Raw genomic sequence first — 144179 nt, 5'->3', positions numbered from 1 at the left:
GCGATTGAAGATGGATGGATGGATGGATGGTCATCTATACATTTCTGCCCCCACAGTGTGCGTGTGGGTGGACTGACTCATTAGCCCGAAGGCCCTGAAGTATCAGTAACGCTGCCTGCTGATGCCCTTGTTTTGAGTCCCTGGTGATATGGATAAGGAGAACTGGGTGCCGATGGCTCTCCTCCAGGCTGTGTAGAAAGCTGTACAGAAAGCTGTACATGTAATAGGAAAAGCTACCAGAACAATACCTTCTGGGGCATTTGAGTGTATAAATAAACTTCCCTATGTAATTAACTCAAGCTATTGCAGTTATGCAAACATGTTGGGAAAATGTGATCACATTATGTTTTTCTTTTGCATTCTTTGTCTTTCAAATATACTGTTATATATAAGATCAATTTGAGGTCTTATTATTATTATTATTGTGGCTTTTAAATGTGTCCATTTTCAATGGATACATAATAATTTTGATGGAAGATTAACATGACATACATGTGGAAAGTATAGTAGGTGCATCATGTTAATGTGTTTACACAATCTATTCTATTATGTCTAAAATGCACTACAATAATTTGATTGTATTGGTAGGTACCAATTGCGACCGAAGAACCGGCAGAGCTTGTCCATATCCGTCCGTACGGTAACGCCTGACACTGTGGTTCCCCTGACACATCAATGTGACATCACAGGTTACATCACAGTGATGTTAGATACTCATAGCAGGGTTCTCCATATATGGGCATAAACAGGTGACATCACAGTGGTGTGGCTGGTTCAGGAGAGAGGGCGAGATCATTTAGCGACCTACAACCGGGTTGCAACGTGGTCGGTAGTACACAACTTTAAGTAAAACACAAAACAGGAACCAAGATAATTTCAAATAAAACACAGACACAGATCCAGAGAATTTAAACATTTTATTTGAGTAAATTGCAGAGTATACAGTTTATAGGCTCAAACTCAATTCTATTCCCTCAAACAGAATGTTTTTCAAGGACCTCCTACATGTCCAGCAGAGTGGTTATACAGAAAAAATCATTTCACCCCTGCCAGTCCTTGTCATGTCTGTGCCATGTGATTACTGTCAAATAGCAGAGTGCTCTTTGAAATATCAGTTTGTGTTGTGTGTGTGCACAGGGAGCGTGTCGCTGTTACTACATGTCATCTTTTCGACACCCGACTCTAACCCTCACCCTAACCTCCGTGGAGTGAGTCGCTAACCCTCCGGTCGAAATGATGGTCGTTCGAGAGAGCGCGATTTTCCCGCGTGCATGTTGCCTTTGCTGCCGTGTTGTGGTCAGACGGGTGGTTCGCACGCATTTTCAGAGCATTTTAGTTTTTATGATAAATTATTCAATTGTGTTCCGTAGAATACTTTCAGTCCTTATAATATTTTAAACATTATATAATCATTAAAATCGTGCAGTATCCTCACGGTCCATCAGTAAGCCCGCAGGATGAGAATCACTGGTGTAGGGACATCCACCTCTCCCTGAATGTCTGTTAAACCAAGGACCTCCTCCCTCCCCAGTTACCATCAAAGGCTCAGTGATGGAGAGGAGAGGGTGGACCTTTGAATATCTGGGGGTGAACATCGAAGGTCGAAGGACCACAATAGAGAGCGTACTAACAGGCAGCTACCCAGCCTGATACGGCAGCCGCACTGACAGAGATCGAAAAGGCATCCAGAAAGGTTCATTGAGTGCATTCAGCAAACAGGTGTGTGTGTGTGTGTGTGTGTGTGTGTGTGTGTGTGTGTGTGTGTGTGTGCTGTGTGTGTGTGTGTGTGTGTGTGTGTGTGTGTGTGTGTGTGTGTGTGTGTGTGTGTGTGTGTGACCTGCATGTCCAAGTCAGTAATGAGGAGAGACGGCACATAGAGCAATAGACAGTGTGCATGTGTGTGAGCGTATAGCCTGCTGTACGTATGAAGTCTCAAAGTCGCGAACATCTGAAGAATGTAATAGCCTGTAACAAACCTGAGTGATACTTTACATTACAATTCCATTCTCGCCCTCACATTCGCACCCACACAAACACACTCAAGCATGCATGCATGCATGCGCACGCACACGCACACGCACGCACACGCACACGCACACACACACACACACACACACACACACACACACACACACACACACACACACACACACACACACGCATGTCCTAACCCATACATTTTGCAAGTCAAACTATCTTTCTTTGACTACTGGGCAAATTAACAAGACAGAGTGATACTAGCCTGCCATCGTGTGGACATCTATACTATAATTTTGCGAATGTCTGTCTGAGTGAGTGAGTGAGTGAGTGAGTGAGTGAGTGAGTGTCTGTCACAGCGTTTCTCCTCAGTGGCTGGAGCAATTGATCTGAAATCGCATCACCATTAGCATATGAACACACCTGACATAACTGTGAAGCCCGTTTGTCACTTTCACAAATCGTATGCTGTATATTAGCATTTTTATGCTGTATCTATATCTATTTAGCCTACAGTACCTTTTGTGACCACACATGTTAAGGGAGGGGCGCTGTTGTTCAGGCCATGCACAATCACACACAAACCCCCCCCCCCCCCCCCCCCCACACACACACACACACACACACACACACACACACACACACACACACACACGGGGGGGGGGGGGGGGGGGGGGGGTGCTGGCCCTGTTACAGATGTTGTCAAAAAATCATGCAGATCGGTACACAGTATCTCTGTAGCCGTTAAATGGAACGGGTATTTCTTACATTGATGCTCCTACATATTAGCATGCAAGCACCAGTTAAAGTACTTTCCATCCCTCATATACTGTGTGCACAGTGCACATCCCATAACCCACACACTGCACATCATTTCGGAGCTCATATCTTTGAACGGGTAAGGGCTAGTTGTTCTAAAATACACTGAATATGGTCACTCAACAAGAATTACTATAAACTAGACCTTACCCGTTCGAAGATATGTGCTCCAAAATATGTGCAGAGTGTGGGTTATGGGGAAAGTAACTATAGAATATGTGGGAGCATCATAATGTATGGAGCAGCCCATGGAGGAGTGTATATTTATGATGGATACAAATAATTTAACAGCAAAATTAGGTGAATAGAAGTATGGGGATGTATGCACTTGCTCCACATCGTTTTTTTTCCATACCCGTTGGAAGATGAGACACACATCACCCGGTGCATGCATGACCCATGCATGCAGAGAGAGAGAGAGAGAGAGAGAGAGAGAGAGAGAGAGAGAGAGAGAGAGAGAGAGAGAGAGAGAGAGAACGTGTGTCTCGTCACTGCAACATTCCTAACTGTGAGAGGTGTGTGGGACTACAGATCCCATGGCCTGGAGGAACGGACCATAACCCTGACAACAGGCTGTAGAGTTGAACAGAAGTGGTGAAGAAACTCTAATAAATACCTTGAATTTGGGAAAAATGAAATTCGGGCTCCGTCACCGTGTGTATAATGCTAATGGCCAATGCCATGTTAGATTTGGGATCAGTTGCTGAAGCGAGTGAATAGATAAAGTGGGATTGTGTGAGTGTGACTGAGTGAGTGAATGACCTCTTTAACTATTAGATAAACATATTTTTCTCATTCTTTAGGGTAATAATTTAATAATGACTGAATATATTTATTAACATTCCTAATCTGAGGGCATTATTTACCATGTGTATAGAAAATAATAGTTTTGACTTGTGTGTTTTAAATGTGTTTAAGCTGGAGATGTTTTCACTGGATACCACACTTGGATCACGAAAGGCATTGATACCGCTGTAGTCCTTTAAGCCCTAAAAAGAATAATGCTGGTCTTGTGAAAAATCTATCTAAGAGTAAATTAACTTCTATTTTTACAACCATCAGGACAACTGTTTTCTACAGATTAGAGCAAGGTCAAATTAGTTTATCTAGCTGCAGGAAAGCTAGAGATAAGGTGAAGCGAATACCTCACCTAATGTACACAATATACGATATACTGTACAATATATAGCAAAGCAATGACAATGGCAAGCAGTCAAGCGCTTATTTTGGAAGTGTTGCCAACATGTAGTCGACTTGTTCAGAACCCTGTGCTGCTAAAGTATGTCATTTCAGTTGAATTCACCATTAATTAATCTGGGTGTGCAGTAGGAAACGACTTTGGAGTGAGGGAGTCGGCTTGTGATTGACCCAGGGAACGGTTTTAAAGATATGGAATCATGGAGTGTGTGTGTGTGTGTGTGTGTGTGTGTGTGTGTGTGTGTGTGTGTGTGTGTGTGTTTTATGAGGAGTCACCTCAGCTGTTAGAATAACAGCTGTAAGATTGACAACTATATTAGTACATGTACTGTGAGATTGAATGGAATGGAAGGCAAACACGTACATAATACATATACTGTATTTGGTCATCTATACCAAATACAGTGGAACCGCTGCTCCTACACTTGGAAAGGAGTCAGCTTAGGTGGTTCGGGCATCTAGTACGGATGCCCCCCCGAGCGCCTTCCTAGGAAGGTCCTCGATGCACGTCCCACTGGGAGGAGACCCCGTGGCAGACCAAAGACCAGATGGAAGGATTGTAATCTCCAAACTGGCTTGGGAATGCCTCGGTATACTCCCTGAGGGATTGGAGGAAGTTGCTTGGGATAAGAAAATCTTGAAGTCTCAGTTGGAACTGTTACCGCCGCGATCCGATTCCGGATAATCGGTTGAAGATGGATGGATGGTCATCTATACATTTCTGCCCCCACAGTGTGCGTGTGGGTGGACTGACTCATTAGCCCGAAGGCCCTGAAGTATCAGTAACGCTGCCTGCTGATGCCCTTGTTTTGAGTCCCTGGTGATATGGAGAAGGAGAACTGGGTGCCGATGACTCTCCTCCAGGCTGTGTAGAAAGCTATACATGTAATAGGAAAAGCTACCAGAACAATACCTTCTGGGGCATTTGAGTGTATAAATAAACTTCCCTATGTAATTAACTCAAGCTATTGCAGTTATGCAAACATGTTGGGAAAATGTGATCACATTATGTTTTTCTTTTGCAGTCTTTGTCTTTCAAATATACTGTTATATATAAGATCAGTTTGAGGTCTTATTATTATTATTGTGGCTTTTAAATGTGTCCATTTTCAATGGATACATAATCATTTTGATGGACGATTAACATGACATACATGTGGAACGCATAGTAGGTGCATCATGTTAATGTTTTTACACAATCTATTATGTCTAAAATGCACTACAATAATTTGATTGTATTGGTACCAATTGCGACCGTAGAACCGGCACAGCTTGTCCGTATCCCGCCGTACGAGTAACGCCTGACACTGTGGTTCCCCTGACACATCACTGTGACATCACAGGTGACATCACAGTGATGTCAGATACTCAGAGCAGGGATAACGCCTGACACTAGGGTTCCCCTGACACATCAATGTGACATCACAGGTGACATCACAGTGATGTCAGATACTCAAAGCAGGGATCTCCATATATGGGCATAAACAGGTGACATCACAGTGGTGTGGCTGGTTCAGACAAGGATCTCCATGTATGGGCATTTGTATGTTGTGATGTCATGGGAACCACTCTAACAGAATCCCTTTTATGCCCATACTATATGGAGATCCCTGAAGTCATCAATATTAAGCCCATATCTAACAGGACTTCATATGGGAATGCCCATATATGGAGGAATACAGCCCATATCTGTGTGGCTGGTTCAGACAGGGATCTCCATGTACTGTATGGGCGTAAAAGGGATTGTATGTATGATGTCAGAGATGTGATAGACGTCATAGGATTTTCACATAACGAATAACTGAAGCATATTTGGGGTCTCACAGCATATGTCCATACAGTACATGGCTCTCCATATATGGGTAACAGGAGTCTCCATACATGGGTAACTGGTCCGTTATACATCACTGGTCAGACGGCAAATAATGGCGCGACCTCGCCCTTTAGGGTTAGGGTTAGGGTTGTCGCCCTGAGGTGTCTTACTACTAGACAGGGTACATAGACGTGCATTGAATAAACGCTTGTGTAATTGTTTTGAATGATTAATAAGAGGATTGGAGATGAATGTTTGTGTGCGCACACGTGTGTGTGTGTGTGTGTGTGTGTGTGTGTGTGTGTGTGTGTGTGTGTGTGTGTGTGTGTGTGTCTAAGTGAGAGTAATGAGGAATGAGGTGAGTAGACACATACAAATAGGCTCAACACCTTCATGCAGCTGACAATAGTCATGGCTTAAACCTGTCTTGAAATTGTTTCCTGCAACAAGATAACTTTTATGTACATTTTCATGACTTAAAGGAGTAGTTCACCCTCAATGCATTTGGGTCCCCATCCTGAATCAATGGGGGTGTACAAAAGGGTCATATTGGACAGCAGCCCCACCCCCTGGCCCATCATCATTGACAGCTCCACCTACCACACCTGCACCCATTCACCCTAATCAGACTGCCTACAAATACTGTGTGCTCTCACTCAGTTCAGTAGCAGGTTGGCAGCAGAGGCAACACAACAGCAGAGCCTGGCACAGGCACCAAACCCTGAACCACCATGTTATGCGTGCTTGATGTGAGTTCTTGATTACCTAGTGTTGTATTTATTGGTTACGTGACTTCATGATATTGTATGTTGCCCTGTTGAGAAGAAATGTGACCTTGTTACCTGTTTTATTAACTATCTGCCTTGATATCTAGAGATGAGATGATGTAGTATGAAATGTAATTTATATACCTTTTAGTAATCACTGAACTATGTTTGTCACCACATTAGTTAGCTGAATTATTTGTTATGTTAATGATGAATGTTACTTAAAGACTATTAATGATGTTGAAATGTATTATGTGTATTAATGTGATTCTATTTATCTGTCTTATAGAAATAAAAACCATAACAATGGGAATCCATTCTCCTGCATGGCTTTCTGACCGAAGCCCCACGGCGATGTAACCCCTTACTAGCCCTGAACCCCTAGACACCTATCCTACTTTACTTTAGGGGGTACATTTACTATAATCACATTTTTGTCTTAGGAATGCGACAAATACAAAAAAAAATATCTCTCCATGGTGTGAGCAATCAATAGAAAAAAGTCGTTTTGGGAGTGAACTACTCCTTTAAATTGTGTCTAGGGCAGAGTTCTTCAACAGGGGGTCTGTGACCTCTGAGGACTAGAGTTACTACAGGGGGTCTGCCAAATGTGTGATCATGTTTGATCACTTGAACCCTAGCATTCCTATTCTTAGTGGAACATTAGCCAAAAAATAGCAGATCTACAATCTCACAACGCCTCGCAGATCAGCACAGAGGTTTGGTGTAGAGGGAAAAGAAGAGCAGACTAGTAGCTATTGACAGTTCAAGTGGTTAAATATATGAAAATACACATTAATCCAACCCACACTATGATAGTCACAGATTTGACTGTCAAATCAAAACAGTTAATAATCCATGTACATCTGCAACACAATTTTATACGATATGTAGTGGGGGTCCCTGTTTCATCTCTCTCAGAGCTAAGGGGTCCTTGGCCTGAAAACGTTGAAGATCCCTGGTCTAGGGAAAGGCTGCCTGTTTTTCACATAGTGGAAACAACCAGCGCTACATCCACCATGACATTTTTGTTTTTCTTTACATATCTACTGCATAGTACTGTGTTCTATTTGTCTGTCATTCAATGTTATATGAGATACTTCAATGGTTTCCAGTGGAAATAAGCTTAGTCTTTTCATGGATCTCCTTTTAGTAGACATTGTACCAGTGAACTGTACCGTCATGAAACTGTACCTTTTCCTATGCAAACTTCTAATAAAGTCTTCAATCAAATAGTCAGGCGGAAATTCTGGAAAAAGGCCTTCTATAAGCAGGTTAGAGGCATTTGCGGGTAAAAGTGGGTAACCAGGCCATTTTACGTAATTCAGGGGTGCAGAATCTGAAAAACCTGGTTACCAATCAAAATGTTCAGTTTTTGACCTAATTTGCATAACAAAGTGGCTACCGAATTGTACATTTTGAACTATTTATTCAAGCAATATTTCTCTTTCAAAAAACTTTTCATTATTTTATCATATAATCAGGGTTTTGCGAACACCCAGGACAGTTTTTGAGTTGCTTGATTCAGTTTATATTTAGATATTTGATATTCATTGTATCAGACACGCCCCCTTCCTATACAAACCCATTGTAACTTCAAACTCCATTTTAACCATGATAGATTTAATGAAAACACCCGTCCTTTTTTCTGGTGACTCCTGACGCCCTCCTAATACGTGAGCAGGTCGTGTTCTTTCGATAACTCCTTTCATTTCTTTTTAATCATTTATTTTTTGTATTTATTTATTTTTCATTTTCCCAAATAATTATTAAAAAGAAACTAAAAAAGTTATCGAAAAACACTGCCTGTTCGTGTATTAAGAGGGCGTCAGGAGTCGCCAGAAAAAAAGGATGGGTGTTTTCATTGAATATCATGGTTAAAATGTTTTTGTATTTAAGTGAAATATCCCTTTTAAATAAAAATAAAACATTTTAACCATGATAGATTAAATGAAAACACCCATTCTTTTTTCTGGTGACTCCTGATGCCCTTCTAATACACGAACAGGTAGTGTTCTTTCGATAACCCTTTTAGTTTATTTTCTATAATTATTTGGGAAAATGAAATAAATAAAATACAATTAAGAACTTATTAAAGATAAATGAAAAATGTTATTGACAAAACATAACCTGCTCACGTATTAGGAGCATATCAGGAGTCACCAGAAAAAAGGACGGGTGTTCTCATTAAATCTATCATGGTTAAAATGGAGTTTGAAGTTACAATGGGTTTGTATAGGAAGGGGGCGTGTCTGATAAAAATGAATATCAAATATCTAAATCTAAACTGAATCAAACAACTCAAAAACTGTCCTGTGTGTTCCCAAAAGCTTGATTAGACCATAAAATTACTAAAGGTTTTTTGAAAGTGAAATATCCCTTGAAGAAATAGTTTAAAATTGACAATTCTGCAGCTATTTTGTTATGCAAATTAGGTCAAAAACTAAAAATTTTGCTTGGTAACCATTTTTTTCAGATTCAGCACCCTTGAATTGTGTAAAATAGACTGGTTACCAACTTTTACCCCAAAATGCCTCTAACAATCACATTTTTCAGAAATACCACTAGACTATAACGGTAATGTGGCCCAACTGTAATGGCTCGTGATCCAATAACCAACTCTGCACTATAATCTCTTCTGGATGCGGTTCGTCAACAGGGCCGAGAGTGGCCAGTCCAACGGCAACACAACACTGCACATTTTCCAGCTTTGGTTGTTTGTATAATCTGAATCTAATTAAGTTGGCAGAGGGGCTTAACGAGTATGCAGCCTGATTGCTGAGCATGTGCCCGATTGCTCTGCCTCTGCTGAATGCCATTGGATGAATCACTGAGACCAAACAGTCCAGCTATGACAAGTTGCTACAATGATGATATGACATCATCAACGGTATTACTGGGAGTGTGTCAGCACTGACACAAGTAGGTTTTGATTTGGAGCATCATTTCAACCCTCTTGTTTGCCAAGTGTGTTGTAAACACTGGGGCGGAAAGCCAAAGTATTTATCTGCAGGTTTCGTTTTTACAAAACTTCTTCCTACTCCGTTTTCGAACATGAATTTAACCCTCGTAGGATCCTCGTGTTTTAGTCACACCCAGGGCCTTCGGGTCACTTTGACCCGGCTCATATTAAACCATTCTAAAGTAGTTAGAAATCCCCCAAAATCATATTAAACACAATTTGATTGTCATTACTAACTACTTTACTAACAATTCAATCAATATTTTTCATTATCCCCGCCAGGCCGGGATGGCCAAAGGTGAGGGATTATGTTTTCACTCCTCTGTCTGTGGACCGCTAATCTCAGGCAAGTTGGACCAATTAGTGTGAAACTACACACGCACACTCCCGGAGGCCTAGGAAGAACCTCCTCCCCAAATTCTTCACATTGGCCTCTTATAGCGCCACCATCAGGCCGTTGTGTGAACAGCTAATCTCAGGCACCACATCAGTATCAAACTTAGGCCTCCTGGGCACACATACGCCCAGGAGGCCTAGAAAGAAACTCCACTAGAAATCTTTCCCATCTGTCTTTTATAGCACCACCATGAGACTGATCTTTGCAAAATATCTTGTTGGTATTACCAACAAAATCTCACACCAATTGGTACATATTATCCCTATTGTCATTTGATCAAGAACTATATGTCAAATATTTCTTGTCCCATTCTGATTTGCACGAAGTGCTACAGGTGCTCGGATGGCACAGTGTCCCTGCCGCCACCACAGAGGTTGTGGATTTGAATCAATCGTGGGGCATCTATGCAAACACAATTGTTTTTTGAGGGAAGGGAAGCTGGGCGGAGAAGTTTTCATCCCATAGATTGGGATGAAATCAGCAGCACATTATCCCATAGCTATGGCCGGTTTGGGCCCAATCGCCCCAGTTAGTTGGGGCTTTGGGTCGTTATTAGCCTTTCCTAACGCTGATAGAATGTGTTGTTTGGGGCAGATCAGCCTTCATTATGGGCAACTCGGTCACGTGACCGATGTCATCATGTTGGCGGTGGTTCGAATCTACTTGATTTTCTGAAATGATTTCCACCCCTTTTTTAATCCCAAAAGCTTTCCTGTGGCATTTTCGTGCCGACGTCTTTATTAGTATCAATACAAATCCAACCCAATGTTTTATAACCACAATTGTGACGTGGTTATTCCTCTGGTTGATTCCCGCACCGCCCCACGGCCTGTGGGCCACGGGATCAATAAAGGAATCTATCTACCAATCAGTCAAGTCTGTACAACACGGCTTTTTAATGTACAGTACTTTTTTGTTTTTTTAAATCGTTTTCGTACGTGTCAGCCTGTACTATGACATTCCAATACTAATTTTAACATGTTAGATAGTGTAGTGGTCAGTGCTGGTGGCTCTAAGGATTTTTGCCTCTTACCAAATGCAAATGGTAAGGCAGGTTCGAATCCGGGAGAGGAAAGAGGTGGTCATTTAATGATTTGACTGCAGCGTCTCTGCATTGGCTTTTTTTTTGCTTAAAAGTACATTTGATATAACTAATATGTATAAATAATGTAAATATAAATAGATAATTGCGACCGTAGGTCGCATTTACTACCAAAACCTCCACCGGCTGTCCGTCTGTCTGTCTGTGAGTCAGTCACACTTTTGCCCTGCTCATATCTCCACAACCGTTGCCCCCATCCATGCCACATTTTGCACACACACTCCTTACCTGCCAAACTACAACCTCCAAGGACCCCCGGAGCTTCAGGGACCCCCAGGTCCCTGGGGGACCCCCAGGTGTAAAAAATGACCAAATGTGCAAAAATGACCAAATGACCACCCCAACGGGGCTGCTCACGGGGAATTCCTGGGGACCACCCACTCCTGCTGCTCCAGAACAGATGCAAAAGTGGTGACGCCCCCAGTGGAGAGCCGGGGCCGGTACCTATTCGTCCGCCAAGGCAACGCGGAGACCCCACCCCTCATTTCTCACATGGCCCTCTTCTAGCGCCACCTTCAGGCCGATTTTTAAAACACATTTTTGGCCACTGCTCCTACAGTTTTGGCCCTAAAATCACACAAATTGCTACACAGTATGTCTACACTCATCCCATCAACATGAATCTGTCCCATATAGCGCCACCTTCAGGCCGATTTTTAAAAACACATCTTTGGACACTGCTCCTACAGATTTTGCCCTAAAATCACGAAAATCACTACACAGTATGTCTACACTCATGTCATCAACATGGATCACGAAGATTTTGGAAAAACACATTTTTGCCCTATTTGTGGAGATAAGTGACCTACGGTCGCTTATCTCCCGATTAGGGAGTCTTACTGGTTAGATATAAATGCAAGCAAGCTGTGACCCTTGTTTGGAATGTTATGTGTCTGTCATTCAATATGAGTTTTTATAAGAGGCTTAATAACTTTTATTCTCAATTTACCATATTGTTAAATGGTGCATTGATCTACTAAGACTATTATTATAAGTGAGCTTGTAGATCATCTATTTTTGGCAAATAGATTTGGTAGAGAGTGAAAAAAGTATCAAGTACGTATATTATTGCGACCGTCAGGTCGCAGTTACTATCAAAACCTCCACCGGCTGTCTGTCCGTCCGTCAGTCCGTCCACCAGTCTGTCACGTCACGTCACGTCACGTGACGTGACGTGACGTGACATCTGAATATACAGGTTTTATTTCAATCGAGTAACAGGAAGTGCCTCAAATAGCCACTTCCTGGTGTGTTTTAGGTAGTTCCGGGTCACTAGGTGTTCCGGTATATTTTTTATCCAAAACTACATGTAATTTTAAGCCTCAGGTCGACACTCAGTAAACCAATATTTCTATTGTGATTTTCTAGTAATTAAAAGAAGGCTAAACCTAGCGTCGCACCGGGAATGTCGCACAGAAACGAAAAACATATCCACGCGTGCATCTCAATGCGCTCTACAACATACTAAAAGTTGAGCCCATGAGATGCATCGGTTCGTGAACCAACGCCAACCCTAGTTAGCCTAGGGTTAGCCTTTTAGCCTTAACAACTCAAAGACGATAAGACGTCAGAACTCGGTTCTGAGATATGTTGTAGTGCTCTCCGAGACGAACGTTTTGATGTCTCACATGTTCCTCTACAACCTTCTTTCCCCTGGGATCTCCAATTTCACAAGGCTCATAGAGTCTATAGCCCTTAGAGGGCTTTGGCCAGCACGCCAAAGATATCAATCTCCTCACAGGAGTGTATGTGTGCGAGGAGAGTTATATAGGCGCGTTCATCTCTGCGAGACGAACACGCTGATGTGTGTGTCATCTCCCTACGATGTTCCTGTACGGAGTGAATGCTAACCCTAGTTGGAATTAGAGTTATCTCCCTAGGGGTCGCTCAGAAATGAAACACACATCAGCGCGTCCGTCTCGGTGAGCGGATCAAGAATCTGTTTGCCTTTTGTATCTACGCCCTCTAGAACCCGCGCTAGCCCTTCTAGGAGTGTTAGAAACGGACCGAAAGATTTTCACACAACGGGACCAGCACCAACGGACTTGGCGTCAAAAAGTAAGTCGGAATAAGTGTTTTTTATCCCAAAAAATGTGTCATCGTGTTCGTGGCGCGCACATTTCGTGTCTTTTTCGCAAACGGAAAGGGTTTAAAGTGTCGGAGAGACACGAAACCAATTCCGTTGGATCGGGCATCCTTCAAACATGAAAAGTGTGCCCTGCCTGAAACAGAAGGATTTTCTTTTTATTTTCTATTGATTTTTAGGACAGAGGGCCCGTTTTGAAGCCTAGATTGACCTTTCCTTGACCTTTGGAGTTAGGAGCGTCGTAGAGACACGAGACCGGGTTAGTTGGATTCAGCGTCAAAAGGCGAGTCAGAATAAAGTGTAACTTGCACCGAACTTTGATACTTTAATTTACAGCCCCCCCGGACAGACAGGCGATGGAGGTTTTGATAGTAACTGCGACCTGACGGTCGCAATAATATACGTACTTGATACTTTTTTCACTCTCTACTTCTTCCTGATCCATGTTGATGACATGAGTGTAGACATACTGTGTAGTGATTTTCGTGATTTTAGGGCAAAATCTGTAGGAGCAGTGTCCAAAGATGTGTTTTTAAAAATCGGCCTGAAGGTGGCACTATATGGGACAGATTCATGTTGATGGGATGAGTGTAGACATACTGTGTAGCAAATTTAGGGCCAAAACTGTAGGAGCAGTGGCCAAAAATGTGTTTTAAAAATCGGCCTGAAGGTGGCGCTAGAAGAGGGCCATGTGAGAAATGAGGGGTGGGGTCTCCGCGTTGCCTTGGCGGACGAATAGGTACCGGCCCCGGCTCTCCCGGACGCTCCTAGGCCGAGTTACGGCATTTTATGTGAGCTGCAGTGGAGGGGGTCCTCCACTGGGGGCGTCACCACTTTTGCATCTGTTCTGGAGCAGCAGGAGTGGGTGGTCCCCAGGAATTCCCCGTGAGCAGCCCCGTTGGGGTGGTCATTTGGTCATTTTTGCACATTTGGTCATTTTTTACACCTGGGGGTCCCCCAGGGACCTGGGGGTCCCTGAAGCTCCGGGGGTCCTTGGAGGTTGTAGTTTGGCAGGTAAGGAGTGTGTGTGCAAAATGTGGCATGGATGGGGGCAACGGTTGTGGAGATATGAGCAGGGCAAAAGTGTGACTGACTCACAGACAGACAGACGGACAGCCGGTGGAGGTTTTGGTAGTAAATGCGACCTACGGTCGCAATTATCTATTTATATTTACATTATTTATACATATTAGTTATATCAAATGTACTTTTAAGCAAAAAAAAAGCCAATGCAGAGACACTGCAGTCAAATCATTAAATGACCACCTCTTTCCTCTCCCGGATTCGAACCTGCCTTACCATTTGCATTTGGTAAGAGGCAAAAATCCTTAGAGCCACCAGCACTGACCACTACACTATCTAACATGTTAAAATTAGTATTGGAATGTCATAATACAGGCTGACACGTACGAAAACGATAAAAAAAAAAAAAAAGTACTGTACATTAAAAAGCCGTCTTGTACAGACTTGACTGATTGGTAGATAGATTCCTTTATTGATCCCGTGGCCCACAGGCCGTGGGGCGGTGCGGGAATCAACCAGAGGAATAACCACGTCACAATTGTGGTTATAAAACATTGGGTTGGATTTGTATTGATACTAATAAAGACGTCGGCACGAAAATGCCACAGGAAAGCTTTTGGGATTAAAAAAGGGGTGGAAATCATTTCAGAAAATCAAGTAGATTCGAACCACCGCCAACATGATGACATCGGTCACGTGACCGAGTTGCCCATAATGAAGGCTGATCTGCCCCAAACAACACATTCTATCAGCGTTAGGAAAGGCTAATAAACGACCCAAAGCCCCAACTAACTGGGGCGATTGGGCCCAAACCGGCCATAGCTATGGGATAATGTGCTGCTGATTTCATCCCAATCTATGGGATGAAAACTTGGGGATCGGGTGATAACTGTCACTACATGTATTCCTACAGCCAGGCTGGGCGGCAGCTGGTTTTGGGAGGGAGGAGTAGGACGAAGGGCGAAGGCCCTACGTCCTCTCGTGGGGGCTCCTCACTGTCAGGTGATTCGGAAGGATACAACAGCAGTGACAACATAGGGGAGGAATCAATTGGCATAAGGACTGGATTGGGGAGAAAAAGAGGGTAAACCATAATTGGCTACTCAAAATAAAAGAAAAATGCTACAAATCACGTCGGAATCCATAGGGTTGAAGTTCCCATTTGGTAGCAAAATGTGCCACTCCTGCAAAAATCGTAAACATCTTTGGAATCGTGGGCAATCTGAATAGAAATTGTGACGCATACTGTAGGCCATGACATTGATCAAATGACCAAAGAAAATCGGTTTTATAAATGTCCCCCAAAACTTGTTTTGCTCAATTCTGCCTCAAGGTGGCGCTATAACAGGACGATTTGGGGTTGAATATCTTCCTAGGCCTCCCGGGGGAGTACATGTAAAGTTTCACGCTGACTGGTCCAGCGGTGACTGAGATTAGCTGTTCACAGACAGAAGCAACGAAAACATAATATCTCACCTTTGGCCATCCCGGCCTGGCGGAGATAATATAGAATGAATTGTTATCAATGTAGTTTGTAATGGTGAGCAAATTATGTACAAAAAAATCCATATGTCCAATGTTTTTTCAGAAAGAAATGGTCTAAATATTAGCCATTTTGCATACACTTTGAATGGCCGGGTCAAAGTGACCCGAAGACCCTGGGTGTTATATGTTGATACAGGGGGGTGTTGCAAATGCATGACATGTACCATTTTCATATCACATGTTTAGTACAGTAAATAAGCCAAGCAGAAGAAGCTTCATGGAAAAAATCATATTTTAACATACTTTTTCTTGATGTTGAAAATTGAAAACCGGGTCAAAGTGACCCGAAGACCCTACGAGGGTTGATGATTTTTATAACTTTGGTGCAGATTTTTTTTTTCTCTCATTTTTCATTTATTTTAATATGTTTGAAATAACAAAATAAAAATTGCTAATAAAATACGGAACTCTGCTTTTGTTCAAAATTGTAACAGATAGTAGATAAAAATCATCTGAGCGTTAAATAAAAAAAATCTGGATTTGTCTGTATAGGCTCACAGAAGTTGCAGTCCAACAAAGTGAACCAAATTAGGAGTTAAAATCCTTTGTCATTTTCTAACTACATTCCGTTTCATAAAAGTCACGGACAGATTTCTTCTCTCCCTATTGGCAGCTGACACTCACATAATATAAAATAGTGTATCTGTTTAAAGCAGGAGGATGAGGCCTGTTGCCTTAAGACAGGATTTAAAATGTGCCACGTCAAATGCCTTTGATCTCAGGAGGGCTGTGAATAATCAGAGGGGCGGTGCACTAGATTTCATGGCAATAAAGAACAAAATACTGTATGGATCACTCCACCAACAGCTTGGGTCTGCCTCCATGTGGCTTCAACAGAGCTCCTCATTAGTAGCTATGTAAACTGGAGCCTCGCTGGGCTCTGTGACAGATGGATAAAAAGAGATAGCCATCAGCCACAGAGCTGGAAAAGACACCATTTTAGGGATTTGGAGCATTCAGTCGCCCTTCCACATGTAGTGAAAATGTGCTTCTTTACACACCTACTGCAGGGGTCTTCAACAGGGGGTCCTCAGAGTTACTACTGTTAGAGTTACTATCTTTGTGTGATTGGAAACTTTTTCCCTATTCGGAGGAGAATTTAGCCTAAAATAGCAGATCTACAAGCTCACAACGCCTCATGAGTCAATGACATGTGATGTCACCAGTCACATTTTAGTGTTGAGTTAAGGACAACTGCTTGTTAAAGTTTTCAGTACAGTACATTATGTGGACAGAAACACAGTGACATGTCAGTTGTGTAATGTGTGAATACCAACGTGTTTGTGTGACCAAGGCACACCAAAAGCATCATGGCACAGGTATATTCAAAGCGAAAATAGCTGATCTACAAGCTCACAGTGTTTTACATCACGATGCACTGTGAGCTTGTAGATCTGCATTTAGCTATTATTTAAAAAGATATGGTAATGTAACATTTTCACCTATAATGATATGCCCAAAATAGAGACAACAGGTTGAAAGTGGTTAAAATATATAGTACATACATGTTTAGGGCACAGAACTAGTCTCTGTATTGGGAAATCAGTGCACTGATATAGTAAATATCAAGTTATAAAAAGTTTTGTATAGTTATATATTGCAATAATAGTAGGTCTATATGCCCCATAGGTCAGGAGCCTACAGTATATCCTGTGATCCAGCTTGTACAAGTACATCGCCTGGACATGACACTAGTATCAGCCCTAATCCAACCTTTGATTACCCAAGTACCAAGTACCTTTGATTACCCTTTGAGTACCAAGCGGGGAGCCATTGGGTACCATTTTTATAGCCTTTTGTATGACTTGGCCGTGAATTGAACGCCTACATTCCAATCTCAGTGCGAACACTCTAACCTCAAGGCCACTGAGCTGGTATAATACTTGTGGGATGATTGTCAAAAAAATCCCAAGGCACACCTGACCCGAACTTGCAACTACCAGTTGACCTCAGCACTCCGTTTGGAAACCACTGGTATAATTATGGTACACTGGAGCGAATCTAAGAATGCACAGTAGGCCAAAAAGGAAGTCAGGACATCGTTGCCATTTTTAGTATTATTACCCTGCCAGCCTGAGGGACTGGCACCATAATAACTTGAAACCTCAAATTATAGCCATTAGAGAGGAGCTCAGACACCTGACAAGTGACAGCCGCTCTCCTCTCAGCAGAGCTGACAATGTCCTTCAGCCTACATTGACTCTGCTAATAAACAATGCCACCGATCAGGGGCGTCACAAGGGGGGGAAAAGTTGGACTGAGTTACTAGGGCCCAAAGTGGAGGGGCTTTCATTATTTGTATACTTGAGCTAATGAAAAATAGCAGATATACAAGCTCACAGCGCGGCTACGAGTGCCGTGCGGCAAGCTTGTAGATCTGCTATTTTTGAAAAGTTGTGAAAATGTGTGCAAATCTTTGAATCTTGAATGTTTTGAATATATGTTTTTTTTTGTGAACATTTGTAACTCAAATTTTGCTCCTGGGTGTCCCTGGAACTAATTATTTTGAGATGGGGGTCCGTGGCCAAATACATATCCTTTTGTGGGTCCTTCACATGAAAAGGTTTGAGCACCACTGACATAGACTCTCTGTGCCGCGCTGTGAGCTTGTATATCTGCTATTTTTCAATAGTTAAAGCACAACATAATTGAAGTGAATCCTTGTACCCCGGGCCCAGGATTTGGTGCGACACCCCGGCCACTGATTCAACATCCCAAGGGCACGCTCATCCAGCTGGTGCCACCGGGGGAGTATTAGATATCCATCTATTAAATAGGGTTTAGTGACAAGTGAAATTACTCCGGGGTAAAGGTCACACACACAGAGCCTTCTTCGATCGACTTCTGCCGCAAAGTAAAATCCAATTAATAATAATGAAATTAATAGTAGAAATGTGCTGTAGTATGTGCCGCATCTCACTCAAACAAATGCCACTCACACTGACATTGTTTCCCCCTCTGTTGGCGTTTTGGGTGGAAATGTAAACTGGCAGCACTCCAAGCAAGAGGCAGTGAAGTGGGATACAGAATGAAACCGATATACAGTACATTTTGGCTGGTTAGCTGGAAATTAGGGACTTCCTGTGCCATATCATCATGATTATCAGAGGAACAAAGATGTGTGGGTACTGTTGGTCATCATCAAGCAATTTCCTCAAGAAAACGTTTATCAGAATGTACAGTATCATCTTTAAGTGAGAATGTGTCATAGTAAATGTGGCATGCTTCCAACTATCACAAGCAGAATAACCGTGACAGGAAGGGTGAAATCTCGCTTTTGCGAACTCCCATCATTTCGACCGGAGGGTTAGCGACTCACTCCACGGAGGTTAAGGTTAGGGTGAGGGTTAGAGTCGGGTGTCGAAAAGATGACATGTAGTAACAGCGACACGCTCCCGACAGGAAGTCCATAAAATACTGTCAATTAGCAGTGTAATCTGGCGGTGTCACAGTTAGTTGGCATGTATCGCCATTACACAGAGGAACACAGGACATAGTAATTGCATTCAAGTTGTGCTAAGTATTCATGAGAGGAAGGGAGTGACACTGGATGCTTAATTACCGGACCACCACAGCTGCTAACAACTGTTTTTAATAATATTGAAACAAAGCCCCACTATGATCCAAAATTGTCCTGGCTGACATTTCTCAGATGCTGCTTAGCATGCGGAGCTGGCTGCGATTCCAATGGCGCGCACCTCCTTGTAGTGCAATCATGTTGTGCTGTGCCATCCTGCCTTAAAATTGTCACAAAGGCTAATGAATCATCAAAACTTCCATCACAAGTTAAGAGCCTTGTCGAATGAGACCTTAGTGGGAAGTGATAAGGCTTTTGGCTTTGAGGAACACGCTATGCTCCAGGAATATTACATTAGTTTACGATATTGGTCTGATGATCACTGCTCTGTTGAAAGCAAACAGTACTATGGGGTTTTACAGAAAAGGTTTATGCCCAATTTATGTCTCCAGGTTATGGATATCATAACACATAATCATTCCATGCTGCAGACTTATAGTCTATTTTAAACGGCAAGCCACTTTTTAAATTGAATGTAATTGTGTTTGTTATTTCTTTATGGTTGTACTAAATCTATATTTAACCCCCATCCCATTACAGGATGGTAAATGGCAATGGGAAGGAACTATCCAGGTAGCTATGGTTTCTTTTGGACTTACCTCTGCAACCCTACTGTTTGTAGACTGCAGGAAGTGCATTACAGTAGTAAATTAGACATACAAGGACATGCATTTGTATTTACCTATTTTGTATAGCATTAGCATTTTGCTCCACCACAGATACTGTCTATTAGGCCAGTGGTACTAAGAAAACAATTGAAAAACCAAATGGAATTTGGTGACATATGTATACCTGGCTTATAGGGAGTGGCACAGGAAATATCTTTGGGGTGTAGTACACAAAAAAATAACAACAAAATAAGGTAGTGGCTCTTTCTATGGAAATAAAGAGAAATACCACAATCAAATTAGATATTCCCTTAGCTTGTATTAAAGCAAGAATAAAATACATTAAATGTGAGTTGTCTACCATGAACATTATGTTGGGATGGCCAGCTCACACACTGAACACACACTGGTCTCTCATAAAGTTCACCCATTTTCCACTGAGAAAAAACATTAACATTGTCAGTAAAACATCTGCTATGAGCTTGACATTTTCTTACATTTCAATATGTTGAAATAGAAATACAATCAGTGTTAATTAAATAGTACTTACAGAGCCATGAGGGCAGATTCAACAAAGTGTAAAGAACTAGTTCACAGCTTCCACCTCTTATTTACAATCAAGTATCTCTTCAATCCTCCTCCACATCACAGATTGTTTGTTTTCATTCAAGAAGTTCCCAGGACTTTCTGTGCAACCCTTGACCCCAACAAAAGGGAACTCTTAAAGTGACAGTGCCACACAGAGGGCTTACAAAGAACTGCAGGCATATTTGCTCCTAGCCTTTAGTGACAGTGCCACACAGTGGAGTTTATGTAAAACTGCAGGCATACTTGCCACTGGGCTGTGTGTGTGTGTGTGTGTGTGTGTGTGTGTGTGTGTGTGTGTGTGTGTGTGTGTGTGTGTGTGTGTGTGTGTGTGTGTGTGTGTGTGTGTGTGAGTGAGAGAGAGAAAGAGGCAAACATTGTGAAAATAGTCAATCTACAAGCTCATGATTATGTTGTGGGGTCGCGGCCTGAAAAGGTTGAGAACCGCTGCTAGATAGCACATAGGCTATTGGGTGTCATTCCAGTGGTAGGCAACAGGTGGCCTGTGGTTCAGAACTGGCCCACCAGAGATAATATATCTGGCCCAGCAAATTATTTTGTAAATAATGTACAATATCTGACTGACAGTCCCACATAGTTAGGATAGCAATGGCTTTTCACTGATTAAATCAGTTTAAAAAACAAATTCAAACTTCGTAGTAGCCTACTGACCAGCCTGGTAAGTATTTAACATTGTATTTTTATATTTTTGTATTTACAATACTACTAAGCTATAACTCCACTTGAACTTGTGTGTTTAAATCATCCATTACATTAAGCAGCACAAAACAAGAACTGAGCCATTCTTGACAATACACTTCAAAATGACCTATAAACAACTCTTACCTCGGTTGTCTTCTGTCACTGGAAGGGGATGGTGTTTTCCTGCGTGGACTGTGTCCGTGTTCAAAGGTGCGCATGATGACACTCTTAAATGAACCGTCCTCCATTGACTCCTCCAGCCTCAGCTGTGGAATGCCGTGTCCAGAGGCCATGCTCTCCCCACGTGTGCACCGTAGCCTGCACTGTCCCAGACTGTCCTACTGTACACTTTCCTTGGTAAAGCTGTGATGTGTGCGCCTGCACTGCCCCACTACACTAGCCTAAAGCTGTGCTGTGCACCCTATTCTCCTCCGGTAGTTATGTCACCATGCCATCCGCGGCGGTTGTCTGTCAAAGCAATTAGGCTACAACCCGAGGAATGAGGATGCTGTGGGAAGAGCTGCGCGCATCTAACTTGCCACACTGTGTGAGCAGTGGTGTAAATTGTAACTAAGTATATTTACTCAAGTACTGTAGGCCTACTTAAGTTTTTTTTTCTTTTTTTTTTTACTTTACTGGAGTATTTCCAATTTTCAGTAGACCTTCTTTTACTCCACAACATCTCAGAGGTAGGCCTATATTGTACTTTTTTGCTCAACTACGATTATTTGAAAACTTCAGTTAGGCTACTACTTTGTATAAGGCTATTTATTACAAAAGATACATAACACTGACTCTGACAATAAGAAGTCACTGTCGGAATGGAGACATGTCGGAATGGAGAGCACCCCCCACTCTCTCCAGTCACCAAACTTTTCATCGGAAACTGCGGAAAGGTCCAGTTCAACTACAAAATGACATCACTCGCAACTTCTGAAAAGCATTAAGGCCTGTATACTCTCTCCGACCACCAAACCTTTCATCGGAGAGTTCCGACTTCCCGATGTGCAGCTTTCCGAACTCTGATTCGGGGTAATGCTTTTCAGAAATTCCAAGTGACGTCATTTTGTAGTTGAACCGGACCTTTCCAACACATGTTTGGTTTCAGAGAGAGTTCGGACAGCTGCACATCGGAAAGTCTGAACTCTCTAACGAAAAGTTCGGTGGTCGAAGACAGTATGGACACCGGACAGCCCTTTAAAGGTAGCCTACATTTCACCCATTCTCAACCTGTCTTCAATCATTGGTCCTCAGACTCCTCACTGATGTTCATTACAATAAGATAGATGTCTTTGTACTTGCTCTGTGTCTGTGGACAGAAACATGCCTTGTCTATATCATATTAGACACACAATAACATCATTGGAATAGGCAGGTTTGGTGATTTCAAACTTTATTTTTTATTGATGGTGGTAGCCTATGGCTTCTATTTCAGCATGCTCGTGTATCTCTATATTAGCTTGGAATCTCCATCAATGATGTCATTAGGCAGGTTTGTAAAACTGTCCATAAAGCAAACTGGACTCGATGTCATTGTCAAAATGACAGGACTGTCATCATACATTCAGCTGACTGACGTTCTATGTAGGCTAAACAGAAGGTTCTATGGCTGGAGGTTTCCCCTGTCATGTTGTCATGATTGATCATTCCTTACAAGGCTAAACAAACCCAATCAAGGCCAACGAGTCTGTGTTATCGTCTTCTTGTTTTGCTGTGATCGACTTAATCCATGACCACAGTGACAGTCCTTATTAGTTTTTTGATCATGAAATAATCCTTCAGGGAGAATGCTGTTTCAGCTTAACTCAGTTGGTTATGATGAGTGCACAGGTTACTTTGGGAGGACAGCCTGGTCATCCTCTGTGCAATTAACTAGTTGTCCTCAGCTGACCAGGATGCTCTCATTAAATCAGACCCAAGGAGAAGAAAATTGCTCATGTTTCGGCATTCAGAGTTATTCCTGCATGCAGTTCATTTCATTCTATTGCAGCTGCAGCATAAAATATAAATGTATTTGTTTTGTTTCTTTGTTTGTTTTTGAGTGGTGCTAGCCGCTCCTACGTTTGACTTTGTGTGTAGGTCCCTATGTCCCTATGTATGTGTCCCTATGCAGTACCAACTTTCAGAGCATAATGCCCGGAACTCCATGTATGGAGATGTCCCTATGTATGTGTCCCTATGTATGCAGTACCAACGCTGCGGTCACACGAGACTAACGTCATAGAAAATACACAGAGACCACAGCTGATGTCACGGACATAACAACCCATACAAGGAGATATGCACGTGTCGTGTTTGATACCATGCGAAGTGACCACTGCTCTCTTCGCACAGGTGCGAAGGGAGACACTTTCACCTGGTATCCCTATTTTGGGATAATCTCATATAGGCAAAATATTTAATGATCAGTTATTTTGGATTCTTTTTTTTGTCACATATTGAATTGACAGGTTGTAGCATAATGTCCTGTAAAGCCCCTCTAGTCTAGATGCAACATTTCAAACAAACAGCAAGATGCATGCATCAGGGAACATGAACATGCATGGCATTGCGCCAATCAATCTGCATCTCTTTGAAGCTCTGGGAGTTATCTATGTTTCCATTACTGTATTGATTGTGCAAGCTAGACCAAAAGGTGAAGCGTTAAATTGAAATGAATTCTCCTTTCAGGGTCTGTATTATATTGAAAAGCTCATTTGACTCATTTGGTTTACAGTTAAGTTTCTCGGTCTTTTTTCTTTTTTCCTTTTCTAAACTATACCTCTTGGCTTCATTAGATTTCATTAATAGCTTCATTTTTCAATTAGATATACTAATGGCTTTCAGAATTAAAACTGCACTTTACTAAATTGATATTCATGCAAGCTCTCCCCCTCTTCTCTGAAGGGAATTAAATAGCCTGCTATTAGGCTATCTTCTAGGCTATAAAATCTCATGAATGTTTAAGCAGTCAAAAGATGTCGATTCATATTCCTCTTCTAGTATAAGTAGAAAATAGTTGTAAAAGTAGTATTATGTTTCGACAAAACACAAAAAAAGGAACAATCAATCACATATTCAAATGCTTTATGAAAGGCTAAAGGAAATTGTTGTCGGGAAACGAGCATTATGCGTGACGTCAACGGCATGACGTCACCTTCGACTATAAATGTCACTGAAGACAAGAGATTAGCAGTAGATTATTAGATAATCACTCAATTCCTTTAGAGATTCGTAATATCTCTTTTCAGGTGAAATACTCTCTGAAATACTCTCTTTTCAGGTGAAATACTATTTACCAGCGACTTCACCTCAAATACAGTTCACCTACTTTATTACTTTTACCACATTTCATTTCATTTTCCTTTCAGAAATCCTTTGATGCACTGACAATTTCTGATCAAAACCACGTGCAATCATGACACAGAGTTTCCTTTATCATAACTGTCATGGCTGCATTTATCACAATCAGTGCTGTCAGATGGGACAGCATCAGGTAGTAAATCGCTAACAATTTAGCCTTGACTAACAAGAATAATATTCCGCTCATTTCATTGACACGCAAATCTAAGTCATGGTTTTTGAAGGGAATTACGGCTTTGAAGGAGTGATAATAATAGAATGCTATTAACCTCCCCATTTGATTTTATGGCAGTTCTATAATTAGTGTAGTTGTCAGAGAGTGAAATGTGCTTTAGATGTGGGTCACAGCGCAACACAGCACTATCCACTGACAATCACTGAGAAGACTGGCATGAGTAGACAGTCTAATATGTGTTATGTATAAAGACTAATACCTTCTTTTAAAACCGTCACCTTTAACCCCTATTAAATTGTCTGCATGTTAATATTTGTAGGATACTTACTGTATCAACATCGGGTCTGTAACTATGAGAGTGTACACACGGAACGAAATGGACCCTTGTGGTTTCATTTGGTTCCATTTGTACTCTCTCAGAGTAAAATTAACAGTGTAGATTGGGGTCCCAAAGATTTAAAAAATGGTTCCATTTGTACAGTACACTCTCAGAGTTGCAGACCTGTATTTTTACGACATGGTAGGCAGTGCATTGCAGCTACAGTCCTCAGTTGAGACAACTGAGTTACAACAGACCAAATATATAGGCTACTACATCTTACATACAAACAAACAAACAAACTGTTACATCAAGTCGGGATACTGATAGAAAGACTGCCCCCCAAGATGTGAGCATACAGTAGGCTACAACTGAGTCAAAAGTACTCTGTTGTCTGCAAATCTTCTGTGACAGAATGACTAAGTAGGGCATTAATTTACGAAAAAAGTTAAAATATGGAGATACCGGTAAGAGGTGTCTGCCCGACAGTACAGTACAGTACAGTACAATATGGGCCCTCTGTAGTGAGTGTGGAAACATAGTGGCCCTCTCTATCATCAAAGTTGCCCAGCCCTGGTGTAGCCTGTCCTGGTACATGTGGTAAAATGAAATACCACCAGAGGGAGCTTTAGGCAAAGCTACTGATACTCCCAACAGCCACCATCACAAGTTCAAACTGTGAATTTGCATTGCAGCAATGTACAGAACACAATAGCACATGCAAGTAAGCATACATGTAGGAGGGAAACATACAGCAGGTTAAATGAACAATAAAAGGTTCTGAAAATGATAACGCAACTATGGGACAAAGAGTCCACAGTCCATCTTCCAAATATTCAATGGACCTTGGCCTGTACTGTCTCTTGGTACTATGCAGGTATGCCTAATGCCACACATGCACTTGCCCACTTGTGGAGAATATATGACATTGGTGGAGGATGACTCATGTTACGTGTGTGAGTGCTGTGTGATGATTGTGTGATTCGTGTGAGTGTTCAATTCTGGCCTGGGTGCTGACCCTGTCCTGATTGCTGGTTGCCAAATGTGCCAATCACCACTGCTTGCAGTGAGTGGTTGAAGAAAACCACTTAAGGCCTTCAAACACCTGTGGTCTTTGGCAGCACTCGAAGTAGTGCTGTCCACCCACCCACGCACGCACGCACACACGCACACAAAGACACACAGGCTACCTGACGGTCGCTCCTAAAATAAAAACATGTTTCACTCCCACTTGATGTTGCATCCCCTTTTCTCCTAGACAGGTTCATTTGACCATATATAACTTTTTTCCATGTCTTTGTAGACCAGTGCCTGTGGAATTTGCTCCATAGAACTCTCAAATATACATTTGTCTTTGTAATGAGAGGTTCATATACATTGCAACCCTAACATCTCTATGCCTAGTTGTCGATGGACTGTTCTTGCTGACACATTTGATATCCTGATTTGACATTGTCAGTCACCTGAGGAATAGTCGCTCTTCTGTTTTTCCTTAGGCCTACATATTGAACCAAATGCTCAACCATCGTGGTCATCAAATGTGAGCTTTCCACCACAATTTATGTCTTGATGTATTGCTGTCTTTCTCATACATTGAAATGCAGTGTCTTCGGCCACTTTAGTCACTGTTCCTATTGAAACGCAGGCCAATAAGCTACAGGCTTTGTGACTGTATGGAAGGATCTGCATTTTGTTATGTTTCTCCACAAATCTTTTCAGGGTTTTCCTTTAATTTGTCACCCATGATGGGTGACCCATCTGTATATATTGTCGCTGACAGACAGAGGTGGGTAGTAATGTTTTGGATAGATTGTACATTAATGCAACACACTACAACAATATCCTATTGGTTCACGATCTGTGCTATGGCCCGCCTCCCACTTCCTATGCCAGAAATTGCAGCAGGTTACCCCAGGCTTTTATTTTTCTTACTATCGCCAAAATATAACCCTGGGTTTCCGAGGCTATTGGAACGCAGGCTATGTTTTTCCTTGTCCTCAAAAGCAACAGTGTTGGACATACAAGGTCTATTCCTGGCAATGTTTACACTTTAGATTTATCCAGAGTGACTCATAAAGTTCAATATCAGAGTAAGTGACATGAACCCTATCTATACTGTAGGTCAAGTATAGGCAAAGTGCTACAAAATAACTAGGATAGTAAACGTCAAACCAAGCACCTGTTTACAGTATTTACTTGCTGTCTAAATAATTTACTGTATAGCACCTGGAGTCTGGGTTGTCTGTAGACAAGCAAACAGCATACTGAACATCTATTTAAATGAAATAAGGAGTGCTGTGATTTTGAGTCAAGTGTGGTCTTTTCAATCTGTAGTGGGTGATGGGGAACCACATAATGTATACCGCATGTAGACCTACATATTATTTTTTACATTATATATTCTGCACCTTCATACAATATTCTGCACCTTCATACAATTAATTAGGGATGATCGAATTTTCCAATATTCTTACGCCCATGACTCTGTTGAAGGTCATAATAAGATTTGGAGAAAGAAGCAGAGTGCAGGAGTGATCTTTGGATCTCTAATGAATCTATCTATTAACATGTATATGGGTGGCTGTTTAAATGGAGGTTAATTCACAAGTGCTGTCAATGTACAGTATGTAACCCATTTTATGATTAGATTAAATCAGATTTATCTCTGAAGACTTGGGCAATTTGATCTGGTAATTAGATATACGATTAATTTCCTCAAGGGAGCTAGGGCTTCTTGATTACTTTCGATATGGTCAAATTAGTAAATTATCTTATAGAATTAATTAACCCTAAATATTTTTAAGGACTAATACAGGCTTATAACACAGCTGAGTATTAGATTTCTATCCGGTTGGTTGGTGCTATTATATGAAATGTCCAAATACAATATAATGGAATACCGAGTAGATTATTCATTGTTCAACCTGGGATCATGGATTTACATTTTCGCGTGAGGAATAGACCTACTTAAATCACAGAGGAAACCTATTTACTCAAATCAAACCAACATAAAAAATCAATCAGTCTTGAATTGAATTTGGAGCATTTAGGGTGAAACTTTGTAGCTCTGGCAGCACTCTAACATATCTGTACATCTATAACTTGACATTGAACCACACAGATCCTGCTGGGAATTTGAGTTAGAACTACAAGCGGCAACATCAAGTTTTAAGCTTGTTAAGAAAATATCTTGAAAGTGATAGCTGGTCATTGAGTTTTGTCCTTCAATGTGATCGACGACTTAATTGCAGAAGGAAGTCAAAATGTCAAACAGTTATACAATATAGCCACAGGCTACTGATACAGCATAGCCAAGCCACTATTGTCCGAGACTGGCCTGGTGGAGACATGTGCTCTGAGGAGCACATTTTGTTGGAAATTGAAGCCATTAACTACTGTGGCTTAATGCCTAGCTACAGAATGAACTGAATAACTTTCATACTGCTAGAGGTCAAGCAATGCTATGTTGTATGTTAAGCGAGTCATTATTCTAATTATAATGTAACAACCAGTGGTTTTCTTAATTTAAGTAGGAGCGCAATCAGGCACAATCATTTTAATCTATTTTAGATGTGTTGCAGAGGGGGAAAAGTATAGACCCCTGGGGGACCCCGGTCAACTTCAGTAGGTTATTTGAGGTTTAAGTGGTTAAAGCAAGTCAGACATGCATTCAGACAGACATTCAGTCCATTTGGGCCATTAAAAGGACAGTATTGACATCAGGACAAATATCATGTCAGATTATGTCAAGCATTACCAACATGTATAGAAATCTAATTCTCAATTTCTCACATTGTGTTAAAAGGTTGTGACCCGGATATACTGTAGTATTCTGGCTACTGAAGCAACTACGTTTCCTTCATGAATTTGTAAAGTTTCACCGTCGATCTGAACTTTATTGGACCTGAAAACTGCCCAGCTGTCTGCAATACAACTGCATACCATAAGATGATTAATGATACAGGGGAGGTTTGACCTTTGCTTTGTTGGTGGCAGAGGGAACACATCTCTTGAAAAATCTCATGTGGCAGAGTTGATTTAAGTTGACATAAAAATAAGTAAGTGTGTAGCCTATATTTATTATAATTGAATTAACATACTGTAGTGTACAGTAGCCTACACAATACACATTCAATGACATTCTGGGTCAGTAAAAACTGAAGTGAAAGGAAAATATATAATGCAATCTGATCAAACTAAATTGAAAAAGCCAAACAAAAAACAACAACAAAGCTACAATTTATTTTCAAAGGCAGAAAGTAAAACTGAAGTAGGCCTAAATGCGGCTTAGTGTTAAACTGGTTACCCCTTGTACATTTTTGCTTTAATGATGCGCCAGCTATAACGACACAACAGCACAATCTCTAAAACTGTTTAGGAAAGATAATTCTCCACAACCCCAACCAAATATGAAATCCCTTCGAGGCTCATTAGTTAAACTAAGTCAAACTAAACTAACTCTCAGAGTTAAACTAACACTGAGGAGTTTTGCAGTGGTAGCAACATCATGATGAACGCTAGATAACAACAAAGCTTAGCCCAAATCCATGCCAGAGGGTGTTATATAATGATTGAATCTTCATGGTTCAATTATGAAACTCTTTGTGTGGCAATCTACAAACATTTACTTTGCAGATTAAAGTGAGGGACCAAGAGCAAAATTTAATTTGATATTAATTATGCAGGATGAAACTTGCTCACGGACCATAAATAAATACATCATTTTTATCTCTGTGATAAGAAACACATTGCGGTTAAGTGAAAACATCCATGTATCCATCTGGTCATGCTTATATAAGACAGATTTAGAAGTAGCCTACACTGTACCTACCATACTCAGGCACAATAAATAGCCATATTTCTATTCTAGTTCCTTCTCCATTTGTTTATTATTATTTGTTTGCTTTTTCCTTATATAAAAAAATCACACCCAGTGTGAAGTGAGCGGTGCCTTTCGTGAATTAATTTCATTAAAGTGTCCCACGAAGCTTGGCCAATGCCAAGCTCTGTGGGACGAACATATGGACGGATAGACGGACATACACACAAAGCCAGATCAGATGTAGGAGCGGTTAGCACCACTCAAATATATTTATACAATAAATAAGATAGGTATTGTGATTATGTACAATATAGTAAACTAGAGGTTCGCGGGCCTTCTGCCCGCTCACATCTAGAGTCCACGCCCGCTAAAAAAAAAAAAAAAAAAAAAAGTAAAAATAAATAAATAAAAAAAAGTTAAAAAAAATAAATTAAAAAAAATATATTTGGGGGGGGGGGGGGGGGGAACTATTGTGGCGGAACTATTGTGCCGCAGCGCACGTTTCCGGTCGGACATATTTGACCGCCGGACGCACTGGAGAGAAGTGACTGTTAAGCCTCTGCTATTTCTCTGCAGCAGGCACATGCAAACACAGTGGTGTCAAATTTCACTCTCTCTCTCTCTCGCTTGCCCGCACCTCCTCCCCTGTTGCCTCCTCTCTCTCGTGCTTAGCGAATGAGCGGACGGCATAGGGTTAGGGGCGGTACTCCTTACGTCCTAGACGACTACCTATGAGTTGAAGTCGATGTAAAGGGGGCGTGAAGTGGGATGCGGCTCTTAGAGGAATGTATATATAAGATGGTACAGTAAATGGTGCATTTATATAGTACCTTTATCCAAGGCGCTTTACAGGGATGTATTACATTCACCCATTCACACACGGATGGCAGAGGAATCCATGCAAGGTACCAACCTGCTCACCGGGAGCAACTAGGGGTTCAGAGTCTTGCTCAAGGACACTTAGACACTAACTCTGGGGGAGCCCGGGATCCAGTATGCATTGCTTTGTATCTGTGCAAAAATGTGTGTGTGTGTGTGCATGCATGCGTGTGTGTGTTTGAGTAAAAGGGGTGGATGACAGTGGCATCACACATGGCTAATCATGTGGAACAATGGGAAGGGATGCATGGTACAGAGATGATGTGATCTGGGCTTGAAGATTGGACATCGCCTGAATATGAATGTGGAGCTCTGAAACATTTTTTAATTTAACAAGCAGGCCGGCAGGCTGTGTCCAACTCTGTAACAAACAGATATAATGATTAACTGACCAAATTGTATCCTTGCTTACATAACAGACATTATTTGTTCACATTCACTCATCCTATTAGCGTCTTGCCCCATACACCAGTTCCTAGTGACTTCTTGTCATAGCTTTCTGTTCGTATACCCTTGACGCAGTGAGATAAAGTCACACCCCATCTCTTTAACCAGGAATGACACAGCCACTCCATCTTGGCAGTTCAATAGATTGTCAACATAAGACGAACTTTTCAGGGGAAAGAGATGAATGTCGGTCAATAAACAGCTGACAGGTCAATAGATGTCTTTGACCCCATTGCCACGGGCGTGAGTGTCACGTTTAGAGGCTTGAGAGGGAGAGAGAGAAAGAGAGAGAGAGAGACAGAGAGAGAGAGAGAAAGAGAGAGAGAGAGATGAGAGAGAGATGCATGAAGAACACCCCTATATTTACCTACGGTCGCAATAATCAAATCACAGGTGCAGATAGGAAATACTTGGGGTAATCATTTTGTGAAGGCCACATCCTTGAATGAGGACGTTTAGTTGATTTAAAAAAAGCAAAAACACACCTGGAGATAGACAGACATACTAGCTAAAGAGATAAACATGCTCTTTCATTGAATAGGAGCTCAAGGTCTGAGATATGGAGAGAAACTTTATGAAACACATCCCTGTGTGAAGCACTCTCAACAGGGATACAAGGTACTCAGAAGATTCTCTATTTAGTAGAGTGCGTCACAGTCTTTTAAATTAAAAGTATGACCAATTTGGTATGCAAATTTAGGTCACAGACCCCCATAACTGAGAGTGTACAAATGGAACAAATTGCTCATTTGGTTCCATTTGATCACTCTCTTGAGTAACAGACCTTTTAAGGGACCCTTTAGTTCCAAACTTGAATTTAGCTGGGGACCCCCTGGAAGCCCCTCAAGGACCCCTCATAGCCTACATGTGGCACTGTCAGATATTGTAAATTATTCACAAAAATCATTTGCCGGGCCAGATGTCATTATTGGCAGGCCAATGTTGGCCCACGGGCCACCTGTTGCCTAACACTGCCATACATGGACTTGCCTGATGTCACAGAACTGATGTGCATCAGTGCAAGTCAGCGTTATCAGCAAGAGGGTGGGGGTGGGGGGGAGAGGGGGAGGGAGGGAGAGTTGGAGGGGAATGGGACCCACCCACACCCACACTAAGTACTGAACACGCTGATCGATAGTCAGATCAATAAAAATAAGCTGATGATGCGGCGCTTCATGTGTGTTCTGCAGTGATGCTTGAGGTCTGCAATAAAGGGAAGATTCAATTGCTTTTCTCAAACTACGACTTCATATCGATACCGCTTTAGCTCTTTGCACTTGTTGTTTTTTCCCCCTACTTTGCTACTATGCTTCCAACAGTAGCAAAATGTACATCAAGATATCACCACACCAAGTAACTTGTCATTGAATATTTTATTTGCAAATGAAATAGTAATAACTCAGAAGTCGTAAAAATATACATTTTTTAATTGTGATATTTACATGGATTGTTTTCATCAAACAAAAAAAAAAAGGAAAGAAAAAGAAAGAAATACTGTATCGCTTTACAAAACCAAAGACAAGAAACTGCAGGGGAAAAAAACTGATGAGTGTGTGAAATAGAAAAAGAAAAAAAGAAAGAAACAAGGTGTCTTATGTTTTCCTTTCCTTACGCCGTGCTGGGCTGACATCCCTCTGACATTATGTTGTGAAGAGAACCAGCCAAACCACCCAGACATCACAAAAGTGCAAAAGTTACATGGATCAAACCCCAAAAATAAAGACAAAAAAAGAAAAGAAAAGAAAAATAAAGCTTCATCATAAAACTTTCTGTGAATATATTTACAATTTTTAAGTTTTCTCTTTTTTTTTGTACGTTTTCTTTTTAGCCGAATACAGTTATGTTACATCGAAGCAAAGCATTCCCGTTCTTCTGCTCGATCTCCTATGACATGCAGGTCCCTTTGCTTTCCTCCTCGAGGTCGACTTCCACTTCCCACCCCACCCCATCCCCATCCCCCTACCATCCTCTCCTCTTCTCTCGGACATCACATCACATTCCCCCAATAAACAAGACACGGGACTCGAGCCGCAAGACATCCGAGTTCCTCTTTGTCATGCTCGACAAGCATTTTATCGGAACTTTTTAAAACTAAAAACCCAAAACGCTTTAATAGAAGAACATGAAAACGTGGTGGCTACATAAGATTCATATTCCTATAATATAATGCAGGATAACCGTTAACATGAATCGTTTTTCCCACATAATGCACCTTTTGAGTGTTGATAAAGACGATATATAGTGTTGGTGAGTGCCTTCTGAGGAGAAGATATTGGCTGTGCTGCTGTGTGACTCTGAAGTGTCTAAAGGCAAAGTTTATACTTCGACGAGTTTCGCTTGACAAAAAAAAACATATTTTCAACTGAAAAAGGGTGTCGAACGAAGAAGTACATTTATAAATTAGCCATAGGAATTCTCTCTGTTTTCCGATCCCCTTCACACAGGACTTCAGGATCCTGCCTCCAGATTTGTTTGCAGGAGAGCAAGTTTGTCGTTTCACAAATGCTGAGAGATGAGAGATACCTTGCAAGGGCTCATAAACCGGGGAATTTGCCACCTGAGACCCATTTGCTGAAAGCAAATAAAAAAAAAGAAGCAAAAAAAATAAAGGCTTGGAGGAATTTAACAGCTGGAAGACTAACATTCCCAGCCTCTACCGAGCCTCTTTCATCGGCTGTGAGGTGGTGTGGTGGGGTAGGGTAGGGTGGGGAACTGGGGGATCAATGATGAGAGCCTACAGCTTTGGCTCAATATCAATCCCGTTACACCATTCTTGCTTCACATTTCTGCTCTCACAGATTTTCTGTTGAAGCATACAGTATGCCGCCTGGAATGATGCATAGCTGTGTGGGTCTCTCTGTGCCTGTGTGGTTGTGTATGAGAGTGCGAGAGACGGAGCATGGCGAGGCGAGCATCTGGTTTTTTTTTATGATACATTGCTATGTGTGTGCATCTGTTTGTGTGCGTCCTCAGTGATGCACTGTATGTCCCCTCACTGCCTTCAGGAGCCTGGCTCCATCAGTCAGTCGTAATACCTCCAGACATTTTATCCATCAAATTGATTCTGAAAGAACAGAATAACAAGGATGGTGGCTTGAGTGTGTATGTGTGTGTTTGTGTGCGTGTGCACGACTGTGCATGTTTGTGTGTGTGTGTGTGTGTGTGTGTGTGTGTGTGTGTGTGTGTGTGTGTGTGTGTGTGCATGTGCAAATGTCTGCAGGTCCGTGTGCGCATAAAACTTGTACCAGCGTTTGAGCCATGAGATAAAGTCAAGACACACAGAGGGCCCCTGTGTGGCGATGCCAAAAGACAGCGTGAGCGGGCACAGAGCATGAGAGTGGTCTCCAGAGCCGAGGATTATTATGAATTATGGACGGGCCTTGTCTCAAGACATCGCAGCCACTAGCAAAAGCACAACTGCTGCCTGTGAAGCCTGAATGGAATTGAATAGGCATAAAAGTCAGCTGAGGCTAAAATAAACTCTGTCGCTCTGCAGCCATATCAGTGTGGAGAGAGGATATGGCTGACTGGTTCCTCCTCTCCCCTCTTAATGAATGGCTAACATGACAGTGTGTGGGTGTGGCCCAAGGGCTTATAGTGGCTTGGCATGCTCACACATGGGCACACGCGTAGACATGCACGACGAGCACATGGACACACACACATGCATGCACAAGCACACATGCACACAGGCGCATTATGTGCACACACACACACACACACACACACACACACACACACACACACACACACACACACACACACACACACACACACACACACACACACTCATACTGTACATACACACACACACGCACACGCACACACATCACACACGCTAGCATGCACACATGCACAGATGCACTCTCTCTACAACACACACACACACACACACATACTGTACATACGAACACTCACACACACACGCGCGCGCGCACACACACACGCACACGCACACACACACACACACACACGCCAAAACAATTTAGTTCATCTGTTGCAGTTAAACTGTTTCTCGTTGAAAAGAAGGCATTTCCCTTCCCTTGTTGGACATATTCTGCCCTCACTTAACCCCTGTGTCTTAAATTAAATGACATCATGTGCGTATATTCATCTGTATGTACATTATAAAACATTATTACAGAATGTACATTATCCCCCTGTGGCATGGGATTGCTCTCTCACTGAGGATAAGCTCCCCTTGTCTACTCGCTGCTGTACGGCTTGCATACTGTACCATTATGGCAGACATGGCATGTGAACTTGTATCTCCTCCATATTATTGTCACTGTTGACCTCATAAAGCAGGGGTCTTCAACGTTTTCAGGCCAAGGACCCCTACGCTGAGAGAGAGAGATGAAGCAGGGACCCCCAGTACATACTGTATAAATGTGTGATGCAGATTTCCATCGATTTCATAGATAGATTCATAGACTCATTCATAGACTCATTTGACAGCAGTGTCATCAGTTTTTTTTCAGACATTTAACCACTTAAATCATCAATATTTTGTAAACTTGACCTTTCACTATGTACTTAATCTGCTCTTTTTCACCTCTCCACCAAACCTATTTGCCGAAAATAGCCGATCTACAAACTCTCAACGCCTCGTGCTGCGAGGCTTTGAGAGCTTGTAGATCTGCTATGTTTGGCTAAAGTTCTCCTCGGAATAGCGATGCGAAGTTTCAAGTTGTTAATTTAAAAGAATTATCCTATCACACAAGGATTTGGTGGCCCCCCTGTAGTAACTCTAAGGACCCCCTAGGGGTCCCGGACCCCCTGTTGAAGACCCCTGCTGTAACAATATAGCAGACATGGCATGTGAATTTGTATCTCCTCCATATTATTGTCACTGTTGACCTCACGAAGGCTTCCTGGGAACAGAGACTAACCACTTTCACCCTGGCATCCCTCTTTTTAGATTTTCAAAAATGTTTGCACATTTTTCCCCCAAAAATGTCTGAAATAGGGAAAATAGCCGATCTACATGCTTGGTAGATTGGAGATTTTAGCATGACTAGGGGTGGGCGATATGGAAAAATACAATACCACGATATTTGCCCAAGCTGTATCACGATACGCGATTTTATTTTCACGTTGGTTTTTATGGTTATTTTTCAAGTTACTTGACAAAAACTAGACAAAAACTCTGACAGTATAAGGGTCCATTTGGTTTCATTTGTATACTGTCAGAGTTAAGCGGAGACCTTGACATTTTTTATTTTTTTAAGATTTTGCTTTTGGGGCTTTTTGCCTTTATTGGATAGGACAGTAGACTGACAGGAAATGGGGGAGAGACAGGGTGCGACACGTGGCAAAGGTCGGTCGGATCGGGAATCGAACCGGCGACGCCGACAGGCATTGATGCCGAAACGGCAATGCCTATATGGTATGCGCCTGGTCCACTAGGCCACCAGGCGCCCCAAGACCTTGACATTTTAAGGTTTGAGAACTACTGATTTTGACCAAAATGCAGGTTTAAATTGAATTCTGCAATGAATCTCTGTATTAACGATTAAACAGGATTTTTACAAGGCTCCCCCAATTGTATCACAATATATACGATACCTCTGAAAAGGCATATCGTGGAGACATTGTATCGTCTCAACGATAATTATCACCATATCGCCCACCCCTAAGCATGACACAACAAAATAGACCACTGTTGGTCTGAAGCTAAAGGACGGAGAGAGAAACCATCACACTGTGTGGGAATGTGTGGGTGAGGGTGTGGGGGTGTGTGAAGGGGCTGTGACTTGTGAGGGATCGCAAAGGCACACTAGATAGGCTACTTGTTCTCTCTCTCTTTCTCTCTTTTTGTTTTATTTTTTACATTTATTCCAGAGACTTTCAATCAAACTGCACTTAAGGTTGTGTTGGCTGATAAACCGCGGTTCGGGGAATAACCATGCAGGAGGCGACAGTGAGTCAGTGAGACAGCAATCAAGTGCCAAGCCATTGTTATATGGATCCAGGGAGAGTACTGTACCAACGGGTGATACAATACACACACATACAAACACACACACAGACACACACACACACAATCGCGCACACTCTGTACAATTGAAGTCTCCATGTAACCATACTCTCATAGTTTGTTCAATCAGCCACTGCGGTTGGGGAAAATGAACTTCAGGGAAAATGTCTTTGAGCCCTGGTCCATAAGCTCACCTCTTAGGAAACTAAAAAAAGATAATAGTAATTTTAACAGGGATTAACCATCTTCGTTCAACACACATTCATGGTGATCCTTAAACAGATTTTGGTTTCAGAATAACATTTCAGAAGAAGAAGAAAACAAGTTTAACAATAAAGATGAAAGTAAAAAAAGAAAAGAAAACAATAACCCATAGTTGGGATCGGTGGCACTTCTCAATGATGAATGGCTGAATGCAAAAGCTTGTCTGTCCTTTACAACCTGTTCAGGGAGGAGGAAATGTCAACAAAATAAAACGTTCAGCTGGTCTTAAAGATACTTATCCTGTATATTTAACGTGACTGTCTATAGGCCTAATAATGCATACTGTGTATTCATTTGGGGGAAGGCAGATATTTAGTACCACATTGAGGACATCCGTTGGTCTGGACGAGGGAGCGTGGGAAGTATTAACAACTCCGTCAGTGTGTGACTCTGAGCTCCAACCCATTGAGACTGTAGAGCGTTCTCCCTGTCAGGCAGGGTAAAAGCAGATAAGCTGTCCCTGAAAGCAGGTATAGACTGACTCCGACTCTAGGGCTTTCGCTTTGCGGGATTTCGCCGCGTATCGCTTTTATAAAAGCATCATGAGGAAGCATAGCAAGAGCAGTCGAGGCAGGACGTGAACGGTCTCCACATGGATGGGCGCAGTCTGCCCACCTGGAACGGCTGCGGGGAGTAGAAGTGGATTGGGGGTTTAGCTTCCAAAGCGGGTGCTGTAAAAGCGGCGAGTGGGGAGCTCAATGGCCAAATGAGTCAGAGGAGCATGAACATCCTTGGCACACACACACCCCCACCCACCCATCTCCCCTCAATGAAGAAGAAAGAAAAACTAAAAGAAAACAGCAGAAGATGGTGCCCCGTGCAGGCTACATTTCCCTTCTTCCATCTTGTCTCTCTCTGTCTCTCTGTATTCCTCTCCTGTATGCGACACTGTCAACAATCATTGACGTCAGGCTCTGACGTTGCATTGTTCCCTCTGTCTGGCCATCAGCAGATTTGTTGTCTCGTTCCTCATTTCTTACCTATATATATATATATATATATATATAGCGCCTTTGTCCTTTTCTGCCAAGAGACACAAACTGCAGTCTCCCACCTCTTAGTTTTTTTTTCCTTGTTTGTTTGTCTTTGTTTTGTTGTTTCACATAATTCATTTAGGGGGGCAAGCATGTCTTATTTTCCCTTTTTCTAAAGTAGGCCTATGCATTCATGTAAAAGTACTTTTGGACTTATTAATATTGATTCTTTTTAAATTAGGCTACATCCTTTTTCCTAGTTGCATTTCTTTGTTTTTTACTGAAGAGTCTTCAGTCTTTGGGTGGGGTGGGGGGGTGTGGGTGGTTGGGGGGGGGCTTGGGGGGCAGGGACAGGAGTCTCACATGGCCACAGGAGGTGGGGTTACGTAGGGTGTGTGCGTGAAGGGGGGTGGAGGGTGCGGTTCTCAGATCCTACACAGTTTGAAAGGCCTTGGTCTGGGCAGGGACCATGAGGGTGGGGGGTGTGGGCCCAGAGGTGTTCCTGGAGTTGAATTTGGGGGTGGTGGGGGGCTCGGGGGTGGTCTTGGTGGAGGAGGGCGCCACCGTGGAGTAGGCCGGCGGGGACTGGTGGGGGGGGAAGCCCGGAGGCTGTCCGTTCTCCTTGAGGGCCGCCACGGCGGGCGGGCGCGGGCGGTGGCCGCGCTGGGCGCTGTTGTGCACCATGGACTGGGTGGAGGAGGCGCCGGAGCGGGAGCTGCCGGAGCGGGAGGACGACAGGGAGTTGGGCTTCACCAGCTTGGCCTTGGGGGCCTCGGCGTCCTCCCTGCACGGATCAGAGCAGAAACACACGTGTGAAGGTTAGGGATGGGACGATAAACTAAATATCCCTACATACATTATCCTGGGGCACAACATTTGCCAAAAAATAGCAGATCTACATAGTCAAAATATCCCCAACATCCATTATCCTGGGGCAGAACATTTGCCAAAAAATAACAGTTCTACAAGCTCACAACGCGTCACAACGCGACGCATTGTGAGCTTGTAGATCGGCAATTTTTTGGCAAAGAGATTTGGTAGAGAGTGAAAAAAGAAGAGTCAAGTATGTTATTTCCAGGTCCGTTTAACAAATATAGAGGGTTTAAAATGGTATCGGGCATGCAGCTCAACAAATAAAAGGTGTATTTAAATCTCCACAGTAAGATTATTGTGAGTGTTTTTCATCACGATAAACGATAATAACGATTATCGTCCCACCCCTAGTGAGGGTGACAGGTGGTTAGACATGTCTGTTCACATGAGCAATGCTGTAGGAAAGGCAATGCCACGGAAAGGAAATGGAAAATGGGTAGACACCAGACAATCACAGTGACACAGCTGTCACTGTGACTGTGGGCGCAACATTATCTACATATACACATATACAGTAACACACCACAAAGCCTTATATCATTAAAATATTCCCTCTGATTCAAATGGGGGCAGAAAATAGATAAAACCTTGCAGACAGAAATAGAAAAGTCTAATCCTGTGCACCATGCCCGAGTGCACCTGCAAAGGTACAGTAGCTCCTGGGAAATAAAACGCAATCTAAAAACAGGCGCCTCTCGCGCTGGCTGCTTCTAAATCCAAACCCATTACGTAAACCCTTCCCATCGCGTAATGCATTACCTCGCCCAGTGGTTTGAGCGCCTCCGGAAAAAAAACGGGCTCGGGGCATTTTTTTAACATTGTACAAAAACAGGAAACAGCTCATCACGCATGCATTATTTACACGCACGCAGCCGTCGCCGCTCGCCATAGACTGCATTGTATTATTCATGGTAACATTAGCCAATAAGCAGCTACACCGACTCTATGTCACCATAAAGACTGTTGTCACTTTAACAAGTGTCATTAGCTGCTGGGTCCGGGGATTACTGTACGCTAGCTGACTGCACAGTGGGGTGTAAACTCATCCCTGTGATCTTCACACCTTCGTTCCAATAACACACACACACACACACACACACACGTGCGCGCGCGCGCACGTGCACGCATACACACATGCATCAATAGATGTGTGTGTTCATGCACGCACACATGTACTCAGAAATGTACACACACACACATCCATGCATGTGCAAACGTGTGAACGCGGACGCATGCCTGCACACACACACACACACACTCACGAACGCACACACGCACGCACACACCCACACCCACACACACATACCGGTACACACACGCGCAGTGTGACAGGGATGGCAGTGAGGTGTGAAAGGGAGGCTCTTAGAAGATAATCGATACTGCACTTGACCTTGCGGCCGTTTATTTTTAGCCCCACCCATGTGCAGGGAGACGGCCAGGCAGCAAAACACATGCAAGCGAAGGCCACCCAGACACACAGAGAGATGTACAATATGTATGTGCACGTGAACACTAGGGCATTCACGAATAGTGATTTTTATTTTATTCGACCTCAAAGTATTCGAATAGTCGAATATTCGACAGGACTGGCCAAACTGTTAAATATTAAGAAAGCAAGAGGCGAACATTGTGAAAATAGCCGATCTACATGCTCACATAGATCGGCTATTTTCACAATATTTATCTGCGGAACCGAGTCACATTAAATGTAATACCATAATTCCAAGTGCTCGTCAGGGTGAGGGTCCCCAGTTCAAATATGTTTATTTTGGGGGTTACCGCCTAAAAAGGTTTGAGAACCCCTGGTATAGAGCATTAACAAATTCATCCACCAGGGGCATTGACAACTCATTCTTATGACTTCCTATCTAGCCAAGCTTTATAAACCATATATTTTTTAAAGAGAAAAAAAATAATAATAATAATAATAATATTCGACTTCGGTGAACAACGTTGAATAGTGACTTCGATATTCAAATATTCGAATAGTTGGTGAATGCCCTAACGTGCACACACAAAATGCCCAGGTCTGCTCGCTCGTCATTTGTGTTCTTCTGGCACAGGCATGCACGTACGGTAGCTCTCGTGCACAGTCGGTTTACACAGGGAGAAAAAGTGGTACTCGGCAAAGGCAGGAGAGACAATTGGTGGGAGAGAAGAACAGTCACCCACCTGATCTCATTAGGAGTCTCTTCTTCCTCGTACTTCTTCTTCTCTTTCTTTCTGAACACCAGCCAGATGATTAATATGACGATGAGGACGCCCAGAGATATTCCCACCACCGCACCTGCTACCATGCCCACATCTTTCACATCTGTGGGGGGAGAGAGAGAGAGAGAGAGAGAGAAAGAGTAAGCAAAAAGAGAATGTGACTGTATTATAGACTGCACCATTATAGAGTGCACCATTAAGAACACCTGTCCTGTTCAGAGAATCATCTGACCAGGTGAATATGGGTCAAGAGAATGATTGCTTATTAGAGGAGAATAACACTGGAGCAGCTCGGACAGTTAAAGCCTTTTATTTAGGTTCTAGTACAAAAAATAATGACTGACGTTTCCATATTCCTTAGAGTCATGAATGATTCCTTATTATTTAAAAAAAGTTTCACTTCTTGAATTATTCATGCAAGTCAGGAAGACTTAAAGGGATAAGAAACCCCGCCTCTAATTTGTTTTATGGGATTTCAGAACATGAAAGGATTTCTAAAATGTAGGCGTGGTTATCTGCCGTTGTGGGGGGAGGGGGCGGAGTAATGCGTGTTCTATCAGAGAGAGACAGACCGAAGCTGTCAGCAGTGGGCACTTGTTGCTTTTCCATTTCGGAAACATTTTTTAAAACCAGCCATTGGAGGTGTAAAAAGTATAAAGATTCGGCAACTCCATGTTCTGTAACCAATTAAAATGTGCAGGTATTTTACAAACAAGCTGCCTGAGCTTTTATCCATGGACACACTTTCTATAGAGCTATAGCTATTTGCTGTGTAGTGTGTGTGTGTGTGTGTGTGTGTGTGTGTGTGTGTGTGTGTGTGTGTGTGTGTCGTGACAGTGCGCGCGCACACACAACGTCCACACACACGAAAACTAGCAGATCTACAAGCTCACAACGCGTCGCGGGGCGTCGCTTTCGCGACGCGTTGTGAGCTTGTATATCTGCTATGTAGCTATGTAGCCTAGCTAACAGCCGTTGCATCAGCAGCTTCTCATGTAAACACGTTGGTTTCGGCTCTACGGCTATTAGCTAGGCTACATACATAGCCGATATACAAGCTATCAATATTAGCTATCACTGGCGCCAAAGATTTCTTTTTGACCTAGAAAGTGGAAGTACACAGAAATAGCTACAGAGACAGCAGAAAGCTCTGAATCCCCAAGCCTATGGGCAAATTGAACCATATCACTGCTCCCTATCACAAGTGACTCATTGATATAATATATATTTATAGAAAAAGTGATTTTGTGTTTCATGGACCATTTCGCCACCATTTCAAGGCTTTTGGAATCCTTTAGTAATGATATCCGAAAATGTAAAAGAAAAAAAAATATTGGGCGATAAAGTGAGTGAGAACGGTGTATTTTTAGACGTGCGGCACCCTGTGCTCATTTCCTACACTACCCACAGTGCATTGCGCAAGTCAGCGCGACCAAGATGGGAATAATCCGCTGAAACAAACAACAGTAGTAGGTGGAATACAGTAGTAGTTGGATGGTGTGGCCGCAGTTGAAAGCAGTTGTAGAAGTGATTTTGAAATGTGTCGGTGCAATCTGGCTAGCCATCGTCAAAGAAAAGGGAACGCCCAATCGGGTTGTCCCGCTTCCTTCTACAGACTCTGTCTCAAGAGAATGGTTGTGGTGTGACTTGAATGAGCGACGGCGGCACAGTCCTCTTTTATAATCCTGAACTGAGTATTTTATAAAGGTCTCAATTGTTCAGAAATAGCATTTGTTCATGAGCTGGTCCACAGGCTTCCATTGACTCTAGTGCATTCTACCGATTTTCCGGCTGCAGTTTGGCACCCATGGTGCGACCGGGTGCGACGAATCTGCCGGTTGGAATTGCGTGACAGCGAAAATGACATCAGTGACCTTTCCTCTAAATATTCCTAGTTGTAGCGTTAGCACAACACAACGTAACACAACAACACAGAGCAAGCAGCATGGCCAGACAGAGACGCAGGCAAGTTTGATGTAACGTTCAAAGGGGAGGTTTTGCGGTATGCGGCGGAGCATACTGGAGGAGGCAGAAAGAGAGTTAGCGAGGAGGTGCGGATACAACATTCTGAGTGGATTAATTCAATATGTGACAAACACAACCCAGTGTGAAGGAAATCTACTCAACAGTGAGTGATGGAGGCAAGACGTTTGTCTGTTTTATTTTTTTAGCACTCTCTCCTTCTGTCTGTCTGTCTGTCTGTCTGTCTGTCTTGTGAGCAGTTGAAGTTACAGTATATTTTGCACAAAATGTATTCATTTTTTTCCTGTAAGCTCAAGCTGCATTAATGTTGTTGTGGGAAATACCATCTTTTTGTTATTTGCAGCTGAACTTGACTGTTAAGTTCAAATGAACAGTGTCCACCTGTAACTGCACTGTTAATTTCATACAGTAATTGGTTTCAATAAATGAACGTACATTTTACTGGGTTCACTGCCACAAAATGGTAAATTTAATTTAATTCATTCTGATCCGTTTGAAAAATAGAAATATAAACCTCTCTCTTATATATGCCTCCTTCCAATAAAAACCTGATGCCTGCTACAGTTGAAACAAATAAAGGGATAAGAGGATTTACGTATACTCCGGTTCATATAAAAAAAGGCTGTATGCCTACAGAAGATTCTGCTAGCAAGTCCCCGTCGTCTAAAAAACGTCCGTTTGTAACTTCAAACTCCATTTTAACCATGACAGATTCATCAAAAACAACTGTCCTTGGTTCTGGTGACTTATACTGCCCTCCTAATATGTGAGCAGGCCACGTTTTTTTAATTTACTTTTTTCATTTATCTTTATACATTTATATTTTGACCAATCTGTATGTTAATACAATATATACAGTAAAGAACACCTGCACTAGTTGGAGGTGGTCTCCCTTCTCTTCCATTGAGAACATTAGAGCCTGATGTTGGGTGACCACTTGTCACCTACAGGTTGACAAGTGGTACTGCATGACGCTCATATTATATCTCCATCTCCAGAAATGTGCTCTTTGGAGATCTGGACTTGAACACTCGCTAGGACATGCAGTACAAGTTACGGATTGTGGCTTTAATCGCCAGCCACCTACAGTACATAACAGTATCAGACCATTTCTGCTGAGCTGCAAGAAGTGTCATTTTCCCCAACAGCTCACCTCACCTCACCTCACCTCACCCTGCCCCCTGCCACTGTCACCCTGAACAGTCTGGAAATCTATTACCATGACATTGAAACATAGCTGTCTTAGACGAGGTGGTGCCCAGTGGCTGCTGGTTGGGGGGGGTGGGGGTGTAGGGGACAGGGGAGTACAGGGGAGGTGGGTTACGGGGGAAACAGAGGGACAGTAAGGGTGGAAGAACCTGGATGAGGGCAGGCGTTGGGAGGGTGGGTGATGTGGAAAGTAGGGATGGGACGATACGCGATATTATCGTTTATCGTCATAAAAAAACACTTACGATAATCGTATCGTGGATACCGTGAAATGTCTTTGTCAAAAAATAGCCGATCTACAAGCTCGTAGCTCGAGCTTGTAGATCTGCTATTTTTGGGGCAAATGTTCCACCCCAGGATAATGGATTTTGATTATCGCAATAATATCGTAAATCGCGATTTCTTTTGTCACAATGATCATGATCATGATATGACATTTTCATATCGTCCCATCCCTAGTGGAAAGGCAGAGAGAGGGGGGTAATAAATGTATTTTCAGCTGATGGTGGAAACTACAGCCATCAATCAATGTGGCACCTTGGTGTGAGGCACACACACATGCACGCACACACCCTTCAAACCAACATACACACACGCACACACACACACGCGCGCACACACACACACACACACACACACACACACGCACTCACACGCACCTGCACCCTCCCGCCCCGCCCGATCTCTAGCACAGGTGGACGTGTATACGCACACTCACGTTGCATGGTGACCTCGATGATGCAGTTCTCCTCTCCGACATCATTGCTGGCGGTGCACTTGTAAACACCTGTGCTGTCCATGGTGAGGTTCCTCAAGGTCACGAGCTCGGGGTTCTTCAGATCTGGGAAGACAAATGGATTTCACTTTTAGTATGGAGGAGGAAACGGACTGACAGCGCCGAGCTGCTTAACCCATTTAGGCCTGAACACAATATGACGCAATATTTTATGCTTTAAATATAAAAAAATAGCAGATATACAAGCTCACAGCGCGGCACCGAGTGCCGCGCTGCGAGCTTGTAGATCTGCTATTTTTGAAAAATCGTGAAAATTAGAATTTTGACCCGATTCTATAAGTGTCTTTTGAATCCTTCTAAGATTTTTGGAAAAAACCTATGTTTCTATGTCAGCAATCTGGCTTGGCCATCGTCAAAGAAAAGGTCCTTTTCACTTAACTGGAGCTCAGTTAGTCTGTTCTTGAGAGACCACTATGTCAGTGGTTCTCAAACATTTTCATGTGAAGGACCCCCAAAATGATATGTATTTGGCCACGGACCCGCATCTCAAAATATTTAGTTCCAGGGACCACCCAGAAGCAAAATTTGAGTTACAAACGTTAGCTTTGAAAATACATATATTCAAAGATTTGCACACATTTTCACGACTTTTTCCAAAAATAGCAGATCTACAAGCTCGCAGCTTGTATATCTGCTATTTTTCACTGGTTAAAGCATTCAATAATTCTAGGCCTAAAAACACCTGGGCGCGGTACAGTGTGTTGTGTAGCCGGCGTGTTTGCACATTTCCTGCATTTTTATTATCCACTCAGCGTCTCACAGGTGGATGGTAGGATGTACAACTGACAGACTGGAGAGGATTTATGGCAAATAATATATATTTATGGTCACAGAAGACGAGGGAGACAGGCAAGTAGTAGAGATGGGGAAATAGCACTAAAGATGGAGAGACAAAGATGGAAGGGAAAATAGTTAGAGACAGGGGCGTCACAAGGGGGGGGGGGAGTGGGACTGAGTTACTAGGGCCCAAGGTGGAGGGGCCTTAATTATTCTATACTTCGGATATTGAAAAATGGCAGATCTACAAGCTCACAGCGCGGCACCGAGTGCCGCACTGCAAGCTTGTAGATCTGCTATTTTTGAAAAGTCGTGAAAACGTGTGCAAATCTTTGAATATATATGTATTTTTTAAGCGAACAATAATTGTAACTCAATTTTTGCTTCTGGGGGGTCCCTTGAACTAAATATTTTGAGATGGGGGTCCGTGGCCAAATACCTACATTTTGGGGGTCCTTCACATGAAAAAGTTTGAGCACCATCGATTTTTCAAAAATAGCAGATCTACACCGAGTGCCACGCTGTGAGCTTGTATAACTGCTATTTTTCAATAGTTAAAGCACAAAATAATGTGTAATAAATTAATGCGTTCCCAGTCTAAATGGGTTAAACCCCCTCCCCTATGAAGAACATTCATGGGGGGCCTGCAGAGAATTTGGTGCACCACCCCTGGTTAGAGAGAGAGAGAGAGAGAGTAGTCGAGGTAGAAAAATATATTGTGAGATGGAAAACAGAAAGAAAGAATGGGGGCTGGAGAGAGCATGGGAATAAGAGATAAAAGCTCTGTTTTATGTATTATACGTATAAGGTGCAGCACAAATTGCTCTGCTCCTTAAGTGCAAATTGTGCTTGCAAGGTGCCTGGAATTAACATCTGATTTACTGTGGAGGCAGCATCTAATTACACAATCAGCGCATGGGACCGCCTTCTAGTCAGCATTCAGCATTTGGAGAACAGCTTAAAAGGTGCAGTGTACTGGGGGAATTTGGAGCCCTCAACCAGCTCCTCGTTCTGTGATGCTGAAACGGATTAATTAAGTAACAGCAACACCAAAACGGCGTGATTTTAGTTTGTACACTTGGGTCTACTGCTCTACTGAGTCACACAACGCATTTGTGAAAAACGATGGCAGGACGAGGATGTGGTGCTTTGTACCATAGATAACTTGAACATTCATTATGCGTTTCCTGTGAATTTAGTGAAGTTCTGAATGTTGTTTTTATCATTCACAGCACACGCCGTCGTGCCTATCTTAGGTGAATGATAAAAACAACATTCGGAACTTCACTAAATTCACAGGAAACGCACTAATGCGGGTGAATATCTAACCTGCCGCAATGCTCCGTCCCGCCATGGGTGAATATCTAAACTGCCGCGATGCTCCGTCCCACCATGGGTGAATATCTAACCCTCCGCGAGGGGCCAGAGCTGGGGCCGCGAAAAGAACTTGAGATCTCAGCACCGGCTCTGGAACGCCACGGGTGCCGCGTCAGGCCACGGGTGCCGCGTCACGGGACGCGTCACGCCACGGACGCCGCGTCATGGGATGGTGACGTTTGAAGAAGCCGTCTTTGCTGGAGGTGATATATTGCTGGGCTGATTGAAACAGTGCGGGAAGCTCACCATCGTTCTTTGAGTCATCACTGTGCGACTACTTAATCTTTAGGCTGCGTTTGGATTATTTCTTGATTATCTCTGCACGTCTTTGAGACCTATAGGCAATCTGTCTCCTTGCTGCATTTACTGACACAGCAAGCCTTCTCATTATATCCTCCCATTATACAGCATGCCTGGTCGGCCCATAAATGCATTATGCATAAAGGAGAGAGGCACACTTTATGACTAAAATGACGAGAAGCAAAGTGTGTTTTCGGGTTGGTGCACCGGTATGATACATTTAACAGATGTGTATAGGCGCAATATGCCTAGTAAACCGGGCCCTGAGAGAGAGAGAAAGAGACACACACACACACACACACACACACACACACACACACACACACACACACACACACACACACACACACACACACACACACACACACACACAGACAGATAGACAGACAGACAGACAGACAGAGCAAGAGAGATACAGAGATGCAGAGATACAGAGAGACATAGAGAGCAAAAAATCACACCTGTGTGAAGTGGAGCTGTGTGTGTGTGTGTGTGTGTGTGTGTGTGTGTGTGTGTGTGTGTGTGTGTGTGTGTGTGTGTGTGTGTGTGTGTGGATCATGTGTACCGATTTTTGTGACATTTGAAGAAAATATGTAGGAAAAGGAGCAAAAAGTGTGTTTTGGAGAAAATTCAAGATGGCGGAAAATCTATCATGGCGCAAATGGGCGTGGCCTATATGGGGAGATGCGTCATGACCCAAGGAATCCAGGGAAAAAATATTTTTAATTTTCCGACCTACGGTTCAAGAGTTACAGGCCAAAACGTAAAGTGGGGTGTTATGGCGCCACCATGCGGCCAAATGACACAATTATTTTTTATTTAATCCTTGAAATCATTATGAACCTCCTCTCCAAGTCTTGAAACTCTAGCCCCTATGGTTTGCGAGAGACAAATAATTGAATGTGAGTTTTTGCGATTCCCATTATAAGTCAATGGGGAAAATTAATTCACTAATAAATTAATATCAATTAAACTATAGAACCTTTCTCTTAGAAAAGTAATAGCCCACGATTCCCGAGTAAGCCGGTCGATTTGACATATGGCGCGAGTGTGTGGTGGCAAAACTGTGGGACTAGTGGCGTGCCGAAGTTTAGGAAGTTCAGGCTACATACAGACACACACACAGACAGACAGACAGACACACAGACAGACAGACCCACACGGCCACGTATAGGGAGCCTGTGCTTCACACAGCTCCAAAAAATAAGAGAGTGAGACATTGATGGAATGTTGATTTAGGAGGAGCGGAGCCCCTTCACACCAAGCTGGGGGTTTGTTTGAGACAGGGATGGAGCCGCACGGCCCCACGGGACACTCAGTCATCCGTAGCAGAGACAGGCACGTGATATTACCTTTCAACAGAGCCATGAATAATGGCTGCTGACGCCGTTTGTTATCGTCCAATGAAAACTAATTAGACCGAACAGGTGTTGTTTCATAGAGGTCATTAATTTGAAGGTTTTTCTGTCTGGACACGTGCCGTCAAGCACTGGACAGGAGACTGAGACAAGATTAGGCAAAAACTTTGACATTAAGGTGACAAGCTTAAAGCCCCAGTGTGGATTCTGCATTGTAATTAAAAGAAATCGAGCTATGTACGAATCAACTTCAATTGTTTTGTAGATTGATATTCTTTTTCATACACAAGTTTTATGCATCCGAAAGACACTTTAGGCTTGCTATTATCATCATATGACAGCATCAGTCAAGCTCAATCCTCATAACAGTCGCATGTGTCAAAGAGACCTTGAGCAGGAGAATGAGTCATTTTCTGTTCACTAATCAAATAGTATAGTAATTAGAGTTGTAGGGTATAATACTGTACCCGCTTGTGGTTAGAGGTTATAAAGCAGGAGGTGGAAAATAATAAACATGACTGGAATGGCATATACCTCAGGCCTACTGCCAATTAATTACTGAGGAGACTTCACAGACGATTGAAGAGCTCAGATGCACAGTGTGCACAGAATTCATGTGAACAAGACTGATGTCTTAATGTTACACAGACAGACATCCTCCTCAGAGTACCAAAGTCATCCAAGGGCTGTAGACTCACGTACAATCCCTCCATAAAACACAATAGTGGGCTTGAAGTTTCTGGGACAATTCAGGGAACTTTTATGAGATAGTATAGTTGCCTTGTACATAACCTCCTACATTCAGAGATACCTGCCTGCTGCGATTTCATCTCAATTTGCGGAAACAGGGGTAGACAAGTTAGAAAGGTTTCAGGATTATGACCAGGCATATGACTAGAACTGTCTTGATGCAGATTTTCATCGATTTCATAGATATATCATAGACTTGTTTGACAGCACATCTGTCTATGTTGGATTCATGTTAATGTGTATTTTCAGACATTTAACCACTTAAATCGTTGATATTTTGAAAACTTGACCTTTCACTCTGTACTTGGTCTGCTCTTTTTTACCTCACCAAATCTATTTGCAGAAAATAGCCGATCTACAAGCTCTCAACGCCTCGCGCTGTAGAGCTTGTAGATCTGCTATTTTTGTCTAAGGTTCTCCTCGGAATAGGGATGCAAGGGTTCAAGTTGTTAATTTAAAATAATTATCCTATCACACAAGGATTTGGGAGCCCCCCTGTAGTAACTCTAAGGACCCCCTAGGGGACCAGGCTTATGACTAGAACAGGCTTATGACTAGAACTGTCTTGATGCAGATTTTCATCAATTTCATAGATCATAGACTTGTTTGACAGCACTTTGACAGCACTGTCATCAGTCTATGTTGGATTCATGTTAATGTGTATCTTTTAGGAAGGATTGTACGTGAGTCTACTAAGACAGTATGTTATGGGAAATTAAAAGCCTCCCCCTCCCACTACGAAGGTGCCCTTGAGCGCGGCACTAAACACCTGCTTGCTCCAGTGAACATGCTCAGTGGCCGACATTAGAAAATGGTCTGCATATACAGTCCAGCTCCCAGGTGTGAATGGGTGTAACTGTACTGTATGAATGTGAAGCAGGCTGTTGCCATAAAAAGAGCATGCATGCTCAGCAAAGCCCTTCATAGAATAACAGTACAAAAAATAAAGTGAAAATCACAGATATAAACATTTAACTGCAGAGTATCCAAGCTTTCACAGGACTTTAGACCAGTGGTTGCCAAACTTTTCAGCTTGTGACCCAAAAGAGAAATTAGACGTTTTCCCGGTTGCAAGCTAGTGAAAACTGTCTACAAGCTCACAACGCGTTGTGAGCATCAGCTATTTTCACTAGTTCTTAAACATTTGTGTTCTAATTTATGTAATTTCTTAGATCTTTCTTTGCTTCCTTCATGAAATTACTGAAAACAAATCATTGAATTTTGTTTTTATTTCATGAAAAATATAGCTTTTCTGGGGAAGGTTTTTTGAAAATGTTTTGAAATAATTATAATTAAAAACAAAATGTAGGAAACCAAAGATGAAGGCACCCATAAAAATGTGCCCGCGACCCACAAAAGGGTCCCGACCCAGTGCTATAGACGCTTTGCACAGCGACACGGCAGCAACACGGCAGCGCTCTGGAAAAAAAGGTCTATAGGCTATCGTGGTGTGAGACGAATCTGCATGCCGGTGTCATTACTTACCTATGAGAGCCAGGTTTGGCAGTTTTCCCAGACTCTTGCCCTTATCCAGTACTCGCTCCCACTTGTAGTTGATGGGGTCCGAGCCGTCGCTGGACTTGCAGCCCAGCTTGACGTCACTGCCCTCCAGCAGCTTGCCGTCCATCCAGCACTTTGGCTTCGAGGGCTTTACTGCGGGAACAAGACCATGGAGGAGTCAGTCACTGTCATCGGTACAGTAACTGCAATATGTCTGAGACACAGTGACTGTACCTTTTAGGCCTAGGATTATTGAATGCTTTAACTATTGAAAAATAGTAGAAGCTCACAAGCTCACAGCGCGGCACCGAGTGCCGCGCTGCGAGCTTGTAGATCTGCTATTTTTGAAAAATCTTGAAAATGTGTGCAATTCTTTGAATATTTTGACCCGATTCTATAATTGTCTTCCCGAATCCTTCTAAGGTTTTTTGAAAAAAAGATATTTCTATGACGGCGGTGCTCAAACTTTTTCATGTGAAAGACCCCCAAAATGATATGTATTTGGCCAAGATGGACCCCCATCTCAAAATATTGTATCAGGGACCCCACAGAAGCAAATATTTGAGTTACAAATGTTCGCTTTAAAAAATAGATATTCAAAGATTTGCACAAAATCGTCAAGATTTTTTCAAAAATAGCAGATCTACAAGCTTGCAGCGCGGCACTCGGTGCCGCGCTGTGAGCTTGTATATCTGCTATTTTTCAATAGTTAAATCATTCGATAATTCTAGGGCCTAAATGGGTTGAGGTTTAGTGCCATGCCGCCACACTTAAGGGATTCAACGTACACTGATGTAAAACAAGTGCAAGCAGGGGATTATGTCAAAGTATTGTTTTAAGATCATATAAGGCTTAATATAAAGCTTTATTCATCCCTGGAAGCACAGGTAAGAGCAAATGTCAAAAACAAACCAAGATAAATAAAATATAGTATAGTATATAGTATTTTTGCTATCAAGGAATATACAGTATAGAGTGTACAATGAGGGTATGAATGAGTATATTGTTAATATGTCAACAGTATATCAACAACAGATATATATACAGTCTATTAATAATACATATAGGCTATGTACCGGTACATCTATCAACGGTGAGTGTATGCATGAGTAATGTAAGGCATGGTCTATCAACAGTCTATGAATATTTGTATTAATATATTTACAGTATATCAACAGTTATCCTAACAAGCATTATGTCAATGTTCGGTTATGTACATCCTAGTAGTCTGTGTCCATGTTCAAGTGTGCCAGTGTCCACATACAGGAGTCAGTAGTACTCTAACAATGGGTTCAACGGGTTGCATAACCGGAGGGGCATGCGTTCCCAAAGGACATGCTTCCCAATGGGCATCGTTCCCAACAGGCATCAGCCTAGTAATGTAAATTCAAGTTATTCATTGAATTTATTAGGTTATTAGGTTATCTAATAGCATATTCCCGGTCCAAATGTAGAACACGTGTTTTCCATCAGTAAAAGCAACACATACTCTCTCTCCCTCCTTTTTCTCTCTTACATCCTGGAACTGGCAAACACACTCCCATTTATATTGATTGATTCACCTCTTCATGTTTCAAACAGAAATTTACCTGTAGCTTTTTCATTTGATATGATCTGACCTACAAAGTTATCTTCTTACTTCTCACAGTTCTCTTACAAATCTTACATCTGGGCATGTCATAATAGGCAAACATTTGGCAAAAATAGCCAAGCTTGTAGATTAGCTATTTTCTAAGAGATTTGGTTTAGAGGGGAAAAATTAAGCGACCAAGTATAGACATCAACAAACGATATGTTCATGTCAGCTTGAATTCTAGCTCGTCATTGTTAAATTAAGACTCAGGATTTTACAGTGGTCCTTGTGCGCCTCCACCCACAGTAAAGTCTTAATGTATCCATTAGTAGTAACTCTGAAAGAAAATCAGTGGTAAAGTAACCAAGTACATTTACTCAAGTACTGTACTAAAGTACCTACAGTACACTATATATCCCTATATACATTTCCGCCTTTTGAAAATACCATTGCGATGCGAGGCATTGTTTTTTAAGATTTGTTTTTTCCTTTATTGGATAGGACAGTAGACTGACAGGAAATGGGGGAGAGATGGGGAGTGACATGCAGCAAAGGTCGTCCGGATCGGGCATCCATACCTATGTGGCAATGCCTAAGTGGTATGCGCCTGGACCAGTAGGCCAGCGGGCGCCCCCATTGTGAGCTTTTTATATGCTGTTTTCAGTTAAAATGAAGTGGCCAATGTATGTTTTGTAATAATAATCAAAATCTGTAAAGTAACTAAAATTGTAGTGGAATAAAAGTACAGTATTTGCCTCTGAGATGTAGTGGAGTAGAAGTAAAAGTATTGAAAATACTCGATTATGTAAAGAAATCCTCTTTTTTTAGTACTTTTTGAGTAAATGCACTTAGTTAGTTCCCAGCACAGCTCCATATCCCCTCCATCCCTGGCTGTCCGGTGTGCAGCAGGCTGGTGGGCATGGTGCTCACATGCTCAGTAAGGGATGTAATGAGAGGGGAGCAGAAAGCCTGTGGATCCTCAGTCCCTGTCAGGGTCACTTAGGTCTAAATACAGCAGGAGCAGAGAGACATCATACTGGAACTGCATGAGCACAGATAGCCAGATATACACACGCACGCACGCACGCACGCACGCACGCACGCACGCACGCACGCACGCACGCACGCACACACACACACACACACAATCAAATCAGGCCCTCTCTACACCATGGAATGTCTTGTGCATAAGACAGCAAACACAACACAAGCACACACAAACACATATGCATGCACACAAGCACACCCTCACACACTCCACACCAACACACACACACACAGACTTATGCCAGGCCAGCCGCCAGCTCGACTGCCAAGCCATTATCTTAGCGCGGGGGGGGGAGCGGGAGAAAAATGCAAATGTTCGTCTCTCTGAAAATCGAAAGTGTCACCGCAAAGCTGAGGGCAATTTGTAAAAATCGAGGCACTAACTCACTGAAATGTCTTTGTGGAGAGAGTGGGAGGAGAAGAGAGGGAGAGAGTGAGAGGATTAAGAGACTGTTCCGTTGGAGAACCAATAAACGCGCGTTGGACTAATCTCCCATGATGTTTTAATAAATCGCTTCATTTTCTGACATTGAGAACAATCACGCACTCCTCCCATCGGACGATGGCCCAGCCCTTTGTTGTAGTGCTGCTGCTTCCCCTCTCTCTCTCTCTCTCTCTCTCTCTCTCTCTCTCTCTCTGTCCGTCCTTCAAGGTCATTGGTTGCTTTGACGTGTGCAGAGACAGAGACATGTTTGTGTTTCTTTTTACCCACTGAGCCAGTTAAAACTAAGCCACGTATAACTGATCTAAGTACAGTATATGTATAATATTCTGTAAAAAAACATAAAAAAAAGGGAAAGCAAATATTCTGTAGAACAGGGGTCTTCAACATTTTCAGGCCAAGGACCCCTTAGTTGAGAGAGAGATGAAGCGGAAACCCCTACAACCTTTTCATAGATTCCATATAGTTTCATTGTTTGACAGCACGATCGTCAGTGTATTTTGGATTCATGTCAATTTGTGTTTTCAGATATTTAACCACTTGAACTGTCAATACTTAATAAACTTGACCTTACACTCTGTAATTAGTCTGCTCTTTTCCCCCTCTACACCAAAGCTCTTTGCCAAAAATAGCCGATCTACAAGCTCACAACGCCTTGCAGCGCGAGGTGTTGTGAGTTTGTAGATTATCTATTTTTGGCTAAAGTTCTCAGAATAAGGACACAAAGGTTCTAGGGTTAATATAAAAAAATACAAAAAAAGGTTTCTATCACACAAAGATTTGGAGGGCCCCCTGTAAACTCTGAGGACCCTCTAGGGGTCTCGGACCCCTTGTTGAAGACCCTTGCTGTAGAAAAACATGCAAGTGCCAATGGTGATTTCTTCCTGTGGTTTGTCACCGCTCCAAGCAGGTTTCGCCAACAGGAATGGCTCAAGACTCCAGGCGTAAATTGAAAACAGATCAGTGAGAAAATTGAATTAACCTAAGTAGCTTATCTGTAGTTGATTCAGCGCCCGCAAACTTTCCTCAGTGTCTTTGAGGAAATCATAAATGCACACATTGGATATGCATTGAAACGTGAAAATATTTTATTGCAAAGATTGTATTTGGCAGTGTGGCTTTGCTCCCGTGATGCTCCCGGAACAAATCTCACAAGAATAATTCCAAGCCCACAATCTAAATCTAAATAATAAATAATTGTATTTTGTTTTATTTTATTTTTGAAAAGGGTTTAAAGTGTTGTTGTTGTTTTTCTCCACTGTAAACGTGCATTCTTTCTTTCTCTTCCGTAGTTTGTTGGTATTGCCTTTGAGTTTTTTTCTGTTTGTAGGCTAGAGCCATCGCCAGAGAGTGTGAGCTGCTGGACAAATCTCTCTGAGATGTGAAGAGGCCATTGAGTGCTGAACTGTAGTGCAGGAGCATGAAGAGCACCTCAAAGAGAGCCCCTCTGATGGAGCTGAAGATGCTACTTAACCCATTAACCCATTAAGGCCTGAACGCAAATCTGTGTCACTTTGGATTTGATTTTATGCTTTAACTATTAAAAAAATAGCAGATATACAAGCTCACAGCGAGGTCTTTGAATATTGTTGACCCTATTCTATGAATATCAAAATGACATGCATTTGGCCATGGACCCCCATCTCAAAATATGTTGTTCCAGGGACCACCTAGAAGCAAATATTTGAGTTAAAAATGTTTGCTTTTAAAAGGATATATTCAGAGACTTGCGAAAAATCAATATTTTTCAAAAATAGCACACAACGCCCACAATGTGCTTGTAGATCTGCTATTTTCAATAGCCTTGTGTGACAGTCTTGTATGATGAAGCAGGGCTTTACTTTATGAAAAAACATACACATTTGGAGATGCAAGCTTCTGACAGTGACAAAATGCTTTTATTCAGTAGTTCTCAAACTTTTTCATGCCAAGGACCCCCAAAATGATTTACGTTTGGCCACGGACCCCCCATCTGAAAATGTTTTGGGCCAGGGACCCCCCAGAAGAGAAGTTTTGTGTTAAACCCCTAAAAAAATGTTGTAGACCACTTTACCACAACATTTTCTAAATTGTTTTGAAAATAGCAGATCCATAAATTCACAGATCTGCTATTTCGGGAAAATCTTCTAAACTGTTCAACCTGTGTAACTGGAGGACTACAGTTTTTATGGTTAGGTTTAAGCATGGCTTTCATAAAGGCTAGCACAGGTTTGTATTAATAGTTTTTATATATGTTTAATAATGAAAAATAAATGAGAGGGGCCCAATAATACAATACTACATAATGGACCAATCCCCAATCACATACACACCCATTGTAACTGTTACAATGGGTGTGTATGTGATTGGGGATTGGTCCATTACTTTGTAGCATACGATAGCACAATACTTAATTAAAGAGAGAGTGACTTGTCTTTTCTGAGTATATTGTGGCTTTTCACTGTACAGAGCAAATATAATTATCAAAGCGTGTACCATGAGTTCCAACTTGTCACCTTGTAACTCTGATAGCTTTGCACCTGCTATTGGTTGCTCAAAGGGGACGGCTGGGAGTGTTTTATGATGGTGATGATGACACCCCACAGACAACTGCAGGGATCATTTCTGTCTTTCTCTTTTTCTTTGAGCAACTGAATTCATTAACCAAAACAAAAATTATATTTTTAGCTGTGAGGTAGCTGCCGCTGCCTTGCATGCAATGATGGGTACAGAACTTATATTGAGCAGGGTTGGGATTTCCATTCCCTGTGTTATTACTCAAAGGCTATATAACAAGCCATTAAATGCTAGTGTACCATTGTAATGAGTATGGACTTTATAGCACAAAAATTACAACACTGGGTTTAGATCATTCCATTCCCATTGCTAAATGTATGTGCTGTTGTGCAGGCACGTGCACACATAGACATCAAAGGGGGCTTGAGCCCCTGCCCTTTTATCTGTCTGTGAAATGCCATCTCCAGACCATGAATGCAGTTTTCTCTGGTGAAAGAAATGCAAATGGGCTCTTTCCATGCCATACCTGAAGGCAGCATTCCAGAGAATTGTCTTTTTTTCTTCTTCTTTTTTTGTTGCCTTTTCCAAACTCTCCTGAACTTGAATGCAGCATCTTATGTTGAAGGAATTTCCCTCTCTATTTAGAAATCCATGCCATAAGCCACATCTCCAGTTATGCTTAGTTCAGTGTGGTATCAAGTACCGAAAATAGGCGACCTCCAAGCTCGCAACGCGCTGCGCTGCGACGCGTTGTGAGCTTGGAGGTCTGCTGTTTTCGATATTTTCACCAAAAGGCCCTTTTAGAAATTTCAGCCCCTTCCTCTCTAACATTCTCTGCACGTCCCTGCTGTTGTGCACATACAGTGCAGTATGAGGTGCTATGGATGGAAGAATCTGTACAACTGGCATGTTAACGGTCATGCTAACTTAATAAATCATTTCTGTGGTCTACATGACCCAGCCGCATTTCTCTGGTCTCACCTCATCAAGAAACCAATCCAAAAAAAACAAACAGCACGACCCAAATCAAATCACGCCGTCTGAATCAAATAGAATCATTAGATCAGTCGGCATGACAGAGGAAATGTGCCAGGCTAATGATTCACTGATTAGCTCCTGTGTGTGTGTGTGTGTGTGTGTGTGTGTGTGCGTGCGTGCGTGCGTGCGTGTGTGTGTGTGCGGCTGTGAGCGTGTATTTGTGTCTCTGCAAGCCTGTGTGTGTCTCGGTATGATGTCTACACGTGTTTGTATTCATGTGTGTGTGCATATGAATGTGTGTGTCTACAGCATCTTAATTTGTCTATATGAGTGCATCTGTACACACGTCTCACACACATACATGCATGCACTTCTGTCTGTGCTTGTGCACACATGCGTGTGTGTGTGTGTGTGTGTGTGTGTGTGTGTGTGTGTGTGTGTGTGTGAGAGAGAGAGAGAGAGACACTCACCCAGTACAATGAGGTTGACTTGGCTCCAGTGGTACTTCCCTCCAGTCTTCACTTTGCAGTAATACTCCCCAGAGTCGGTGAGCAGCAGGTCGCTGATCATCAGCGAGGCGTCACCGTTCAGGTACTCCCCGGCAAACGACAGGCGGCTGGCCTCCGCGCCGGTCGCCTCGTTGGTGTACACCTGACCCCCGAAGAAGGTGATGATCTGGATGAGGATGAGGAGAAAGAATACCTTTACTTTAAATAATGTTTTAACCCTGAATGTGATATTCACCCTTTTCTTGATCTTTTATCCATTTAGTCGTTATGCTAATTCCGAATCCCCCCCATTTTGGAACCTGTCACTGCTGTTTGTGGTCTTGGGAAGATGTAGAAGCATGCGGAGAAACACGCTATCCTTCCTAGTTCCGCTCCCAGCCTCTAGTGGGCAGTAACTTCACCCCTATGCTGTACCCAGACGCCTATCAACGATATCCACCATTTGACAAACACAACTATGTCTGATTTTTGTGTTTGTTGTGTTTTGTTTTGTTAGTTGGCATTTACAACATATTGGCATGAGTGAGAAGTGAGATCATGCCAAGTCAAAAGCAACACTATCAGTACAAATATCATAAAGAACATGTGCAACAGCCATTATGGAAATTTCACAACAGCTATACCATATGTTATGTTTCATTTGAGGAGGAAAAGGGCAAAGCTGAAAAAACAAACAAAAGAGGTCTAAAAGTTCTGTATGGTTGAGAGAGATAGCAAGTCAAGTTAGAGCCAATTAAGGTCACTTAACCAGCTGATGTTGTACTGTAGAAGTTGCAGGAAATGGTACAATGTCTACATTCGACAATTTACAATTTAGGCATTTAGCTGACGCTCTTAATCCAGAGCGATTTACAACAGGCATTCTGCCCTTTAAATTCCTCCCTTTCTCATAAGCCCCCTCTCTCACTTTTATCCCCTTCTATCCTTTTCTGTCATTGTAACCCCCCCCCCCCCCCCCCCCTCACCCCTTCCCCCTCAGTCTCTCTTTCTCTCTCAACACAAACAAACACAGCTGTCACAGTGGCCTATTACTCAGGGCTAGTGAGCACCTGCAGATGGGGACTGCTAAACGCTGGTGCCACAGTGTATCAGCGCCACACAAGCATGGGGCACCTGCTGTGACAACGGGTGACGACTGGCCATTTACACACAATACACACACGCACACGCACACACACAAACACTGTAGTACATACATACTCGGGCGGACTCACACACACAAACACATGTCCAGTCACCATCCCTAGTACAGCATCTAGACATAAATGCGCACACAAACAAACACGTGTACAACTCTGCCGCTGCCACAGGCGCACAGCGACAGCCCTGGCACCTGCGCTGCACGGGTACTGTTTTGCATGCGTCAGCCTGTGGGCACACTTCTGTTGCCTTCATGAATTTTGGATGTCGAGTACAGTATACACTTACAGGTGTACGTGTTAGATTTGGTACGCTCTTGGCCACGTTCTGGGGCTTATTCTGAACATATGCTTGTTGTGTGCTGTGCTGTGCTGTGCTGTGCTGTGCTGTGCTGTGCGTGCGTGCGTGCGTGCGTGCGTGACTGCGTGCGCGCGTGCGTGTGTGTGTGTGAGAGATGGTGAGTGTAAAAAAGAGGCCTTTAATGGAGAGCGTATACCAGGAATAAGGTTAGCCCTACAGTTGAGAGCTTTCCTTTGCATTCAGCATTAGCGTGTTTGTTGGTTCAGTCAGACAATGAATGCCCCTTGCACTGAGAATGACATGCAGTCCAGGAACAATTATGCAGTATTTATATATTTAGCTTTTTTATAACGTAGCATTAGTGTTAGCATGTTAGTCTGGGTGACAGGCAGCCATGTCTCCTCTGGACATTCGCTGTCTGCAGCGCCAGCGCGTGTAGCCTGCGTGCACTTGTGCTAACAGAGGCTAAATGCTGACAAGCTGCACTCTTCCCTCTCACCATGGCCTTTGAGCGGAACAAAAGAATGATTTATTCATTCCGCCACAGGCACAGTCTCTTTTCCTAATCAAATTTTCAAACGTTTGATTTTAATTAATGGCGCCGCCAATGTTATCTTCCCGATAAATATTCAACTCAATGTGTAGCCCCCCCCCCCCCCCCCCCCCCCCCCTTGTTCCCCCAACCCAGAAGCATCAAAGCATTACACTTGTTTTCACCCCTTATTTTCTTTCACTTCACTCCCTTCAGTTTCCCCTCCATATGCCTCCTCTTCTCTCATTTTCTTTCCTCCCAGACGGCAAGGAACAGATCACTGCGCTAACAAATGAATTCAAAATAAAGGAAATGGATTTCTACTGACAGAGAGCTGTTGGGATTTCTCAACAGCTACCATATATTGTGTTTCATTTAAGGAGGAAAAAGGCAAAGCTGAAAAAAACAAAGAAAAGATGTCTAAATGTTATCAGTACTGTCTTCTGTATGGTTGAGAGAGATAGCAAGTCAAGTTAGAGCCAATTAAAGTACTGTAGAGGCAGCACAAGGCATGTCTGACTGTGATTCTTGCCACACTGCAAAGAGTACACTCACTTATATTGTATTCATTTTAAAATGTTTGGAGTGTCATTGCGCAGGGACATTGCAGTGATTATTAATTCACAAAATGACATGTCGTTAATACTGATTGTTTTATTTATTTTTTGGGGGGCTTTTATGCCCTTACTGAACATAGTAGACTGACAGGGAGGAAACGGGGAGAAAGATGGGGAGTGACACGCAGGAAAGGCCGGGCCAGGCCCACACGGCAGCCCAGGGTGCCCGGACAACCACGCTGGTGGCCCGGGCCATGCCATTGACTGATTTATCCGCCAAGTAGTTAGTTGTAGCCAGACAGACAGGGGCGATAATCAAAAAGTGAAAGAAAAAGAACATGTCTTTTCGGTCTGCTATGAGCTTCATCAGATAAGTAATAAAAAAAAGCTGAAGCATGTACAATATACTATACACACACATGTTGAACCACTGCCAGAGTCCTCAAATCAAGTTAAGTTACAGTACATGTGAAACTACCTCACAATGCAGGCCAGGGACATTGTGTACTCACTTCTTATAAAAGATTCTATATGTACTGTAACTGTATGTAACTGTTACGTATACAATAAAAAGTTTTCCACTGAGAAGTGGAATGGACTGGAGAGGTGGAGGTGACAGCTATAAAATGAGTAAAAGGAGGCCAGAGCGTTTCTGATTACAGAATGCATTTTGGAACATTATGCACCATGATCTTTTCCTTTGAGAGCGGCACTAAAACATGAAGCTTTCACACTAACGTAGGGCATTCAGTCAAAGTATAACTATTCTGGCTGATGTTTAAAATCAATCAGCATCACTCAAACAGGGTATGGGAATAGGGTTACCGGGGACATTTGTTAAAGTCAGGGTAATGTCAGGTGAAAATAATTCTCTCTAAGTACAGTCTTAAAATAGGCTAACATTACATTTCAATTTCAACACCCTGCAAATTCCTCATTGGGATTTCAGCTAAAGCTATCCTGAGTGTGACAAACTGGTGATGGCAGCCATCCTGAACCCTATCTCCAGTGTGCCAGCTGTGAAGGTTTTCTCTGCAGAACTGAATAAAAAGTTTGGAGAAGACGTCTTAAGTTAACAAGTTTATGCGCATTGCAAGTTGTGTAAGACTCTAGTTGTCACCTTTGACTTTAAGTCAACAGCTGCACACTTAATTTCTGATAAAAAGTGAATTAAGGTTCATTCCCACAGGACGCGATAAAGATAACGATAACCATATGTCAGCGTTCACATCATAACGGTTTTATCGTTGTGGTGTGGATGCTGCCATCCACTTCAATTGAAAAACTATATTTTTTATCGTTATAGCGCCCAGTGGGAAAGGGCCTTTATACCTAAAAGAAATATATAAACTATTGAAATGGCCTATAGTGAATGGATATTATTTGATTTCAGGTCAATAGTGACATGCATGCCATTCATTTAAAAGTTATGAGCCAAGTAGGCCTAAAGGTATTTTTTTTGTTTGTGTGAATGTATAAAAACAAAATGTATTTACCACTCTCTGTTTGGAGTTGGGCTTCTGCAGTAGCCACTCAATGTCGATGGACTGGGAGTTTGACTGCCAGAACTGATGATGGCACGGCAACGTGGCGTTGTCCCCCACGACACGCTTCATCTCTGTCTGGGCGCCCACCGACAGCAGGCCGAGCATCACTGAAAGAGAGAGAAAGAGAGATATACACACTGTCAGATGGGAGAGGCACAAGCTAGATCCAAACTTGAGACAAGAGGCAGATGCTGGAAGGGAACCGGGCCAGTACAGGAAATGGAGATGGAAGTCGCAGTGGGAGATACGACCCAGAATCACAATCATCATCATCTGACAATATGCTGAAATCTGTCAGACTTTCACACACGCTGAGGATAAACAGCAAGAAAAAGCTTTTTATTTGTTACTTTTTTTTTCATGGGAAATGGATGGAGAGAAGGCACAGAAAATGGGAGGCTGACAAACAGACAGCAGGAGATTATGAGCATGTGTCGTTTAAATTTGTATTTAAGCAGATATTATGTGTACTAAGCTTCCTATTCATTATGAACCGGGGAAGTGGTTCAGGGATGGGCGAGCATGCACTTCCACAGTATTCCACAGTCCTATATTGTTGACCAGAGTGACCTGAGTGGTTTCATTGGAGTAAATAGACTCATGCAAATATTATGAGTCTATCAACACATACTGTACATATATTAACATGTCAGTATTTGAAGAGCCATGTATGTTGAACCATTTCCACCATGACGGACTTCACCTGAATAATGCTTCACTTCATTTTATTGTGCACAACACGTTTGGCGAAACGCACCCTTGATGAACACATTACACAAGCCTCCTTTTCTAATAAGGCTGTAACACACAAGAATCAAAGACTACCACGTATATTAAATGTACAGAGAAGTGTCTTGTGGACACTGGAGCAGAGACATATTGACAATATGCAAAGGTTGACAGTGCCTCCTCATCCGTGTGATACAACATAACTACACATTCCGATGTTTCTGATTGACATTGGCACATTTCAGTTTTTTCATCTCTCTCATGTCACTTTGTCTGCTGACCTCACTCAGCAACAAAATAAAAATAAAATAAAATAAAATTAAAATAAAACAATTCACAAGAGGCAAGCAGTGATCACCCCATGATGTGCACTGCAATGTAGTTTCAAATGCACTACATTGCAGGCGTATTTTTAGAGTAAAAAACGAAAAAAGAAGAAGACACGTGTGACATGCATGATCTGGGCAGATTGCCCCAGGAAATGTGCCAATCTCAACCCAAAACAACGGTACAGCATAATAGGGAGATGCACTGTCTGGTGTAGGACATTATGGACAATAGCCTATTAGTGAAAACAGCTCTCAAATAGGACACGAGTCAGATGTCATCTAAACTGGGACCTGAGGCTAAATCAAAGGAGTTATTGACGGTAAATTTAGACAACAATCTGTTGCGGAGTCAAAGTGAGGGCAAGGTTGTCCAAACAGATCCTAACTATTCCCCAGCCTGTTCAGCAGCTGGGCTGCTGCAGTAATAAACAGTAGCAGTAATCTCTGTGTATCAGTGTGTGTTTATCAGTACATATTGGTCATTTGAGTATGCAGGCGTGTGTGTGTGTGTGTGTGTGTGTGTGTGTGTGTGTGTGTGTGTGTGTGTGTGTGTGTGTGTGTGTGTGCATGTGTGCGTGCGTGTGCGTGTGCGTGTGTGTGTGTGTGTGTGTGTGTGTGTGTGTGTCTGCGCGCCGTGCGTGTGCTTGCGTTTGCCCATGTGGATGTCTCCCTGTGGCTTTGTGTGTGCTTACATCTGTGCCAATTTGTGCTCCCATGTATGTGTGTGTGTGTGTGTGTGTGTGTGTGTGTGAGTGTGTGAGTGTGTGTGACTTTGGACCAAGGCCAGATTGTCAAGGCCTGTGGCGCAGCGGGGGGGATCGCTGAGGCTAATTTATTGGGAGGATGCTGGACAGCCCTGTAGGCTTGACTGGAATTAGCCAGAGGCGTCGAGGGGATTTGCTGGAAAGCTAGAGCTCTGGACTGGGGAGGGCTTGGAGAGCTACCCGTCCCTTCCTCCCCCCCACCCTCACTGTCTAGTTGTTGAAATAAGAGCGCAGAGAAAACAATGCGAACCCCCCTCCATCCTCCACCCCGGATCCACGCCCCTCCAAATGCTGAACATTTTTGGTGTTTCAGCATTTAACTGAACTATACCTGTGCTTTAATTTCATTGCTGAGAGCGCAGAAGCTCTCGAGAATTTCTGGAAGCGTAGATCTGGTATCTGGCAGAAGATTCTGACGACATACACATGTCCATATGTTGTGTAAATATTGTGACTTCCCCGCGTCATTAAGGCATAAGGCATGGCATGGCGCTGGATAAAGGTCAAGTTTATTAAGTATTGACAGTTCAAGTGGTTAAATATCTGAAAACACAAATTGACATGAATCCAAAATACACTGATGATTGTGCTGTCAAACAATGAAACTACATGGAATCTATGAACAGGTTGTGGGGTCCCTCCCTGCCTCATCTCTCTCTCAACAAAGAGGTCCTTGGCAACTTTGCAGTAGATTAAACCCTTGTAAATAATTGTACTGGAGTAAAAAGTACCATATTTTCATGTGTGATTTGTAGTGCAGCAGAAGTATCGAGTATTTTAGTCATTGTACTTTACGTTACATTCCACCACTGCTGTTCACTCATTCAGCCGTTTGAGGTGGGCCAACACCCAGTCCCACAAGTGATCTCAGGGCCAATGAAAATGTCACGGCTGCTGCCTGTGAGTCAGAGAGCTGCGCTGCACCGGGACGCTTACTCTAACGTCGCCTCACTCCAACCAAACTTCCCCCGAGTGGGATTGGCTCATAGCAATGACATCATCCGAGGAGGAGTTTAATGTAAAAGGTATAATAAAACGAAAAGTTGTACAATCACTGGTTCTCAGCATTGGGTCCAGGGACCCCCAGGGATCCTTGAGGAGTTAGGGTCTAATACTCAAAGACTGTACCCGGTCAAAGACAATCTGATGAAGGTCTCAGGGCCGAACCGTTGTGTTTCCCCAATAAAGAATCCCAGATCTTTTGCACCACGTTTATCGGCCCTAGTTGGTCTTCTCTTACTCACAAGCTCACAACGATTCACGCTGTGAGGCGCTGTGAGCTTGTAGATCGGCTATTTTTGGCAAAGAGGTTTGGTGTAGAGGGGAAAAAGGGCGGACTAAGTACAGAGTGAAAGGTCAAGCTTATTAAGTATTGACGGTTCAAGTGGTTAAATATCTTAAAACACACATTGACATGAATCCAAAACACACTGATGATTGTCGTCAAACGATGAAACAATATGGAATCTATGGGTTGTGGGGGTCCCTGCTTCATCTCTCTCTCGACTAAGGGGTCCTTGGCCTGAAAACGTTGAAGACCCTTGGCGTAGTGTAGTGTAGACCGAGAAATAAACATTGTATCAACCCACTGTTCATCCATCACAGTTATGGGCTCAGTTTGACCCTGGACAGCCTCTCTCTTGCTCTCAATTTGCATCCAGACCAAATTGGTGAAAGCCGACGGAGGTGGTCGAGAGTCGCCTTGCCCCTTCCACGACCCAGCAGGGGTTCCGGGACAAACTGCAGAGGTCCTCCTGCTCTACACGTCCCCCCCTGCTCAGCCGAAAGCCATTAGTCAGCAGAAAAAAACAGGACCACTTCTCCCAGCCAAGGAGCGCCGGGAGCCTGAAGGTATCCCCATTCATGACTTTTTAATGCAGCATTTGCAGAGCCATTCGTCTTGTGGGGCGCCCCGCCGATATTAGAGTGGAAGTCAAGGGAAGACAGCCAGAGAGTGATGGGTAACGAGGAGAGTGTGTGTGTGTGTGTGTGTGTGTGTGTGTGTGTGTGTGTGTGTGTGTGTGTGTGTGTGTGTGTGCGTGTGCGTGTGCGTGTAGTGGTGGTAAAAAGTACTCACATTCTTTACTTAAGTAAAAGTACCAATGCTGCAGTGTAGAAACACTCCGTTACAAGCAAAAGTCAGGAATTCAAAATGTACTTAAGTAAAAGTATGAAAGTGTTGGTATAAAAATGTAATTAAAGTACCAAAATGCAAGATGCCACGAGTACAAATACCTCCAAATTAGTACAGTAGTACAGTACTTAAGTAAATGTTAAATGTAATTGTAAAAGTTAATTTCCACCACTGGTGAGTGTGTGTGTGCAAATAAGAGACTGAGAGAGAGATCACTGCAGCATTGTGGACTGTGGGTACAGTATCAACTTTAAAGAAAAGTCAGAGAGTCAAGAAAAAGGTGTCTGACATTATCAGAATGTAGCTAACCGGTATGTGTGTGGGTCAGTGCGTGTACCGCAGACCTTTCTTTTTAACAAAACATTTGCCTAGCTGGACTTTGACCACTGATCTGAATCTCTTAGTCTATTTTTTGTAATCTTTCTTCAAATGTTGAGATTTGTTTCAAATGTAAAGTGCGCGTTACAAATAAAATGTATTATTAGTAATAGTATTAGTAGTAGTATGTGTGTAATGCGTTTGTGTGAGATGCAAAAAGTGCGTGTGAGAGAGAAGTGGACGGTATAGGGGTTGGCGAGGGCGACCATTAGGCCAATAGCACAAAGGATTATGGGTACAGCGTCAACCTTTTTAGGGCAGATGTCTATGCGTGAGGAGGGACCGACACAAACATCCATACTGTTACTGCACGTATGTCAGGAATGTTGGGTTGGGAATGTAACGTTTACTTGCCTGCTGGGAGAACTATTTTCCCACAGCCTCCATATAAAGGTGTGAAGATGAGAAACCACTGGCCACAGGTCACCCATAATACTTTGTCGTCGTCCCGTCCCCCCCTCTCACCTAACTCTCTCTTGTCAAGGAAGAACTGCAGCATGAAACACTCACTGGAGAGTAAAAAGATATATAACTATTCCCCGTAGCCTCTCTCTCTCACACACATACCGGTACACACACACACTAAAGCGTCTTTCAGACGGGGAGCGGTTGCCGCGTCCTAGTAATTCATTTTCAATAAGAAGCGGGCGATTCTTTTGGCCGCGGGGGGAAGTTGAGGAGCGGCAAGGCAAGTGATGGCCGTGGTCTCGCGCGCGTGCTCGTTCGTGCATGCGCTCGCGGGCGGCAAGAGCTGGATTGTGGTATATATGGTGTGCTGTTACACTGTCCTTGTTCTATGTCTTATGTTTTACGTCTGAGAGTGAACCAAGACAAATTCATAAAGTTCTTGAATCTTGATTGTGGTCATCTTTGTTAATATCGCCCGGCGTTTACTCGCGGAGCGAGCGTGTTTGTGTCTCCGCCGCGGCACGATCCCTGCTGCTGATCCAAGCGGGAACGTCCACGTCAAACACTGTCCGTCTGTAGGGAGCTAAACACAGAATCCCTTAACCTGTCTGTGTGATGGGGCTGATAAGACGTCTCCTCTTGCTCCAGCTCTGCATTGTCCGGATGTCAGGAGACACATGGCCAGTTCGGGGTGAGTGGGTAAGTAGGTCGAAGCAGCTTATCGTGGGCATCGGCCGAGCAACGAGGGCGTCTATCACCCTCAAAAGGCGCTAGACCAGAGAGATGGACTGCTGAGGTACAGCGCCTCAGATCCCAGTATCTACCTTACCCAGTAGTTACCCTAGCCGTCATTCACTAAGTTAGAGGTGCCTGGTATCGAACCTAGAACCTAGTGATTTAAAGGCGAGCTCTTCACAAACTGAGCCACCCGGGCACCGGCAGGAGAAACCTCTCGTAAAGTTGGGGAGATTGGGACATGCATTTTGCAGTCTGTTTACGGGCAAGTGTGTGCGTGGTGCAATGGCTGGAACGATGAAACGACCTTCAGAGAGCTTTACTGGGTCACTCTTGCATTTGCCGATCTCTGAATTTGTGAATTTGCTTTGCTTCCTCATTCCACAACACACGCACACACACAGGCGCGCACACACACAGTCCCTCTTTACTCATTCACATACCGTTTTGGAAAGAGGGGCTGCTATTGTGCTGGGAAATGGATGACACAGTGCTTCCAAAATAAGCTTCCCTGATGTCTATTTGCGTTTGCATTTGGATTGGCCTCATTCACAGTGTGCACAGCTGGGCCGGTGTGTTGGCCCCGGTTCCGCTATTGTTGTCAACATCAACTACACTGTGGAGCACAACGCTGTATAATCCTGCACCCCGTGGCACTTTTACAATGAGGGAGGAAAACCAATCAGGTACTCTCGAGTTTTGGTATTTGACCTTGGCTCTCTATTTAGGCTAACGCAGTGGTTCTCCAGCGATTTAATTTCAAGGACCCCCATAACTCTCAGACCTATAAGGGTCCATTTTGGACCCCTTCAAAGACCCCTGCGGGTCCCTGGAGCCCACTTTGAGAATCACTGGGCTAATGTAACACTAACAGCATGCAGATGCAAACAAGCAAAACCAGAGATATGGAGGCAAGATATTTTATAGTTTAACAATAAACTTTACTTTCAAATGACATCAGTGCATTGAAACTGTAAACTTCACTGGGAATTCAATAATTATACATAACTAACTATACTATTCCTTTCCTTACCATAATAAATGACTATAAATAATAGTTGTTTATCTGTAAAAAAGTTTTCATATCAAAGCATGTTAGACAACATACTGTATACGCTGATATATATACCCGTGATAGGCCTATAATGGCCTATAAAATCAGTCGAGTGATAGATGGGTTGGGCCCCAGTTGGCAGATGGCAAAAACAACTCTATCACGAGGCTGTTTGTACATTCAACATGTCCTTGTGAGATGCCATACCGACACGGGAAATGCCATTTTTAAGGAGGCCATCTTGACTGAAGAGATTTGAGAGGAGGGTAACTGGTGATAAGGTGGGCTATGTTAAGAACTGTTACCCTGGGCACCTCCATCTTTCTCTAACCTCACTCGCTCTCCTTCCCTCTTCCCACTTTGGGCTCTGATGTTCAGCTTGGCTGCACACGGCCATTTTTGGCTCGGGGTTGGTCTTTTACGCACATAAAGAAAGAAAGTAGGCATATCATAATTAACAAAAGGGAGTGGGGGCCTGGCACCAGAGGCTTAGAACAGTGAGAGAGAGACACACACACGCACGCGCACACGCATACACACACACACACACACACACACACACACACAAGCTCACGCACACGCACACACAGGCGACACAGACGAGAGGGAGAGGGGGCCAGGGTGTAATGCGAAGGAACCAATTTCTATGAGAAGGCCCTAGGGGGAGTTGTGCTCCAGTAAATCCGCCTTTCTACAGAGCCCTGCAATCTTATTATAGCTGTGGCTGGTGGTGGGACAGTACGGACCGACAGATGGACGGATGGACGGACAGACGGACGGAGGGACGGAGGGGACGAGGCAGCCATGGATCTTTCACATTGCCCAAAGTCAAGCCCCGTATCCCCTTCAGTCAGCACATTGGGGCCGGGCCTGAGCCTTCGCTATAGCAGCCGCAGCTTATGACCTCTCTTCTTCTGGCAGCTCAGCGAGGAGATCAGTGGGTGAAGAGACAGACAGACAGACAGACAGACAGACAGACAGACAGAGAGACACTGGTGCGCAATAACACAATAACTCAAGCTTTAGGGCAAGGGTGTCTTCAACAGGGGGTCCGGGACCCCTAGGGGTTCCTCAGAGTTACTACAGGGGGTCCTCTAAATTGTTGTGCGATAGAAACTTGTTTTTTCCACCCCTTTTTTATATCAAACACTTGAACCCTTGCGTCCATATTCTGTGAACTTTAGCCAAAAACTATTTTTGGCAAAGAGCTTTGGCGGGTGAAAAGAGCAGACTAAGTACAGTGAAAGGTCAAGTTTGTTAAGCATTGATGGTTCAAGTGGTTAAATATCTGAAAACCCACATTAACATGAATCCAAAATATATACTGATGATCGTGCTGTCAAACAATGAAACTATTATGCAATCTATGATAAGGTTGTCGGGGTACCTGCTTCATCTCTCTCTCTAAACTAAGGGGTCCTTGGCCTGAAAACGTTGAAGACCCCTGCTTTAGGGTTATGGTTATAAAATGTAGGAAGAAATGTGTAAAAAATGGCATTCATTCAATTTGCTGTACAGTGCATTTGTAATAGTAAAGTAGGCCTACAGTAACACAGTAACGCGTGTGAGTGGAATGGAGAGGAGGCCCGCAAAGTCTCACTTTGAGCCCTTTAAGTCAATCCACTCTGGACCCTGGCAGATAGCAGTGTGCCGTGGAAGACGGATCGTGTCTTTACTCCAACAGTAGGTTGGCAAAGGAGAACACAAATGAAGGCTCAAAACGTTAAATTACTGCTCAGACAATTTCCTGTGGGTGTGTTACTCACGACTTTTACACGGGTATACGACATGTGCGCCCGTATATATTTTATGTGCGTGTGGGGGAGCTGGCGCTGGTGTGTGTGTGTGTGTGTGTGTGTGTGTGTGTGTGTGTGTGTGTGTGTGTGTGTGTGTGTGTGTGTGATGTATGCTTTATGTGAACACATGGTAGATGCTGGAAACATGCTCCCATAGTTCGCTATCTGCATAATGGAAACACAGGGGATATATAGCCTGCTGACGGTAAATCAATGCCTCTCTCCACCACACACACACGCACACGCACACGCACACACACACACACACACACACACACACACACACACACACACACAACACACACACACACACACACACACACACACACACACACACACACACACACACACACACCAAACAGCCTGTGAATTGGAATATAGCAGTCGTCAGGAGAAACGGCGCTCCAACCACATTTGGAGTTATCGTGACGGCTACAGTATGTGTGAACTGTGAAGCAAGGTATAAGGCCTCTGTGTTGCAGGGACAACGCTAGCATTCATCTCTCTGCTCTGCCAATCTATACGAGAACTTTTTATCTTGTGCCACTGACAAGCTCATCTTGCAAACAGCTTCCAAAGACCAAAGCAGAGGAGAGGAGAGAAAATTACTCTGGGGGGAAAAAAAAAAAGAAAGGGTGCTCGACTCTGCTCGGGCACTGTGACATGTATAAATATGCCCTGGGATAGCAGGGCTTCATGCCGAGGCTATAGCTGACATAATCTAACATAGCGAAGACGTGTGAAATGCATCACATTCTCATTGCTGAACCAGGCCTAGGGATTTTTTTCTCCTTTTTTATGTCAAGCTAGGGACACGTCAGTTGGAGTGCGGGGATGTTGAGAGACGAGTGAAATATTCCAAAATATCAGCGTGTCAGCTATGCTCCCCAACCCACTACACAGTGTACTTTCTTGACCCTCCACAATGCGTATCCAGAACTGTATGTACAGTATATACTGTATACTGTTGTAAGTGTCTGTTCCTCACTGCCACAGCGTCAGCAGAAAACAAAACATTCAAGGGAGGGTGAAAATGCCTTTTCTTACTTCATGCTAACTTGGAGACTGGAGAAAAGACCTTACATGTCTACCCAGACAAGCCTCATGGCAAAGTTAAAAGCTGCAGAACTACAAAACCGTAGTCTTGTGCAGGCTTTCAATGAGACTACTATATTCATATAGCCAGACGCCGGGCGTTTTTAATTATTGCTTCTTTAGGGGGGGATAAATCTAGCTACCATGTCCTATTAAAATACCTAGTGTGTGTGTTGCCACCCTCCCTGTAGTTTTCAAGAGCCAACACATTAATATTTTGCTTCTGTGAAGAAGAAGGGGAGAAAAAAAAAAGTAAATGGCGGTGGGGTGGGCGGTTTGTGTCTTCTCTGACTTTAGGCTTGCGCTTTGAAGGCATAAAATCCCATAATCCTCGTTGCCTCGCACCCAGCCCAACCTTCTGCTGACATGGTACTTTTCCCCCCTCTCTCTCTCTCTCGTCACTTGCGGTGCTTTTTAGATATCAGGTCCAGTCGTGGAGGAAAGACAACAGAGGCCTGAGAGGAAAAACCATAGTGTTCATTGTGTCCTAGTGTTCCTCTCTGGTGATTTATCCCTGCCTAAGCGCCTGGACTCAAGAGGACGAAGGCGAGGCGAACTAAAAGGAAGGAGGAACGGAATCACTTCCAAAGATAAACCACTGTTGGACACGGAGGGGAAGAGGAGGGAGGGAGGAGACGAGACACAGTGGAGGTCACTTGGGGAAACGCAGGGAAGATTGAGATGCAAGACGGAGAAATGGCACGCGTCGATATCTGGATAATGTAAGGCTCCGTGGTTAAACGTACCCCTCCAGCCGCTCCCCCCGTTTCACCTTCATTTGCATCCCTTTCATGGCCGCTGTCATATCGCTGTGAGTCCCGCTGACAGATCCAGGCCCAAATAGACGCTAAATTAGTTTCATGACTAGCACTTTTAATTCCCCCCGACCCTCCTCCTCCCCTCACCAAAGGTACTCTGCATTTCCCTCTGCAAAAAAATGAGCATGGGGAAGGGGGGAGGGTTAGAGGGGGGGGGGGGGGAGATGGGAGAAAAGCTAATTACACCATTTCCCAAAGGGTCGGCGAGTCAGTGAAACCTGCTTACATTTGCTACGCGCTCATCCTTTCCCCGACTCGCCGGCATCTGTTATCCTCATCCACACTCGAGGGGTTAGCTGTCTGAAAAGCTCCGTCCACCTCTTAGTGTTTGGGACGGAGCAATCAAAGGGCTCCAGTGCATCACATACGTACACCTAAACAGGACTCCAGGGCTACACTTCAGGCCATTCCATAAATCGTCCCTCTCCCTCCCCATAACCTACTGAACCTGCCTTTACTGGGCGTGTCAGACCTGCCAGGTTTTTAACTGGGCTTGAAATGTTTGCCCTCCTTAACTGAGTGCTTTTATGGATGTGTGTGTGTGTGTGTGTGTGTGTGTGTGTGTGTGTGTGTGTGTGTGTGTGTGTGTGTGTGTGTGTGTGTGTGTGCGAGCGAGAAAAAAACGTAGATATAAAAACACATTTATAAATCAAGGGCATTTCTGTTTATTTTTTGTATCGAAAAAGTATCGAACCGTGACACCAAAATATCAAACCGAACCGTGAATTTTGTAAAAAATCACACCCGTGTGAAGTGGAGCTGTGTGTGTGTGTGTGTGTGTGTGTGTGTGTGTGTGTGGCCTATATGGGGAGATGCGTCATGACCCAAGGAATCCAGGGAAAAAATATTTTTAATTTTCCGACCTACGGTTCAAGAGTTACAGGCCAAAACGTAAAGTGGGGTGTTATGGCGCCACCATGCGGCCAAATGACACAATTATTTTTTATTTAATTCTTGAAATCATTATGAACCTCCTCTCCAAGTCTTGAAACTCTAGCCCCTATGGTTTGCGAGAGACAAATAATTGAATGTGAGTTTTTGCGATTCCCATTATAAGTCAATGGGGAAAATTAATTCACTAATAAATTAATATCAATTAAACTATTGAACCTTTCTCTTAGCAAGTTACTAGCCCACGATTCCCGAGTAAGCCGGTCGATTTGACATATGGCGCGAGTGTGTGGTGGCAAAACTGTGGGACTAGTAGCGTGCCGAAGTTTAGGAAGTTCAGGCTACATACAGACACACACACAGACACACAGACAGACCCACACGGCCACGTATAGGGAGCCTGTGCTTCACACAGCTCCAAAAATATCACTTACAGCCTCTTTAAGTTACTGTAAACCCATGACTTTACTGTGAGGAATGTGTGGAAAGGAACGTCATTTGGACCCTTGCAGACATTATTTCCTCCCTTCTACCTTTATGTGGCTGTTGTAAAACCCACAGCGAGACACAGTGGAAAGACTGTCAGCCAGAGGACTTAGTATAGTATGACTCCAGCTCACAGCACAAAGGAAACAGCCGTATTCTTTATCTGGAACCCTTTTCTTTTTTCTTTTATTAAATCCCAATTCATCATTTCAGAATGGATGTAACGTAGTTAAAATTGTAATTATAGCCATGCATCTTGGCAACGCCACGCGGTGCCTGCCTTGCGGGATAATTGCCGGAAGCTTGCGTTGAACCGTTTAAGCTAAGGCTTCAGAAACACCATTCAAGACTGTCGTTTTTTCTCCTTTAACGTGTTCAGATGTCACACAGCCTGCTTTTCCAATCTGGACAGGCCAAAAATGGGATTTGGCTGCCAGTCTGAACTTAGCCTTTGTGTGACCTACTGTAGCCTGTTCACTGTGTGTGTGTGTGTGTGTGTGTGTGTGTGTGTGTGTGTGTGTGTGTGTGTGTGTGTGTGTGTGTGTGTGTGTGTGTGTGTGTGTGTGTGTGTGTGTGTGTGTGTGTGTGTGTAAAGTACATGCGTGGGCCTGTATGTGTTGTAAAGGGCACATCCTCCCTGCAGACACACACAGCAGACACACACAGCCAAAGAAAAAAGGAGTATTTTTCTTTCACATACAGTATACTGTTGTTGCATTGCATTGTTTTGTCTATACACCAAGAGAAATTCCAATCCATTTCATTCAGTTTCATTGCAATGGTGATAAATGATGTCATCTGGAATCTTGGAGAAACGGATCTATTGAGGTGTACAGTATAAAGCTCAGTGAAAATAACCCAAAACAAAAACATTAGCTAGTGTTGTCAAGAGCGCCATAAGTCATTTTCGATAGAAAGCGTATAAACAGAAGAGAAAACAATCGCCTGGTTTGGGAGCAGAAAGTCAGCAATTTGGAATATCAAAAGAAAACAACTCCAAATCCAGTTAGAGAAATTGCATTTGCTTTGACAGAAATCAAATTTGCTTTCCCTCACGAACAAAACTTCTCTTTCATTCCTGCAGAGAAATGTTTTTTTTCCTTTCTTTCTCTGCCCCATACTATTCAATGAGCTATTGTACGGGGATTGAGCCTATTTCTCGCTTTGAGTGGCATTAAGCTATTTATCTTGGCAAGAGGTGTGTGCAAATGAAATGGAAATATTCATCCCGGGGACCTCTACTGTATGGCTGAAAGAGAAAACACTGAAAGGAAAACACGGAATGGTGGAAGGTTGATCTTCTGTTGAGTTCAAGCTCTGTTTGACCCTGTCAGCCTGACAGATGGCACAGTCAGAACCGAGACCGGCTGTATTCATTAAAACACTGTAGAAGACAGGTTCGCCTGCTGCTGATCAACTTAAAGCTCTCCTGCTGGGTATTGCTGTGTGGTATGATATGATATCAGCAAAGCTGTGCTGCGGCTTGGACAGATGGGCTTGCTGCGATATAAACAGCCATAATATCCACAATACACTCATAAATAACTGTATTTTCTACTCGCCCACCTCTTTTTCGCCCCGGCACATCAGGCGTGAAGAGACCATGCGGGCACGGCTCTCCGTTTCCCTGGGGCACGAGATGCACGTTGTCTATTTACCCGGTTGTTTATGTGCTCTAATCTCAATTTGTGGCGAGTCCCCCTGTGAACAAACTCCCTATCACGCCGTTGGAGTGGCAGGACTTGGGCATTGACCTCGAAAGATCAATACTTAATAAGCTTCTGCGCTGCCAAGTCCATTTTTTGCTGCAATCTGCAATTTTTTTATGTCCATTAGGTTGAGAATAGAGCTGACTAGGTGTGTGACCACAGGAAGTGGAATGCATTGTGGTCGCCGAGGCTCTCTCTCTCTCTCCTCTAGGTGATGGATGCTCTGCAATAGTGTGTGACCGATGAAAACTTCACATACTATCTTCTTCGTGTTGCTGTGAAGGAGTGCTACCGCTGGCGTTGATTAAATGCAGTTCGCTACACCAAAGGAGCCTTTAACAACTTGCGGGAAGACAGCGAGGCCCGCACTGGGACTGTTCGGTGGGAGCTGGGCCGCATACGACAGAGAAAGGGGAACGGCAGGAAATCAAGCCCAAAGCTAACGCTATATTTGGAGCAGCGCTAAAGCAGTAGCTTTACAAGCGACGATTAGAGTTGCCCCTAATCTGGACATGCTGGCGCTACATTTCGGGAACCTAGTGTGTGTATGTGGAGGGAGGGGCTCTGGGGATGTGTCAATGATAACCCACTTCTGCCCTTCTTTTAACCTGATCTTCCCTTTCAGTCCACACATAGATACATATTTTATTGTTTTCTTTAGGCCACTGCCGTTGTTTGTCAATGTCTAAAAGCCCCTGAGTTCACCTGGGGTTATACAGCAAAAATGCTTCTCAGCACAAGACAACAACACACTCCCTGATTCACTCACTCACTCACTCGCTCACTCGCTCACTCGCTCAGCCGGATCTGCGAGAGAATGGATTCTGAACACAGCAGAGTGGCTCCCATGTTGTACATTTCACTGGCTAATTGAAAACAGACGGGAGGCTAACTCTCTCGTTCCATCCGCCCAGTGCTGGCTCGCCACGTCAGTGACATATTAGTGCTGTCACCAGACCTGTGGTATGCGTCTGACATATCATTTCACTTGATTCATTAGCTAAGCAGAAAATATCCACACCTGAAGGACACCTGAAGTACAAATGAGAGGCTGGTGCCACACTGTTAACCACTGCCGCTGCTCAGGCAATCAATCCATGCTCGCTAGTGGCTGGGGAAAGGTACCACAATGACTGCCTGTCTGCGGGGAGACGGGTCAAGTTTTGGTCGGGGAAGTGGAGGCAGATGGGGTGGGGGTGCTGGTACCCGAGTCCCATTAAAACTGCAGCGCTAATAGCAATTCTCTTTGTCAGTAGAAAGATGAACGGCGCGAGTATGACCTTGTTAGTGTGGCATGTGAATTGATACTGTGTCCCAAAGAGAAGGATAAACAGAAAGGCTGAACTACACCCTAGTGTGTCCCGTGGCTCCTGGGGCTTGGACGAGTCATGAGTCCCGCACTGCCCACTGCCCTCTGCCCACTGCCCACTGCCCACTGCCAGGTGGGCAGGTGCCAATTTTGATCTGTTGGCTGGGGCAGCTCACAGAGACTGAGTGCTTTCTGCATGGGACGCGGAGGACAACAGACGCTCCAGGCCTTCCAAGAAAGGTCCTCACAGGCTCCTCCAGGAGAGCTAATGGACCAAGTTACCATCTGTCCTAATGACCTAAGGACACCACTATCGGTCACTTGGAGGTAACCCAATTAAATGCTGCATACTGTATTGTACATGGAACACACTTACAGTTAATCACACAAACATAGATACAGTAGGTACATGTGCGTACACATACACATACAATACTGTCTGTGACACTGACCATGCGTTGCTCTCTTATGCCAATTGTCGTCAAGTGTGGTATAAAGCAGTGGTTCTCAACCTGTGGGTCGGGACCCCCAAGGAGGTCCCCAAATGAACATTAACTTAATGTGCAACGTTGTTTTCTCACTCAACAGTAAACATAACGTTTAAGTGTAGGCCTATAGAAGGTATCTGCAAATTTCTAAAGTGACACTTTAAGGACATTTTAATACCTCTAAAATGACAAATTAACATTGGCCAAATATTAGTAGCAGAAATTGTGAAAATAGCCGATCTACATGCTCACAAGCATGTAGATCTGCTATTTTCACAATAGAACCATGTTATACAAAATGTAATGCCTCAACTCTTAGTGCTCGTCAGGGTGGGGGGGTGGGAGGGTCCCCAGTTCAAATATGATCATTTTGGGGATCGCGGCCTGAAAAGGTTGAGAACCACTGGTATAAAGCACAATTATTAAATTACAATTAATTTCATATGCATTTGGTGAATATAAAATATTGCTGATATACTAATAGGGAAGTGAAGCCCATTCTACTGTGCCGCTCATTGTAAGTCACTCTGATTAACAGCATTATATAAATGCCAATGTAAAATTAATGAATGTGAATGTAAAATCACAATATACGCATTAGCACATCGACACCAGCTGTCAAGCCTGAATGACTATGGTGTCATGAATCATGACTCCAGTCGATAGTACAGTATGAGCATATAGGCACTGCTGACCGGCCTAAACCATCAGAATGAAGAGCCTATTTAATATAAATGATATTTTAAAGAGAGCTGCACCATAGAAGACCATTAGCTATGTCCAGCTATGTCCCTGTGGACCAACACTGCGGCCGGAGGTCCCAGTCCGCACGTGGCAGGCTCTTACACAGACACACAGAGACACGCGGACAGACACACGCGCACGCACGCGCTCGCGCACAGAGAGCGCTTCCTAAATAAATAAGCTTGCCCTTTGGGCTGCACAGCACCAGTCCTTCCCGCCCCCCCTGACATCCAGATAAGGAATGCCCACGCGGCCACATCCGAGGGCTGAAGGGAGATTGAAACCAGATGAATGGAGCTCTGCCGCAGCCTGCTTCGCCAGGCCCATATTTCACTCCGCAAAAAAGCACTGATTAAAACGAAGTGCGGTGCAAGCACAGGGCCAAGGCCCCTCGCTAGTCTCATCACAGCGCAGGCTGGGGGGGCGGAGGCGTTTTGACGCAGACCGCTGGGAGGAAACGGGGGCAAAGGTCACCGCTAAAAAGCTTCTCCGATTGGCCGGCGCCGTCCCCACGGAGCTTTTGTGGAGAAGGCCCGGCTGTGCTCCTTATTTAGCTCAGACGAAATAAGTCAACCCTGACGACCCAGAATCCTTGTCTCCCCTCTTAGATGAAAACTTAATTAAATGAGATTTTTTTTGTTTAGTTTTTTTTCTCCTTTTTTTGCCTAAAAGGGAGGAGAAATGTGTCACCTTCCATTGTGATTTTTGGAGGGTTAGTGGAGGCTGAGGAGGAATAAAGTAGGCCACTTGGGTGGAAAACTGCAATCAGACGTGCCAAAGGAAATGAGGACAAACTGCAGGAATTATGGAGCAAGCAAGAAATATTAGCATTAGTTAGTTTATTTTTGTATTAGTTGCTGTAGATGCAGAAGGCTATATAGATCATGGGGGGTTCAATCTATAAAAATGCTAATCATTTACATAATTCATATTTCAATTAATAATGCATGTATGTATGTACATACATGTTCCACTAATAGCACACTCTGCTTCTCTATATAGCATCTGAAAAGGTATTAATTTGGCTTGTACAGTACAGAATGTTTTTCATAGGTTGCTCAAAGCTCAGGAGATTTCAAGAGCTTTTAAAGTGCTTTGAAGAAACGTTTTAAAATATATGAGGCAGTTTTTTTTTACATAAACGTGGTTTAATTAAGCCACATGTATCTCCACAAAGGCCTTCAAACATGCACTTTTGTGTGCGAGCATGTGCAACAAGAAAAGGGACACGAAGTGGAATGCATTTTGCCTAAACAAGTGAACCTGAAATTGGTCTACGCCTCAATTTTCCACAGCAATGTGGTGTAACGTTCACGTTCCTGTAGTCCCAAGTCATCAGACGTGGCCATAAAAGTTGAGCAATATCGCAACGTTTTGGGCCAAGACTTCGTGTGACTAAGAGGAAAGAAAAACAACTGAAGAAACAGAGGTGCCACGTGTCGTCTTTCACCGCCCCCGCCCAGTTCATACGCTCACACCATATGTGTTGTTGGTCTTCATGAGTTCACGGGAGCGTATGCTTGTGAGGTTGAAGGAGAAAGGCAATCATTTGTGTCTTTCTCGCTATAAATGTTGCCTGTGCGCGTGTGTGTGTGTGTGTGTGTGTGTGTGTGTGTGTGTGTGTGTGTGTGTGTGTGTGTGTGTGTGTGAGAGAGAGAGAGAGAGAGAGAGAGAGAGAGAGAGAGAGAGAGAGAGAGAGAGAGAGAGATGAGTGAGAGACTGAATGTTTAACATAGGAAGTGTGACTGAGTGTTTGGAAGCCAGTTTTCATCGGCTGTCTGCAATGGCTTCTCAAGGAGGAGAGAGAGAGAAAGAGAGAGAGAGGGAGAGAGAGAGAGGGAAGGAGGACAGACAGACAGACAGACAAAGAGGGTGAGAGAAAGTTACTCTAGAGACAGGAGAGGCAGAGATAAAGGGAGAAACAAAAAAAGAGAGAAAGGGAGCGAGCGGGAAAGGGAGGTACTAGGTAGTGAGTGAGGTTGAAAGGGGGGAGCAAGCGAGCGAGAGAGAGGTAGAAAGGGAGAGAGAGAGCGAGGGAGAAAGCCAGGAATAAAGAGAGCGAGACAGCGAGGATAGGGAGAAAGGGATGTAGAGAGAGAGAGAGAGAGACAGACAAAGGCAGGGGGAAAGAGAGAGGGAGAAAGGGAAGGAGAGAGAGAGGGAATGTCGTACTATTTTCCAGGCCTGGCTTGCGTCTCTTTCTCTTCCCCTCCCCACACAGCTGGTCAGCCACACTCACAAGTCAATGGCAAACACACACAGTCCTCTATCCCCCTGACATTTCTAGCTATGGTACCGCTGAGAGACCTATGGCTGGGCTGGACTGCCTGCCTGTCGCCCACCCGTACACACAAGTAAATAAAGGCTCAAGACCATAATGTTTAATCTACATTTGCTTTGGTCAACGAGAGGTTAATCTCATTGCCTCGTGCTAAATGGCATGCTCGGGCATCCTGTGACAAGACGAAGACTATACACAAGTTAATTAAAAGAGCATTTAAAGAGAAGACAGCAAGGCCCTGGCTGAACAAGGCTAATATGTTAGTTCCCCTCAGACGCTGGCACGTTGGTGGCGCGCAGCACTATTATACCGCCACTATTAGCGGTATTACAGTACAAAGGATAATAACAATGGTGAGGGAAAACAATGGGAGAAACCTGGCATGGGGACTGGCTTGGTTCTGTGGTGGAACATGTGCTTTGAGGCAACCTTCGGCGCTGGGTTTGTGGTTTACCTGCTGCGAGGGGCCTTGTTAAACTGAAGCCTCGCCACCACAATGCACGTGTTGCCCTATTAGAGCCGCTAATCAACTCTACAAAGAATAGCAGGTCATTAAAACAACAGCTCGAGGGATCCAAAGTGTTTGGGAGAACACCCACCAACCACAACAGGTTGCTCTAAGATAGCCATAGACGTTTTGGCAGCAAGACATCAGATAATGTGAGGTAAAGGAATAGAAATTGAGACCTTGCGAAAAATGTGCTTTAAAACCCAGCCGAAAACAGCACTGCCTGAAGTAGCCTATACAGGGAAAGGGGCACAGATTGATTGAGAGGGTGAGTGGAGAGGCCCTCTGTGGGGAAGAGACTGAATCAAAGTGCTGCATCAGAACATTTGGATGCTGGGGTGGCAGGGCTGTCCATCACCCTGTGACACCAGCGCATACAAAACCCAAAGCTGTAGGTTTGATCTGAGACAGCTGTGTTTATGCTGTTAAAGCGTTCTTGACCTAGTGACTGACCACCATACCCGTTCACCCACTGTAACTCACTCTGCATCGAGGTGTCATCTATTGCGTTGGTTCTCAAAGTCAGGTCCGGGGACCCCCTGGGGTCATTGAGGGAGTTCCAGGGGGTCCCGAGTTAAATGATAGTTAGGAACCAAATGGACCCTTATGGGTATGTAACTCAGAGAGTGTACAAATGGAACCAAATGGACCCTAATGGGTCCATTTGGTTCCGTTTTTTGTACACTCTGAGTGAAATTAACATTGATTTTACAATAACAATTCGGGTCTCAGAGATGGAAATGCCATTAAAAGGGCGTACGTAGCCTAATGCATGTGAAACTGGGGCTCCTTGAAATTAAAATGGTTGGGAATCACAACTAGAGCCGTAAAAATCTTCTCTTACCGGTATGTGTGGGGTCCCTGACTTATCTTTTCAAATGGGGGTCCACGGGCTAATAAGTGCAAATTTGGGGGTCCTTGACTTGAATAAGTTCGAGGACTACTGATCTACAGTAAATGGATGAAATGTGATATCATGTCATTTTGACTGGACGTGCAGCATGCCTATAACAATTCTAGTGGCACTAACAGGGTGACAGGCTCAGGGTCACAAGCCTTAAGGCTGCCTATCCTCCTCTGGGCTCTGACAAACAGCCCTCAGGATGTACCGGCGCACCATTACAGTTCCTCCTGCTTCCCGTGACTGAATGCCACACGACAGCAGTGCCGCGAAGGGAGATGTAGAAAGTTGAGGGAGCTGAAAGTAATAGAATGAATGAAAAACCTCCCCCGTGCACCCGGCTCTCCACTTTCAAGTGAATTAAACATTATGATGAATGCGGATGAGGAGGCATCTGAGGATATGCCATATGAGAGGAGGTGGCAGTTTAGCAGATGATAAGATCTGAAGTGGGGTGGGGGTGTGACTTGAATCTTTGCCTTTCTTCGGCGCTCAATCCCGACCTCCTTCCTCTTTCTTTAAGCACGTGCGTGTGTGTGCATCTGTGCACGAGCGTGTGCGGTTGTTATGCACCCTACATACCTACAACTTCTTTCATTTAAATGTGCCAGCCTGGCTTAAACCTAAAGTCTTCACTCAGAGGGTGGCAGCTCAAGCTATAATCAAGATTAGGGGGCTACCTTTTTGGGGGGCTGAAGAGAAAGGACACCCAGGAGGGAGGAATACATTGATTTACTCTAGGCTAGGGATGGGACGATATGTACATTTCATATCACGATTATTGTGACCAAAGAAATCACGATTTATGATATTATTATCGCCATGATAATCAAAATATCCGCAACATCCATTATCCTAGGGCGGAACATTTGCCAAAAAATAGCAGATTGGCTATTTTTTGGCAAAGAGATTTGAAGGAGAGTGAAAAAGAGACTGTATCAAGTACGTATATTATAAGTACCTTTTACCAAATACCAATAGATGGTTGAAGTCGTACCGGATATGCAGCTCTGCAAATAAATGTTGAATTGATCCCAGTGCATGACGGATGGACGATTTCACGATAAATTACATCTCCACGATACGATTATCGTGAGTGTTTTTTTTATCACGACAAACGATAACATAACTTATCGTCCCATCTCTACTCTATAGGCACTCCAGACATGCTAAGCACTTTGTCTTATACATATCGTACATCAGCCCCTGGGTGTAATTTTCCTATTTTAATTTAAAAACAGAACCAAAAAATAAATGAAAAGAACAAGGTGTCAGGGAGGGAGGGAGGAGGAGGAGCGATGGTGTACTCCTCTCTAGAAAGTTTGGGGATATGATGTTGACTCTGTGGCAGGTTCTGCTGATGCAAGGAGCTTTTGTCTGGAGATTAATGAAAGACGCTTGGCGTTCTGCGACCACTGAGAGGTTTATGCCAGAACGCTCTGCTCGCTCAGAGAAGCAATTCCTCCTCCTCCTCCTCTCGCCTCCATTTTCACCAGCACAAATAAATAAAAAAGAAAGGAAAAAAAAGGGGAAGTTCAGCTGTATTTCCAGATTTCTCTTCTGTTTCGCTCACTCTCGTTGACAAATCGATTTTTCTTTTCAAAATCGAAACTGAGATTTATAACCCCGCACCATGATTGAATGTTAACATATTTCTGTTTTTAATTATATCAGATTTCTGTGTGTGTGTGTGTGTGTGTGTGTGTGTGTGTGTGTGTGTGTGTGTGTGCGTGCGTGCGTGCGTGCGTGCGTGCGTGCGTGCGTGCGTGCGTGCGTGCGTGTGTGTGCGTGCGCGACTGCGCATGCATGTGTGCGTACATTTCTGCATGGTAACAGGACCAAAAGGGCACAGGGATTTGACTCATGCACTTTCAGGATATCGGGTATTGTCACAAAGCCCCCTCCCCACCCACACATACACAGAAACCCCTATAATCCTGCCAGTGTCGGTAGCAGATAAATCCTATAACAATGAGATGCATTCTCCGTGGGGTGTGCCACCATAAAGTATTATTACAGTGCAGAGTGATACACAGGGGCAGGTGGGACGCTACTGACTTCATGTGTCTGTCTGGTTCGCCGACACACTACAGTACATTCAGACAAACACGTCACGCTCGGGAACACACTGGCAGTCCCAGGGACCGAGTGACGGTCAGCTATACATCTGGGGAGCTTCGCTATGACAAGGAATCTATAGCTGTGTAGCTCGTATGGTACCTCATGTTCACACTGCCCGATGTAGAGGCTCCAGTCTCTGTGTAGTGTGTATAGATGAATAGATAGAGCAGTGGTTCCCAAATGATGTACTGAGTACTAGTCCAGCGATGCAACACTCCCTCCATGCATTTTCGCATCAGTAGCCTACTTTAAAGAGGTGAATTCTATACCCTCATTTTAACCTTTTCAACCTAGTGTCCTTATTATGGGCATATCATTAAAGACAAAAACTAAAAACTTTATATAAACGCACGCACGCACGCACGCACGCACGCACGCACGCACGCACGCACGCACGCACGCACGCACGCACGCACGCACGCACGCACGCACACACACACACACACACACACACACACACACACACACACACACACACACACACACACACACACACACACACACACACACACACACACACACACACACACACACACATTCCAAAAATAGCTAAAATTGTCCGTCAAACTAAGTGTGCCTTGAGATTTTGTCTCGCCCATTGGTGTGCCCATTGGGCACAAAAAACACTGCAGTATAACCTTGTCCTCTGTCAGCTGTCGAGTGCGTTCTGATGACTCATTAATAATGACAATGTTATAAATAAAATCATAATGGACTAGATTAGCATGCAGCCTCCAAGCAGGATCAAGTAAAAAAAAAAAAAAAAATGACTGCCTCTCCTCCACCTGAGAGACAGACAGTCTGCAGCTGTCCACAGACAGCTTGTCATGTGCTCTGTCTGTCTGTCTGTCTGTCTGTCTGTCTGTCTGTCTGTCTGCGTGCCCGATGGCCGTGCTGAGGTGGAACTGTGCCAGCAGACACACAGAGAGCAGCTAACCTCACACCGACACCCCGCTGTGAGCCACCAAACTGATTCACCATCCATCCATCCATCCATCCATCCATCCATCCATCCATCCATCCATCCATCCCCTCCCTCGTCTGTCTGGTCTGGAAGAAGCATGGTAAATGGTTTTGGTGGGGGTGGGGGTGTCAGGTCAAGGTGGGGAGACTGGTAAGAACAAAGCATCAGGGGGGCGAGAGAGGACATTAGCCCTGCTCCATATCGTTGTTGTTGGGTGGAAACCTTGTATCTCCAAGTTTCGAATTTGTATGTTCTTTCGCAACTGTTTTGGACATACAAGGTTTTCATCGGACAACGACGATATGAACATTTCATATCACGATTATTGTGACAAAAGAAATCGCGATTTGCGATATTATCGCGATAATCGAAATCCATTATCCTGGGGTTGGAACATTTGCCAAAAAATAGCAGATCTACAAGCTCACAACGCATCAATTATAATATGTTTAAATGATACCGGACATGCTGCTCGGCAAATAAAAGGTGAATTGATCCCAGGGCATGACAGAGGACGATATCACGATAAATGAAATCTCCACGATACGATTATCATGAGTGTTTTTTATCGTCCCATCCCTAACCTGCTCCTCCTCCGATCCCACCCTCCCTCCCTTCCACTTTGTATTTTTCTCTTTTAATGGGTATTCATTTGATAACAGAGAAACCATGCGAAACGGAGAGAGAGTGTACTGTTGAACAGAGAACAGCTGGCAAAAGAGAAAAAAGCCTACGGAGAAAAGAATATTGTGAAAACATAACGAAAAAAACATAATGACACAACACTGTCAACCAGATGTTTATTACTCAACACAGAAACACACACACACACGCGCACACACACACACACACACACACACACACACACACGCACACACACACACACACACACACACACACACACACACACACACACACACACCGATGAACACACGTGAGCAAACACACACACACACACACACACACACACACACACACACACACACACACACACACACACGCGCGCGCGCGCACACACGCACACACACACTAATGGAAACGCCCACGCCTGCATGGCGCCTGCCCCGTCAAGGGTGCATAATGCATGTGCCATGCATGGCTGGAACAGTGCCAGGGCAATGACAAGCTTCTCCCCCCTGATTTAATATAGCATCAAACAATTCCACTGGTCTATGTTCTCCCTTTTACGCAGTAGATTTACAGCAATGGCCTTGAGTAGGAAATGGATCAGAGCCGGAACTAAGACGATCGGAGAGACGACTTCTTCCCATTCCAACTGGATAACAATGTGCGCCAGGAGGACCAGCCCTTGTTGAGGCTAAAGCAGGGATCTTCAACGTTTTCAGGCCAAGGACCCGTTATTTGAGAGAGAGATGAAGCAGGGACTCCCACAACCTGTTCATAGATTCCATATAGTTTTGTCGTTTGACAGCATAATCATCAGTGTATTTTGGATTCATGTTAATTTGTGTTTTCAGATATTTTAACCACTTGAACCGTCAATACTTAATAAACTGGACCTTTCACTCTGTACTTAGTCCGCTCTTTTCCCCCTCTACACCAAAGCTATTTGCCAAAAAATAGCCGATCTACAAGCTCACAATGCCTCACAGCGCGAGGCGCTGTGAGCTTGTAGATCTGCTATTTTAGTCTAAAGTTCTCTGAATATGGACACTAGGGTTCAAGTGGTTAATATAAAAAAGGAGGAAAAAAAGTTTCTATCACACAAAGATTTGGAAGCCCCGCTGTAGCAACTCTGAGGACCCCCTAGAGGTCCCGGACCCCCTGTTGAAGACCCCCGGGCTAAAGGCAGCTGAAACAGAGGCCGAAGCCAAGACCTGATTCAGATTTTGAGCAGTCTTGAGACCTACTGTATAGAACACATCTCCCCTGGCAGGAGAGTTCAAGAGACAGTCAGTTTAGTTTAAAGCCCAAAGAGAAACTAAGACATCTTGTTCTTTTTGCTGTTATCTCACTCTGCAAAGAGAGAGAGATCTTTTTCCTCCTAGTATATTTCTCATGGTAATGTTTCTATTGGTGGTATGGGCATGGTGTGATGTGATATGACACCTGAGATGTGCACAAGGGGCCAAGCTAATGGGGGGCAGGGGGAGGGGCAGGTCAACCTGAGATTCTACCTGATGATGATGATGAGTGTGTGTGTGTGTGTGTGTGTGTGTGTGTGTGTGTGTGTGTGTGTGTGTGTGTGTGTGCGTGCGTGCGTGCGTGCGTGCGTGCGTGCGTGCGTGCATGCGTGCATGCGTGTGTGCTCTAAGCTGACCACCCACCAGCATAAGCTAAAGTGACGTCACTGCATATGAGGAATCACCATGTCAAACACCATGGATGAAACTAGGTCTCTGCCACCAAACATGGTTTGCAGCACATGGTTTGGTAAAAATGAACAGATGCAAAAAAGGAACCAAAACACAACAACCTTTGGCGGTGCACAGAATGGCTGGATAATGGTGAACTCCTTCCACACACTTTTAGGGAAATCCCGGCAGTACCATTTGGTTTGGCAGGCCCAGTTCCTCATTGACAATATGTATACTGTATGTATATGTTCTTCTATTAAAGTGTTGATCATGCCATTTCCGTATTGGCAACACCATGTGTTATAGCGTCCCTATTCTGGGCATGGCATAATAGACGAACGGTTATTTAATTTAGATGAAGAGATTTGGAGTAGAGGGTAAAAAAAGGAGGGGGCCAAGTATAGACCCTTGGGGGATCCTGTTAAATGAAGTATATAGGGTTTTAGTCATAAATAAGGCTGTGGCCGTGGGTATGTGATAAAAATTAAATAAAAATACGTAGCCCCAGGTCGGATAACCTTGAGCAACGACGAATGCCCAGGTGATAATCTACAGTATATATACAGTATATGATTATTAATGCATGGGCAAAGATGGGGCTGGGCTTCTTAATGCAGTTGTTCATTCATTGATAAGGTAGGTTGATCAGGGCTGGATGGTGGGCTGATTACGGTAGGCTGGATGGTGCTGATTACAGTGCACTGTGAATAGAAGAGGTAGAGGGGGGGAGGGAGGGGGGGGGGCAGTCCTGTATAGTTTAATGAGCAGAACAGATTAGCCGGGAGCAGGGTCGAAGGAGCAAGCACACACAGCCATCGTATAGACAGTGCACCCTCCCCCTCTAGCCACACTGCATACACACACACACACACACACACACACACACACACACACACACACACACACACACACACACACACACACACACACACACACTGGTGCAGAGAGAGTATATACCTAATGGTGTATTTCTCTGGGTGTGTGTTAGTGCACTGCAGGCACATACACGCACGCACGCGCACACACGCACGCACGCACGCACGCACGCACGCACGCACGCACGCACGCACGCACGCACACACACACACACACACACACACACACACACACACACCCCTACGCACGCACGCACGCACGCACGCACGCACGCACGCACACACACACACACACACACACACACACACACACACACACACACACACACACACACACACACACACACACACACACACACACACACACGCACACACGCACGCACAAAGCTGCTATGCCTACCTATTAGCACATTTGCGAAGATGAAAAACGTACAAACACGTACACAGTCACACACGCACACACACAGTACTGTATATAGATTATGCATACTTAATAGCACAATCTCAATCTCTCACACAAACACGCACACACACACACCAGTGCGCGCACACACACACACACACACACACACACACACACACACACACACACACACACACACACACACACACACACACACACACACACACACACACACACACACACACACACACACGCACACACTTGGGCCCAGCACTAATGCTGCCCTAAGCAATGTGCTGCTGAGTCCACGGGGCGACCTTCAAAACCCCAACGTCCTCTCTCCCTGAGATGTCCTTTACCACAGGCTCACTCCCCTGCCACTCAAACACGACATGGGGGTGGGAACCACATCTGCATGGGCAAGTAGACGGAGGGGAGAGAGAGAGAGAGAGAGAGAGAGAGAGAGAGAGAGAGAGAGAGAGAGAGAGAGAGAGAGAGAGAGCTCCTTCTCCGAGCACGGCCAATCTGAATAGGGATTTCTGCATTATACTGCATTAGAAATCGCTACAATTCCCTGGATTCACACGCGGCTTACATATTTAAAATAGTCTAAATATTAATGCGCCGTGCACTGCCTATATGCTTCACGTGTTGTGTGTGTGTGTGTGTGTGTGTACAACACAAACACTGTGTAGCCTGTATAACTGACATGTAAATGTGCTCGGCTGATCTGGACTCGGATCACGGCTGAGAAGCGAGGTGAGGTTCCCTCCCCTTCACTCTGCTTCGATCCCCAAGCCACCCCTCTGTGCGGTACACGTATATCGTCGTTGGCAGAAACCTTGTATCTCCGAGTTTCAAAATTGTACGTTTTTTCGCTAAGTAAAGCCCTGCTTCATCATACAAGGCCGTCGCACAAAACTAGTGAAAACAGACGATCTACAAGCACACAACGCCTCGCGGTGCGAGGCGTTGTGTGCTTGTAGATCGGCTGTTTTCAGTAGTTTAGTAAATGTTTTAAATGATAAATACAAAAGGAACGCTTTTGGACATACAAGGTTTCCACCCGACAACGACGATATGTACTTCATCTCAAAGCTGCCAAAAGAAAAGGAAAAAAAGGAAAAAATATGGTCTAATGACATTTGAAGGGCTTCGTTTTACCATTAAGTCTACTAGACTTCGTATTTTCCCTTCCGTTCCCTTGCAGCCAGTAAAAGGCACTTGGGGCGTGCCTGCATGCTCGTTGGCCGATCGTCTGCGTAATGTCACTGGGTTTTAGCGGGAATTAATTTTAATGTCACTCGGTCTCCCCACGCCTGAATGTCACTGGCTTTTAATTGGCCTCCTCGCCAAATGGCGGGTGTTGTTTGTGGCCCGGAGCTATGGACTATGGATGGAGTGGAGAACGCAAAAAGGGGGGGACGTGCGAGGTAGATTGCGGCTGCCTGCAACTGTACTATAAACTAGTTCCAATTTTGGGTAACTGGCCTGCGGTACAGCGCACTAGACTCCTGAGCCAATCACTGAGAGGTTTCTGAACATGGGCCAAGGCAAATGGACCGGTTCCCTCATCACAAATGGACCGCTCGGCTTGCTGCATTGTTTCATTAGCGCCAGGAAATTCTGCACGATGATGTGTGAAAGAATAGGCCACATAAAACACTGTAGTGTTTCCAGTACTGGTACGCCTCACCTCACCGTGCTAACTGCAAGACAAATGGCCCCGTGTTGTGTCACTCATCAAAGAGGCTAAAAAGGCTTACTTAAAAGTTCTTCTGAGGACAAGCCATGGAGGCAATCATGAAAAGTTATTACAGAGAGAAGCAAAGTGATGAAGTAATGAAGCATTGATGAAGTAATGAGGAAAGATACAACCATGTAATTTAGTTGTTAAGTCTACAAGCAATGAAAAGAAGCCACAAACCAAGATGGCAAGTATATCTGTAACAATATACTGTAAGAGCAAAGCGAATACAATAATAATACAGTATGACATGGAAAAAATCTGATATGCAGCCTTTACTGTAGCATTCTTATTGAAACCCAGCCAGTCTACAGTTATCTGACTGTGTGATGTGCTGCTAATGTTGTAGTGGAGATTTGAAAAGGGGCAGAGTTCAAACCAGTCACAGCTGCTCCAAAGCCCTGCTTGTGGCTTGTGGCTGCGGAGACACTGCATGCACGCACGCACGCACGCACAAACACACTAACAAACAACTAACTGAGCAGTCAGGGACAAAGGCTTGGAGCCAGGAGGGTGTAAGGGATTTTTTTGTTGTTGACCAAAGTGACTTCTATATATCATGATAAATCCTCTGATGAGAGCTGACAAGTGCAAAAAGCACTTTAATGAAATCTTAACCAAAATGGAATTGATCAACAAAATGTCTCCCCCCAAAAATCAAATTGAACACGACAAGTTAAAGATGAAGTTGTATTTTTGGCTCTCTTCAACCAGTTCATCAAAACCATAGTTTATTTAATGCTCCTGTGGCTCATATCCATCACTGGATGTCACATGCCAGCCTCCCTATCCCATTTGAAACACATTGGCACCAGTGTGCCACTCAGGGAGCTCTCAAACCAGTGCCAGCCCAGAGACCTGGCAATAGCACTGTTGACCATGCTAGCACCCAAGGCACTCGTAATGGCCGTCTCTTTGCCCACACACAATCCCTGGCCTCGGTAGGGATTAACGTTGTTCTTTTACACTAGCTACTCATACACAGAAAAAAATCCTTACTTTAATTTAGTTTTAATTTAACTCTGAGAGTCCACAAATGGAACCAATTATGGGTCAATTTCGTTCCATTTGTGCATTCTCAGAGTTAAATTAACACACAGGATTCTACAGGGTATCAAACCTTGATGGCTCAGTTTTCTTTTCTTTTTTCTTTTTTTTTAACTTTTATTTTCTTTTTTCTAATCATGAAGGATTGCTAAATGTTTTAGGATATGGGATGGATAGAAAATAAAGGAATAATGATAATCACTTCATTGTGATTGCCTAGACCAGTGGTTCTCAAAGTTCCTTTATGGGGGTCTAAATGGACCCATATAAGTCTGTAACCCTGACAGTGTACAAATGGAACCAAATGAACCCATAATTGGTTCCATTTGTACACTGTCAGAGTTAAGGGGAGACCTTGAAATTTGAATGTTTGAGAAACACTGGCCTATAAACCTTCAGAACTGACAGCGCTGTGTTAGCTTTCTCCTTGATGCACATATGTTTAAGTGTGTGGTCGGGGCAAGACCGAGGTTCAGGGTAAAGTATGGAATAACAACGTCTGACATCATCTCAACAGGCAACAGCTTGTGATTGCGGTTTTGATCACAGATAGAAATGTTGGCTCAGAAAAGGTCTCAAGATAGCATACTTAGCCCTGTTGTAATATCCTGGACATGGAAACGATCCGCTAATTGACAAGTGGCTTATGACAACTCTGGCTCCGGCACACGGTCCAGTTTTTTTTTACAAAGTCTTGAGTGCTTTTCGTCATTCATCCAACAAAACTGTAGAGTGTAGATCCACCGTCAAAGGGCCGTGCTCTCGTGCGGTTTTGAAATGCGACAGGAATTTGTGGGAAGAGCCAAAGTGGGACTGCACACACAGTGCAAATGTTTCGCAAACGGAAAATAAATCGTATCGGGTTTCTACTTTCAGGAAAATAAAATGGGTTGTTTTTGTATACAAAAACCCCCGCGTCTCCGAGGAAGCACTCAGTTCCACATAAACACATGGAGGCGGAATGACGGAGGTAGAGAGGGTAAACGTGCTGCTGTTTCGCAATAAAAGTGCACGTGTGTGTGTGTGGGTGTAGTAGTGTGTACACATGAATGTGTATGTGTTACACAGTGCATGCAAATGAACGTGTGACAATGAATGTGCATCTACAGTACGTACACGTACAGTATGTGTTCGCATGTCCCTGTGAAAGGCTCTGTTGGCCTGTTTCTTTATGTGTGTGTACTGTAACTCCCCAGTGTGTGATCCTGGTAGCGGGGCTGGAATATGTTCCGGCATTTATCATCTCTCTGTGACTATACATGGAAATCAGGTGAGTCTAGGGATAAGAATAGACCACCCGACAGCCATGCAGTGGGCAAGCCAATGCACACAAGCAAGTTCTTCTCAAGGATACTGAGGCACGCACGTAGACACACACACAGGCAAAATCAGACACACAGACACAGACACACAGACACACACACACACACACACACACACACACACACACACACACACACACACACACACACACACACGCACGCACACACACACACACACACACACAAACAAACACCCCGTTGGCCTTCCTCCTTGACCCTCTCCTTAGCGATGGCCAGCAGGGCAGACATTCCTCATCCACAGTCTGGGCCAAAGCTCTTTGTTTGGATTAGCCGAGAGAGAGAGAGAGAGAGAGAGCAGAGCCCCATCAGTCCCAGTGGCTGATGGGACGGCACACGTCAGCCTGCCGCTGGCTGGCTGACACACACACAAACACACACGCGCACACACACGCACGCACGCTGCATGCGCGAGAGAGAGGCGCGTGCGCACACACAAACCCACATACATGGTAGGAAGCTAAGTTCCTTACATATACACATATCGTCGTTGTCGGGTGGAAACCTTGTATGTCCAAGACCTTTCGTTTTGTAATTTATCGTTTTAAAAATGAACTAAACTAGTGTAAACAGCAGATCTACAAGCACACAACGCCTCGCACCGCGAGGCGCTGTGTGCTTGTAGATCGGCTGTTTTCACTACTTTTGTGCAACGGCCTTGTGTGATGAAGCAGGGCTTTACTTGGTGAAAAAACGTACAAACTTGAAACTTGGAGATACGAGGTTTCTGTCTGACAGTGATGATATGTAGACAGTAGCTTGACCCCCCCCCCCACACACACACACACATGCTTATCCACCTCACCCAGTACACAAGCAGCCAGCCAGCCTGCCGGCTGGCCATATAGAGGCATGGTGGTGACCCATTGCCTTTCATGGGAGAGCTGCTGTCTTCCTGAGTTGTTCCATTAGGTCTGTTGTTCTAAGTCCCTATATATTTAACTGTCCTGGGGGGAGATCGACTATACAGTAGAAGAGGAAAACAAGAGAAAGGGGGAGTGAACGAGGCATTGAGTAGGAAGAATAGCCGAAGAAGAGGGGGAGAAAGAAAAGAGGACAGAAGGAAGGGAGGGAGAGAAGGAGGAGGGTGGGAGGAGGAGGCCAAGGAGAAATAGAGAGAGAAAGAGAGAAAATGGGCCGGGGGATGAGCGATGGAGGAAGCGTCCAGGAGATCCGAGGGATGAAATGTTCTCTCACAGTGTTTAGGTTTGGAGCTGTTTTGGCAGCGGGCCTTTTCCCCTCTCAAATCCCCTGTTTCCTGACTGCAGGAACACCTGAGAGGCTGTTGTGCACACATCTATGCTGGCTGTATCAAAGATGGCTGAACCTTGGCTGCAGTGCATCTCCGAAACAGCAACGGGAGGCTCCGGTGGGAGCCCAGCTCTCACAACACAAAGTTCAACCCCTTGCTGCCCGCGGAGGCAGGGGTGTCGCACCAAATTCTGGGCCCTAGGTACAAGGATTCATTGTGGGCCCCCCATGAATGTTCTTCATAGGGGGAACCGGGAAGCATTATTACGCATTATGTTGTGCTTTAACTATTGGAAAATAGCAGATATGCTGCGAGCTTGTGGATCTGCTTTTTTTGAAAAATCAAAAAGTTTGAATATTTCAAATCCTTCTAAGATTTTTTTATGTTTCTATGTCAGTGGTGCGCAAACTTTTTCATGTGAAGGACCACCAAATTGGCCCACGGACCCCCTTCTCAAAATATTTAGTTCCAGGGACCCCCCAGAAGCAAAATTTGAGACACGAATACACATATTCAAAGATTTGCACACATTTTCACGACTTTTCAAAAATAGCAGATCTAGAAGCTCGCAGCACTGTGAGCTTGTATATCTGCTATTTTTCAATAGTTAAAGCATAAAATAACTAATGCCCCTCCACCCTAGTAACCCAGTCCCACTCCCCCCCCCTTGTGACGCCCCTGCACAAAGGTGTTCTGGGTCACTGGAAGGATGACTTCACAAAACCAAACAGCGTATGTTTGTACATGAATAAATGAGTGGGTCATGTTGGAAGTCATGGTCATGGTCAGGAGTGGGTCGTGATTTATTTATTTATTATTACATTTTAAAAATCACACCACAGATAAAGCTACAAGAACCTAAAGTAACATATCGGCGTTGTCAGGTGGAGACCTTGTATGTCCAAAACCGTTCCTTTTTATCATTTAAGAAAATTAACTAAGCTAGTGAAAACAGCCGATCTATAAGCACACAATTGTAGATCTGCTGTTTTCACTACTTTTGTGCGACAGACTTGTCTGATGAAGCAGGGCTTCACGTTGAAACTAAAATACGTTAGCTCTCCTCACGTATTTGTGGTGTTAACTGCTATTCCACGAAAAGCAGGCTCTGTCTCTTATTTCTTGGCATTCGTATTTTTACAGTTATAGTTCCATGACATTATGGATATGTCCCTGATTGTTACATAGCTTACCCAACAGTTGTTCTTGTAACTTAGTAGCATGTTACAACATGTCGTTATTATGACAGATGCTAGGTTCGATGTTGACCTGGTATCGATGATGACCTGGTTCTCTTTGCACTGTAGGCTACTTATGTGACTATTTATCTCATTGTTTGTGATTCATACTATGCCTACTCAGTACTCTCTGTCTGGATCATTTCTAAATTGTAACTCAGTCTGGAAGAGCATCGGCTTAAAGCCTAAAATGTATTCAGCCAGGAATAGGACTGATGTAGAACATTGTGATATAATAAAACAACTCCTCATGGTAGAGATCCAGAACAGAGATAAATTATAGAATAATACAGAAGAGCGCTGTGTGGTAGCATGTCTCAACACAACGTCTCCCCTCGGATATTCTATATATAGGATATGCAAATGTACTGTAACCGGCGCACATCTCTGCTGTCAGCAGAAAAAGTCACCTCTTAAAAGTCAACTTTTCAGGAAGACAATTGTGTTATTCTCAGATGGACAGACAGCAGGGCACGCTCGAAATCTTATCATCGGCCTGGAATTCAATTGACGGATCCTACAGAGATGTAGGTCATCATGGCTCAGTCCACAGAGGACAACATGCCGTAGGAAAAGTGAAAGCACAGCTAAAACTCAAGATTGGTGAAATCCGACCCCATTAAACCTAGCTACCCAATTTTGGACAATTTTTCGAAAATATTTTTTAATCTTTAATATTAATCTTTCAAAAATAGCGAAACTAGCAGACCCGAAAGATCACATTGCATTGTTTGCATCGCGACACATTGGCAGCTTGTAGAATTTCCACTACTTGTTGTAGGTAAGTAAGTTGTAAGTATATCATCACTGTCGGGCAGAAACCTTGTATCTCCTAGTTTCAAATGTGTACGTTTTTTTTTGTAAAGTAAAGCCCTGCTTCACCATACAAGACTGTTGCAAAGAACTAGTGAAAATAGCAGATCTAGAAGCACTCTACAAGCCTTGTGTGCTTGTAGGTAGGCTATATTCTCACTAGTTCTGTTTCACTTTAACTCTTAAAAAAAAAAAAAAAAAAAAAGAAAGAAAAGGGAAGCACTTTCAATTTGTTTACACCCAACAACGGTGATATAAGGCTAAGACAAGCGGATAAGATGATACACAAATACACTTTGTGCCAGTCATGGAGATTCTGAGAGCTACTAGCTGTGCCTCTGCATTAACACAGTGTAAAATCCAGCGAGATACCCACTGCAAACACATTATCCAACGGGTGGTTCCAGTCGACTAAACAATCACCCACCAGTCTCCATTGTGACTCAGGGGAGTCATAACCCACTCATTATAAATGAATGGAGCTCAGGCTAGCGCATGCACTGTAGGCACAGCGGTATAGGCACGTCATAACGGAGGAGGCAATAATAGCCTTTATTCTGTTACCACGTCAAAATAATTCACGGTTATTCAGAGTTCAAATACTATGATGCACTGCCATCGGGAAACAAAGGGTTGCGTGGACTATTGGCCATTTGCAAATGACGCTCTAGTGCAGGGGTCTTCAACAGGGGGTCCGGGACCCCTAGGGGCTCCTCAGAGTTACTACAGGGGGTCCTCCAAATCTTTGTGTGATAGAAACTATTTTTCCCCCTTTTTTATATTAACCACTTGAACCCTAGAGTCCATATTCGTAGAACTTTAGTCAAAAATAGTCGATCTACAAGCTCACAATGCCTCGCGTTGTGAGCTTGTAGGTTGGCTATTTTTGGCAAAGAGCTTTGGTGTAGAGGGGAAAAAGAGAAGACTAAGTACATAGTGAAAGGTCAAGTTTATGGACGGTTCAAGTGGTTAAATATCCGAAAACACACATTAACATGAATCCAAAATACACTGACGATCGTGCTGTCAAACAATGAAACTATATGAAATCTATGAAAAGGTTGTGATGAAAAGACCCTGCTTCATCTCTCTCTTATATTACATTATATAACTAAACCGAAGGTGACGGTGCCTTTTCCATCAAGGCCTGTCAGAGGTTAGCTAGCTCAGTGACCACTTTTAAATCTCTTCTCTACCATAGGATTCAAAAAACTAAGTTTCAACTTAACCTCGAACACATCTACCCTGTAGTGTAGGCGCAGGTCCTGACTCATACCTTTAACAGGAATCTATAAGGAGCTTTACTCTCCCGGCCAGCAATTATTTTTCAACGGATGTGGGCGTCAACTTCATCAGATGTCTTGATACCTGGGGTGGGATGGAGGCTCATTCATATGCAGCCGCATGACGGCGGGGACACTGTGGGCGTGGGATCACGTCCCCCGGTGATGGTGAGTCATGGCACAGTCAATAGCCTTGTTATCTCCCCAGCACACTGACCTTATGCACAAGATTGAGGGCTAAGGGATATTACGGGGGGGAAGATCAACATCGGGTAAAAATATCATAAACACAAATAGCGGAACTATTGGCAGCAGATGCTGCGTGGCTTGCAGGTCTGGAATTTCGTCATTTGAGGGGCAAGGCCACTTGGCCTTTGGTGTTGTAATTCTTTTGGGGGACACAAAGGCCAAATGCCAGGGCAGGAAGGCCATCAAATAAAACAATATTTTAGTCCATTGAAAGAATTTGTTGAATTCAAGTGTTAGGGATGATAACCTAATCTGCAGTGAAATGGATAAATGATGGTATGGATGGATACAATCTGATCCATGCTCAGGCCTGCACCAATCAAGTCACTGGATTGGTTTAAAGATGGGGACTTCAGGGAGTTAAGATCTCAGATTCTCAACAAAAGACACTGGCAAGAGACACCAGAGTCTACTGTACTGTCTACATATTGAAAGAGACTAATGCTGGGGCATTAAGGCCACTGTGGCCTCAGGTCATGCCATTGGTTTGAAGAGCAAACTGAGGGGCAACGGTGGCCATGGCCTTCATGGCCTCCATGAAATTCCTGCCCTGGTTGCGTGACAGGGGAGAGTGCCGCTGGTGACCACAACAACACTGCCGATTCGAATGCTGTGACTGAGTAAAAATCGGAGCTCGCCTTCAGCGACTCAGCGATTCGGGTGTACTTTTGAGCAAGGCACTTCACCCTACGAGTTGCTCCAGCGGCCAATGGTTAGAGCTTCATCGGCTGCACCGCCAGCCAGGCAGGGCATTGCTTCACACGGCAGTTCAGGTGACCCCACCCGTTCCCCGACAGATGATGATGGTGGGGAAATAAATAAATAAATAAAAACAAATAAAATAGAGAGAGAGCGTCTCTGCCCTGCTGTGGAGGTGCAGCTGCCTTGGACGGCCGCCAACATTCTCCACCTCCTCCTGTGCCTCCGTTCTGTCATCGTCTAATACACACCGATGAAAATCGCCGCTCGCGATTCACGGGTGCAGAATGACCATAAAGAAAAGAATAAAAGGCCTCCTCACCCTTTTTAGTGTGACGCTGGCGGATCCGTGTTCCAGCCTGCACAAAAAGCCTCCAGGAAAATAATGCATGTTCCCATCAGTCATGCTACACTGCAGTGCTCTGCAGTGCAGACACATACACATAAGAGCGTGTGCACGCGCACATGCAGACACACACACACACACGCACACACGCACAAACCCCACGCCGCCACCCCTTCCTGCTCCATGCACCCTCGCCCCAATCCATCATTCCTGGGGTCTGGGAGCTCTCTCATTCCTCTCCCCTCCTTTCTGTTTCTCTCTTTCTGACTGTATAGGGACATAGGTGGAGAGGGAGGGAGGGAGGGAGGGAGAGGCAGAATAAAAGAGACAGAGAGAGTAAACGTAACAGAATAACGGAAACAAAGAGCACGAGTGTTTGAGATGGAAAATAGCCGCAAGATAAAGAATCGTTCTGTTAAAGAAAAACAGAACCACGGAGGACGAGAGAGCAATAGAGAAGAAGAACAGACGATAGAGAGAGACTTGAGGGAGAGACTTATGAGAGAGAATACATTAAATCAGTGTTATTTTATCCATGAGGGCATGTAAAGGTCCGTTTGGACACTCTGCTAGTTAAATGACATGTAAGGGTGCGTTTGGACACATTCTGGTAGTTAAAGGACATGTAAGGGTGCGTTTGGACACATTCTGGTAGTTAAAGGACATGTAAGGGTGCGTATGGACACTCTGGTATTTAAATGGGCACTGAGGATGTGACTGTGTGGGTGTGGTGCAGCAGTCAGACTACAGGGGGCCGGCGGTCCCACAGCGTTTCTGCTGCTCTCTGTGGGCAACCATAATCTATGGCTCTCTGGAATACGGACTTGAAGCTGGCTTTTTTCTTCCCCTCCTCGTTTCTTTTCTCCAGGCTTTTGATTCCTCTTCGCTATGTCCTCCTTGCTCTGCTATTTTCCCACGAGTCTTCTTCCCCTCTCTCTTTGCAGCGCTAATGGCTTTTCTCTTCACTTCTAGTTTGCCATGACAGTCTTTGCTCTTTCGCAACTTGGATAATTTGCATCCTCGTTTACTGCATCTGCTACATTTGGTCCAGTTCAACCCTTCCCTCTCTCATATGTCTCAGCTTTCCCTGCGTGGCTTCTCTTCTCTCCCTCTCTCTCTCTTTCTCTCTCGCTCCCCCTCTACCAGACTGCCCCCTCCTACCACCTCATACCTCCCAGTCTCATGCAGTATTTGCCCCCGTCGCTGTCCCTTCTCAGGGTTAGTTATGTCCTCTCTCTCTCTCTCTCTGTCTCTGTCTCTTTCCATCCTATCCCCTCCCTGTGTGAGTCCCTACTGTCCAATTAGCTGCCAGCTCCAGTCCAAAGGTGTCCCAAAGAGAGGCCCAGATGAAACCCAGACTGGAGTGACCTTCACTGGATGGCGGGGTCGCTATCAGTGACAAGCCATCAGCCGCACTGCCGTCCAACACACAGCACACGCGCACACACACGCACACACACGCACATACTGGGTTAACACTTTCCACAAGCTAGCTGGGTGTATGACAGCAGCCTTCAACCTTCAACTGGCTAAACAGCGAGGCTAAAGGGTGACAGCTCCACGGGAGGCAGACGGAAGCCATCTTGGGCTGCCTCTCCCTCCATCATTCCCTCACATGATCCATTACAGGGCTGCTGGGATGGAGGTTGTGAGGTCAGCAGCCTTCAGGCACTTGTGTATACCAAGTGTCCTTGGTATACGCATAAACATTATGTGTGTGCGCGCGCGCTCACACACACACACACACACACACACACACACACACACACACACACACACACACACACACACACACACACACACACACCTACTCTAGGGGAGGATGTGGCAGTAAATAAAAGCCATCAGCCTGTGTTTTAATCAGCCTCAGGGACGCATGGGTGCTCCCTGTGACGCTAACAGGCCCATCCTTCATCGTGGCAGGTTGTAGGTGGGGGTGGTTGATGGTCGTAACATGACCACATGGGCCAGTGGGGTCAGCTGATCAAGACCCCTAGTTGACCCCTCCCCCACCCCCGAAGGCTGTGACGCAAAATGCTGCTCTCACCACTGACTGCCCATAAAACCGAAGATGAAGCGGCCTCGAGGCTAAGTGGAGGTGCAACCTTGAGAGATTCCGGGAGTCTCACATGTGTGTGCACGGCTTGCGTGTGGATGAACGCGGATACCGCAAGATGTGATTCGGGACCTCGTTCATCTGTCTCCTTCTTTGGATCAATGGCCAGCAGTCAATACGATCGTTCATTAGCCTTTTGGGTCGTCCATAATATGATTGACTTGACACTTTGGTAAAAAGGGGATGAGACGCAGACCTCCTACAAGGGATGATTGTAAAGAACGAACTGCATGACATTAGAGTAACGAGCCAGCGGAGACACAATCAAAACATTGATTGCTAATTACCATGATTAGCTTCAGTCTTTGAATCCCTTGTGTTCAGAGTAACTTGTTTACTCTGTGGGGATGGGAGGGGGTGGGGGGGCTGTGGGGTGGGACTATATGGGAGAAATAGTAGTGGAGGCAAACAGCAGCATTTAAATTGGAAAAAGTTTAGAAAACACAACCACAAGGGAGAACTAATTCATGGGTATCTTTTGGGCTGTTTGGTAGAAGGAGCACACAGGGATATGTACACAGTATTTCATGGTGTTTTCTGGGCGGTGTGGCTGGTAGATGGAGCGCACAGGGATGTACAGGGGCGTCACAAGGGGGGGAAAGTGGGACTGAGTTACTAGGGCCCAAGGTGGAGGGGCCTTAAGTATTTTATACTTTAGCTATTGAAAAATAGCAGATATACAAGCTTGTAGATCTGCTATTTTTTAAAAGACGCGAAAATGTGTGTAAATCTTTGATTTTTTTTTTTTTTTTAAGCAAACATTTGTAACTAAAATTTTGCTTCTGGGGCGTCCCTGGAACATAGAAACATAGGTTTTTCAAAAAACCTTAGAAGGAATTGAAATAATAATAAGACTTAAATTTTCAAGATTTTCAAAAATAGCAGATCTCCAAGCTCGCAGCGTGGCACTCGGTGCCGCGCTGTGAGCTTGTATATCTGCTATTTTTCAATATAGTTAAAGCACAAAATGTGAGTGAATCCTTGTACCCAGGGCCCAGAATTTGGTGCGACACCCCTGGGGATGTACACAGTATTTCGTGGTATTTCCTGGGCTGTGTAGCTGAAAGATGAAGCACGCTGAGATGTACACAATATTTCGTGCCAAGGAGAGAGAAACTCTTACTCCAGCCAAGCTTCTTCACATCTTGCAGCCTGCTGCTTGAACCGGCCGCATCCCTCCCATGTCCATGAACATCTGCTGCCCTGCCCAACCCAACCCAACCCAACCCAATGTGAGCCAGAAATCCAACTTCTCATCTCATATACACACACACATACGGTACACACAAACACATGCAGGCCCACACGTCAGGGTGGGGTCACAACACATCTTTAGTGAATACAACTAGTCCTCCACAAGTCACTGAATGTAGACAGATTATTCAATGTGCTACTTTTCTTCCCAAGCCAACATGCCAGAGTATCTGAAAGGTGCTGGTTCAGCTCAACACTGAGTTAGGTATGTGTTAGTCTCGTGTAGCCAGACAACTATTCCACAATCTCTGAATGCTATATAGAGTCTGGAACTACAGCTCCTGAACGGCGAGCAATGGAAACTGGCATTATCGTTCAAGAAAATGTGTTTTAAAATGTCATTTCTGCTAAGCAGCAAGCTAAACATGCTTAGATGATTTTTATTTATATAATGATAAATGTGCGCGATGTGAGACGGAAACGGATGATTTTTATTTATATAATGATAAATGTGCGCGATGTGAGACGGAAACGGAAGTGACGAGGAGGCTTCACTTCCGCTTTAACCGGTTACTCATCGTTCTTCTAGCGTTATTCAGACTGTATGACGGGAGCATTTCCAAATCGCGGAGTCAACAGTCTGGCCACGCAAGACTAGGTATGTGTCTCTCGTGTGAGCAGATTTCTGTATCAAGCATTTTATTAACATTTCTATCTTTTATTATAATTCTTTAGTCCGACACCAAACCGCTCGTTTTCGTGTCTGTCTGTGCATGACTTAAATTGAAAACTGATTTAGCTTTGTGGATTAAAAGTTGTATTGAAGCTAAGTTGAAAAAAGCATGGCTGAATAATATGTCACATTACTGGTTACTGGTGCAGTTACAATTTCACTCCACTTTTTTGCACGACGGCTGCCCTGAATCCAAATCCGAGAAAGCACATTTCTATTTAGCTCAGTTAGTCCTGTTAAACAGCAATGGGAATTTGGCAAATAATGGGGGGGGAAAGCTGTTGATTGCCTGCCAGAGGATTTACACTGGGTGCTGTCTTCAGGAGATTCTCATTTCCTTCCGTGTTCGCTGGATTGTTAGTGGCTTTGTTGTGATTAGCAAATTAGCAGCTATGCAGATGAAGTGGAGCGGAGATGTCACAGTCAGTGATTTCCACAGAACTAAATGGAAACAAACTTTGCCAGTTATGCAATAGCATGATGTGGTGCACATCCCAGGGTCTCGTTTATTTTGTTGTCTCTTCTGACTTTCCCTTGCTAAACTTTGACTTTTTGTATTCAATTTTTTGTAATAGTTTGATAATGGGCAGGGGCATCGTTTGGGGTTCCAGGGGATTGCAATTGCCACCCTTTAGCATTCACAGTTAACCTCAACTTCAGTTATTTTATGCATTTCTCCAGATACATTTTGCCTGATGAATCTGTTGTTTTAGATTGGTGCTGAGTGCATCTAACATGTTATACGGTACATGTGTTTTCTTGTCTGCCACCATACATTCATCGACCACTCTCAACCTGCCATCCCTATATGAAAATTTGAGCTTGTAGATCTGCCATTTTTGAAACAAGTGCTCACCTTTCTGCCAATTAATCTCTAGTTCTTGAAAATTACTCCTCTGATTATGGTCCTGGCATTCAGCAAAAGGTTTAATTCCTTAGTTACATAAAAATAACACCCGTGTGAACTGAGCGGTGGTTTACCCACCTCATAGATCATGTGTACCGATTTTTGTGACATTTGAAGAAAATATGTAGGAAAAGGAGCAAAAAGTGTGTTTTGGAGAAAATTCAAGATGGCGGAAAATCTATCCTGGCGCAAATGGGCGTGGCCTATATGGGGAGATGCGTCTTGACCCAAGGAATCCAGGGAAAAAATAAGTTTAATTTTCCGATCTACGGTTCAAGAGTTACGGGGCAAAACGTAAAGTGGGCCGTTATAGCGCCACCATGAGGCCGAGTGATGTAATTATTTTTCGATTCATTCTTAAAATCATTATGAATCTCCTCTCCGAGGTTTGAAACTGTAGCTCCTATGGTTTACGAGAGAAAAATACTTGAAAGTGATTTCTTGCATTGTCCCATTATAAGTCAATGGGGACAATTAAGCGTCGTTTTTTGCCGATTACGTCGGCATGGTAAGGCGGATCGGAACGAAAGGTAATAGAACACCATTCCCGGCCGAGCCGCACATTTTGATGTATATATTGCGCGAGTGGCGTAAATGGTGCGGCACTAGTTACGCGGCGAAGTTTAGGCTACATACAGACACGGACGGAGACCCACACACACGGCCACGTATAGGAGCGTTGTGACCACCGCTCAAAAAAAAGTCTGTATGTGAAAAGGAACAGGGGAGGGGAAAGGAGAGAGAGAAAGAGAGACGCGGGGAATATACCTTGAAGTTGGTGTCGGAGATTGAGACCTATCTCCCTTCTTATTAAAGAGGCCCTCTGATCTACGCTATCCACGCGGTGAGCAACAGAGCACACACCTCAAGCTGAGCTGACTTCAACATGTCTCTCCCCTCCCCTCTCCCCACGGAGCTGGGGCTAAAATGAAACAGCAGAAACCCCCCTCCTCCGTTAACCTCTGAGGCCCATCTTCTGGCTCTCGTTGTGACTCAACTCCCCAATCAACGTCAGTTCCACTAAAGAAACCTTGTATCTCCAAGTTTCAAATGTGTACGTTTATTTTTCCCAAGGTAAAGCCCTGCTTCATCTACAAGACTGTCGCACAGGACTAGTGAAAATAGCAGATCTACAAGCACACAACGCCTCGCAGTGAGAGGCGTTGTGTGCTTCTAGATCGTCTATTTGCACTATTTTAAATCGTTTCTTAAATAACAAAAATCACACCCGTGTGAAGTGGAGCTGTGTGTGTGTGTGTGTGTGTGTGTGTGTGTGTGTGTGTGTGTGTGTGTGTGTGTGTGTGTGTGTGGATCATGTGTACCGATTTTTGTGACATTTGAAGAAAATATGTAGGAAAAGGAGCAAAAAGTGTGTTTTGGAGAAAATTCAAGATGGTGGAAAATCTATCATGGCGCAAATGGGCGTGGCCTATATGGGGAGATGCGTCATGACCCAAGGAATCCAGGGAAAAAATATTTTTAATTTTCCGACCTACGGTTCAAGAGTTACAGGCCAAAACGTAAAGTGGGGTGTTATGGCGCCACCATGCGGCCAAATGACACAATTATTTTTTATTTAATCCTTGAAATCATTATGAACCTCCTCTCCAAGTCTTGAAACTCTAGCCCCTATGGTTTGCGAGAGACAAATAATTGAATGTGAGTTTTTGCGATTCCCATTATAAGTCAATGGGGAAAATTAATTCACTAATAAATTAATATCAATTAAACTATAGAACCTTTCTCTTAGAAAAGTAATAGCCCATGATTCCCGAGTAAGCCGGTCGATTTGACATATGGCGCGAGTGTGTGGTGGCAAAACTGTGGGACTAGTGGCGTGCCGAAGTTTAGGAAGTTCAGGCTACATACACACACACACACAGACACACAGACACACAGACACACAGACCCACACGGCCACGTATAGGGAGCCTGTGCTTCACACAGCTCCAAAAAAGGAAGATACTGGACATACAAGGTTTCCACCTGACAACTACGATATCAGTCATGCCTGAGTCTCTGCCTATGCTATGATGTCTGCTTGTCTGCCCTTCTAATTTCCCCCCTGAAAACCTTATAACTGTGCCGGCGGCTGCAGCCTCTTCTGTAAATAGAGGGAACAAACAAAGGGAGGGTGGGGTGCGGTGGGGGGTGGATGGATGTTACTGATTGATTATGTTGCAGGTGTAACAGCTCGAGTTCCCAGATTTGCCCATTTAGGGGGGCAGATTAACGTGCTTAAGGGACAGTTTCCGTACAAATGAGTTGTGCTGTTCCCGTGTCTGTGGCGACTGAAGCAGCGTTGTGGGGTGCCAAGTTCAATCTGAGAGTAATAGGAGGGTGTCTCTCCTGCTCAAATGGATCATTGCGCCCCGGCTCCCAGGGTGAGGCAGAGAGATAATTTGAAGGGACAGGTAGAGAGAGGAGTCTCAAAGAAGACAGAGATCCAGTCGAATAGCTAGCTAGCCAGGGACTCCGACATATTCACTGCAAGTTATTTGACGAGAGAGGCGGAGAATTAATGTCAAGGAATATCAACCCCCCCCTCTCCATAAGAGATTTGCTCTAACCATTTTAGTTGCTATTGTGGGTAATTGTTCTGTCTAAGAACCCAAACTCAAAGCAACTCCCTGATTAAAGTACCTGCAGCTATCTCCCGTGTGCATGGAGGAGGTCACAAAGGCAATTGGCAAGCTAATTAACATAAACTCTAATAGAAGAAATGGAAGGGCGGGTGGAGAGAGGACAAGGCTTAACAGTTGAAACCATTCAGAGCTTCTGAATCAAGGCCGTTGGTTTCCTCACAGACAGAGCTAACATTGTAGCCTAACCCCGTCGGTCCTCACAAATTGCCGCCAATGGCCCTGGTCCGGCGAATGCCGTGAGAACTTGAGCGATAAGGAAAACGGCTCCCACACTGCCTGGGCACTTTTAATATCTCCTCCATCATCACAAATGGTTCTCCATGAAATAATAAAGTAAAGGAAATGGCTTGTAATTACGTTGTTCCTACAGAAGTGTATACTTTTTTGTGATGAAAGGCTCCATCATAACTAATTTGCCACTTAATGATGATAAATGCAGCAGTGGGACTTTATTGTATTTAATTTCATTTATTTATATATTCTTTTTCTTGTGTGTGTTTGGGGGGGAGGGGGTTGCTCAGCAAAATGGAAAATGTTACCTCTTCTCGAGTGCCAACAGACCAAGTCACAATTGAGGACCAATTCCACAATCGGGGATGCTGAGTTTATATCAGGGATTACATCGGTTTCGCTGGTTTTCCACACAGCTGCCGCATGCATCATCAGACGCGCAAATATGACCCCAGGGCTGTTACTAAGAGAGGAAAGTCGGGAAAAAAGTGAAATACAGTAACGGGAAGGAGGTTGGGAGAAAAAAATAACATACTTCAAAGGTTCATGCAACACCCACGGCATGTTGAGCATGCTTTGTGAAACCTCCAGAGAGCCCAGCTACAAAAACAGCAAGGCGATGGTGTAGCACGTAATGGGTGCGGCAGTGGTTGGGTGTGGATCAGGGGCGTCAATTGGGTATGGCAGGGGTATGCAGCTGCCGTACCCTGGGTCCAGGGTACGGCAAAGTTACTTTTAAATATAAATCCATGAAAGTCTCATTGTCTATAAAGGCGAGGTCGAATGTCACCCTGAGGTGTCTTACTAGTTATGTTGTTAAATTACAATAAAATAACTTTAACTTTAAATAAAAAATAACAAAATGGTCACTTTAACAAGGTATTATGATTATATTCTCCAGACTTGTATTCTCCCCATCTTGACAAAATGGTTTATTCCCAGGTTCCGCAGGTCAGCTGCACAGGTGCAATGCATTATTGTTAATTGTGGCCCGTTTACTAACATGCCAAGTAGTTTAGCTGCACTTGAACAACCGTTCCAGGCTGCCATATTCAGCCCAAGAAACCATAGAAATGGGGGGGAAAAAAATTAAATGTACTTCTTAAAATAAATGTCTGTTGCTAAGGTATGGCAACATGACTGGCGTCGACACCAGTCATGTTGCCATACCCTAGCTTTTTCTGAACTGACGCCACTGGTGAGGATATGAGCATGGTAACAACATGGGAGATAAAAGGCTCTCTTCTCTTTCATGGGAGTTTCTCAGCGGCGCTGCTGGAGAAGTCCCCCCAGCCTATACCTCTCGCACTGAGCTCAAGGCAAACACTCCAGCTGATGGCATCTAAACTCAAAGCTGAGAAGCTGTACAGAGAGCAGTTCAGTCTCACGTGTATACCATTCACAACTTGTAGAAATGTGGAAGACTCTGTATTGGATACTGCTCGGGTTGCTTTGCCAGCATCATGTCAGGGGCCGGTTTCCTACACAACTTACTGTACTGTAGATCTTTCCAGAGGGCCTCCTGAGCTTTCACTTCACAAGCCAATTCTTTTTTCAGAACTCAGTGTACTAGTGTAGGCATTGCCGATTCATCACTCGCTTGAAGGTTTGACAGTTATATTATTTCTAATAGATGTGGCATACCCAATATCTGAGGAAACTTATTTGGCCAACTGTCTCATGATCATTTTATGGTTTTTACTTTTAAAGACGCTAAACTGTCAAAACTATACGTCTTACTTAGTTTTTATTTGTATTTTCCTCCCATTACCACTTGCACATTTTGGTTAGAAATGTTCAGTCATAACATTCAACGCTGGGTTATGAAATGCAGGTCTGACAATTGTATGCACGTGCATGCACACAGAAGAGCCGCAGCTGAAATACAAAAATGCTATAGGCCTACAGCCATTGTAGAGAAAAAAGGAGGGGGGAAAATTAAACAGCCTGTTTTTGAAATGCCTATAACAGTTTACTCTCTGTAATTGACATTGGAGAGATGTCATTCTGGCTTGGTCACACCTTAAATTTGGCAAAACTGTGGGAAACAGACACAGGATCAGGAGAGTGAAGAGACACACACACACACACACAGACACACACACACGCACACACACACGCACACGCACGTGCGCACACAAAGGACAATTAGGTCTGCTGTACACTTTCCCCCCTGATGGTTATGGGCTTGACTTAATATCTTGTGGAGAAGCACCAGGTGCTTTTAATCGTGCATCACGCCTGTTTATTATGAGTGACTGAGTGCCTCACACCAGGACCTGCTAAACACCCATAAAACATCTGCATGTTGCTGCACCACTTTGTTCTTCACCTTTAGCCCACTCTGCCCCTCCCACCTCCAATGTATCCCTCTCTCCCTCTCTCTCTTTCTCTCTTTTTCTCTCAAATTCTTTTGTCTGTCTCAGGGACGTGCTGGCCATTGGGAAAAGCGGGACAACTCCCGAACGGCCGGTTCATTCCCGGCCGGTCCAGGCCGGCCATTAGGAAAAAAATAAAAAATAAAGCCTTCGTTCCATTTTGGGGGCTGTGCAGCCAACAAAGTAAATCGTCATTTTCGGGCAGAAACCTCGTATCTCCAAGTTTCAAATTTATAATTTTTTTTCGCAAAGCAAAGCCCTGCTTCATCATACAAGGCAAGGCCGTTGCACAAAAGTAGTGAAAACAGCAGATCTACAAGCACACAACGGTGCGAGGCGTTGTGTGCTTGTAGATCGGCTGTTCTCACTAGTTTAAATCATTTTTAAATGATAAATACAAAACAAACGGTTTTGGACATATAAGGTTTCCACCCGACAACGACAAAATAAAAAAAAATGAATCAGGGGCCCACCACGTCCCTTGTCTGTCTCCTTGTGTCTTTTCTTGCGTTCCGCCTCCCTCCCCCTATCTTTGTTAGTCTGTCTAGTCTACTCTTTTCCCTCTGTCTCGCTATTTCTGCCTCGTATTGTCTCTTCCTCTTTGTATCCTTTTATTTCATTTGTTACGCCGTCTCTCTTGGTTGTTTCTCTTGCCTGTCTGTTTCTCTACTCTTCCTCTCTCTGCTTCTTTTGCTTCTCTTCCTCAGTTGCTACCCGCCTCCCTGTAACCACTAATAGCCTCCTCCACGTCAGGCCGTGATAAGGAAAGACACAGAGAGAGCCATCAGATGTGACAAGCAGAAGCTAATGGTACTGCTGCTAATGTGCTGACACACACACACACACACACACACACACACACACACACACACACACACACACACACACACACACACACACACACACACACACACAGGTATAAGCAAGCATGCACACGCATGTACGCACACACGCACATACTAATTAATTAATAAACAAATATTCACCACACAAGCTTGTTCGACAAAAAATAAAGCATGCCTGTGTGCCTGCACACACACACACACACACACACACACACACACACACACACACACACACACACACACACACACACACATACACGCGCACACTAACAAATACATACTCTCAACGGTCTGTTTCCACTCAGTCACTCCAGAAGCATGCGTACACACACACACACACACACACAAACCCACCAGCGTAAGCACACACGCAAACAAACACCCACACACACATTGAAATGTGTTATTTCAGGCTTTCATTTCATCATAAATTTACACTGGATCAAATATCAAAGCAAACATGTAAGCATAGTACCACGGGCCATCATATCTGGCACACAACAGAATTTTTCAATCTGTTTATACCTTTTATATGCACACACACACACACACACGCGCACACAAGCACGCACGCACACACCCCCCCCAGTACACATCACATCTCTGTGATAGGTGGAGAGGAGCATCTGTCCTTTGCCCGGCGCAGTAGTAAATATATCGCGTCACCCTCGAAGGGAGGGACCCACTAATGAAGTCAACTGTATGCCACTGCACTGCGTAACTCACCAGAAGGCCAGTCGTCTGCAGCACAGGACAGGAGGCTACTGCTCGCTGTGGAACTATGCCTCGCCATCGCTACATACAGCCTCACTGCAGCCAGGGGTGTCACACCACATTCTGGGCCCTGGGTACAAGCCAAGGATTCACTGCGGCCCCCCCCCCCCCCCCCATGAATGTTCTTCGTAGGGGGAGGGGGTCTAACCCCATTTAGACCGGGAACACATTATTTTGTGCTTTAACTATTGAAAAATAGCAGATATACAAGCTCGCAGCGCGGCACTAGCTTGTAGATCTGCTATTTTTGAAAAATCGCGAAAGGTGTTTCTATGTCAGTTGGTGCTCAAACGTTTTCATGTGAAGGACCCCCAAAATTATATGTATTTGGCCATGGACGCCCATTTCAAAATATTTAGGTCCAGGGACCCCCCAGAAGCAAAAAAGTTACAAATGTTCGCTTGAAAATACATATTGTAACATTTAACGTTTATATTCAAAGATTTCCACACATTTTCACGGCTTTTCAAAAATAGCAGATCTACAAGCTCGCAGCGCACACTGTGAGCTTGTATATCTGCTATTTCTCAATAGCTAAAGTATAACACAATTAAGGCCCTTCCACCTTGGGCCCTAGTAACCCAGTCCCACTTCCCCCCCCCCTTGTGACGCCCCTGATTGCAGCGCCAAAGATGTGTCCATAAATAACCAGAGATCATGTTGGATTTAACTTGTGTTCACCCCCTCTCTCTTTCAGTGTCTACCGTCCCCTCGTTATCTCACACCGCACACATACCATTCTCCTTGTTCTTTGTGTCGCTTTGTCCCTTTCTTGTCATTCTCCCTCTCTCACTCTCTCTCCATCAGTATCTCATCCTCATTGAGCTCTCTCGCCCATTCTATCTCACTCTGCCTTCCATCTGGTGTAGATAGCTTTGAACGCAGTCATTAGAAGTCCGCTGATAGAACTAGGAAGCGCCAGGCGAGATGGGGTGGGGTGGGGTGAGACGGGGTGATGCAGATGATGCACACAGATAATGTGGTCCTCGCTATAGTCTGGGGGGGCCCTGCTCCTCCTTAATGCTCATCACACTATCATCTTGATGTCTTTGTGCCGGAACATTGTTCCCTTAGTTTGGAAAATGAGGTAAATCGGATTCGCAAAACAAGTGGATTAACTTAATCACCCCCCCCCCCCGCCCGGCTTTGACAATGACCTTCGCTTCCGAGGCATAATAAGGATTTAGTTGGAAATGGAAGGACATATGCCGCGCAGCGCAGAAAAGATTACACCTCTCCCGTGACAGAGTGATTGAAACATGTTATTCACCATTCCTTCACAGTACAACACTCGCGGCGTGTGCGATAAGAGACAGCAGGGTGAACGTTAACAGCCCGGTTGGTTCTGTTAACACCGAGGAACACACTGGGACTTTGAGGACGTTGGATGAAGAGTTCTCTTGCAGAAGATGACTGGCCCTGATGAAGGCCAGTGTGTACTAGTGTTGACATAGTTACAAGTCCAAGTGGAGTACCCAGCCTGTAAGTGAAACATTTTTGTTTAGCGAACCACAGATTTTCTTTTTGTAAAAGCAGGCGCACATGTTCAAAAGGAAAAGGCAACAGCGGACAAACCCTTTGGCCTAGTTTCCTCAGCACTGTGCGAACACATGCTTTTTATCGCGTATATAGAAATGTACACTGGAAAACCACAATAGCTTCACAGGAACCAGAAGGGAAGAGTTTCCATTTACATTAAGGCTATTGATTCCAGCTTAAGCTGGCGCGTATACGCCAGAACTCCTGTCCTTATTGCGAGTGCAATGGCGTAATATTTCTTGCGTCCCATGCAACGGTATCGATCCTCTGCCCCTCCCACCCCCCCGCCACACCCCTCCCTACACAGGAAGGAAGTTATTCTCGGAGCTTGTATGAAAGACAATACAGGGGCAGCGCTGAAGCTCAATAGGACATTTAAAGCCGACGAGGTTGTGCAAATTAATAACGGCCGTTGTTGACCTCTGGGGCCTCGACTTATGGGAAAGGTGAGGTTGACAAACAAGGGAGCGTAAGGTCACCGGGCACCCGCCGCTCACTATAAATGGAGGAAAACGAGATCTCCAATACAAGAGGATGGATGGCCATTGATCTCCGGTGACAGGACAGCATGTGATCGATCAGCAGGCCATGCGACCGGTCTCTGCCTGTGAGTAGGCAGGCTGGCTGGCTGGTCTTTAGAACAGGGATCCATTGGTTTGAAGAAAAAAAAAAGAAAAAAGGTAAAAAAAAAGGAATCCAAGAACAGGAAGAGGCAGAAAAGAGACCAGGTGCTGACACAGTTCATCAAAGGACACTGATGTTGTTGTTGTTGTTGGGATTCATTTCTTCATGTCAGCTGGACCCGTCTCAGTGAATGGAGGCTTATTGCACAAGTGTGATGGCATGCGTGCTTGTGCATGAACCTAGCCTACTGTTTCTTAGTGTATTGTAGAGTGTGTGTGTGTGTGTGTGTGTGTGTGTGTGTGTGCGTGTGTGCGTGCGTGCGTGCGTGTGTGTGTGTGTTTAAAGGGGCAGGGCTGACAAGAGACTTACAGCTGCAGACACAGGACGATGGCCAGGGGGCAGACGTGCTGTGAATCTCTCCACTCCTCCGTCGCTTCCTTCTGCACTTTATCTCGCTCTCTTTCTCTTCCTCCCTCTTTCTTTTACTTCTCCTCTGCTTTGCCCATCCCCGCCTCCATCCCTTCCTGACTTTGAAAACTCCCCACCATTGCACCATTCCTTTTACTCTGACCCACCCATCTTTCCTTCCATCTTCTGTGGTTCCCATTCTGCCACATGCTCCAACTCTGAGCAATTCGTCCTTCTAATGGGAGGTATTTGTTCTGACAGCCTTTCGTGTGTCCCCGTCTTTCAATTGAAACAAACACACACATTCACCCACACACGAGCATGCGCACACGCATGCATACAAATACACACTCACACAGACACCCTCCATCTGCCTCCACAGATGATGTGGCTGGAAGACAGTGTGTCTCTTTCTAGAGGAATTACATCAAAATACAGTGATGTTGTCTATATGAATTAATGGATACGTGACCTGTGTGTCTATGTTTGTGTAAGGATTGACAACTGGATGGATACACATAAGTCTTGAAAGTGAAAGTGAAACATCAAATGCTTTTTAACAGAAAATCCAACTCTGTCTGGGTAATTCATCAACCAAGATGTTTTCTTCTGGTCCGGTGGGTTGTTCATTCCATGAGCACACTGATAGATTATTGACATTACAAGACTTCTATCATCCTCCACTTATAGGTGTAGCCTTTAAGTGGAGGAATTGCCAATTATGTTTTCCTCCACTACTTGAAAGCAACGTCTCTTGCTGCTGTACATAGCTAAGAGGTGAGCTACCGTAGCTACTGTAGCTACCCACCGCCTGACAGCATCGTTCGACAGAGAGACAGAAGAGAGGAGGAGATCCGAGTGCTTTGAAAAGGGCAGAGCACATCATCAGCTGCCTGACAAACAGGCTCAACATTTCTTGCCCCACCGATGCTCATGTATGTTTACCCAGAGGAACCTAGTCTAGCACAATGAAACATCTCTCATACAAACCAAGCACAGCTAACCAGGGAGCAATGAACACCCAACACACATACAGTACGCTTTGTGCGAGCATGCAAGCACAGACACATACAGTTGCTGTGAAAGAAGGTGCTGCGCTTTGCATTAATAGCAGATTACTGCAGCAGAAAAGATTGATTTGGAAATGGCGAAGATCATAACACTGTATATCTATCTATCCATCCGTCTATCCATCTTCTGTCTATGTGTCTGTCTGTCTATGTGTGTATCTATGTGTCTGTCTGTCTGTCTGTCTGTCTGTCTGTCTGTCTGTCTGTCTGTCTGTCTGTCTGTCTGTCTGTCTATGTGTCTGTCTTTTGTGTCTGTCTGTCTGTCTGTCTGTCTGTCTGTCTGTCTGTCTGTCTGTCTGTCTGTCTATATAAGCCTCTATCTATCTATCTATCTCTCTATCAATCTATCAATCTACCCCCCTCCATTGTGTCTCTCTCCAGGGTACCACTGCATTGTATATTCATTACACAGCAAGTCACCTGACCTTGACACCCATCCTCCCCAGCAGCTTATGATGGAAGGCATGTGTGTGTTACTCCTATCATAGCAGGCTAAATCCATGGAGAGAGATTTACACGCACACACCCACATTTATACCCCCCCAACACACACACACACACACGCACACGCTCGTGCACAAATGCGCGCACATGCACACACACGTACACACATACAAACGCAACATACACAGATGTATAATATAACTTACACATCTCTCAACTGCACACATACAAGGGCTGGGCGACTTCAAATCAATATCACAATTATTTCAAACGTTTGCCTCGATTATGATTAATGAACGATTATCAAAAGAAAAGTGACAATAACTGATTTTCACGTTTTCACTATTTTGTATTGTAAGTGGTTAATCAGATCAATTTACAATTAACAATTACATGTTTCGTGTCAATTCGTTGATATTTAAAACCCCTGCTCCTCAAAAGATCGTTTTTTTTAATATATTTTTGGTCAATTGCCCAGACCTACACCTCCTGTCTACATGTCCAAGTGTCCTTGGGCAAGACACTAAACCCCTAGTTGCTCCCGGACGGTGAGCTGGTTGGTGAGCCTTGCATGGTTTCCACCGCCACCACCGGTGTATGAATGTGTGTGTGAATGGGTGAATGTAACGCACATTGTAAAGGGCCTTTGGATAAATATATGCGTGTGCATGCCATTCACCCTCTCTCTATCTCTCTCTCTCTCTCTCTCTCTCTCTCTGTGGAGTCACGAAGCAGCAGCAGCAGCAGAGTCTCAGAACAGAGCCTGGGCCCCTCAGAGGTGTAAACACGCTGACTGGACGGCCTGCACTCTGCCTGGGCTGCTGACTCACCTCTTCACATTACAGCAGCATGGGACCCCCCCCCCCATTCTCTCTGTCCCTGGTCCTCTTATTTCCTCTTCTTCTCATCCCCCGCCTCTCCTAATCAAGGCAAGGTTACCCAGGAATGCAGGGGAGGTGTGTGTGTGTGTGTGTGTGTGTGTGTGTGTGTGTGTGTGTGTGCATGCGTGTGCGTGCGTGCCGTGCGTGTGTGTTGTGTGTCTAAAGCAGCCTCCTCCACAGCCCCTTGGAACTAAGACAAAAATAATGGCCCTTTTCACATTTCGCAGTCTCTCAGATTAGGCCCTCACTCCACTAGCGTGGACACGTGTCGCGGGACAAAACGCTGCCTGCAGCATAGTGAGGCGGGGGTCTGAGGCGTTTAGTGGGGGTGTTGTTACCACGACGACACTGGCTGGCCGTAGTATATATAGCCTGGAGGGAGAACGATTGCCGGCGGGGCGGATTCGCCATTTGCTCGTGTAGCCGCCGCCCGCCCGCCGCCGTGCCGTGCAAGCCATTTTTCTGGTCCAAAATGAGCCCAATGTCACCGTGACAGTGCTGTGCTGCTCTCCTCTGAGGCCACGGCAGGCCCGGCGGGGGGGCCGGGGCGCATGATGGATGAGTCGCCACGCACACTGCTCTGCTCTCATCCCGGTTTTCCACCCGGCCCGGCCTGCCGGCGTGCAGGGACAACACGCATGCATGTGCAACACGTACAGACGGCACACACACACTCGGTTTCTCTCTCTCACGCATGGACACACATGCCCTACACATGAGAATCGCTGTTGTCGCATGCAAACCTTGTATGTCCAAATCAGTTTGTTTAGTATTTATCATTGTAAAAATGATTTAAAGTAGTGAAAACAGCCGATCTACAAGCACACAGTGTGCTTGTAGATCGGCTGTTTTCACTAGTTTTGTGCGACAGTCTGGTGTGATGAAGCAGAGCTTTACTTTACAAAAAAATACTTGGAGATACAAGGTTTCTGCCGGTACGGTGATGGAATGCACCGGGGCATTCGCTCATGCACACTCAGATGAGCGCTTGTGCGTGCACGCATGCGCTCACCTGTACAGTACACATGCACAAACACAGTCAAAGAAACACAACTTGTGTCGCAACTCGCAAGCTGACTATACACACACACCCCCTATACGTTAATGACACCAAGAAGGCGTGTGGGGACACACGCACAATTGCACTAACACAACATACACGCTACAAATATGCTCATATATATAGCCATCGGGGGCTGCAGACATATGCATGAGCAATTTATTTGTCTCAGCGAGTTACAATTAATCACCGAGATATATAAACACTTGCTGCAGATATTTACAAGACTTGTCATTTACTCACTCACTCACACATACCCACACACACACAAGCACGTGCGCACAAATAGCTGCACACAGAGAGCACACGCCCACGTGTCGTGTACACACACACGTGTATATGCATGCGTGTGCTGTACCCATGCATGTGGGGAGTTCCGCTCGCCACATACATATCTACACACATATGTGTACAGTACTGAATGTACGCACAATTAGTCCCACTCACACACTCACACTCACACACACACAGACACACACACACAGCAGTCATTATGAGCACGGCCCCGGCTAATGCCACAGGATCAATGGCAGATCCCTCTCTCTCTCCCCGTCTCTCTCTCTCTGTCTCTCTGTCGTCCACGCTGTGACCTGAAAGCACATGCACAGCCTGCCCCGCGGCGCTTTCCCCCTCCATGACCGAGCGGCATCCTCCAATAGGGTCCGTGGGTCATCACATCCCTCCACCTCAAAATATCCATACCCCCCTCCCTCTCTCACACACACAAACACACTCCAACACAGTGAACACACACACACACACACACACCAGCTCCCATAGCCCAGCCACCAGCAACACAGCAACTCCCATTCCCCCTATGAAGTAACATCCTCAGTGTTCAATCACACAGTACAGGGTATCAGAGGATCGTCGCCGTCGGATGGAAACCTTGTATGTCCAAAACCGTTTATTTTTTATTATAGAGGGTATGCGCGTGACATCATCATCATACCTGGAAGTTATGCGGGAACGCCTACTGAGTGGCAAAAAATATATATATATACTTTCTGGTCTTGACAGCCCATACATCCAAACAGAATGGATCTGATTGCATTAAACGACGTTACACTACGTTAAACAACGTTAAACTCACTTTGCCACTCGATTTGCCATTCACTTTATGCATGCGCATAAAAATAATAGAGGGTATCGCTATTATTTTAAAAATGGTTTAAAGTAGTGGAAAACAGCGGATCTATATTCTCATAGCTTGTAGATCTGCTATTTTAACTACTTTTGTGCCACACTCTTGATTGATGAAGTGTAGGGCATTGGTTTACGGAAAAGAAACGTACATAGTTGAAATATGGAGATATGAGGTTTCTGCCTGACGATGACGGTACATACAGATGGGTAAATGAACAACTCAGGATGTCACTGTGTGTGCATCAACGTTAAGGAAGATGACACTCAAAATGTAGTCTGTCACAGGCCATTGATTAGCTGCTACAAATCTTAATTAGGGATGTAAATCTGTAGGAATACTTGAATTCACTGATGACATCTGACTACTTGGGAGGCGCTGAAGGTTTTTTGGTGTTTTAGAGTACTTTCACTTCGATATTATAATTCCACTGTGATCTACAGCTAGCGTGTCAACCAAGAAATGTAAAATGATGCGCCTCTCAATCATTTCATGGTACATTTAACCACATGAACCCTAGCATGCTTATTCTGGGAATGTCAGAATAGGTATACATTCGTTCAGATCTGCAAGCTCACAATGCTTCGTAATGTGTTGTGTGCTTGTAGATCAGCTACTTATCACTACTGGCGTACAACAAAGTACAGTATATTGGGTTTTAGGGGTGCATGTAAACCACATTTCTTTCTGCATGCATCTGCAATTTGATGATGGGATATTTTACAGCATTTCACCGTCGCCACTTTATTTACAGCCAGATTACTGTAATCCCATTAAATGTAATCTTTTTTTTTTTTTTGTGGTAATCTCCTCCCCAGCTCTTCATAGGCACATGACAGTGGTCTGCTGCATCCCCATAGCATGGTGTAAACATTTACCTTACATTACCTCATGCTATTTGTGAGAAGAAGACATTAAACTATTGGGATTGCTTGATAAAAAAACGGTCCATTTGACTCCATCTTTACACTCTCAGAGTTAACGGAAAACTGAGGATTTGAGAAATTTGCAGATTAAGGCTGCAACTATAGATTATTTCCTTCCTAAAACATCTGTATATATTTGAGCGGTGCTAACCGCTCCCAGATCTGGCTTTGTCTGTATGTACGCCCCGTCCCGTCCCGCATTGGCCAAGCTTCGCGGGACACTTGAAAATTGAAATTACAGTAACTCATACACTGCTCACATCACACTGGGTGTGATATTATTTTAAGCTTTTTTCGTAAAATTATACATCTATTTCATTTATTGTTTTTAATCGACTGAAACGATTGGATTAACAGCTGCAGCCCTAGTGCAGTGGTTCTCCTTTTCAGGCTGTGACCCCCAAAATAATCATATTTTAACTAGCCGATCTATAAGCTCACAACGCCTTGCGTTGCGAGGCGTTGTGAGCATGTAGATCGTCTATTTTCACAATTTCTGCCTCTAATATTTAACCTGGGGGTCCACGACCCAAAGGTTGAGAACCAGTGCCCTATAGTGCAGATGCAGGTCCATACTGTACATGTTGCCTCTGGTGAACACGGCACACGTACAGCTGAGTGGCCATCCATCACGACCCCGCAGCCACCAGCTGCTACTGTATACGTCTGTCCCCCCCCCCCCCCCCCCCCTGCATACGGTAAGTGCACAGGCCCCCATATAACAGGAGAGAGAGGGGGGAGGGGTTGGAAGGGGACACACTGTAAGAAAAAGGGCCCATAAACATATTCCCCTGGGACGGGGGAAGGGTGACGACAAGTGACAAAAAACAACAACAACATGGTGTTCTGGGAGGGGCGGGGGAGAGAGAGAGAGAGAGAGAGAGAGAGAGAGAGAGAGAGAGAGAGAGAGAGAGAGGGAGAGAGAGAGAGAAGGCTGTCCCCACCTTTAGATTGATGGGGTAACGTTCTGTGCTTGTAGTGTTTTCTTTTTTTTTTCTGTTTTCTTCCCAGCAGCATAATACACATGGGTTTCAGGGATATGATTACTTGTAGTCAAGCCCAGTCTGGGAGTGGATGGAGGGTTGAGTCTAAATATTAGGATTAATGGCCACGCCGTTCACTCTAGTGAAACGTCGCTCGCTTGCAGCTCAAACGCCACGTACAGGCAAACGAGGGAGATGCAAAAGGCCGCTCGGGATAAATCGGGGGCGGGAAAAAAAATCAGTTAGCCTACAATAAATTGAGTGAAAAAAACGTTAATATGAATGATGTCGTAGATGACATTACTTGGGCTGAACTCAACTAGTACGCCTGAATATTGAAAATGTATATGTTTCTAAAGGACGACTTTGTTTTTTTACAACAAGGGTTCATATTTTAGATTGTAATTAGAGAAAAGGAAAAAATTAGTGTTAAAATGTTTTCATTTACCACTTTTGCGATTTTAGTATTTTGATTTCAGTGGTTGGGGGCATGCGTACAAGTAGCTAAATATGTCTTTTTAGACACAATAAGCCGGCAATTTCTTTTTTGTTACTATTTACACCAGCCCCCATAAGTCACATCTGCCCATGAAAGATTGCGTTGCATCTTGTGGAATGGGCTTATTGTGTCTAAAAATACATATTTAGCCACTTGCATGCAAATCAAAATTGTTAAAATCACTAAAATGATAGAAAGAAGTCACTGAAAACATTTTAACACTCATATTTTCTTTTCTCTAATGACTATGACTAATGACTATATTTTAATTTTGTATATAAAATATGAACCCTTGTTGTAGAAAAACAAAGTTGTCCTTTAAATACAGTAAATCTACAGGAAAAAACTAACAGGGCCTTCAAAAACCTACATCAGGCTATGTTAAGCTTGCCATGAGCAGGGCCATGGCAAGCTAATGCGTTCAGATGACAATGTGTGGCGTCATACATCAAAATGTCTGCCCACGAGACAGGACATTTTAAAAGCCTCCTCCCCGTCCCCTCTAGAGACACCACTCTCCACGCTATGAAATCAATCGCGGAGGGTGATTAGCTATGCAGCAGGGGGAGAGCAGAGAGGTCTGGGGAAGGGGGAGGACAATGGAGGAATGAGTAAAAGAGGAAATGGAGGTGAGGGAGGAGAGGAGAAGAGATGTAAGGAGACGACAGGGCCATGGGGTATATAGCTAAATGGAACTAGAGAGCTCTGGGCTTCAGCACAATAACTTCCATTAATAATCAAAAAAGGGGTTCGGGAAGCCGATGCGTTATGATTTCCCTAAAGACATCCCACCCCCATCCAACCCCCACCCCATCTCCTGCAGCACGGTAAACCAGACAAAAGTACGAAACGTCGCTAACTAGCACGTCAATGTAAAGGTCTCCCAATGCACTTCAGTGCACAGGGGTAAGTGACAGGGCTATTGACATAGCTTCAGAAAAAGTACACACAGGCCTATCCATCTTCCACTCATGGGCCCTGTTAGCCTGAGCTAAAAAGCGCTAGCCGGCTCTTGGCGGGCTATGCAGTGTGTACACCATAGGCCAGCCCTAACATCTGCGCAAGGGCCTGTGGCAACAGACAGCATTAAAGGGTGACACAAATACAGAGGGGGAGTGCACGCACTCAATGCGTTTCCTCTTTACACGAGAAGAAAGGAGTCTTCCAGGGCCTTGCTCTGCCGTTCTCCGTGTGCCCTGAATATTCAATGAAAAAGATCTTCCTCCGTCTAATATCTTTCTGAGGACCTTGTAACTGGTATAGTTGGAGGGAAAGGATTATGTCTGGTGTGAGAAAAAGCTAGGAGGCCGGAGGGGCCCATTTGACTTGTTCAGTATGCTGAACAGCAAGGCTGTGTTTCCTATTGTTTGCGGTGTCAGTCAGTGATTTTTATATATATTTATTTTATGGTGGAGGAAACATATGGTTGCTTGTTGGTGGTGGCCATTGCAAACTGAGCACTTTTTTCTTTCCCAGGGACCTTGTCGCTGTGCCCTCTAGGTGTCCTGTAACTGGACACCCCCCGCCGGCCTGGAGGCATCTATCTCTCATACCAAAGGCGAGGTGATCTCTCTGTATTGATCTCGTCACATGGGAAGGGATCCGTCATCTTGATTGGTTTTCTCCAAATCCAAAAGGACAGTGCAAACCCGCACTGGAGCCCTGAAATGTGATCTACTAAAGGGAATCAATTCACTCTGTTCAATTCTTCAGAGTCTTTATGCAAGCACACCGTCTACGTGCCTCTGTGTATCCGCCCGGCCTGCCTATTCACAAACACACACACTCATTAGAAAATTAGGATTGCTCGCGAGTTCAGCCGGATCAATCGCAGAGGCAGGCAAAGCGGCCGACACGCATTGGAGACTTCAGAAGACAGGCATTGATTTCAAGCAAATCTGTCCGGACATCTCCCCATTTCTGGCTCGGTGCACCTTTCCAGAGCTAATGAGCGAGCCGTCTTCATTCTCTGCCGAGTAAGACATTTCTCTTTCATGCCTACTGTCAGGAAACACAGGCGATTCATTACCAGAGAGGTGAGACATGGAGGAGCGATGGACAAGGGGAAGGATGGGAGAGTGAAAAAACAGGGTAAAAGGCAGTATGATGGTTAAGCCCGGGCTTTAAGACAAATAGCTATGTCTCCTAATCCCTTCTGAGCAGCCGTAAGCCTTTCTGTTATCACTCTTTAGAATTGCGCATCCCTTAAATATATTAACGCAGGCCCTAATAAAGCAAGTGTTTTTGCATGACACAGCAGCTACACATACAGTACTGTAGCAGGCAGCCACAGGACGAAAAATACTAATTGCCGTCACATTTAATTGGGCGATATGGTTGTATTATTGCCTCTTTTGTTTTGTCAGTACTGTACAACATTTCAAACAACAATCAACATAAGCTTGGAAATAAGCACAGTGGCCTTAGGATAACTGCATTTCCATGATTCCCCCCCACCCCCACCCTCATATATCCAAAACAAACAGGCACAATGAGAAAGAAACAAACACAACCGCTCACACAATCATCATGACCACATACTTTCTTGGAAGTGGTGCACACCGTATATTCCACACATATACTACATTGCATACATGCCCGCAGATGCACATACATATCAAGAGGATTTGCTGCTCTGTATTAATCAGTATGCTGGTTTACCATGAGCCTCCTGGGACTGCGATCAGCACAACATACGGACATCCTCGCCCCTCAATCAGCCGCGCCAAACCTCAAGCGTGCAGCAGCATCTTCCAGCGCCTGCAACCGCATTGCACTGCTGCAAAGCCCCACTGCCTTTTCTCTACTTTCCTATCATGTCCTCCTCGCCTCTCCTCTCCGAGTCTTTACTTTCCTTTCCTCTCCAACCCTCTTTTCTCCTATCTTGTCCTCTCTTCTCCCAACTGGCCGGGGCTTTTTGAAGCATCATGAATAACTCATAGGATAAAGGATGCACACTGTAAACACTTGGTGGGGGTCACAGCAACAGGACACACAGAGGGCTTGCCTCTGAAGCAGGTAAGTCGGTGAGCGAGGATTTGAAAATGCACACAGAGCCTCTGAGAGATGCGCTGCACAGCTAGCAAGCAGACCTTTCTCAAGGAGCCCTCTGAAAGCAAACTCCAAAAAACAACGTCAACCATGAAATAAATTATTATTGGATGAAGAACAAAAGTGGACAAAACAAACAGGGCAGTCTTTTTTTTTATTCCATTGTAGCTGTTTCTCCAAGTTCAATTTTGATGAAATGCATATACAGTAGATATCTTCCACTTCTTTACTAAACATGGGCTGGCCTTTCTGGTGATCTCTAGGAATGCTAAGGGTCACATTGACAAAGAAGAACCACTGCAACAAGCATTATGTATGTGTGTTCTGTATGTACCTATACAGTATGTGTGTGTGTGTACTGTATGTGGAATTGGTTGTGTATTCTGGACACAGCGCGGTTCAGATGCTTGGTGTTTGCTGAGGCAGCAGATGACTCGTGCTCTCACTCTGCGCCACGCTCAACCTAGGCAGGAGAGACTTAATTGCCTCATTAGCAAAAGGGCCAGCGAGGAGTGGGCCTCTTCCACATTGTTCAATGTCAAGAGTGCATCCAAGAGGAAAGGTTAATAGAGTAAACAGCAACCCCCCACACACCCCCCCTTCATAGGAAAATATTTGTTTGCTAGATTGGGGGAGCAGAGTAGTGGCCAAAAAGCCTTATTTCTCACTCGGCAGTCACAGGATAGAGCATATTTGCGTTAGATTTATCGAAGCATCCCATATTCTGACCCCTCATTGTTCCTTATTTCAGCAGCGCATAACGCAGCTTGCTGTTGTTTTGGTGGTAATTCTTGCTGCAGATTTTCCCTTTCTTTTTCTTTTTTCTTTTAGCTTGGACCTATCTGGAGAGCAGAGTCATCATGCCAACTTTAATTATTTTAAGAGGCCCAGTTTGCAGACACTGCTCTTTCCTCCTCCACAGCAACTCTGAACCTCAGACAGTATATCAAGCCAAATGCTAACACTCTTGATTTCCTCTTGCAAAAAAAGAAAAGAAGAAAAAGAGACACAACGTAAAAAATTATGTCTGCTGCTAGGAGAAAATGCCAGGTCCAAAAAAACATCATATTTAATATTTTAAGAGACACATCATGCAAGGAATTTGGTTGTGCCTTGAACTCCAAACAGCACGATCCATTTATGCAAATATAAGAAACTGTTCATTGGTGTGTCATCCATAATAAGACAAATCCATACACTGGTATGACAGTTTGGACAAAGGCTTCTAACCGTGACAGACATTTTGACTGCTGTCCTAAGCTCTTGTGTGGGTAGGAAAATACTACATTAAGCGCAAGGATAAACAAGTGAGGGGGCAGACAGACATACTCTGTATGAAAGGCAAAGGATGACTAAACAATGGAGACAGACAACCAAAGGGGGAAAGAATGGTAGCATCTGCAGTGAACGTAGCTGGGAGCTGAGTCCGGGAAGTCGATGGCATCAATTTGCCACTCCCCAGGGCACACTACAGTACGGCAAAGTACAGTGAGTCTGCACCAGCACAGAAGCACCACCACTACCCCAGGGCTGCAGTATGTGTTTAGTGTGCAGCCATGTGCACGCATGACTGAGGCAACCTTCACTTTCATGTCTACACAAAGGTAGTGCCTTTACTTTCAGGCTCTCAGAACGTATGTCACGAATGCTCTTTGGCAGCGCATTATACCCAGTGTTGTAAGGTAAAATTTTAATGTCCACAGGTGCTTCACAGGCTGTAGAATACACTACAAGTACTGCAAGGCACTTTGTGATAAAGCTAGCGACATAAAAAAAGAAGTAAAGCTACACATCTGCATGGCCAGCATAGCGGAAAGGCTCCATTTCATCAACAAGTCGAGTCTAACGACTCGTAAAAAACAAAGGTGGTGGTGCCATCTGTTCTGAACCACTTTCTCGGGAAAACGGAAAGGGGGGAGGGAGGGCAAATGGAAAAAAAGGCTGTCTTAGTGTGGACAGTAGGCTATACTGTACTCTCAACACAGCCTAACCACCTGAATAAGTGACTTTATCTCCTATGCAAACGTCCATAGAGCGCATCTGCCTTTCAGGCTCTTAGCGGTTGCCAAGAGATGTGGCAGAAGCACGCTTGTGACCCGAGGGTCTCCAGTTTGAGTCCCTAGACCGGCAAGGACAATCTGGGAGGGGGGAGGGAATGACAAATGATCTTTCCTTACTAAAGAACTACAAGGTGACTTTGGACGAGTCACCCAAAAAAATAAAACCCTACACAATGCCTCCTGTATGCTCCAGTGGAGTGCCTCAGTGGCCAACAGAACACTGTGGTTGTACTGGGCAGCTCCCAGGTGACAAAGTGTGTAACAGCGCAGTATTAGTGTGAAGCAGGGCACTGTTGTAAAACTGCATCCGTGTGCAGCTTTTTTTTACAACTATTTAAAAATTGTCCGGGCGGAATGTTAATGTGGCAGATTGTGGCACGCTGCGGACTACAGTGCAATCAGTGGGATTTACACACTTAATTGTGGACGGCCCAGCGATTGATCAGTGATATCCAGTTTGCAATGTTTTCGCTGCGGTATGAACAGCCAAATGGCCAGCATTGTGGTTGGATAATTAAGCCATCCATCACACAACAGTCACTAGTAGAGAGAGCTTTTGTCTGGCAGTTACAGTGGAACCTAAATATTGCATTATAGAGTTCCAACTTCCAACTGAAGAGCAATTAAACGAACTAAAATCTTGTTGACCATTTGTTGTATAAAAATAATCAATCGACAAGATTTTACCCCTTTTTCTCCCCAATTTAGTGGTTATGCCAATTAATTCCTCCCCCACACACATCTGTTTTGTCACTGCTGTCATATTCTACTGACTGACCTGCCAGTGAGGAGCCCCCACCAGGAGGACGTAGAGCCTTCGTCCTACTCCTCCCGCCCAACACTCCCCACTGACAGGTTGCCGCCCCCAGCCCGTAGGAGTACATGCAGCGACAAATATAACCCTCCCCACCCGTCTTGACTCCCCCAATTGTGTTCGCATAGACGTCCGACTAAGCCGGATGCACCATGGTGGATTATGAACACACAACCTCCGTGGTAGTGGGCAGGGACTTACCAATGCTCCAGTTTTTATTATTATTATTACTTGCTCCACCTTTCTGTCACCCTCAATATGGAACACGGTCAGACAGATGGCTGAGTACTAACTTCAAAGAGGGTACGCTACGGCTAAAGGAAAAAGTAGAGGCAATCTTCCAGGTGTTGTTCGGGTCTATAGTGCAGGTAACGGCTCTGCTTTCAACCACTCTAATCAATGGCCACCAAACACCCACCTCCCCCCCTGACCAGACACCATCCATCTTCAGATCTTACCAGGCCGCGTGGTGACGACCAAAGAGGCAGAAGATAAATGTCTGAGGGAGGCAGTAGGGTCTCCTCTGATTAAAGGCACCAACGCTTTGGGGGGAGAGTGGTGAAGAGGTGAGGAAATGGAGTGAGACAATGGAGCATGCAGGGTTCAAAACAACTAATGGAGTGTCCTACTAGCTGGGCTAATAGACTGTTTCAAATTGAAAGGAACAGCGGGCGTCTAAATAGAGCGACGTGGAACATTTCCTCCCGTTCATTCAGTCACTGCACATGGTGGAGGGGGGACTAAACAACCTCCTGGGTTTGCTTGTTGTCTGGTGCAACTGGCTTTTGCACCGTAAGTGTTTTGTCTTTTATCTATAATCAATTGCATGAATTGAATTACAACTGAATGTCATGTAGGAGGAAAACAAAGTCAATGTTTAGTGCATTAGAGTCATCTCTGTGCAAAGGAAAAAGAAGCACATTGCAGGAACGTAACGGCCACTCCTCAAGATTTACGAGAATGCTGTAGCAAGGTTCCCTGTACTAGCTGTAAACCGTATTCCCCGGCTGATTCCTACTTGGACATGATAATCCATAATCACTTGGTGAAATGAGCAACCACACAGGCTTGGGGTCTGGCAGGTGCACACTCATACATTAAGTAATTAGTATTACACCGTAAAATTAACCCCTTAAACCCTCTATTCTTAGGAAACACACACACACACACACACACACACACACACACACACACACACACACACACACACACACACACACACACACACACACACACACACACACACACACACAATACACACAATACACACAGACACACACCCTGTATATTTTGGGTCATTGATGTAGCAATATGTTAAGCTGCTTGAAACTGACAAAAATACATGAAAAGAATACCTCAACATTATGGGGATTTGGATTTCGGAGCTGTTTATTCTCCTGTTTTGCACAGGAGCTTGCAAAACAGGGAGATAGATATACCTTGTTTTGAAGACATAGAACACAGATCAAAAGCATGTTCTGCAAAGAGAAGACAAGCGTGCCATCTTTATTCCACGCTGCCAGTTCCCACTAAGGCAGAGAATGCTTGAAAGGACTAAAACAAGGTTTGGAACCTTCACAGAGACGATAGCATCTTGAGCACTGAGGGATAAACAGATGATTTTAAAATGGGAACTTTCGGATCCAGCGTGAATTTTGATCATCTCTCGCTTTCAGAGCTTGTAGAGCACTCGTCCTTTTGACAGATGATTTCTCCATTCCCTGCAATGTCAATAAGCTGCAGAGCTCTAACATGGAGAGAGAACTTCAATGGGATGAATCAATGGGAGACGGTTCCTCCATGCTAAGCCTCCATCGAGGGTGTACTTTAAGGTAACAGCGCTTATCAGGGTCGTTTCGGTTGCCCTTTGATGTCAGCGATGTCTTCATTAAACAATCACAGACCGCCATTAAAATGTTTACGATCGCTAACGGTACATTGCTTAAGGTTGTCAAAATAGTTTAAAGAGAGAAAAAAGCTCTATTCGCCCTTGCGCCAATGACTTTCACGGTTATTTACCGCTGTAAATTGTGCAGAAATCCTCCCTTTTGCTAGGAAATGGCCGTGGCTGTGGAGATTACAGTGAACCGTAAGTGGCTGCGGGGGCTTCAACCTGGCTTATCACCAGCCCAGGATAAAACGGGCAAACATAGCAGTTTCTTCAGGAAAAGACTATACAACTGTATGTCTTTCGCTTGCCTGATGTTTGCTAACTAAGTAGCCTGATATATTTAAAAAGAGACATCCTCTGAATTCATGGCACGTATCAATCACAGTCCATGTGCATGCATTTCAAAATCACTAATAGGCTATATCTTTCCAATTACTGTATGTATTGGATTTATTCCTAATTAGAAAAATACCCAATTATCAGCACAAGGGAGTGGCCCGATGAGATGTCAAGGATTTGATCATTCCGTATGAGGCATTTTATTATGGTGTGGTCTTCTTTACGATAACGTTCACATCGTCAGTCTACTTTGTTGTTGTCTCTTTTGCATGCATGCATGTGTAGGCCTACGTGTGCAAGCACCTTTGTGCGGTGCGTGTGCACATGCACATGCACGTTGAAAAGTGTGTATATTTCACCCCCGCACAACATATGCTGATTGTCGCATGTATCGATGCAACAGATGTTGTTGCTGACACATGAGGACGTGTTGTGTGTTTAGAATGACACATTAGGGGCAGTCTGGTGGCTCAGCAAGCTAGTGAGGATCACATAATATGTACATAAATGTAAATATACTGTAGGCACGGAACTATACGTCCTGGATCATATCATATACTGTACACATCTATATCCTGTCTCACATCATATACTGTATACTGTACTATGAACACATCCTGGCGCATATCATATACTGTATGCACAGAACCTACATCCTGGCTTATGAGCTGTGTCACATCTCGAGGCTGTCTCCTGCCCTGTCATTCCTGTCCACTGTAGCCTACTGAAATGGAAAATAAACAGCAGAATAGCTGTAACAATTGAAGAAAATGATAGTTTTTTATGTTTGGCAAAATTGTGCTGCGCTTATGTGCGCGTGTGTGTTTTGTGTGTGTGTGTGTGTCTGTAGGGTGAGCATGTGGCTCCAGTTAATATGAATGTGAGCCTCTCCAGAACATCTGTCAAAGATTAGCCGTAAAGTGAAATAGGCAGTTCCTGTTCGTATGTTCCAAAATAATCTGGCAGTAATTTTCCCAGTGAAGGATGAAAAGGGGGGAGGGTTTACAGGTCAGAAACACTACACAAGCCCGGCTCTGTCTGGGCTGGTGTCTCTTTGTGTTTTATGACATGAAAGTCACACAAAAAAACAAAACATCAATGACCTCACTAACACTGTAAGCCTACATTTTTACTCACATGTTGCCGTTATACTTTCAAATCTGGATTGTTATTGTAGTTAAAGAATTGACCCCTATGCTTAATTTGTTGCATGACACCAGTACACACCAAATATATCCAATCTAAAATCTCACAACGCATCACAGCAGCACAATGTGTGAGCTTGTAGGTCTGCTATTTTTGGGATATGACGCAACAAATTATGAATCAAACTATATACCCTCAGAGTTAAATTACTTTAACACTCTGGACATTGTCACGAAAGCTGGATAGGAATATGCTCAAACTAATCTGAGATCTTTCAAATTGCTTCCTCCCTCCAGACTGTTCTTTGCTCATCCTAATGGCTGGGAATCAAGTTTTCCGAACAGTTCCTCCGTGGATCAACTTGGAGCGGTGATGCGGTAGAGAAAATAAATATGGTCTCACAGTGATCATTCCTGACAGTATGGGATTCAAGAACTTATCAAGAACGCAGCAAGTGACAGGCAAAAAAAAAAAAAAAGATTTTATCAAGCAAACATTGTGGCAAAAGAATATGAATTATTTGCAAAACGTTGAAATATATAACTTCAGCTCGCCACTTGTGACCTTGACTCAAACCTTGGGTGTCTGTCTTTTCCCCAATTCTCTTACATGCTGCTATTCATGGTGAGAAAACAGATGAAGAAAGACAGAGACGGACATAGACAGAGAGAGAGAGAGAAAACAGAGAGTGGGGGGGGGGGGGGGGGTGTACAAAACAGGTACACTTTGTCTCCAAGTCCCTCTCACTTCCGAGCACGGCATGCGGCTGGCAGAAACAGGATGAAAGGACCTTGTGACTAAAAGCATACACAATCAATGAAACATGAAGGTCCAGAAAAAAGGACGAGGCTGTTACCTGGGAAAACACACTGACATTCAAAGGCCAAACACATCACAAGAAAAGTGCTTGAATGGCAAATCACAGCGCGTGTGTGTGTGTGTGTGTGTGTGTGTGTGTGTGTGTGTGTGTGTGTGTGTGTGTGTGTGTGTGTGCGTGTGCGCATGCATGCATGCGTGTTACCGATGTGTTAATCGTTTTGAGGACATTTGGGCCTCTGCCTTCATCTTTTAGGCCTACTAATTCACCCCTTTTGCATTCCTGTGTGCTGTGCCCTTGCTGAGCCATTCAGAATGGGTTGTTTTGCTACAAGTAATACAGCCCACCCCTGAATGGAAATCCTATCTCCTCTGTCTTGGGACTGTGTGTGAAAACGCTGACACTACAGGTTCAACGTAAGTCATGCGCCTATCTTATGGCACACTGCATCAGGCAAAGTGCTACTGGTCACAACAGTGTATCAACGCCTATTTATTTTATGTAAAGAGACATGGATAGTCCTGTGTTCATGTCAGGCCGACGCGGAAACTTATAGTTGAATCTCTTGCATGTGGTGTCATCAACTGATAGATCTCTTTTCCTTTATTGCACGTGGCTACTGGCTATTAAGGTGATTACAATTTTGCCAAGTCATCTGAAGGGTATTTCAACAGTGGTTCCAGAACCAAGTCTTCTTAATTCAAATTCATATTGATTGATGACTGTGTGCAAGCCTGTCAAAGCTATCTAACGAAACTGCCAAAAGTGTTAAATACTGTGCAATTTTGGGTCTCACATATCAAATGTGCCAAATTCTCCGCCTGTGCTCTAAAATACCAGTAATTTCCACACACACAAATATGCTTATGAGATGCCAAATAATGAGCCAGAGGAACCAATCAGTGAGAGAGAGTGAGAAAAAAAGAACGAAATACACTTAATTTGTGGTAACTTGATGTCAAATATCAAAATGGCTGCATACAAGTGGATTTGTCAGAACTCTGTGGCTATGGTGTGTGTGTGTGTGTGTGTGTGTGTGTGTGTGTGTGTGTGTGTGTGTGTGTGTGTGTGTGTGTGCATGTGCGTGCGTGTGTGGGTCAGGGGCAACCACATCAAGATGTCACTTCATAACCTCTGGCTCCAGAGGCTCCTGTCATCTTCACATTTCCGAGATCCTCTGCCTTACCCCGGCAGACATGCTAAATATAGAATGGGGGCAGAATTTCTGTTTAGAGCCACTGCTCTCCTTATCTCCATCTAAGCGCTAACATGCATGGCTAGGCACAAGCACGCACTGACACTTCTAGCCATACACGTATGCACATAATGCATGCATGCACGCGCGAGCGAGCACACACACACACACACACACACACACACACACACACACACACACACACACACACACACACACACACACACACACACACACACACACACACACACACACCGTATACTGTAGGTGATATGCACAAACAAAATCATTATATAAAATCCTGCACAATGTAACCAAACGGACCAGTAATGGATACACTAACACTAAGGAATTCACTCACAAGCACATTGTTTCCTGTAAATTGTCTTGACGTGCTGTTTCCCCATGGTCACTGGAATCTTTCATAACCTCAAAGAATGGCCATAACAGCTCAAGCAACCATTCAGCTCAAATGACAATGAGGGTGTGGTTGGTTGGAATCCCAGATTGAAAGGCTAGTCATTTTTTCCTATTACATTTCTGCCAAGTGACTTATAGTGCATTATTACTTCCTGGACAGCCACTCAGCCACGCACTTAAATCCTAACAAGACCCCCACCCCCTCCAAAACAACATCTAAATGCTGGCACAAAGAGAGCCTGGCAATCCATCAATAGGCTCCTTTACTTAGGTGAGTCTTAACACTGCTCCAAACCGTTATCAAGTCACTGTTTGTCTTTGTTCTGGGTTTCTTACTTCTTAAGGACCAAACTACAAATGGGGTTAAGGAATTCTCTGTGGCAGTTAATTGTGGTACTTATCTGAAATGGGAACGGTGGATATTACATCTCCGGCAGATATTAAATTAAGAAGACTTGCAAGGCCAAATCCAAATAAAAGGAAATGAGACCCTATTAATGACTATTGATTCTTTTTACAATAAAACAGCCACTTCCTCTCTTTACTTGGCCTCTGTGTTGATCTAGAATTAATACAGGCCATAACTTTGGAAAGAAATGTCCTTTAGCCTGCATAGCACTGCAGCCCAGCTAAGGAGCTACATATCTCCTCTGGCCAGGTCCAGACTCCTCCTCTGGGCTGGGTGACTGGAAGAAATTTATGTCCACACTTAAGAGGGCCAACCAATTGTAATTGTTGTGGATTTTGAACCCTGTCAGACCAAAATTACGGCTCCCAACTGTCTGACACAAATGCTTTAATCCATTTCATAGATGATGTGATAGAGCTTGAAACTCACAGGAGAATGGGGGGAAAGAATGTCTTTCCATGGCAAAAATTAAGGCATATAAAGAAAAGCCAATTCCATTTGATTAAGGTTTAATTTGAGAAAGAAATGCCATTATCAACAATGCGTGCTGTACCCTAATGAAGTGTGAATTGAGCCCTACTGCCAAAACACTATCGCTCAATTTACTCAGGTATCAAACAACTACTCTTTTTGATACTTCATTTTAGTTAATTGTGGCATTTTACTTATTTTTTTCCCCCATATGTGCTGTGAAAAGCACTTTGTAGACTGTTTTTAGAAGAGCTATTGAGATAAATGTATCATTATGTAGTATTACAGCTGACAAGCCTGACATTAGGTAATTTGAGAGAAATGTACTGTGTAGTACACATACTGTAAAGTCCTCACTGTTAATTTAACTCTGGTATACTAAATAGACCTGTGTTTACACCAGCTATTAAATTATCACTAAGGATTTTACTATGTATAGTACAATTATCAATACCATTATTTTTCTCAGCATCACCATCATCATCATCAGTATAATCAATGTAATTGCCCTTATCAACAGTAAAACACTGATAAGGAAGCTTAATGTTTTGACTTCACCAAACACAAAACTGACAAAAAAAGTCCACAATACTGTAGCTCTGTCAGTCATGGATTCAATGCCCATCGTCTTTTGCTCAATGCATGAATGAATGTGCTCTGAGAAAAATGACAAACCAATGCACTGCCTGAGAAACAGGCAGGATCATATCACAGCGTGTTGCGCAACGACATTGATTTTCTTTTTCCTGATGCATTGTTGATCAGTGTCTGCATTGGCTGACCTTCAACCTCACATGACACCACAATATTAAGCTAAATGTCTTTGCCTAATAGCCCTATAGCTTATAGCCTGCTGATTAGCACTTGAAATCATAATTTGACACATAGGCCCAGTGGTGGAAAAAGTACTCAAATTATTTACTTAAGTAAAAGTATAATATACTGCAATATAGAAATACTCTGTTACAACTAAAAGTATGTAATTCAATTCAAAATATACTTGCCTTTAGTAAAAATTATAAAAGTATTGGCATCAAAATGCACTCAAATGGCCAAAATGTATAGAGCCTACTGTATAAGGTTGAAGTGTTGAGTGTATGTTATTGTTTTGTAATAATAATCTACAAAGTAACTAGGCCTAGTAGGCCTAAGTAGTAACTAAACTAAGTTTTCAAGAACATGTAGTGGAGTAATAGCCTAACAGTAGGCCTACAATATTTGGATTCGAGATGTTGTGGCGTAGAAGTAGAAGTATTGTACATTGGAAATTGTAAAGTACAAATACCTACACATTGTACTTGAGCACAGTACTTAAGTAAATGTAATTAGTTACTTTTTACACCACTGCATAGGACAACAACAAAAACACACTGCAAAAACAAAACACACACACAAGGCACAAGTGGTGAGTTTAGTAGGCTGCCTGCTACCATCACTCCAAGTCACAGTTCTGAGAGTGTCAGAAACAAACCAAAGCAGATGTGCCCGCTATAGTCCTGGTCTGGATGCTTACATTACACCTCTGACTGACTTTCATCTCTGTCTCTCTTTCATCATCAGGCATCTATTAAAAACACCAACTCCTCCCCACGCCCAACGGTGACAGAACAAATTTAGGATTCGCACTTGGCGAAGCAGCCGTTGCAATCTGTCCGTATGTAGACAAAGGAAGGTTGTTTGACAGCATTCAAACATTCATTTTATTCCTCCATTGCAAGTGAAATGCTGGCGGCCTTCATGAAAACACTAAACATGTGTTTTCAATTTTCTTTTCAGGCATAATTAAAGACCCAACCCGTGATTCAAACGTAAACATTGGTGTAACCCGTCCCTATACTGCCAAAAAAACGTGCACACATCCGTATACGTTCTCAAGTTGACTGACAAGAGGCTTTTTGTTGAGCCACAATTCATGCAACACGGGATATTTACAATCTACTTTATTTTAAGGAATTATTATAGGCCAATTAAGGAGTTGTAGGCGAACATCAACTGTATTTTGAAGCACTGTGTGAAAATAATTATAAATTTAGCATGGACAAAAACATGTCGATCGAGGATTTCAAGGGAGGAGCCCTTCTTTAATTAACTGAACTTTTATCTTTAAAATGTGTCTCAATAGGCTACACAAGCAGCTATAATTAGCGCAGTCTCGTTCTTGAAAATGATGTCTGACTTATAGCCTAGGCTATTCATTATTCAAATGTGTCTTCGCAAGGCAATTTCTTAATTTCAGCCTTTGTATACATAAAAAGAGGAAAAGTCTGCGGATCGAAATTCTGACATCATACTGTATCAAATATTTGTTACCATGATAGCCAGAAATGAAATACAAAAATATAAATTAGCCTACACACCTTAAAATAAAAAAAAATAAAAATATTGTGACTGAAACAGACAAACAAAAATAACGTTCTTCGTCTTCAATCACAAAATAGACAATCTTATCGTTCAATTGGATTCTTTTTGAATTTTTAATGAACGAGAACTCACCCAGAAACAAAGAGCTGAATGTTGCAGACATCATCATCATCACGGCAGCCGACACGACTTGAAATCCCATGCAGAGAGTGGAAGCTCGGAAACAATGCAACGCTCACTCAGACTACCTTCACATGCATTCGGGTGACCTGCAGGCACGATGGAGCGGCACAGCACAGACACCACCAGCGATCGAGGAGAGAGAGAGACGCGAGAAGAGGATTGTTCATTGAGCAGGAGCAGCAGAGTCCAAGGACATCATATCTTTCACAGCATTGTTAGGCTGTGTATCTTCTAGGAACGTGGCTCTCCCTTATCGTCATTTTCACCATGCGATGCTTGCTTATTGGCATCAAATCAAAGTTCCTTCCTTTGCTTGTCTGGCGTGGCGTGGGACGTGTGCCTCTCAGGTTCCCTGCATATGTGTGTGCGTGCGTGTGTGTGACTGTGTGACTGTGTGTGTGAGTGTGTATGTGAGGGTGTGTGTCCGTCGTCGCTGTGAGCAGCAGACTGTCTCCTCCTCCGCTGCACAAATACGAGAGAGAGAGAGAGAGAGAGAGAGAGAGAGAGAGAGAGAGAGAGAGAGAGAGACAGAGAGAGAGAGAGAGAGAGAGAGAGAGGGAGGAGAGGGAGAGAGGAGGGGAAGAGGTGGATGGATGCGGGATGCTGAAGGATGGAGACCTCTAGAGTCTGAGGTTCTTACACCATTGGTTCTCAAAGTGGGGTCAGGGGACCCCAGGGGTCCTTGAGAGAGTCCCAAGGGGTCCCCAGCTATATATGATAGTTAGGAACCAAATGGACCCTGCTGGGTCTGTAATTCAGAGAGTGTACAACACTCTAAAATTAACATGATTTCACAATATAAATTGGGGATATAAATGTCATTAAAGGGGGGTCCATATAATGCATGACAAACTGGGGGTCCTAGAGCCGTAACAATCTTCTCTTATGGGGGTCCCTGGGATATCTTTTCAAATGGGGGTCTGCAGGCTAATAAGTGTCACTTTGGGGGTCCTTGACATGAAAAAGTGTGAGAACCACTGTCTAACACAGTCCTCCTGTACAACGATGCACAGTGACTGCACACAGTATAGCCCACAGCAACAATGAACCGTGTTCTGAATGTAAATTTAAAACGGTGCATAACTTAAAGGACGGTAGCTATATATAGAAGGTATAGCTATAGGCTGTAGGCCAGTTTAACTATTTTTATATCCTTGGCGATGGACTTCATATAAGGCATATACAGAAAGATATTAAAGCATTTGGTTGTTCAGATTCTATAACAAATAGCTTGACATTGACCAATCCAGACATAAGGGTCATAGGGGACAATAGACATCATATTATTTCGAGTAGAGGCAAAATATGAGCAATATTTGTTTAATAAGCCATGAGCCATGCTCTTTATAGTAAAAATACACAACAGCATGTTAGACCTTCAACCATGCTTCACAGCATGATGCCAGGGCTAAACTACCCATTTTTAAAAGAAATGCACAAGATTCATGGCTTGGCTCACTGGCTCCGGGTTTAGGGATGTAATGTCATCTGAATGTGGCCTATATGAGAGTGTCTAAGTTAGGAAAACCCACAGAGGTGCGGAGTGTAGCTGCTGCTGCTGCGTGCTGATGGTCCTCTCAGGCCCTGAGACATATTAATCCCCTCTTCACTGTCTCAACAATCTACTGAAATAATGAAGGGGCAGACATCTCTCTCTCTCTCTCTCTCTCTCTCTCTCTCTCTCTCTCTCTCTCTCTCTCTCTCTCTCTCTCTCTCTCTCTCTCTCTCGTACCAGCCTCTCCTCCTCCCCCCTCCATGACTTTCCGTCCCAATAACTTAAATAGCTTGAAACAATGACTCATACACTGTACACAAACGTGCATGCATAGACACACATACACTGATTAATATGCACAATAGATCCACAACATACCAGAAAAGAATGATGAGGCAAGAGAAAGAGAATAAAATCTAGCCATACATGATGGCACGCATACGCACACACACACACACACACACACACACACACACACACACACACACACACACACACACACACACACACACACACACACACACACACACACACACACAATGCTTTATAGATGTTTTAGCAGAGCCACGAGAGACCTAACAGTAAAGGTGATATTTTGTCTCTATGGCCATTCAACATGACTTCTTTCTTCTATCAATGGGGGTATTTTTATACTCAAGTCCAAATTTCTGGCATTGCTCTGTAAAGAACAATTCTGCAAGAACACAAAAGGTCACAGTCAGGTTGAGAATCATCGAAACAGAATGTTGACTGTGTTCATACTACAGTAGAAGTTGCGAGGTTGTGTGTGTGTGTGTGTGTGTGTGTGTGTGTGTGTGTGTGTGTGTGTGTGTGTGTGTGTGTGTGTGTGTGTGTGTGTGTGTGTGTGTGAGTTCGTCTAGCTATACTTATGGGGACTAAACGCATGTTAACACAGTCACCTGCACGGGACCTCTGAGGCGCACCACACACATATGCGTGAAACATCTTCTCCGTATCGTATGAGAATGGCCACTGAGGGCGCCTTACTAATGCATTGTCAATGGAAGGTTGTTTGGTTTTTTGTCGTGTTTGGTGTTTTGTCGTTGCTGTGTCTCTTGGCCAAAAGACAGGCTGTGGTTGAGCTAGAGACACGGCAACGACAAAAAAACAAACAACCTTCCATTGACAATGCATTTGTACCGCGCCCCCAGTGGCCATTCTCAGACGATACAGAGAGGATGTTTCACGCATATGTGTGAGTCCAGCCCGACAGTATGGAGACAAAATAGTAGGTCCCCACAACGGTTAGGCGCCCTACACACAGCTGTTTGAAACATCTTCTCCGTATCGTCTGAGAATGGCCACTGGGGGCGCCGTACTAATGCATTGTCAATGGAAGGTTGTTTGGTGTTTTGTCGTTGCCGTGTCTCTTGGCCAAAAGACAGCCTGTGGTTGAGCTAGAAACACGGCAACGACAAAAAACCAAACAACCTTCCATTGATAATGCATTAGTACGGCGCTCCCAGTGGCCATTCTCAGACGATACGGAGAAGATGTTTCACGCATATGTGTGAGTCCAGCCTTAGGTTTAGGGATAGAGGTTAGGGTAAGGCCACAGGACTTGAATGAATGGAAGTCTATGTTATGTCCCCACAAGTGATGTAAATATATAGTGTGTGTGTGTGTGTGTGTGTGTGCGACTGTGCGTGTGTGTGTGTGTGTGTGTGTGTGTGTGTGTGTGTGTGTGTGTGTGTGTGTGTGTGTGTGTGTGCGCGTGCGCTAGAGTGCGTGCTTGTGTGCGTGCGTGCGTGCGTGTGTGTGTGTCAGTGTATGTATGGGATTGTATGTGAGTGTGAGTATTCACTTCCAGGTGCTAACCATTTACTGATCATTGGCTGCCAATCACCACTGCTTCCAGCGATTGGTTGACTACATACCGTATAGGCCTTCAAACCCCTGTGGTCTTGGGCAGCACCCACCACACAATGCTCTCTGCTTTGTCCTTTGTATTAGTATGTTTTGAGTCCTCTAGTAATTTTGTAATGTGAAAGCCCTGGGCCATGGAAGCCATATTTTTGTATCAAGTCATGTTTTGTTGGATTAGATTAAAATAGAGAATATTCAAGACTTTATTGTACCTTATTTTATGTTCCGTTAACGGATTTAGTATGATTATATTTATTTCTATGAGTCGCTCTGTGTGTCATAAATGTGTTGGTTAAAGTGTCTTTAATTTATGTAAATATTTTAAGTTATGGATAAAAATGGGCTTCACTCCCAGTCCCATCATTTAATGTTGCATGCCTTTTTCCCAGAATCTTCTGATTATACTCTAGCAATATACAGTGATACCATTTTCCTACAAGCAAGCTCCACTAGTACTTCAGCAAGCCTACTTTTTCCATCTCTTTCCTAAACCAGCATACGCTTAATTTAAAACACCAGACATTTCTCAAATGTCTGTATGCAAGACCATTCTTTGCACCTTCTGGTGGCTGAAAATGGAACAGAATTTGGAATTTCTGAATGTTTCTTCCCGTGTAGGAACAGTGCAGCTATTGAACATAGGCTATAACACAAGGCAGTAGTTGTGTGGTCAACATAGACTGACTAGTCTGAAGTTGAATGCGGTACTGGTACTGGTTCAGTGGTTAATAAAGCAAAGCCTTACTAGTACTACTATACTGGGATCCACAGTGGATTATTGTTTGCAGATGATACATTCTACAGGATACATTTAGGATACATTTTGTACTGTATGCTGTCTTGTCAAAAATAGGGAAGTCAGGTTGAACCTGGTTCAAATACATACATTACACAACATATGTTTCAAATCTGTCAAATGAATAAACCAAGAAAGGAAGAGAAAGAAACTGGCAGCTTAAACTGTCAAACTATGATGAATGGCAGACAACTCCTGATTCTGCAATCTAAACACATTGCAACAAGCAGTTCACGCAGCAATCACTAGTGCTGCAGAACAGCAAAGCAAAGCTATTGGCAGCTTTGGTCCCATAATCATTCTGTAATCTTAGGTCCGATAAGAACTCTTGATTGAACAATCACCACTGGTCAACTGCAGGCACTATTGTATCTACGGTGCATTGTCCCCAAAGGACAGCTTTAGCACTATGAGATGCGATCTTGCCATGGGGTACGGTGTATAGCTGTTTCTAAAACGGCTAGTTCCATTCCTTGATTCTGATTGGCTGTTTGCTGTGGTATATGAGACTATAACCCACACCTTGAATCAGTTTATATCAAACCCAGGTGCGTTATTTCTTTCCACAGTGTTCCACAGTGCACCAATTATCTGCACCTGTGTTGTTTCTGCAGCCTGGCCGGGAAATACTTCCTTGCAGAGCAGACCTTATTGTTTATTATTAGTGAAATAGAACAGTTTTAATTGGTACATGTCTATGATTTTCATGTTGCAATATTGTGACCGTTTTAGAAAAGCAATAAGCCACGCGAGGCTTGTGGTTACCGGGGTATTATACACCGGCTGAGAGGGTCGGAAACACTCGGCTGCGCCTCGTGTTTCCCAACGCCTCTCAGCCGGTGTATACTACCCCGGTAACCACTCGCCTCTTGTGGCTTATTGCTTTAATAACCCCCACTGCCCAGGGGTTATCATGATCACCTCTTTTAGATAGATGGAGGTATAAGCTTGGTGGGCGGCCGTGGCTTAGTGGGTAGAGGGAGCGTCTGGTAATCAGAAGCTAATCAGAAAGTCTGGTATTCAGAAGGTCACCGTTTTGCTTCATGGACCACCCATGTATTGACTGACTGACTGACTGATTGATGTTTTTATTGACAAAAATTACATACTATACATACATGCACATAATTGTACATATGTGTGAAAAGGATTCTGTTCCTTTGAGTACAAATGTGTGTACATACAGAATGCAGTGTGTCTATTTACAGGCAAAATAAAATCTATGGAAAATACATTCATACAATTTCCAATGTATGCCAAACAACAAATATAGCAAAAGAATAACATGGGTACTGTAATGGAAACTGCCACAGCTCAAGTAATTGATGATTCTAATTAGGTCCAGCTACAGTATACATCATGTGTCGCAGTGTCCTTGAGCAAGCCACTTAACTCCTAACAAGACCCCCTCCCCAACCCCCCCCCTGAGCAGCCATCAGCTGGGTGAAGCTGAAACTGAATTTCCCATGGGACTATGACAGGTCTGCCTTCTTCTTATTGGAGACAATGAAGAGATCCCACATTATCACATTTTGCAGCACTGTCAATCTACTAGGAACCATTGAGAAAATGTCTTTCAGAACTCAGAAGGTCTAAATAATTAATGTCAAACTCAACTAACAAGAAGTAGCTTGAAATGATATCTGTTTGTCACTATGCACAACTCTGTTGCTGTTCTAGCAGGGGAGAGTGTTTTTTGCAGGTCTTTTAGTCCGAGTGTATAAAAAAGCGATTTGCTGTGCGGAGGTGACGAAAGTCGGGGGGAGATACACCTAAACCTAACCTTAACCCTAACCCTAATCTCAGTAAAACGCTGGTGAATGCTAACATGGTGAAAGGCTAACCTGCCGATGCTGGTGAAATGCTAACCTGCCGACGCTGGTGAATGCTAACCTGGTGAATGTTAAACAGGTCGGACCAACGGTGTTTAACCCAGTTGCTTTTTTGATACACTCTGAAAGACCTGCAAAAAACACTCTCCTGTTCTAGCTGTGGGTAAATGCAGGCTGAAATGAGAATGAGAGGCATTTGTAATGGCTATCAGTGCAGACTGAGATGTATAAACAGATGACAACACTGATTGAGGTACTGGGGAATGCAATGTCAATACTAATGATCCAGCAATGGCCTTCCTCATCGTGAATGGAGAGCAGACAGAAGTGCCACTGAAGGCAACCTGTCTATGTTTGGTGGCTTGGCCTTGGTGCATGATGTAGCACCCCAATGCAGATGGCCTCACAGATGGTTGATATTTATACCACAGGCCCTGAAAAGTCACCAGTGTGGAAACCGGTCTTTCTCACTGATTAGTTTCGCATCACAATGTGCACAACAATTTCCACCCACCAATCTCTCTATGAATCAGAAGCATATGACCAGTTATGAGTCTTATATGACATTTGGGGGGGGAAATCTGTATTTGTTGAGATTGCATCCCATTTGCAGGAAGCCGCTCATCCCTTTTTAAAACGGTGTTGATGATAATTAAATGTGCCCGGAGTCCTTTCTTTTTTTAAGCGCATTAAAATGTAGTCATCCTAAGTGCAAGGGCCATGATTCTTTTAAAACCTCCAGACACAACATGGCTTGCATTTGCATTGCAGCAGGGAGCACTCCCAATGTACAGTATGTACATTAAGTGGCTTTGTAATTCCAACAAGAGCGAGGTGCATGGACATGGGACCATATCCTCTGAGTGTTCCTATCCTCCAGAACAGCTGTATCTCCCTTGATGTGACATCATCGGCGATGTGGTGTTTGCATTTCCTTGACATGTTGATGACGTTGCAGCATATATATTCCCAGTACTTTTGAGTGGCCACGACCACCCGAGCTTCACCGCACCTTCTCACGTCTTCACCTCGGGGGACGAACAAAGTGGAGAGCTAAAAGGATTCTCGAGTAACAATATGATCTCTTTTGTTTGGGCATCTCTATTTTTAGCGGCCACAGGGATCCTTCAGTGTTAGTGTTTCACGGCTCATGGATCCTTTATAATTTAATGAGGGAGAGGGCGGCCCTTTGAGATTCATGGCTGACATCTCGAGGCAGCATTGGCCACTCTGCGTATTGATCCAGATCGGATGTTTGTTTATGGGTCAGTAAAGCCCTGTGCCTCCTGTACCACATGGTCTCACCTACGCACTGTTCACATTGTCTAGCACAATAAAAGAGAATGTATTCCATTCCAGCTCTCATTATATCTGCCTCTCTCAAAGTGAGAGATGTGTTGAGATCACAGTATGCATATACTACGGGCTCCATTCTTTTAATTAGACCATGACGGTGGACATCAACAGCCTGCCAATAGTAGTAGAGGAGCCTTCTGTTTTGCTCCTGGTGCCCAAGGTGCCCTTAAAGGTCTTAGGACATCAAATTTAATTATTTTTTATTTTGAGTTTTTTTTTCATGTTCCTGACCTCAATTACAAAAAAAAAAAGAAAGAAACAAACAAACGAAAAAAAAAAGAAAAACTGAACTTTCAACATACAGTGTTTTTTTCTGTAGTCGTTTTTTGAATTACTAGACTCAGAAAAGTGAGTTAATTTGCCTCTGGACGTACACATCATCATCCAGGGAAGGGTGTGGTTGTAGGGGAGGGTGAACTCAAGTTACTCAACAACCAAAGTGGTGAATGGTAAATGGTAAATGGTGCATTGGACCCATGCAAACACAATGTAAAGTAACAGCAAAGGTGATACACATTCCCACTAGGCCGAGGAAGAAATGCCACTATTTTTTTTAATCAGCCTCATGGTGGCGCTATAACAGGCCAATTTGTGGTTTTACCTATAACTCCACCGATCAGTGTCAAACTTTGTACACAAACTCCCTAGAGGCCAAGAAAAAACCTTTTCACTGCATTTTTCACATCAGTCTTTTATAGCGCCACCTTTGGGCCGACTTATGTAAAACACATTTTTGGATATTACTCCTTCAGATTCTCTCCAAAAATAACACAAATCAGTACACAGTATCTCTATAGTCATGTGATCAAGTCTGATCCGTCTGATATTTCATATTCCATCCTGATTGGCTATTAGCTTCCAAAGTTTGCAGGATTGCTCAGTTTTTGAACAAAATGCCTCAAATCATCAACGCAGCTTGCGATTACCGTGAAATTTGCCACACATATTCCCACTATGTCAACAAATGCTACCCTTTTCACATTGGCCTGTTATAGCGCCACCAGCAGGCAGACTTTAGCAAAACACATTTTTGGAACAAAATGCCTCAAATCATGCATGCAGTGTCCGATTGCCATGAAAGGTCTAAGTTGAAGAACAAATGCCACCCTTTTTACATTGGCCACCAGTAGCACCAGTAGCACCACCAGGACGCCTGGCCTGGTGGAGACCTGTGAGCGGAAGAGCACTGCTTCTAGTTTCATTTGTGAGCTTTTGTTGGCTAATTGAATAATGTATTTCTGCTCAGTTACTTAAAGTTATTTTCAATTAAATGTCGACTCAATAGCATTGCTCTATCTGTTCCCTTTTAATGTTCTGGCAAAATCTTAAATCTTAGTTAATAAAGGCCAGCCCGAAGCTTCACAAAAAATGGCCTCTATTTTCTAT

The 144179-nt window shown here is 44.0% G+C and overlaps 1 protein-coding gene across 1 annotated transcript; it reads right to left on the bottom strand.

Annotated features, from left to right (window-relative positions):
* Positions 1–38794: 38794 nt before the first annotated feature.
* Positions 38795–135446, bottom strand: LOC308289655 (CXADR-like membrane protein; the record flags this gene model as incomplete). Its single annotated transcript, XM_080731399.1, has 7 exons — positions 38795–39146; positions 41408–41549; positions 45357–45479; positions 51482–51649; positions 58503–58707; positions 62567–62724; positions 135377–135446. The coding sequence occupies 7 exons, from the start codon at positions 135444–135446 to the stop codon at positions 38795–38797; spliced, it is 1218 nt and encodes a 405-aa protein (XP_080587525.1).
* Between the last annotated feature and the right edge of the window lie 8733 nt (positions 135447–144179).

Source organism: Nannobrachium achirus, assembly GCF_963921795.1.
Source record: "Nannobrachium achirus genome assembly, chromosome: 8".
Taxonomy (NCBI): Eukaryota; Metazoa; Chordata; class Actinopteri; order Myctophiformes; family Myctophidae; genus Nannobrachium; species Nannobrachium achirus.
Note: the sequence above shows the minus strand (reverse complement) of the source record. Positions and strands in the feature narration are given on the sequence as shown.